This window comes from Dipteris shenzhenensis, chromosome 2 (genome assembly GCF_047967505.1).
Source record: "Dipteris shenzhenensis isolate YYH24624 ecotype China chromosome 2, Dip_SZ_1.0, whole genome shotgun sequence".
NCBI classification, from domain to species: Eukaryota; Viridiplantae; Streptophyta; class Polypodiopsida; order Gleicheniales; family Dipteridaceae; genus Dipteris; species Dipteris shenzhenensis.
Genome location: NC_141597.1, coordinates 7,478,592 through 7,622,770, shown reverse-complemented (window position 1 = coordinate 7,622,770; position 144,179 = coordinate 7,478,592). Strand labels below are relative to the sequence as shown.

At 43.0% G+C, this 144,179-nt stretch overlaps 1 protein-coding gene and 1 pseudogene across 1 annotated transcript; one reads left to right on the top strand and one right to left on the bottom strand.

Annotated features, from left to right (window-relative positions):
- Nucleotides 1-44,299: 44,299 nt before the first annotated feature.
- LOC147904293 (putative UPF0481 protein At3g02645) lies at nt 44,300-45,634 on the top strand (annotated as a pseudogene).
- Nucleotides 45,635-74,710: 29,076 nt separating this feature from the next.
- LOC147904292 (uncharacterized) lies at nt 74,711-143,917 on the bottom strand. Its single transcript, XM_087393943.1, has 8 exons — nt 143,512-143,917; nt 143,352-143,373; nt 114,174-114,230; nt 113,998-114,079; nt 85,773-85,868; nt 85,557-85,681; nt 75,408-75,426; nt 74,711-75,283 (listed from the first exon to the last, which is right to left on the bottom strand). Exons 1-8 carry the CDS (start codon nt 143,609-143,611, stop codon nt 75,044-75,046), a joined length of 741 nt encoding a protein of 246 aa, XP_087250069.1. The 5' UTR covers nt 143,612-143,917; the 3' UTR covers nt 74,711-75,043.
- Between the last annotated feature and the right edge of the window lie 262 nt (nt 143,918-144,179).

Genomic DNA, 144,179 nt, shown 5'->3' with positions numbered 1-144,179 from the left:
TATCAAGCATTTTTATATTTCTATTAAAGTTGTCTATGCCACACACTCCCCTTTGCTTATCTCTTGTAGCTACCAAGAGTCGATCATGCCCAAATTAAGCTTTTACAAGCTGTGTGGTAACACTCTTGCACTGACGACTATCTGTCCCAATCAACTCCCCATCTTCCAAACCTAGTATGCATTCTTGGATTATGCTTTAGGAGCACTAGTCCACTTCACCTATAGGGAGCTATAGAGTGCCACTCATAGAGCTTAGGGAAGGTACTTGTGAAAAAGGTTGGAAGGCGCCCCAACCAGTAATTTTTGCGTGGAGTTGTGATCATCCTCCTTGGTCATTTTTTTGTTGCCAATATATCAGAGTAGTATTACGAAACATTTGTTCAAGTTCAGCTTGCATCTTTACATCAACGTCGTCTATTGCTGGCTTGCTTTTTTCAGCGATTCTTTGTTATACATACCCAAGTATTTGATTAACAAAAAATACGGATATGTAAATCACTAACTAATTATGGATATAATTTTGCGAGCCGAGTCCTATGCTAAGCTCAATGTTAGAGCTTTTGCTGCCATCCGCAATGACCAAAATGTCATGCTACACCAGGTACTTTAAGATGCTGAAACACTATAGGATTACAAGTCCTCAAAAGATGATAAATGACTCCAGCTCTAATGAGATTCCAAAGATGTATTTAAGAGTCATTTAAATGTCCTTTATCCCAAGAAGGCCATTGGCTATTTTGTCATCCCTACAGAATAGTGGTGACTTAGAAGAGGCTAGACCTTGAGAAGAAGCATAAGCTTGAGGATGACAATATCCAAAGAGATGGATGAGGCTACAACAAAGTCTATAGGATGAGCATAGAGTGTTTCTTGGAGTGTACTTTGCATACTATTTGGGTAGAGAGGAAGGGTGAAAGGAAGGATTTTCCACACCCATGAGAGGAAGCAATATCATGTTGCTATTGACTATTTGTACTCAGGCCTAGAACCCTTTGTCTATGATACAACTTGGCACTTCTTTTATATAATCGCACTCTTATATTTGAAGTGTTCATTCCTGTTAAGCATCTCCATATGTGTTTATGATTGTATTTACTCGATTTCCACGTGTATCCTCACAAACTTAGCAACACTTAAAGCTTAGAGTAGGCAACTTGCTATGCAACTGAGTAACGAATAGGTGATGGATAAAGACCATTAGTAAGATCTATTGCTTGCTTGAAGGTCTCATTATCCATCTCTTGGACCTTTACATCTTTTTCAAAGCACAGAGATATTGCTTCCTTTGGGTCAAACACAACAACACAAAGCAACTATAGACGCGCAAAAAAGCGAGTGCATCTATAGGCGTTGCTTGAGTAGAGGAATTACGGGCGCGTCTAATAGCGCGTCTAACAGCTCGTCTATTTGCGCGTGTATTAACACGTCTATTTGCGCATTTAAACTGAGAAAATACGGGCCCGTCTAACATTGCATTTATCAGCATGTTTATTTGCGCATGTATTAACACATCTATTTGTGCGTCTAAATTGAGAAAATACGAGCCCATCTAACATTGCGTTTATCAGCGCGTCTATTTGTGCGTGTATTAGCGCATTTATTTGTGCGTTTACATTGGAAATTAGACGCATATTTAGACACGTATTTAGACACAAACTAGAGAATACAGAAAGTGAGATTTTGGTGTACATCATTGCTTTCCAAACATTGCCCATGATTACCAAAGCACATAATTTTAACAAAAACATTAATGCTTTTTTGCAAGCCCACATATACAAGAATTAAGTGAGGTGAGGAGAATGAGACAATATGTAAAATAGTTTTGCCAATATCAATGATGGGCTACGGTTCAATCTCATCCTCAATGAGATCACCCTTGCCAAACTATCTACTTCAAAATCCAAACAAGTGTTTAGATCTACAAATACATTCAACTCACTACTACTTGTGCTACTCATGTGCTCATTGAAATTAGCATCACCAATGGTAGGCTCGTCCTCACGGGTAATGGCCTCAATATTTGTATCTCCTATCTCATGATCATCCTCCTCTCTCGTATCACGGTCATCATCACGTCCATGGCCATGATCATCCTCCATACGCTCCATATTAGTAAATGTACTATACATTACTTTGGAACGTGGCATAATAGGTATGACATGCCACCATCTATTATTATCCACCATTGGTTGATAGACAACCTAATTCAAACACAAATACAATCATGTTATTTTTCTTGCATAAAATATTTAAAAGCGAGTATTTTTATATGTGTGCATAGTACCTATTCACATTGTTGTGGTAGTACTAGTGTGTCCTTCCTACTTTGCCAAAACTTTGTGGAGTCAATAGTTACAAAGCCACTTGCATGGCGTTTGATTGTTGCATTAGGGCCTCTTTCCACGACGTCCTTAAACCACTTTACATCCAAAACATACACAAAGAAGCGTCGAAAGTCAAGCTCAATAATATCTTGGATTATGCCATAATAATCATCCATGGCTCCATCTCGGCTCCATTTGCTCCCTCAAAGCTAGCAATGACGCCGCAATCTTGTGTGTTTCTCTTATCATCAATCCGTTGTGTTCGAAAATGCTTGCCCTCACACCATATAGCATTGAACATAGTGCACTACACCAAGAAAAAATCAATTAAATAAGCAATCTAAATTATTGAAAGCTCCTAACTTATGCATAACATTCTATATACTGACCTTGCTCATGCATCCCCTAGCATACTCCCATTCTTCCATTGTGATATGCATCCCCTCATCTTTCTCTGCTTTCTCCATTTCATCAAGTAGCCAATCCACATGAATATACTTTGGAAGTACTCTTAGATACTGAGGGTATGGCACACGAGATCCGTGGTGTGTACGAAAGAGGGCCCTTTCTTCTTGTCTTCTTGCCTTTGCATCCTCGTATCTTGTCACCCATCTTTTCATCACATCACTATTAAGCACGCAATAGAGGTTGATACTATTATGCAACTCCGTGTCTATTACTTTGTTGCGTCCTTTCCCTTGAGGCACAATAGAGGTCATCCTTAGGTCTTCATCATCTCTCCATAGTCATGGGAGAGAGCTATCCACATCAACAAGAAACTCAGAAATATATACAAGTGACTCTTGTACCAACCAACCCTTGGCCATGCTACCTTCGGGTCTTGCATTTTGTCTCACGAAGCCCTTCAAGGTCTTCATGAAGCGCTCGAGGAAGAACAACCATCGTGCATGTATAATACCGCATATAGCAATCTCATCCACCAAATGCACTATAAGATGTAGTTGGCTTGTGAGAATAGAACGTGGAAATGTCTCCTCCACTAAACAAATCACCTCCACTAACATAACTCGAGCATTCTCAAGCATGGTGGGATCTATTTCCTTTGAGCTCACATACCTAGAAATGAAAAAGTACAGCATATTAGCAATATGCATTCAAACTTGCATGGAGCATTGATACGCATCATATTTTATATCATGTAAAGTATCTCACAAGCTCGCCCATCTTGTAAATACAATCTTTCACGTCCTTCGATGCACTACGTGAAATGCTAGTAGGTAGTATGAACTGAACCCACGAGGAGGTGGTTGATTAGTTGCTTATAATTATTCACTCACAAATTTGAAAGGAAAAAGATACTACGCACATAAAATACTTACTTGGAGCATCTTGTGCCAATCATGAGATTTCAAGCCATATAATTGCTCTACACCTCTTTTCTTGCTCTTTGTAAAGGCTCCCTTCAAACACCTCATGCATCCAGTGGGAGTACGAATTGTAGTAATAGCGCGCTTCACCGTCGCCATCTCTAGCTTTGATAACATCCACGGTGCACGAGGTAAAAAAACCCGCCCATTTGGTCTCTCTTGTGGCCAAGCTTCACGCATCCTCCCTATGGTACGTAGATCCTCCCTTATGCCTGCGGAATCTCGTGTCCCATTCAAATGCTCCCAAATGGTAGATGCCACATTCTTGAAGATATGCATGGGATCAAGCAGGTGATTGATACCAATATGATAAACGATAAAAGATGAAGTATCTAAACAAAAGTTGGTGTTAGCGGGCAATCTTTATTTCCAGCCAATATAGCACACAATAGTTACAAACCCTTACCGGCTCATGCCAAGTGGTGGAGAAGTCGTGAAACCGTCCCAAATTCTCATCCAATCTCCCGCGGTGAGTGATTGTGGGAGGACTTCATTCCAAGGGGCAACATATCTAGGATGATCAGGTGGGAGAAATCGATGGTGATTCTCATAGATGACCTTATTCAATGCGTCTGCCTGTGAGGCAACTAGCGAAGGACCACAAACAGGACATGCATGGTAACCCGATGTAGTGAGACCTGAACAATAGACGCAATTAAGAGTTGAAGGTGGGTTTAGGGTGCCACATCCTTTGCCTATTCATAATTAGAAGTGCAATGCTTACCTGAACACTCGCCATAGCTTGGGAAGTCATGCATCGTCCACATCAAGACTGCTTTGCAGTTGAAGTCTCGTGACGAGGGACGCCTGTTCACATCATGCACCTCGATACCTCTCCAAAGTATCTCTAGCTCGTCAATCAAAGGCTCCAAATAAACATCAGGATTTTTGACTTTATGTTTCCCTGAAATTAGAAGGGACAGCATAACATGTCCTTTCTTAATAGCCATAGAGGGTGAAAGATCATAATTCACCAATATCTTTGGCCATACACTGTAAGAGGTGCTTTTGAGACCAAGTGGGTTCACACCGTTCATACCCAATCCAAGTCTCAAGCTCCTAGGTTCTTTCTTGAAGCTTGGCCATGTGTCTTCAATATGCTTCCACGCAAGAGAGTCCGCGGGAGTTCTCCACTTGCCATTGGTTGATCAATGGGAGGAATGCCATGACATGAGCTCTGGAGGAGCTCTGCAATAGATTTGCACTTGAACATATGTTGGATGCGAGGGATTATGGAAAAATGTCGCAGAACCTTACGAGGCACGTCCAAAGTTTTGAGATCTGCTTTATATCTTGCCTCTCCACAAGTAGGACACTCTTTTGCATCCTTATGTAGTCCACGAAACAAAACGCAATCATTGACACATGCATGGATGCGCTTGTAATCTAATCCTCCAAGAGAGGTCACATGTTGCCTTGCCATATCTCTTGAGGTCGGTAATTTATTCTCCCTTGGAAGCATTTTACACAATAGCCTGCACGTGAAGACCATAAATGAGGAAAAGCATTCGAGTAATTGACCCACTAGCATAATTCACCATATTTGCAAAATAGACTTTAAATCTTACTTGAGTAATGCATTCAAACTTGCATTGCTCCATCCATAGATGGTTTGCAAGTTTAGTAACTCAAGGGAGGCACGTAGAACAGAGAATGTGCACCCCTCAAACAGTGGAGTCGATGCTGCAGTAAAAAGATCATCCTGCTCCATGCTATCATCCCTCCCTTGATGGACATATAAATCCCGCACCATATCATCAAACAACTCCTCCTCCACGGCTTCATGAGGTAATGGCGGAGGGCTACTATCACCATCACTCCATGATCCGTAACGGTCCCTCCTGAAGATCCCACCTCATATCGTCGACGCTTCGTCTCCTCACGGTGAGCATAGGGCAACATATGCGGGTGTGGCACTGCATCCTATATCAAATTAAAACGGGATCATAACTCAAACATATGAACACCCATAGGTATCTCAATCAACCTTAACTTACAAACCCTTACCATGTTTACGGTCGCATCCCATTCTCCATACTTTGAGATGTGATTGAGTGTAATCCTGCATGCATGATACATGTTTCCTCGACATCGATCACACATACATTTGATTTTTTGCTCCAACCACATTTTGCGATGGTGGATACGGAGGGATTCATCCTCACTAGAGCTACTTGTTGAAGATGAAGACATCCTACAAACAAACAACACAAAAAATTTTGCTTTTCTTTAAATATTTAATTTTAAACTATGTGGTGCGTCTAAAACCACGTCTGTCTATTTTGTGGTGCGCGTCTAAAATTGCGTCATTTTGTTCTGTGGTGCACGTCTACAACCGCGTCTAAAACCGCGTCTGATCTGTGTAATTAGATGCATATATAGATGCGTCTATAGACGCGACTTTTAAATCTGCTTTTAGCGTGCTCGCTTGGCTTTTCTTCACGTTACTTATACTTCGCACGGCTTGCTTGCTTCGTTATTAGTAAATCCACAGTTTTGACGCTTAAGAGGAAGGCACCCACACTTACTTCCAAGCTTACACTTAAGAGGAAGGCACCCACACTTACTTCCAAGCTTAAAGGAGAAGAGGGCGAACAAGAAAGAGAAGCAACTTTGAAAAAGGAGAAGAACATTCCATACCTCTATCCAAGGTAAGTCTTTTTGCAGTTGATCTTTTTTGGAAGTTTGCTCTCTTTGGATTTGTACTTTCTCGTATCCAAAAAACGCATGATTTGGGTATCAGTGTTACGTTTTTGTGTCGGGCGCATGTCCTTTTCTACTTTTTGGAAAAGTTCGTCTGTCGGAGCGCGTCTATAGGGATGTCTCAGAGCGCGTCTAAAACCACGTCTACAGGTGTGTTTAGACGTGCATCTAGCCTATTTGCAGACACAGACAGTCGTGTCTATAGATGCGCTGTTATACACGAAAATAGACGCGCTAATCAGACGCGTCTATAGACGTGCTCCGATAGTTATCCTCTCTTCCCTTCCCCTTTCTTCTCAGCTTATCAGTAATCGTCTTTTTTTCTTTTTTCCAGTTCATCATGTGGCCAGGAAGCGCTTCGGGCTCACCTGATCTCTGGGAGTCTATTTTTAGGGACTTATATAACCTTTTAGGGCACCCTCCTAGTCCTACGGAGTTATACGGGTATATGACGGGTACTCTAAACACCCCCCAGGAGTCAGCACTACAGACTCCAAACCACCCCACACCAGCTGAGATCAGCCCAGCCGGGTCAGCACAGCCCAGCCGGCTACACAGCGCGAGCCCATCTCCCATGCCGTTTTATGCCCCTTCCCCCATGCCATCTTATGCCCCTTTTGCCATGCCGTCTTATGCCCCTTCCCCCATGCCGTCAAGAGGTCCTTCTGTCTCGCAGAGCCATCGGCGTACTCCTGTGCAGTCGAGACTCGGTTCTCCAGCTATGAGTGGTCCACATAGTCCCGTGTAGTCTCCAATTACGAGTGGCCAGCGTACTAGCTCGACACGACACAGTAGCAGGCGTAGTAGTAGGGAGAGGGGTGGGGGATGCATGGCACAGTGCTTTGGGAGGAGTGGCGGTGGGGACGATGATGATTCAGATGATTTAGACATGCCTTCGGGTGATGGTACGATATTCTATGATAATCACTCAGACAGGAGGCATCTTGATGGATGCACGGGGGAAGGACATCATGGCCTTCATGTGCTCTGTAATTGCTAACAATTACAGAGATTGCTTTATCCACTTCAAAGACCAGCCAAAGATGTTGGCTGATGAGACCCTCGCTGTTGTTCGCTCTAGGTATCCTAACCCCCCCAATCGCCAGTTCACAGATAAATGGGCCAAGTCAAAGATTATTACGATACTTGGCAATAAAAGATCTTCGCTTAAGAGGCAGGCACTAGCGGAGCTTGCCAAGCTCGAGGGAGGTCAACCACCAAGGAGCCCGCCCCACACCGCTCACAAGCGTGAGTGGAAGAAAGCAATGAAGTCAGCCAAGGAGGACCCCAGTCTGCAGCACGTGGAGGCACGAAGGATCCAGATGGATCAATATGGAAGCGTGCATTTTAGAGCAGGGGGTATTGAATCATGGGAGGCCCAATTTGTAAGTATCGATCTCAAATTATATTGCTTATGTAGTTTATTAGGAGGTTGTTTCTTTGTACTAATCCCTCCACAAATTGTCGTCTTGCAGCTTGAGATCGTGGGCAGATACCCTACTCCTGTCGAGATAGCCTACCACACACCGCCACCATCGCAGAGGAGATACATAGAGGCACTTCTATCATGACGAGTTGATTACTGAGGAGTAGTATATCCGGGCTACTAGAGCGGCCCTCGAGGTATTTGAAAGTAATTAAATAATGTCAATATTATAAGTAAAGATTTGATTTTTCATACATTGATATATGTTGTCCCTTGTTTACAGGCCCGTGCACAAGATGACGAGGAAGAAGACGAGGAAGGAGGCGCAGAAGGGAGCACAGAAGGGAGCGTGGAAGGGAGCGAGGACGTGGAGAACATAGATTAGTCGTAGAAGTAGTGCTAGCTACTCTTTTTTGTACTTAAAGCCATTGGCTTGGCTTCGTGCCTCTTGTATATACACTCCTCTTATTTTTTATACTTGAAGCCACATGACGTGGCTTAGCTTCATGCTATATGTACATACAAGCACTTTTTGAGCTTTCAATTTTATTGCGTTTTGGAGTTGTAATGTTTTATTTGGAATTGTAATTAAAATGCGGTTGGCTGTAAGAATTGAATTACACAATGTGGAAATGGGATTCTTGTAACTATATAGCATACACAACATACACAGCATTCTGTAAATTTAAAAAAAAGTATTATAAAGCGCATCTATAAATGCGTCTATATACGTGTCTGTTCATTCGAGAAGCGTCTATTTGTGCGTTTATAAACGGGTTGATAAGACAGTTTAAAAACGCGTCTATACACGCGTTTAACAATGCATCTATCTATTTTTTAAATTTTTAAGCAGAGCATCTATTTAGGCATCTAGATGCGCGTCTACGCACGTGTGTCTGCTATATAGACGCGTTGTTAGACACGGGTCTCTAGATGTGAAAATAGATGCGCAAATAGACGCACCCGTAAGTTTTTAATTTAGTTCAGTAAACACGTCTATGTGTGCTTTGTCTTGTTGTGAAAATTATCTTCCAGACCATTAAAGCATCATCTTCAATACCAATGTCACGGTTTAGATTGCAAGATTGAGCAATGTCATGATCTAGATTGCAAGATTGAGCAATCAATGCAATCGCATAATCCTCCCTCAGGTCAAAGAGGATCACTATGTTGGATAAAACCTTGAATATTGAAGGTTGGAAGTAGGCAAATAGTAGTCTCAATAGTTCTTCATTAGAGACTGCCCCCCTAAGTGTTTAGGATTTGTTGAGATTGGTGATGATACTGCATATCCTATTGTGCAGATTGGTAAAATTCCTTTGTGTATGCAGGATGGAAAAAAGAAATACCTGTCTGATGTATTTCATGTCCCGAATATCACCAAGAACTTGGTTTCTATTGGTCGAATGGTTGAGCAGGGCTTGCAGGTTAGATTTAATCCTCATGGATGCTTTGTTGAGGATATAAAAAATAAAGGTTGCTTGATAGCAAAAGGGAAGAAGAAGGGCATGATATCTACGTTGGATGCAGACATGCTTGAATTGAGTGCAGCAATGTTTGCACATGGGACCGGTGTAGTTATAGATATTGATATCTGGCATAAATGCATTGGTCATGTTAATGTACAGTGACTTAAATTAATGCAGGCCCAAAATATTATTTTGGGAGTGGATATATGTTCTCTTTTGGCAGTGCTGTAGTCACTTGGAGTAATAAGAAACAACCTACAGTTGCCTTGTCGAGCACAAAGGCTGAGTACAAGGGTGCAACAATGGCTGCATGTGAGGTAGCTTGGTTGCATAAGCTACTTTATGATATGCATCCATCTACAAATGGGCTAGTTGTCATTTATTGTGACAACATGAGTAGTATACACTTGGCAAATAACCCAGTCTATCATGCTAGAACAAAGCACATTGAGGTGCATTATCACTATGTGTGGGAGAAGGTTCTAGTAGGTTTTATTGATCTAGTTTATGTTAGCACAAAGGATCAGGTAGCTGACATATTCACAAAGGCATTGGGTGCAGAGAAGCTGTGCAAGTTCAGAGACCTGCTTGGTCTGCAGGAATTGAGATTGAGCTCGAGGGGGAGTGTTAAGATATCAAGCTCCACTCGTGATATGCCAAGGTGATCATTGTGCATTTATGTCACTGACTTGTTAGCTATAGATGCGGTTGGTACACCGCCCATGAATAATAGCTAGATGACACCTATCTTTATGTACTCTAGTTAGTGGCTCAGTTAGTATGCCACCTTAGTTACCTGAGTTTGGTTTGAGACCCACATATAGGGTTCACCTATTCTTTTGTACTTAGAGTTCTTTTGGCTTTCACAACTAAGAGGAAAATTTTTTTCAGCCTTCACCTTTGTGTATATTCCCCATTGTGTATGTGGGAAAGCTACAAGTGAGACTCCTTCCTTCTCTCCCACTCTCTTCATACCTCGATGGGCGAGGTGCATTGGTTGTGCTCAATGTGTGAGGTGCTTCTGGTTGTTTCTTTAGTGGACAACTACATATATCTAATTGGAAGACTCTCTCGACCCAATATGACTTGGAATAGTGACTGGTGGTGCTCGATGGGTGAGGTGCTACTGGCTATTTCTTTAGTGGCCAACCACGTATATATGATTGGAAGACTCTCTTGACATAAGATATCTCATATTCTCTTTTGGGAGAGGGGGCCACATTCGAGCAGCCAAACATATAATGGTATAGAGAGGTGCTCAACCTTGTTACAAATTGGTTGTCTGGGGAGAGATCTAGTTTGGACTTGACAAAGCTTAGACTATTGGTGGGTGAGGCCAATGGCCTTTCTTCCTTCACTTGGACTGATGGTGGGGAGCTCGTGGGGAGGGAACTAGCCTTCTTGGACTGGGGCTAGAGTGACTCAAAGTCATTGTTTGAGATGATGATGGTGGTCGAAGAGCCATATTCTATAAGGGTCACTAGGGCGAAAGAATCCTTTTGCTTGGCTCAAGAGAGGGCCTATTGCTTGGATGCAGGCAAGGCCTAACTCTGCTTTTTTGTTGTGATCTATCAAGAAGGGCTCGCTAGACCAGTGGCCCTATGAGAGACGTTACCTCTTCTTGGTCATCATGGCCATGGATCTTAAGAATAGAGTAGCTTGGAAGTTGGAGGGGTGCTCATCTAGGACACATGGTGGTTTCAACACCAAGTTCTAAATCTAGGCCACTTTCTATGCTTGGTATTCCTCTTTTATTATGTCATGCTCTTATTGTGTCACACTCTCCAATGAGCTCCATAACATTCGTTAGCTTTAGTTGCTCGGTTGCCTCCACCTTAAGTACATAGATCTAGTCGTTATGCACTTTACATTTGATCCAATAGTACGTGATGACTACTTCCAATTTTTGGTATTGGAACTCTAATCCAACCTGTAATTCTCACCACTTAATAGTTTTGGTTCCTCAACTAAATGCTTGGGACTTGCAAACTAGATGTAGAGCTTTGATCCCCTTCTAGTGTCTACTCCTAAGTTGTTGTACTCTTTTTGGTCTTCATTAAGTCCTTGTACTCCTCTTGGAGGGTATTTAGCTCACCTAAAAGCTCTATTATGTGGTGCTAAAAACTCTTTTGTGAAGTGCTTCCTTCTTCTCATTGTGTTGCAACACTTGTGATGGCAGTCCCTTGTATTTGGCTCCATGTGAGTGGTGAATAAAACAAATCTACAAGCTTGAGGCAAATATCATGGGCACACCCCTCAAATCATTGTAGTACCAATCCTCTACCTAAGCTTACCACTTAGTAATCACTCATGGACACTCAAATCCAACACATTGATTATAATAGCAATTTTGGCACAACATTCCCAACTAATAACACAACCACTAAGACTTTTGTGTAGTGTATAAGGCCCTACTCTTTCAATAGACTTTGGCTCAATACAAACAAAAATGGTTACCACCGATCCTATGTAAATATGAAAATGGAATAATATAGTACACTCAAATCCAAATTGGATAGCCTTAATCCATAGAATCAAATGAGAAAGAGAATTGACTTCCTTTTATAGGAAAAGTTTGGAAGGTTGAGTGCGCCATCCTAACCATTTTCTAGCCATGTCTTTCCCCCTTCCAACTACGATGGGACTCCAAAGGTGCCAATGTTAAAGAAAGGATGACCCTTCCCACCAATTGAGACTAGCCAACATAGTCTGTTTGTCAAAACAACCAAAACTCATGTGCCATGTGCAAGCGGTCTAAAGAACAACTAATAGGCATCCACATCTAAATTGATCAATCATGGAAAGAACTACATCATAATTAATGTAAGATGGATCCATATGGCACCTCAAGTTGAAACCCAAGGTATTCTAAACACACCAAAATCCAAACAACCTGAGGTAATCACAACTAGTCTTAAGGTCCATGGCCATGATGACCAGTGGCCCTATGAGAGACGTTACCTCTTCTTGGTCATCATGGCCATGGATCTTAAGACTAGAGTAGCTTGGAAGTTGGAGGGGTGCTCATCTAGGACACATGGTGGTTTCAACACCAAGTTCTAAATCTAGGCCACTTTTTGTACTTGGTATTCCTCTTTTATTATGTCATGCTCTTATTGTGTCACACTCTCCAATGAGCTCCATAACATTTGCTAGCTTTAGTTGCTTGGTTGCCTTCACCTCAAGTACATAGATCTAGTTGTTATGCACTTTACATTTGATCCAATAGTGCGTGATGACTGCTTCCAATTTTTGGTATTGGAACTCTAATCTCACCTGTAATTCTCACCACTTTATAGTTTTGGTTCCTCAACTAAATGCTTGGGACTTTCAAACTAGATGTAGAGCTATGATCCCCTTCTAGTATCTATGCCTAAGTTGTTGTACTCTTTTTGGTCTTTTATTAAGTCCTTGTACTCCTCTTGGAGGGTATTTAGCTCACCTAAAAGCTCTATTATGTGGTGCTAAAAACTCTTTTTGTGAAGTGCTTCCTTCTTCTCATTGTGTTGCAACACTTGTGATGGCAGTTTGAGTACTACAAAACTCATAGTGTCTTGTTGACTTCTCAGTCTAGATGGATAGATGGTCCCAGGTCCCTTGTATTTGGCTCCATGTGAGTGGTGATGGATGAAATAAAACAAATCTACAAGCTTGATGCAAATATCATGGGCACACCCCTCAAATCATTGTAGTACCAATCCTCTACCTAGGCTTACCACTTAGTAATCACTCATGGACACTCAAATCCAACACATTGATTATAATAGCAATTTTGGCACAACATTCCCAACTAATAACACCACCACTAAGACTCTTGTGTAGTGTATAAGGCCCTACTCTTCCAATAGACTTCAGCTCAATACCAAAAACAATGGTATGGGATGAAACTTAGAAAGAAATATTCCTCCTCACAAGCTCCTAGACTTAGAAAAATATCCTAGACTTGCCCGTCTTCCTAAAAAATCATTTCCATCTTAAAAAGGGCCTTAGAATTTCCCAAGCTCTCCATATGCACATCCAAAGTTTAGACCCTCTTCCCACACATGATTCCTCACCAAAAACTGAGCATCAATAAGCGCACCCCATTCCTTACATTCATCCCAAGCTCGAAGTTCTAATCCTCTAATGGTGCTGCCAATACCTTTCCACCTGTCACTGCTTAACTCCACCATGTTGACGTCACCCGTGAGAATAGTCTTCTTCCTAAAATGACACCTATCCCAAAAAATAGCTCCATGTCCTTGACTACATTGGGGGTGTAAATGGAGAAGACATCACAGTCAAGCTTCTCGTGGGGTAAAAATCTAACCCAAAATTCCACTAGGGCCTAATGTGGGAATGGGTCATTCAACAAAACCTGCCAAGTTGTATACCACTCTTACAGATTCTCCACCTTTCCCCTCCATGTGATTAGATATAAACCACAGTCATTTGCTATCTACCTACCTTAGTTGCCATCTAAGTTTATCTCCTCCTACTTTTACCTCTTGTAAGGCCATAAAGTTTGATCGAGCTTTTAAGTTCATGAGCCACCTGTTTATAAATAATCGGCTTAATATCATTTGTGAAGCCCTGTACATTCAAACTGAGAAAAGAAAATTTATATTTTGGGTTGTCTAGCATTATTGTAGAGTATTTTGATCCCCTTTTTTCTTGAATTTAATTGGGCTTTGTATGGGCAAAATAATAAAATCCCTAGAAAGACTCCTTTTTCCCTTTGGCTCTAAAAGAGTGGGATGTTTTCTCTATTTCTGAGTCGAATCTCTAGACTGTTGGTTTTTCTTCATGGGGTCCAATTTGCCCCCCCTAGATGGTGGCTCTTGCTTCCCATCTAGAGTATTTATATTTATAATTCCAAAAAGCAACGAGCCAATAATAGTACATCCAAAAACGTCCCTATCCATAATTAGAGGGATTGCTCAACATAGCTCCATGGGCTTAAAATATCACAAGGCTTAATATGCCCTCATCCACAATTAATTAAAATAAATTAGCCCACGGCTTAAAATTCATTACTTTACAATATGGCCCATGTCCTTTGACAGCCATTAGATACTTTGATCAATCCAAATCACCTTCACCATCTCTGTTCCTTGTTATCCAACTCATCATCTATACTCAAGCCGCCAATTGTGTTAGTTATTACAATCAATTGATGAATCATCACACCAACTAATCCCAACACAATTGTACGCTTGATATATAGACATTAAAATACACACCTTTCGACCAATTAGAATAACACCAGTAACACTAGCAACATTAGTATTAACATGGAATCACCCACAATACTAACCATCTAGCCTGGCAAAACGCAGGTAGTTAAGTGTCCCCAACTAAACCCCACAAAGCATCCACTAGGACCCCCATCGCGTCTAGTGTGCTCCTATGGAATACTTTGCCATAGTCACACTTGACTAAAATAAAATAATTTCCATAGCAAGAAATATTGGAAATACAATTCCATAACATTCCTCTTGCTTGGATTGCAACTGACCTCAGTTGTGTATTTGACTTTTCGAGTCAATGAGTAGAGATGTGAAGAGTAATTTCTTGGATATTCATCCAGTATCATCATGGTCAAAAAATTTCTTCAAGAGATCTTAAGCTCTCATTAACCAAGAGATAATGAATTTAGCCAATTCAAAACTTATAAGAGATTATTTTTACTCTTATCCTATACCAAGAGAAAGTACTATACCACATCCACTCATTGCTTATGTTATTTTGGTATAGGTTCTAGCATTATATTTATCATATTCCTTAATATCTACACCGTCCCATACCAGTGTGATATTGAGAAATAATAGCAAATACAAAGCGTAATTCTTTTTTCTTTTGATGTGAGTAGCAAAAAGTGACATATACTATTCTGTGATCAGTAGTAGGGTATATGTACATCATAGTTTAATCACACGTCAAAGTTTTTGATTTAGGTAGGTTGGTAGCTAGTAATGATCTAATATGTATTTTCTTCAGTTGCTAGAAAATACATAGAAGATATTATCTGACATACCAACTGTTTTTTTCATTATCTACAAAAGCAATTCCATAAAGAGACTTCTAGAGCAAAAAGCTTGCCACCATCGAATAATCATGCCTTCCCTCTTGCTTAGCAAAAATGTCATATGCTTTTTCTTCTCTTTAATTTTCTTCAATTTAGTTCACATTAGTAGAACACTTTATCGAAGCATACCATATGTATTGCACAATAATAGTTTTGTTATCTACAATTAAGCTAGAATTAGCATCTACTCAAGCAAGCTATGAGGATACAAGACCTCTAAGTAATTGTATTTCTTATTTCATACATACCACAGGATATACGTCTTCTCATCCTTATTAATGCACATAATCATTATTATTTAATCATAGCAAACTCTTAGCTCACATAATCATGCGTATTTAATCATAACAAACTCTTAGCTCACCTAGATTATCCTGGATCCCATATAGGCTATCATATTTTATTCTCTTTTTCATGCTATTTTAATTTGATGTATCACTCTTCTTCATATTCAAGTATTCCCTTCTGTCACCATACCATTATTTCTTGTCTCTATATGAGTACTTCTATAAGAGTCTGAAAAATAAAAATATCGGGAAAAAATATATATGGGAATAGATACGTATCTCCTTTGTCCTTCCATATGTTTGTTTGCTTGGTTGAGCCCCAATCAACTTTCTTTTGCTTCTCGTTCAATCGGTCTGATAACTTTGTGGTTCAAAAGAGATTCCTTGCAAAGCCTCTCTTTCATAGTAACCTCATCATATGCAGCTTAAAAATAAATAAATTAAGTAAAGTAAAGAAGAAGGATAAAAGATGTATCCAGAGATGCATTGAAGCAATAACATGAATATCATGCAGCTATTTATCCTTTTTTCATCTGCAACACTCAATTCGTAATTTACTCCTATTACTTACTTCCAAATAGCCATGTTCTTTTGCTTAGGAGAGCGACATCCGGGTTGCAATTTCCATACGACTTCCATTCTTGAAATTACATGATGCAACTATTACTTTAAATATCAATAATTATATAAGAATATGAATCTTTATTGTCCTCATGCCCTAAGGTTAAGTCATCTCTGGTCATCGCTGTTCATCTTTTTATCCAAAGACTGCTTCTACCACTTCATTGACAGTAGGCAGTGAAAAGAAACAACCATAAACTTCTTACCTGAAGTTAGAATATATTGATCCAAACCACTCAAAAGAACCGGTGCATACCCTTTCAACAAGCCAACGTGCATCGTTTTTATCAATCGCAATTGTAGCATCGATTTTTGAAGCATCTTTGATAACTTTTTCATACAAACTCAAAACCTAGCGATCAAGTAGTCGAAACAATAAGAAAGATCATTTTGAGAATGACTTTGTTGTCAGATTGCACAAATTCATGTTTCTTGCCTCCCATAGTTAGAGCATAGCCAGGCTCTGATACCAGTGTTACGAAAACTGAACTCAAACATGCTCACAAATTCAAGATTTACCAAAAACCATAGAAACCAAGAACTAGGAAACAAGTGGGGGAGAGAAGAGAAAGAGAGAGAGACACTACATGGGGTCCAATTTGCCCCCCCTAGATGGTGGCTCTTGCCTCCCATCTAGAGTATTTATAATTATAATTCCAAAAAGCAACGAGCCTATGATAGTACATCCAAAAACATCCCTGTCCATAATTAGAGGGATTGCTCAACATAGCTCCATGAGCTTAAAATATCAGAAGGATTAATATGCCGTCGTGCACAATTAATTAAAATAAATTAGCCCACGGCTTAAAATTCATTACTTTACAATATGGGCCATGGCCTTTGATAGCCATTAGATACTTTCATCAATCCAAATCACCTTCACCATCTCTGTTCCTTGTTATCCAACTCATCATCTATACTCAAGCCACCAATTGTGTTAGTTATTACAATCAATTGATGAATCATCACACCAACTAATCCCAACACAATTGTACGCTTAATATATAAACATTAAAATACACACCTTGCGACCAATTGCAATAACACCAGTAACACTAGCGACATTAGTATTAACATGGAATCACCCACAATACTAACCATCTAGCCTAGCAAAACATAGGTAGTTAACCGTCCCCAACTAAACCCCATAAAGCATCCACTAGGACCCCCACCGCGTCTGGTGTGCTCCTATGGAATACATTGCCATAGTCACACTTGACTAAAATAAAATAATTTCCATAGCAAGAAATATTGGAAATACAATTCCATAACACCCCTCTTGCTTGGATTGCAACTGACCTCAGTTGTGTATTTGACTTTTCGAGTCAACGAGTAGAGATGTGAAGAGTAATTTCTTGGATATTCATCCAGTATCATCGTGGTCAAAAAATTTCTTCAAGAGATCTTAAGCTCTCATTAACCAAGAGATAATGAATTTAGCCAATTCAAAACTTATGAAAGATTATTTTTATACTTATCCTATACCAAGAGAAAGTACTATACTACATCCATTCATTGCTTATGTTATTTCAGTATAGGTTCCAGCATTATATTTATCATATTCCTCAATATCTATACCGTCCCATACTAGTATTATATTGAGAAATAATAGCAAATACAAAGCGTAATTCTTTTTTCTTTTGATGTGAGTAGCAAAAAGTGACATATACTATTCTGTGATTAGTAGTAGGGTATATGTACATCATTGTTTAATCACATGTCAAAGTTTCTGATTTAGGTTGGTAGCTAGTAATGATCTAATATGTATTTTCTTCAGCTGCTAGAAAATACATAGAAGATATTATCTAACATACCAACTGTTTTTTTCATTATCTACAAAAGCAATTCCATAAAGAAACTACTAGAGCAAAAAGCTTGCCACCATCGAATAATCATGCCTTCCCTCTTGCTTAGCAAAAATGTCATATGCTTTTTCTTCTCTTTAATTTTCTTCAATTTAGTTCACATTAGTAGAACACTTTATCGAAGCATACCATATATATCGCACAATAATAGTTTTGTTATCTACAATTAAGCTAGGATTAGCATCTACTCAAGCAAGCTATGAGGATACAAGACCTCTAAGTAATTGTATTTCTTATTTCATACATACCACAGCATATACATCTTCTCATCCTTATTAATGCACATAATCATGGTTATTTAATCATAGCAAACTCTTAGCTCACATAATCATGCGTATTTAATCATAACAAACTCTTAGCTAACCTAGATTATTTTGGATCCCATATAGGCTATCATATTTTATTCTCTTTTTCATGCTATTTTAATTTGATGTATCACTCTTCTTCATATTCAAGTATTCCCTTCTATCACCGTATCATTCTTTCTTGTCTCTATATGAGTATTTCTATAAGAGTAAGAAAAATAAAAATATTGGGAAAAAATATATATGGGAATAGATACGTATTCCCTTTGTCCTTCCATATGTTTGTTTGCTTGGTTGAGCCCCAATCAACTTTCTTTTGCTTCCTGCTCAATCGGTCTGATAACTTTGTGGTTCAAAAGAGATTCCTTGCAAAGCTTCTCTTTCATAGTGACCTCATCATATGCAAGTTAAAAATAAATAAATTAAGTAAAGCAAAGAAGAAGGATAAAAGATGTATCTAGAGATGCATTGAAGAAATAACATGCATATCGTGTAGCTACTTATCCTTTTTTCATCTGCAGCACTCAATTCGTAATTTACTCCTATTGCTTTCTTCCAAATAGCCATGTTCTTTTGCTTAAGAGAGCGACATCCGGGTTGCAATTTCCATACGACTTCCATTCTTGAAATCAATTACTTTAAATATCATTAATTATATAAGAATATGAATCTTTACTGTCCTCATGCCCTAAGGTTAAGTCATATTTGGTCATCGCTGTTTATCTTTCTATCCAAAGACTGCTTCTACCAATTCATTGACAATAGGCAGTGAAAAGAAACAACCATAAACTTCTTACCTGAAGTCGAAATATATTAATCCAAACCACTCAAAAGAAACAATGCATACCCTTTGAACAAGCCAACGTGGGTTGTTTTTATCAATCGCAATTGTAGCATCGATTTTCGAAGCATCTTTGATAACTTTTGCATACAAACTCAAAACCTAGCGATCAAGTAGTCGAAACAATTAGAAAGAACATTCTGAGAACGACGATGTTGTCAGATTGCATAAATTTGTGTTTCTTGCCTCTCGTAGTTAGGCTAGAGTTGTAGCCAGGCTCTGATACCACTGTTATGAAAACTGAACTCAAACATGCTCACAAATTCAAGATTTACCAAAAACCATAGAAACCAAGAACTAGGAAACAAGTGGGGGAGACAAGAGAAAGAGAGAGAGACACTGCATGGGGTCCAATTTGCCCCCCCTAGGATGGTGGCTCTTGCTTCCCATCTAGAGTATTTATAATTATAATTCCAAAAAGCAACGAGCCAATGATAGTACATCCAAAAACATCCTTGTCCATAATTAGAGGGATTGCTCAACATAGCTCCATGAGCTTAAAATATCACAAGGCTTAATATGCCCTCATCCAAATTAATTAAAATAAATTAGCCCATGGCTTAAAATTCATTACTTTACAATATGGCCCATTGATAGCCATTAGATACTTTGATCAATCCAAATCACCTTCACCATCTTTGTTTCTCGTTATCCAACTCATCATCTATACTCAAGCCGCCAATTGTGTTAGTTATTATAATCAATTGATGGATCATCACACCAACTAATCCCAACACAATTGTACGCATGATATATAAACATCAAAATACACACCTTGCGACCAATTGCAATAACACTAGTAACACTAGCGACATTAGTATTAACACGAAATCACCCACAATACTAACCATCTAGCCTGGCAAAACATAGGTAGTTGAGCGTTCCCAACTAAACCCCACAAAGCATCCACTAGGACCCCCGTCGTGTCCGATGCGCTCCTATGGAATACTTTGCCCTAGTCACACTTGAATAAAATAAAATAATTTCCATAGCAAGAAATATTGGAGATACAATTCTGTAACAGGTCTACCTAGAGGAGCTGTTCCTGAAAGGTTTGGGTGTTTGAAACAACCTCTTCCTCCTCCTCCGAGCTTGAGGCAATCTGAATCCCCTCTATTAGAGGCTCATAAGAATTCTTAGTTTCTGTAAGTTTGCCTTTACTTTTCTCCTTTTCTTTAGACATTTGAAGAGGAGTGGACTTATTTTGAAAGTTTTCACAGAGCTCTCCTTTTCTTGAAACTCCTTCGATTCCTCTTATTTCCATTAGTTTGCCCGAGAAGGGCAATCTTTGATAAAATGTCCTCCCAATCCACACAAGAAGCAAGAGTTTGGGATGTTCTTGTAATAGACTTTTTGAACTAACTCACAATTGTCTCCATCTACCACCCTAATGGCCACTAGAGGATCTACAACCAAATCCATTAGAACACAAGCTTGAGGATTGAATTTTAGGCTAAAAGACGTTTTAGCTCCCACCCCTGGGAATTGGTCCAAGGAGTGCACAGAGTATCTTTTTTTTTTTTCAAAGAAAGAAACCTTCTATTAATGCTTGAAAGATTTCATACAAGATAGCAGCCTTGAAGATGCTGAGTATGAAAAAATTGAAAAAGGATGAAAGAAAAACCAGCCTGTTGTAGGATCCCGTAGGATAGAATAGATGCATCTTGCAAGAGGTGTAAGAGCACAATGAAAGAAAGATGGTAGATCTCTATTATGATTGTGAGAGAGAGGACTCTCTCTTATAGAAAGGGGGAGAAGGTAATACCTTCCCTACATAGTGGCAATCAGCCCCTACATCAGTGGGAATCAATGCCTACATCAGTGGGATTACCTTTGTCTTACATCATCACTTAGGTCACACACTAGACACATCATAGCACTTGATGTCCTTTACAACACACACAAACACACATGTGACTCCCCTAGATGCACACATGCACCATAGAGCAAGCCCTTGATCATACTTACCCCAACAAACCCCCCCTCAAGGGCTTGCCTCTTGCAGTGTCAAGGATACATCTAGTCTCATAGTTTCTCATGCCATCTCATGGTGGTCAAGGATTAATCTATGGCTAGGATCTCATGCTAGTAAGGGTTCCCAAGGGTGTGAGGTTCACAGAAATGGGAAAGTCAAAACACATATCACATGGCCTACATCATATGGTGACTAGAGGTGATTTACATAACATATTCTTTTTGGAGTACTACTCTAGGTAGAGAACCTCAAAATTTGACCAAGTGATGATAAACAAAAAAGACAAAGTGCCCAAAAAGCATAGTCTTCATCATGTGGAGACTCATCAAATGAAAGTAGATTGGCAGTTTCTGACTTTGTAGTTTCTTCCTTTTTGGCTTTACAATACTTTTCATGGTGATTGTTTTTGCCACAATGTTTGCATGGATTGATCTTGAAGCAATCTTTTGAGAGGTGATTGGTCTTCCCACAATGTTTGCAAGGTAAAAACTTGCCCTTTTGAATTTTTATGGCATAGGCTATGTCATTGCCTCTCCAGAGTTCCATGTGCCTTTCTCCTTCTTGAAGAGCAGTAATAAGACCTTTAAGAGTAGGATTAGGAAGATTTTTTAGAGTGGTAACAATGATCATAATCTTCAGGCATACTTTTGAGCAATACTACCATTGCATCATCTGTAGTGATTGGAGAGTTGATAGAAGCAAGTTGAGTCATGAGACTCCGCATGTAATTGACATGGGCAGCCAAGGGAGTGCCATTAGCCATCTTCAATTCAAAGAAAGCAATTTTAAGTGACAATTTTGAGATGTGAGATCTAGCACAAAAAATAATGTTAAGCTTCTGCCAAGCTTTAGAAGGAGATTCTAAATTAGAGATATGATGGATATAGTCATCTCCTAAGCCAAGAGCAATGATGCCATAGGCTTTCTCCTCTCTAGTAGGATCTCTTGCTAAGGCGTGTCGGAGCTGAGGATTCTCCAGCATTAGAGGCTATCGAAGAAGAAGTTGAAGCAGGTTTGACAAGCCCCCAGAGGATTTCCCTCATCAATGCAAACTTAATCTTCATTTGCCATGTGTGAAAGCCTTTACCATTGAACTTATCCATATTCAAGATGGTAGCCATGAGAGGGTCTAACCCAAAATGGGCAGGGTCTACTCTCTTACAAGGCTAGAAAGAGTTGAAGAGCTTCAAAATACAAGCATTTAGAGTAGCAAAGACTTGTAACCAAATTCCATACTACAAAACATAATGGAAATGATGCTTCCACTTGCATGTATATCGGGCTGCCGGTTTGAATGGTCCCAAAAAATCCAGGCCCCACTTTTGCAAAGGATCTAATGGAAGAATTGGGTCCAAAGGCATCCTGTCTGCACTTATTAGGTGATTGTCCCTCTAGCAATACCAACACTGCTTTGTGCATTCATGTGCGTCTTTGATAATTGTTGGCCACCACAATCCTTCTTAGAAGACCTTCTTTGCCATAATATCTCCTACAAAAGGACCACTAGATACCCCTGGATGTGAAGTTAGCACTGCATTATGTTCACGTTCCGGAACACATAAAGGCAATACCTCATCTTCTCCTCAGCGATATAGCATTCTAGCAATTACTACAAAGGGTCAGCTTTTTAATGCCATCCTTGTCCTTTAATCTGGGGACATTTATTTTGGGAAAACCCCATCTGTAAAAAAACGTATCATGTTATCATACCAGGTTATCATACCAGTACATGCCTCAAATGGGTTCTATTGCAAAAATAAATCTGCATCTAGTAAATCATCCAGGATGTCTTCCAGAGGTACTTCACCTAATTCCAACCTACTCAGGTAATCCACCACCAAGTGTTGGATTCTTAGTGTATGCACTATCATGTAGTCACTTGATTCCAATCTTACTCAAGTAATATGCCATGAAGTGCTGGATTTCTGGTGTATGTACTATCATGCAGTCAAATTCTTGCAAAATAAGGATCCATCATGCCAATCTCTTGATTGGTTGTACCTTGTTTACCAAGTATAGTACTACCTAATGATCTACATGAAATACAATCTTCATTGCCAATAAATAATGATAGAACTTGCCCAATGAATAAATCATTCCAAGGCCTTCTCTCTCCATGATTGAATAGTTCCTTTCCACACTGGTGAATGTCCGACTTGCGTAGTACACTAGCTAATACCAACCTTTTCATCAATAGTAAAGTGAAGGCAATGTTTGACACATCCACAAATACATGGAAGTCTAGACTCCAATCTGGTAACTATAGTATCGAGGCAACTACTAGGATATTTTTCAACAACTGAAATGCTTTCTCCTATTTTGGACCCCAAATAAATGGAGCATCCTTCTTGGTCAACTTGGTGAGAGGCCGGCAAACACTCAGGCAAACATATGACAAATACCAAAAAATTCAATTGTGCCACTTCACATGACCCACAAATCTATGTAACTCAACATTCTGAAGGACGTTGGCCTTTTGGATGGCTTCCATTTTCTGGAGTTCAATTGCCATTCCTTATTTCAAAATGATGTTACCTAGTAACAGTCCTCTCCTCACTACAAGGACACACTTTTCTGGGTTTCAGCTCAACCTCGCACTTCTGCACTTCTCAAAGCACAACCACAATTGATTTAGGTGCTTATCTTTCCTTTTGAACACGCTGAATTCATCTATAAACACCCGTGCAAATGTGGTCAACTATGGATCAAAGACCTTTTGGATCCATGACTGAAACATTGGTGGTGTGTTCTTCAATCCAAATGTCATGACATTGTTGGTGTACACTCTCCATTCTATGACAAATGTTGTTTTATCTTTATCTTCCTCAGCCATCTATATTTGATTGTACCCTCTGAAGTTGTTTAGACAAGTGTACATTTCGTGCCCTACCACTACATCTAGCAATGTATCACAAAAAGGAAAAGGAAATGGATTTGTGATCATTGCTGCATTTAGTTTCCTATAGTCCATGTAGATCTGGAGCTTACCATTTTTATTTGGCACAATTACAATTGGAGATAGCCATGTTATATCTATCAGATAAATGAATCCCACCCTTAACAACTTATCTATCACCTTCTTCACCTACTTTACATAATTTGGGTTCATTTGATACTGTTGCTGAATTATGGGCTTGGCATCTTTCTTTAGGTTAATACGGTGAACACAAAGAGCTGGATCTACTCGGGCCTCATATCCATATACTCCCACGAAAAGACATCCTTATATTCTTACAACTACTTTGCCAATTCTTGTCTAAATGTACCAATAGTAAATAGCTCACGCTGACTAGCTTTGATTTCCCAAATTGAACTCTTCCAAGTCATCTCCTTTCACCCTGGATGTCCTTCGCATATGATCTTCGTATGTTGATTCAGCTTTCAAGATTAGCTCCTCTCCATATTTTTGGTATATGGAAATATCGCCCTCATCTCTGGTTTAGCATCCGGTATGATGGGTTGGTCCTCCTCCCATTCACTCAGGTTCCAAATCTTCTGTTTTCACTATGTGCACTACCGTTATGGGTTGTTTGACCCTGTTGCTTTGCTGGAAGACCGCTTCCACTTCTATCTCCAACAGTGGGATCACTAATGGATTCACATCCAAAAACTTCTACTCCTCCTCGTCTTCCAATTTTGTTCCCATATTCTCCCGGGGATGAGCATTTTTCGAGCGAAATCTTTCAAGCATTCGAGCAAAGGAAAAAAAAAAGTTTCCAACTATGCAAAAATATGCCAAAAATGGATCAAAAGAAAACATAGTTTTAATTAGAAATATGAAAAGTATTATAGGAATGTCTATTTTATACACGAATATTTATGTGAATCTTTGGGAATGGTGAGAACATAATGGGATGGCTTTTGAAGAAACCCACATGTAGAGTAGACTTCTCTATGAAAATTCCCTTATGATCCTTCTTACAACTTTTTACTTAATAGGGGGTGACATTGAAAAACCTCTCTCAACCTATCTTCATGAAAGAGTTTCTCCAAAGAAAACTCATTGAAGCAAGCCATCAAGATAGTTTCGCCAGCGAAACCCCTTTGAACAAGGTCTTTCAAGGTAGTTTCGCTGGCTGGACAACACTTTTGAAAGTGACATAACTTTCATATCCAATGTCCAAATATAGTCATTCAGCCACTCAAATTGATCGGAAAACCCCGTTTGAGCACATCTATGGGGTTATATTTTTGAAACCTTGCATATATAGTATTAAATATTACATGTATTTTATATAAGTGATATATGAGCCCAAGTTAATACTTATTTACAGTAATTTAAACTTCTGTAGAAACATGTCCATAAATATCTTGTTATTAATACTATTAAAACACTTGAAAGATATTGCCATATGATATAAATATGTTTAATAAGTAATTATTTATGTATAATAGTATTATATTGAGAATGATTATGAGGGATATTTCTTAAATGAATTATTTTTCAATACTTTTTTAAGGTAATAACAAGGGTACAAAGGGATGTCTATGAATAAGAAGATTTATGTTATGTAAAAATGAATGAGTAACTAGTCTGTATATTTTTATGATAAAGGGATCTAGTTCTAATGAAAATAAAAGTGTAAAAACCATGTTTCCTAAAGAAATACTATTTTTAAAATCTCTTAAAAAACATGCTCATATAAACCTGCTCATAGGTTTTTGCTCGTAAAATTGATGCATCCTATTCACCCTTGAGCCATTACTAGTCGTCACCATTTCTTTCTATAAGGTGGTGCTTGGAATCATCTACATTTTCAGCTTCTTTTTCCATTTCATATTATATAGGTACTTGCAAAAGTTTGCAAAGCATGTTGCTTTGGTAAACAAAAGAGAACCAATTTTGGGAGAAGCACCTCTCAAGCAAGAGGTATTCTTGATTTGATTTATATAGATGTATGGGGTTATACATAGACCCACAGCATGAATGGTTCATTGTACTACCTAGCTTTCAATGACGACTACAACAAATATTGTTGGATCTACTTTCCAAAAGAGAAATCTAAAGTTTTTTCCAAATTCCAAGAATGCAAAGCCATGGTTGAGAACCAAACAAGCAGAAAGATCAAAGTCATGAGATTAGATAGAGGAGGTGAATACATATCTTTAGCAACGATAAACTTTTGCAAAAGTAATTTCATTGAATGATAGTTCACATGTGCAAATATTCCTTAGCAGAATGCAATAGCTAAAAAGAAGAGTGATACTTTAGCAGACAATTCTAGAGCAATGCTCAGTGAGAAGCATCTTCTTCCGAATCAGTATTGGACAAAAGTAATTGCCACTATAAACTACTTGCATAATCGGAACCGATTTAGGGTATGACACCTTATGAAGCATTCGCTAGATACAAGCCATGCATTGGGTGTCTTTGCATATTTAGTTTCATAGCATATGCCCACATACATGATGATCATCATAAAAAGTTGGACGTGAAGTCATGTAAATGCATCATGGTTGGCTATAGTGAAGAAAGAAAAGCATACTCCAGAGATGTAATATTTGATGAAGAATCAAAATGGAAGACACCAAATACACACAAGACGATCACACCGATTACTTAGTCACCTACAAAAAAGGTTGATGAAGAAGAGCAAGAATTGTGTGAGACACCCTGAGAAGAGTAGCAACTCAGATGATCTACCAGGGAAAGTAGACCACTAGCCAGATTGATATATGCTCAAAAAGGCAAAGCAATTCAGATTGAAACGGCCAATTATGCTCTTATGACTACTGCCATGTCTATAAAAGAGCCAATGTACTTTGAAGATGTAGTGATAAGCCAGAATGGCAAAGTGCTATGAATGAACAAATGGAAGCTTTGTATAAAAACAACACTTAGAAATTATCCCACTAAGAAAGAAGGCCATAGAAAACAAATGGGTTTAAAAGTGAAGTACAATCTAGGGGAAGCATTGAAAGATACAAAGCCAGACTAGTTGTAGAAGGATTTGCATATCAATATGGTCAAGACTATAATGAGACATGCTCCAGTAGTAAAGATGGATTCAATATAATTTTTTATATCACTAGCGACACTCCAGATGGAATGTGTACTAGCTAGATGTCAAAAATGCTTTTCTCAATGGTTACCTAGACGAAGAAGTTTATATGCAGCAACCAACAAGGTATGTTAAACAAGGGAAAAAGAATCAGGTTCTCCATCTCAAGAAAAGTCTCTACGGCTTAAGGAAAGCATCCAAAAGTTGGTACATCAGAATCGATAATTATTTTGTTAGTCTAGGATACATGAAGTCCAATGCAGATCATAATCTCTACCCCAAAGTTCAAGGGGAAGACCTTACTATTGCACTTTTGTATGTAGATGATGTGATTGTGACAAGAAGTAATGAAAACTTCATTTTTAGCAAGCTAAAACAAGACTTATCTCTGTAAAGTTTGACATGAAAGATCTTGGAATTATGCCCTATTGCCTTGGAATTGAGTTCTAGAGAGACTCAAACAGCACCTTCATGAGGCAACAGAAATATACAGATAGTCTCTTGAAGAAGTTTCATATGGCATATTACAAGATTGCAACCGCTCCCATGGAACAAAGTTTGAAACTTACAAAATATCCAAAAAACCCTATAGTCAATGACAAGTACTATCGGTAGCTCATTGGATCTCTTATATATCTGACTATCAGAGGCCAGATATTTGTTATGCAATAACCTCACGAGCATAGTTTATGAAAAATCCAAAACACTCTCATTGGAATGTAGCCAAGAGAGTCTTGAGATACATTACAGGCACAAGACAATTTGTAATAAAATACGAACGAAGTCATCCACCAAGGTTGCATGGATATTGTGAGAGTGACTATGTAGAAGATCATGACACTAGAAGGTCCACACAAGGATATGAAATCTCCTTGGTACAGGTGCTATATCATGGTTGTCAAAAAAATAGCCAAAGTGTTTCTTTGTCTTCAACAAAATCCAAATATAGGGCACTCATGACAGGTGCATGCGAGGCTATATGTCTAAGAAGATGAAACAGATTACTTTGATGAATCAAAGCCAACAACAATATACTATGATGATAATCAATCGGATCAAGAATTAGCCAAGAATCTAGTATATCACTCTTGGGCAAAGCACATTGATGTCAGAGAGCACTTCATCAAAGAAAGATTGTTACTTGGTGACATCACATTGTAACATCAGCAAAGAGAATATTGCAAACATCTTTACCAAACCATGTCTTTACCAAACCTCGACTTAGGAAAGAGCTTTTCAAGAAGCACCAACAAGCTCTTGGTTTGATGTAGAGGAAGGAAATTCCCATTAAAGTGGTGTGATGGAATCTAATGCTTAGTCCTTCTTTGATTCCCTAGAATCATCATCTTGAGGGAAGGCCTACTTCATGATGTTAATCTTGAGGGAAGTTTTGAGGATTCATCTCAACATCATGCTATCATATGTGCATAGCATTGACTCAAAAGGATGCTAAAAAGGAAAGGGTTGGAAACCCTAACCCTAGCCCTAAAGGAGTTTGTGTATATTCTTTATTTTTCAATTAATACTAGCATATAGTTAGTCATTTGTGGTGTGCTCTCTAGCTGTGCCCTCTCTCCTCATCTCCACTCTTCTCCTCTCCTCTCTCCATATTTGTTCAGACTAGAGTTCCATCCTTCTAACTCTACATAGCAATCAACTTCCACCTGGGACTCTCCACTCATGTTGGACAATTGATGAATTTGCTAGTCTCCTTTGGGCATTGAACTTCATGTTTTGAGACCCCACTAGTTCTCATGGTAGGATGTAGCCAATTCCTTTGGCTCAGGAACACCTCACACCTAGCTATATATCTTTGTCTTCTTTTCAAACACGTGTCATCCATTGACTAAGGTATAAAGTATCCAATCATCTTTGTAAATACTTTGTGTATCCCACACACTGCTCTTCAAGCACACTATTGGACTATGCCACTCATTTGCGGTTACTTGGATAAATTTCTTGTAATAGCCTAAACTTCCCAGCAACTATTTTTCTTTGTCACTGGTCAACATGAACCTTTCAATGACCTCTCAATTCTAGGCTTGCTACCTTGGTTCTCTAGATTTATCGTCAACTTGCAACTCAGTTGACCCTTAAGGACCCAATAGGATCACCAAAATGTTGATGCTTTGGTTACCCACCAATGACCAACTAACTTTAAGGAGCTCGGTGCTTGGTGCTAACCCAACCCTATTAAGTGCTCGATGAAGATGCTCACTCTTGAAATCCTTAGTGTAGCATGCTCAGGGTGATAGAACAGATGCCAACATTAAACACTTTGAGTTCAAGGATAATTGTTGAAGGAAAAACCGTATGGTGATGGGCGAGCTGAGGTAACACATGAATTAAAAGCAATGAGTGGAAAACACCATTGAAATAGGCAAAGGAATCAACTTATATTGATGTAAACTTTGTACAACCAAGGTTTCTCTGCTTGCAATGATCAGCTTCCTAACCTAGCAAGCTCAGGTGAGAGGGATAATACTCGAGACAACAATGCTCTACCCTTCTCCCTGTTACAAATCCTTTTTACTATACTAAGTAAACCTCCTTCTAAAAGATAGTACACTCGGTGCACCACAATGTTGATTGCAGTTGGACTGGCCGTAATCACTTGTACCTCATATTGTAAGCGTTTCTGAATTCAAAAAGTACCACCATTCCTAGCGATGTAGCACTTGGTACTCCCTAGCACCATGCTTCTATTTTCGCCTTAAGCCAAGGTCCAACACCAATGTTATCATGGCCTTAAGGCAAGGTCCAACACCAATGTTATCTTGGCCTTAAGGCGAGGTCCAACACTAATTCTATCAGGCTTGCCATAGCTACCAATGCTATCATGCCTACCATGATCTGGAAGTGAAGACACACTTGGAAGCCGTTGGGCTCATGCCCCTTGTCAATCAGCTTCCCTACTATCTCGTTTCTAAACTTAGTCACTCAGTTTGTGGGACAACTACAATCACACAACCAAGCTTACATTTTTGATGGACGAGTGCATCACCCACCACGTTTAGCAGATCACCCACCAAGTCTTCGGCTCGCCACAACAGCCAATACCAAGTCTAGTTCTCTCAACCATTGAGGAGTAAGAACACCATTGAAGGCAATAAGAAGAATCTAGGGCTGCATCCATATGGGCTGAGCATGCGCTCTAAACATCCAAGCAAAGGGATATCATAACAGTACATAAGGGCTTAATGGTGTTGCTCACTATAACACAAGTGGTCAACCCCTCTCTTAGGAGACTCAATTACTAGAGAAGTAACTAGAGTACACCCAAGAGAGGCAACAATAGTAGCAATGCAAACCAGAGTAATCGGGTTGATCAAAGACTAGCCCTACAATGACATCTTTGTAAACTTCGATGACCAAGCTAGCCCATGTGTTTAGTAGCACCAGCTCTCAGACATTTTAAAGGAATCACCCTTGCTGCTTCCCTCTTTCAAAGGCAAGTCCTTAGTGACAAAATTGGTAGAACCCTCCTCCACCAACTAGATTGAAGTGCAGGAAGCATTGGGGCATTATGCAAACCCTAGGGACATATGGCTTGCCCACAAAAAATACAAGCAACTAAGGGAGCAAACACCAGCTCAACAAACCACTTTAATAGAGGAGCAAGTTATGGATCCTTATTAATGCCACTCACTTGGGCCACAACATTTTCACCTTGCATCAGGAGACTCTCATAGAGGAAGTCCCGGCTCGCGTTCAAGCACAATAAAGAACCCATTAGCTCACCCAAGAGCTTAAATTGGAGAACAATCGAGTATTAAGCTTTCAAGCTATTGGTGAAACAACACTAGAAGAGATTGCTAGAAATGACCCAGCAATGACTACATCCCTCCTAGAGCAGAACGAATCCCTTGTAAAGGAGCTATTATAAGAAACAACAAGAGGAGATATGCTTCTTATCCAAAGTGTCGTAGTCGATCAGGCCCTAAAATAATACATGATGGATGCTAAGAAGACCTAGGAGGCTCTACATAAGAAGATTGAGTCCCTCTATAGCACCCTCCATGAACAACTGGAAAAGTACAACCTACCTGCACGTAGTAGTCTAAACAAATTGAACTCTCGAGAGTCAAAAGGAAGTAGAGTACTAGTAGGTCCTAGAGGCCTTCGTTGAACTCTGCACAATCAACTTAGAGCCCCACACTTCCACTTCCACTTCCACTTTCACTACCACTTCAATATCCTTAGAGTAGCCTCCATTTAATATCACCTCAACCTCACCAATCCACTACCTCCAACCTATATTTTTGATGTCATGCACCGCCATTCCCTCCACGCACACCCAATTTTGGCCATGGATTTCTTTAGTAGCAACCTCAAATTTGGTGAAGACCAGGATATCCAACACCTATCCCTTCACTCTTTTATCCTAAATTCTCACAGTTGGTGTAGGTGCACTATGGAATCCTCACTTTTTCTTGCATAAGCCGAGGTTTTGGAACTCTCTAAGCCTAGCGACTTCCCGTTGTGGGCTTGTAATCCACATTCCATGTAGTTAGACCTTAGATTGTTGCAAGAACATGGTGGGGAGGACATGCACTTATCTTCTAGCCAACAATTACCCAATACCACCCGATTGGCATTTTTCCCTTATAGAATAAAATTCTAGAAGCTATGCAGCACATGCTCAAGGAATTTTTCCGCCATTTTGAAACCAAGCATGTTGCTTTGGTAAACAAAATCATCTCAACATCATGTGATCATATGTGCATAGCACTAACCCAATAGAGTGGTGTAAAGGAAAGGGTTAGATGCCCTAACCCTAACCCTAAAAGGGTTTGTATATATTCTACATTTTCAACTAAATCTAGTGTACAATTAGTCATTTGTGGTGTGCTCTCTAGCTATGAATCTCTCTCCTCATCTCCACTCTTATCCTCTCCCCTCTTCATATTTTGTCATGGTATCAGATCCCCCCCTTGCCTTCTGCCGAGGCATTGCAATCCATGTGAGTGTTAGAGATTGTAAGTTTATTCATTCATTCTGTTCACTTTCATTGAGTGAAGGATTTCTGTTCTTCTGAGAGAGATTTCCATCTATGAGAGATTGAGAGATTTCCATTGAAAGAGAGAGCTCTTTGAGTGCTAGTTCATTGAGAGAGATTCCTTGTGCTCAAAGCTTGAACTCTCCATTTTGCTTCATACATTTCCATTATTGTGTGAGAGAGAGAGATGAAAATTCTTAGGTAGGAAGAGTCTTCTGATATGAAAAAACTAGATCAACTAGAGTTTCCGCACTGAGTAGTGAAACCGGTCATGCTTACGTACCCAAGATCAAGGATTACAACAATCAACTTGCAGTAGTAGCAAGAGAGACCATGAATCTAGCAAAAATGATTCAAGTCATCCCTAATGGACTAGGAGAGGGATACGAGAATCTAGTCCAGAGTATTGCCGTCCAATGGCAAATTTCAACATTAGAAGAGCTCCAGTCAGTTTTACTTTTGGTGAAGAACTCAGGACACAAGCCATTCATGCACGCAAAGGTCATTCCAATGATCAAGAATTCACAACTTTAGATAGAAGCAGAGGCAGAGGCAGACGTAGATCATTCCAACAAAGTGGTCATCATCCGCAACATAGTCAGCATCAAAGTCAGAATCAACATCAGCAACATCAGCATTAGCAAAGAGAAAATCATTCCAATTAAGGAAGTGACAAAACATGCATGCCTCAGGATTGATGGAGTGCTATACAGTGGATGGAACCTATGTGGAAAAATAATGAAGAGAGTGCTCATGACATGTACCTCAAGTCAATTAGGTTCCAAGAGAGATTAGATTGGACTCATAAACATAATCTTGAGAGAGTGTGCATTTCTCTCTTACAAAAGCCTTCATGGCACCATATCTCAACACCTCCCCTTGGTGCCATGATCCTTTGGCTACCCGCAAGGTGGTCAGATGTGAGTTTACATTCCATCACCTCCCTTAGTGCATGCATTGCTACTTAAGGTGGTCAAGTGTGGTTTTTACATGTCAATACCTCCCCTAGGTGCTTTCATAGAGCTACTCTCAGGTGGTCAGGTTTGATTTACAAACGTGTGGGCTGAAGGTGGCAAGGATGTTGCTTCTCAATGCATGTTGTCGATGTCGTTGTCTTTGTCTCTTGATGCATGATGCTTTGTTGTTCCATTGTGCCTTAATGCTTTATGTGTGGATGCCATGTTCTGTGCTATGATCATCTCATGCACTTGTGCTTTTAGCATGCTTTTTGCATTCATGCATCGCTTTTCCATTTGTTGCAAAGGTCTTACCATGAGCTTCATTTTGCTTCAATGGCATTGTCTAATTGCTAACAATGAATTTGACTTGATAGGCATGGCAGAAGCATTTTGTGTGGCACGCTGATTGTTGGCAGTGGAGCAGCCCGTTGGCACTCACGTTGGAGGCTTCTGGTTTGTCGATCGTTGCAGTGTGTTGGTGAAGCTATGAGGCTGGCTAGCCCGAGTTGTTGATGCCGTCGTTGGAAGCTTGGGCATCCTTGCAGTTGAAGCTTGGAGCTGAGAAGCTGAGTAAGCAGCTCACATGTAGGATCATAGGCTGTGTTGGAAGAGCCGTGCTTGGAGCTGTCATTGGTTCCTTATCTGGAGGAATGCCGATCGGGAGTGCTAAGTCTCTGGTCGTTGATGAAGCTTAAGTCATTTAGTTGGCTGTTGGTAGCCTATTTGCAGGAGCAGCTCGTTGATATGATCCATGGCACACTGCTTGTTGGAGGTCACTGTGAGGCAGAAGGTTTGTTTGTTGCAGCTCCAGGTATTAAGTCGTTCAGGCATCTTGACTAGCTACTGATAGGGCCAAGGTATGAAGGTTGGAGGCTATCACCATTTGTTAGAAGCTATTGATAGGCTGTAGCTTGTGTCGTTTGAGCCAAAGCAATATTCCAATTCTTGGTCCTACTTTGTTCTCCAGATTGTGCACTTACAATATGCTCGTGGGAGGTTGCAGTTGAGGTCACAAGAATGTGTGCAGTATTAAAGGTGGCTACAGAGGAGTTCCTAAGCCAGGGTGACGATGAATTTTATAGCAGTAGCTCATGCATAATTTTCTTGAAAGCCTTTTTCTCTGTTTGAGCTTCTAAGCTTTTGGTGGAATCGATTAAAGAGTAGGTCTCTATATCTATCTACCTTCTCTCTCACCACTGACTTTCATGTAGGATAGCATTGCTGAAGTCTCTAAAAAGAACAAAGTTCTTCCAATGAACATAGAATCTCTCAATCTAAAACTAAAACTAACTTAGGAGAAAACATGTGCTCCTAAGGCAAGCCTACAACTAATCTAGGAGACTAGACCTAAGCTCTGATACCATGACAAAAGATGCATGCCTCAGGATCGATGGAGCACTCTACGGTGGATGGAACCTATGTGGAAACATAATGAAGAGAGTGCTCATGACATGTACCTCAAGTTAATTAGGTTCCAAGATAGATTAGTTGGACTCATAAACAGAATCTTGAGTGAGTGTGCATTTCTCTCTTCTCAACAATACATGATAGACCTCTTGTATAGAGAGTGCCTTTTAAATAGCCAACACTTGTGGGATCCTCTGATCCACATCTCTCCTTGTGGATATCCTTGATCCACATCACATCTTGTCGTCCACATCCTAGAGTGGCTACTTTAATACATTCCTTATCACATACCTTAGCCTTTTAATCTATGTGCTCATGGCACCATATCTCAACAAGAAGATTCCAAGGATGAGGGGATTCATCCACCAATGTGTCAAACATTCAATGCAACTATTGTCAAAAGTTTGGATATTATGAAAGAGATTACTGCAAGAAGCAGTATGACCAAGGAGGTCAATCGAGCAGCAAGGGAATTTCCACGGAAAAATCATCACGGTGAACATTCTAGTCACAGTCACAGTCATTATGCCAATCATCGTGGTGGACATTCCAGTCACAGTCGTGGTGGATATTCCAGTCACAATCATTATGCCAATCAAAACCTGAGAACATGTTTCTTGCAAGCGAGGATATGCAGAACACTGAAATAGTATATCTTTACATTGATTGCAATTCAAAAGAGAAATTCAGTTATCAAGTCGATCAATCATATTAGGATCCTTGGTACATCGACAACAGTGCATCATCTGATATGACAAAGCATCAAGAATGGTTCATAGAGATGAAACCATTAGAAGGACAAAAGAACATTATCTACACTGCAGATAACACATTGAATCTAGTTCAAGGGAAAGGCATTGTCCCTATGAACAATTTCATTGGTACAAAAGGATTGGTGAAAGATGTACTCTATGTTCCGAAACTCAGCAAGAACCTTTTGGTAGTAGGTCAAATGACAGAACACAACTATCGAGTCATCTTTGATGGAGATGAATGCATAATCAGAGATAAATCTAGAGGAAATCAACTAGTAGGAAAAGCAATCAAGGAAGGATGCTTATTCAGAATGCTAGCTAAAGTACCAGATTTGCATGCCATGTCAGCTCAACCACAACAGATGCCACTTTCCAAAAAATGGCACAAGAGATACAGACATGTCAATTTTAAAAGCTTGACAGAGCTCAGAAATTAGAATATGGCAATTGGAATTCCTAAGCTTCAGTTTCTTAAAAAAGTTTGTGAAGCGTGCTGCTTTCATAAACAAAAGCAAATCGATTTGATACACATCGATGTATGGGGTTATGCCCAAACTTGCAGCATGAATGGTTCACTTTACTACTTGACTTTCATCTACGACTACAATAGATATTGTTGGGTCTACTTTCTGAAAGAGAAATCTGAAGTCTTTTCCAAATTTCAAGAATTCAAAGCCTTGATTGAAAACCAGACAGGAAAAAAGATCAAAGTCATGAGATCAAATAGAGGAGGTGAATACATGTCTTTAGCATTCATGAACTTTTGCAAAAGTCACGGCATTCAAACACAATTCACTTGTGCAGATACTCCTCTCACAGTAGAATGCAAGAGCTAAAAGGAAGAATGGTACTTTAGCAGACAGTGCTATAGTGAGACTGCAAACCACCTGCTTAATCATCTTCCTACCAAATCGATACAGGGTATGACACCTTATGAAGCATTCACTGGACATAAGCTGTTTGGTTGCATAGCATATGTTCATATACATGACAACCATCGTAGAAAATTGGATGTAAGGTCACATAAATGCATCATGGTTGGCTACAGTGAAGAGAGCAAAGCATACAAGTTGTATGATCCCATCAAACAAAAGTTCATTATCTCAAGAGATGTAATCTTTGATGAGGAATCAGAATGGAAAATCTCAAACCCATAGGAGATAGATGCACCAATTACACAGTCATCTATAGAAAAGGTTGATGAAGAAAAGCAAGAATTGCCAGCAACACAAGAGCCACAGCAACTCAAATGGTCTACTAGGGAAAGCAGACCACTAGCTCGATTGACATATGTTCAGAAAGGCAAAGCAATTTAGGTCGAAACCACCAACTACACTCTAATGACTACCATCATGGCTACAAAAGAGCAATGTACTCTGAAGATGCAATTGATAAGCCAGAATGGCAAACTGGAAATTAAGCGACCTTCCACCAGGAAAGAGGCCATAGCAAACAAATGGGTATACAAAGTGAAGTATAGTCCAGATGGAAGCATTGAAAGATACAAAGCTAGACTAGTTCCAAAATATTTGCACAGCGATATGGTCAAGATTATGATGAGACTTATGCTCCAGTAGCAAATATGGATTCGATATGGTTCTTCATATCACTAGTGACACTCAGCAGATAGAATGTGTACTAGCTCGATGTCAAGAATTCTTTTCTCAATGGTTACCTAGACGAGGAAGTCTACACGAGCACAACCACTATGTTATGTTGAACCAGGAAAAGCAAATCAGGTTTTCCATCTCAAGAAAAGTCTCTATGGGTTAAAGCAAGCACCCAAAAGTCTCTATGAGTCTTGAGATACATTAGAGGTACAAGAAAGTTTGGAATCGAATACAAAGTAAGTCATCCAAGGTTGCATGGATACTGTGACAGTGACTATGCAAGAGATCATGAGACCAGGAGATCAACACAGAGACCATCTCAACATCATGTGATCATATGTGCATAGCACTACCCAATAGAGCGCTATGCACATATGATCACATGATGTTGAGATGGTCTCTCAATAAGGTTTCGGCCATTTTGAAACCAAGCATGTCACTTATCCTAGACTCCTAACTAATGAAGAAGCTTGACATGGGAATTTTCATTCTTAATTCTTCTAGGGCCCATCCCGATACTTCCTAGCTACCCCACCCATCCACTAATATTAACTGCCCGCCGGTTCCCCTGTCAATACTTACCTAAGTTTTACCAACCCTAGCACCTCCTCCCCCTCTACACAACCATTCATTTTTAGGACCAACTCAAGGCCTGGCCCAATGAATTTGCTCGAGTAGGTTCATACCATTTTGCATCTAGCCTTCATGCCTACAAAGAATCTTTCACAAGATTAGCCTTCCATAGAGTCGGACCACTTCTACCTGACGATCCTAAGTGGTACCTGTGTTAGAAAAATGTAGGCCATTCAAGAACTTGAGAAACTTAAGCATGTGGAAGGGCAAATTGTAGAGTTTTGAACTCAAGGCAATCGATATCATGAAGGTCCATGCCCTGACCAATTTCATTGAAAGAACATTCAAGAAGTGGCATGCATCAAATAAATTGGAGCTCCACGGTGGATATATAGCCCACTTGGTGGATAGAATTTTGGAAAAAGATAGAGTACTGGAATTTATTGCAGTGTATGCCCGAAATGCTGGATCCATCCAACTTAGATGCCCTTATGCCACAGACAGAAATTGAGTGTCTTCCGACAAATTCAGGAGAGCGAACTGATTGTTATTACCATTTTTAATGCTTAAACTTTCCACAAGTCATCGCTATGACATATAGCCTTACTTACTAGATGCATCATTTATTGAAACATATGCCAAAGTCCATAATCGAGCAGTCATGGCCTCCATTCATTTTTTTTTGCTGTTGATTATTTTGCTAACAGAAATTCCTGAATAGTGGCTGACACTAGAAGAGCGAAACCAAAATATTTTCCATGAGATATTTTTTAATTTGGATGAGGGCCCATCCTACAAACAGCTCATCTGCATGTACCTCCATGTGTGCAATCTCCACACCCATCATATATGCACATTTGAGGACATGCATGACACACAGCCCTAGTTTCCTTTTTGTTGGATCTCTCATTGATTTTTGATTGACACTCTTTAGTCCAAAAAATGCAAACAATAGGTTTGTTCTGCACCATTTGATGCATATATGGATCAACTATAGGAAGGGGGGCATCTTAACCCCATGGGATAGCTCAGTTTCCAAGATATTTTGCAAGATAGAGTGGAGAAGAAGGAAAGGATGAGAGGAAGATAATGGAATTCCACATTGGAGACATATGAACCCATGTGCTTTGTAAAATGAGAAATAGGGAGCGTGGTAAGGAGGAATAGGGTTAGCCCTCCATTAAAAAGGTGCTATGTATAAAAGGCTAAAAGTTCAACTTTAATCTTCAATTGTAAACTTGCCAAATTGAGGAATAGAAGCTCATCCTTTTTAAAAAGAGTGTTATTTATGGAGTATTTATGTTTCTCTTGATCATAGTGATCAACTGCAAAGAGCTCTTCATCTACATACTCATGCTCATAGTAATCAACTGCAAAGAGCTCTTCATCTAGAAGCTCCTTGAGTATCTTCTACGGCAATTGGCCTAGAGAAACAGTTAGCTCCTATAATTAGTGGAAATATAGATGTCTTGATTATCAGTTTTGATGATTATTTCCTTTGAACCCCAATCATGTAGTACCTTTGTACTCTTAAGCCAAGGTCATCCCAACAAAATAGGGTAGGCATTTTGCTCCATGGTAATCACAATAAAACTAGCTATATAATAGATGTTGCCGATAGAAATGACAATATCTTGTAGCGTCTAGGTGTTCACCTTGCAAAATTTTAGTATACCATGTGCATTCAAAAAAAGGGGCATTTTAATTCAACTTTTGGAAAATTTTTAACATGATTACAATAACAAGAGGGTTTTTTAAGTTCAAGTTTTAAAACAATATGTTAGTTCATAAGTCAAGAGGGGTGGCTTTATTAGAGGGAAATTTTAGTCGAGGGGTTTTTTAAATACATCTTGGATGCATGTGATACCTAGGGTTTCTTTGGATGCGTCAATTTTACGAGCAAAAACCTATGAGCAGGTTTATCCGAGCGTGTTTTTCAAGAGATTTTTAAAAATGTTTTTCTTTAGGAAACATGGTTTTTACACTTTTATTTTCACTAGAACTAGATCCCTTTATCATAAAAATATACAGACTAGTCACTCATTCATTTTTACACAACATAATTTTCTTATTTAGAGACATCCCTTTGTACCCCTATTATTACCTTAAAAAAGTGTTGATTCCTTTAAGAAACATTCCTCATAATCACTCTCAATGTAATAATACTATGCATATATAATTACTTATTAACACATTTATATCATATGGCAATATCTTTTTAGTGTTTTTATAGCATATTTATGGACATGTTTCTAAAGAAGTTTAAATTACTATAAATAAGTATTAACTTGGGCTTATATATTACTCTCATAAAATACATGTAATATTTAATACTATATATGAAAGATTTTCCAAAATATAACTCCTTAGATGTGCTCAAATGGGGTGTTCCGATCAATTTGAGTGGTTGAATGACTATATTTGGACATTGGATATGAAAGTTATGTCACTTTTAAAAGTGCTGTCCCAAGGTAGTTTCGCTACCTTGGGAGACTTGCTTCAAAGGGGTTTCGCTGGGGAAACTACTTGGATGGCTTGCTTCAATGAGTTTTCTTTGAAGAAACTCTTTCATGAAGATAGGTTGAGAGAGGGTTTTCAATGTCACCCCCTATTAAGTAAAAGTTGTAAGAAGGATCAAGGGAATTTTCATAGAGAAGTCTACTCTACATGTGGGTTTCTTCAAAAGCCATCCCATTATGCTCTCACCATTCCTATAGATTCACCTAAAGATTTTTGTATAAAATAGGCATTGCTATAATACTTTGCATATTTCTAAGTGAAACTATGTTTTCTTCTGATCGATTTTTGCCATATTTATGCATAGTTGGAAGCTTTTTTTTTTCCTTCGCTCGGACGCTCGGAAGATTTCACTCAGAAAATGCTCGTCCCCGGTTTCTTTTAGTAGTGCACCCCTTGAGCCTGTAGCATACCTTTCGGGTATACTGGTCATTGATCTACCCTCTACACTTGGAAAGGAGATGGTTTGAATTTCTTAAACTTTAGCCGCTTAGCAATATCTTCATAAATAAGTTTACTCCTGAACCACCATTTCTTATCACACTTACTATGGTATGCTTTTTCACTTTGATGGTGATAACTAGTACTTCATCATCGACTATTGGTGTGTGAATGAAGTGTATAGTAACTAAGGAGTCAAACTCCTTCGGTTGCTCTTGAGATTCCTTAATTCATTTGGCGAAGAATTCATGGCAATATGAAGCTATCTGCATTAATTCAGCAAATGTCAAACTAATTTTCATACTCTTGAATATTTCCCATGCTCGGGTTGGTTCTACACTAAAATTTAATGAGGTGCTCGGTTCCTATGTACTTTCCTTAGTCTTTGAAGACACACCTCGTTCAGTGATGGGTAGTTGAGACTGCTACTCGAATGGCACTTCCATTGCCGGTAATTTGCCCTTGAAATCTCTGGCAATTTTAGTAGCAAATTCTTTTTGTGCTTCCCAATTGACATCCTTGTCTAATGGAATAGTATGTACAGAGGTCGCAACTGGATCTTTTGACCTAATAACCACTTAGGCTTCCACCATGTTTGGTAGCTCGGCCACAACTACTTGGCATTCTGAATCCACTTCTTTTTGTTCCATATTAGTTTGAGGAACTTCAAATGTTCAGCCCGAATTGGATAGTTAGGATGGACTTGATTTTTTCGAACACAACAGAAACATTTGATCTTTGAAGAATCTTTCTTTTTCTCCTTGCCATTATTGCCCTTATCTTTCTGCATGGGCCTTAGCGGTTTGCTAGTGGCAGGCTGGGTGTCTGTTGTCACCTAGTCAGTAGACACTTGGCAACTCTTGCCATCAAACCAATAGCTAGATTCATCATGCCCAAACTTGGTGCAATTATTGCATTATATTTGGTTTTGCATTCGTCGTCAGTGTGACCACTCCTAGAACTCCTATTACACCATTTTTCATCGCTACCTGGTTTCCCTCGAATGCCCAATTTCGTTAGTGCCTTTTTCAACTCGGTCTTGAGCTCATCTTTCTTTTCTATTATTTCTTCAGTATCATTGTCTCCATCTTTCTTTTATGTCTTACCTTTTAGGCCTTCACTCTTTTCAAGAGCTGCACTGCTCAGTCAAGTAGTTCTTCATATGTCTTAGTTGGATTAACTATCTATGGCTTATGCAAATCCACTTGTGCGCATCTTGTAATCAGCCAAGCTCTCATAGACTTGGCATTTCATATGCTAGTTAACGGATTAATGAGAACTTGCATCCTAAGTACAAAGTCTTGGACAGACTCCACCTTGTTTCGTTTTGGTTCGCTCAGCTTTGTGTGAACATCTTACTCACTGATTTCCTATGTGAACATCTTACTCATTGATTTCCTATGTGAACCATTGTAGGAATGCTTCTGACATAGCATACCAAACAAGAACATACCCAATCGAAAATTGGTTGAACCATCTCGATGCATTTTTAATTAAAGTACATGGAAAATAATCCATATATTCTTCATCTATTGTGGCACCTTTTATATGACAAATCCACAAGAAACTTTGAATATGAGTATACATGTCTTCATCGTCAGTACACTTGAACATTTTGAAATTTTACTTGATGTTTGAGATGGGCTTGGATTTCTCTATCTCTTCCACACGTACTTCCACACAATCTTATCCATACCCTGGGTAAATAGATCGTCCACTCATACCCACCTTCATCTGTATGAGGTCGCCATCAACCAACGGAAGATTTTCAAGCCTTAAAGATGCAGGTCAATTTATACTAGTAGGTCGAATGGGGATTATGTCCATGGTTATAGGCACTTGGGCAAATTGCCTTAACTGCTCCATGTTTGCTTCAGGTACTCGATGGCATATTTCTCCATCGAAAGCACACCATTCTTCTTGTCTGCTGATTCTTTGGCCATCTACAGTGGTGGCTGATCTTCTTCGTTCATGCCCTTCTTGATGGGATTCTTGTGGAATTACAGTCAAGTGTCGAAGAAGTCTTTCTCTTTGGTCATTGGCATAATCCTCACACTCATTTTGATGATCTAGAGAGGAAATGGCCAACCATTCAAAGTCTAAACTTTGTGTAGAAGAATGCTTGGACTCTATTTGCCATGACAGACCTTCATCTGCCAGCCTTCTGGAATGCCTCAACCCATTACCAGCAGTTCATCCTTCTGGCTCTATAGAGTAATCAACTTCCACCCCTGGGGTCGCATGACCGAGTCTCTCCTTGTGCCCTGTGCTCCTATTGGAAACCCGGTACTTCTGCCAGCCTCCTTCAGGCATTGAACTTTGGTTCTAAGACCGCACCAATTCTCATGGTCGGATGTAACCAATCTCTTTGGTTGAGGAACTTCGTACCTAGCCACATATCTTCGCCTTCTTTTTGAGCGTGTATCAGCCCATTAGCTAAGTCAAAGAGTAGCTGATTAGCTGTCTGAATACTTTATGTATTTTACACTCCAGTCTTCAAACACAATACTAGAGTGCATCGCTGGTCTGTAGTTAATCAAAGAAATTTCTTGTAATAGTTCACAATACCCAGCAACTGTTTCAACTCCTCATTGGTCTACATGAACCTGTCAATGACCACTCAATTCTAGGCTTGCTAAACTCCCGCTAAACTCAATCCACTTGATTCCCCTAATTAACAGCATGCCAACTCGCAAATTCAATTGACTCTTCCTTGGCAAGATCGCCAAAAGTTGACGCTCTTGTTTGCTCACTCTCGTTATGTTAACTTACAGGTGCTCAATGCTTGTGAACAAATCCCAACCACGTGCAATGCTCGTGGAGATGCTTGCTCTTGCAATCTTAAGTGAAGTTCGTGTGTGCTCAACGGCATGCAATAGATGTCAACAAGATAACTCTGAGGTTGGGGTTGTTGTTGAAGGTAAAACCGTGTGATGAGGGGGGACCAAGTTCTTAAACAGTTAGAAAGTATATCACCGTAAGCATACGCAACATAGACAATTGGAAGGAAAACCACACTTGTATAGTAAAGGAATCTCTTACAACCAAGCCACCTCGGCTTGTAGTGCACACTTAGTAGCCAACTAGGTGAGAGGGAGAGCGTGATGTATACAATGTCACTCTCTCTCCCTACTCCTTGTGACCACTTTTTCTAAGGCCCTTTACACACCAAAGGGCACCCAACGTTCTGTCCAGAGTTCAAACCTGAGAAAGGATAAATTCATGAATCAATAGAAAGCCACCATTTAAGGTTTGGGCGGGCACGTCTTTACACATACAGTGCCCAAGCTTAGACCTTTTAATCTGCCGTGGAGTCCACGTCATGCCCTGAGAAAGGCCATCCTTGGGTAGCCAAGCTTGGCTGCCCACCTATGGGTAGGGCTAGATTCAGCCAATCACCATCACGATTTGGGTCCCCCAGCTCCACACCCATCCGGGCCCTCATTTTACAAAAGGGGTTTGTACTTGGGCGGTGTGTAAAAGGGGTGCCCATCCGTGGGCACCCTTTTTTAATGATCTCACAATGGGCAGTCGATGTGTAACGGGGGGTGCCCATTCCAACCCGGTGCGTAAACAGCCTAAGTCTACTGCAGAACCCGCCTTCTAGTCGGCTCGGGGGACCACTACTCGCCATTGGCCGATCGAGACGCGATGCTATTCTAGATTTTATTGAGTGGGATTTTATTCCGTGATTCTCTCGAATGTAATAAGATATGACCTTTTTAGTGGACAAGAATGCACGTCTTACCAATAAGTTCTCTTCGTCCAGAACTAGCTTTAGGCTCCCTGGATAGCCCTGACGATGAACGGAAATGGGTCGTCTTCATCAAAGACGAAATCCATCGTTCCCTGTCCGACTCCCTCCCTAGCCCACCATCTTCATGGCTTCCAGTCCCTTGCGTGGCCTCAAGCTCGACGCTTTCATCCCCCAGGTTGTTGCCATCGCCCCTTACCACAGTGACCTCGGACCTCACCATAGCTCCTTCCCCGATAGCCAGGAGACGCAGCGTTACAAGGCCATTGCCGCCAAGGAGATGGAGAAGCACAAGATCATGGCGTCTACTCTGCGATGTCGGGACTTTTGCACAATTGCGTAGGAGATCCTGAAAATCATCGACACTGTGCGAGACCAGTATGATACCGACTTGTCATGCAGCCTAGATGAGAAGTTGGCGTACATGCTAGCGTTGGATGCGTCGTTCGTTGTGGAGGTGTTGCGTACTACGGCAGATCCGGATTATAAATCGAGCTTCAATGCTTACTACTGTAGCAGGATCCCTCGACCTCTTCGAAAGTCAATCTTGCAGGATTTCGTTCTTTTGGAGAATCAAATCCCGCTCTTTCTCCTTCTCAAGGTAATCAGGATGAATCAGGGCTGCGAATCGGACTTGGAGGCGGAACGGGCTCTTGGGTCCCTCGTACAAAGAGTAGCTATTGAAATCCTGCCTCTTAATGCGTTATCTGCAGAAAGCGTTTCTTCCGTGACCCATAACATAGGAGCTCGGAAGCATTTGCTGGACTGTCTGTATGGCATAATCACCTATCGAGGATTTCCTGCAGTAGACGAGCCGTGGATCTTTACAAATGCGGTGTGAACTTCAGGGCTGTTGAGCCTGGAAACTTGACGTTCGTTAAATACCAAGAAAGCTATCCTTTATGTGCCTAAGGTCAGAGTCGGTGATGATACTGAAAGGCTTTTTAGGAATCTCATAGCCTACGAGAGCCATCTCATTGAGAATGTCGACGTCCTGTCTTACCTGCGGTTTACGAATAGCTTGGTGGATACGCCGGAAGATGTGGCTCTGCTGGTGAACAAGGGCATTCTTGTACAAGATCTAGGCAGCAACAAAGAGGTTACTAACATGTGGAATAATCTGTGCGTTAATACAATGCGCGTATGCACTGAAGAGTACGACCAAATAGCGGTCGACGTAACGAAGCATTGCCAATTTATGACGAACGCGTGGAAGGCCGAGTTCAAGCACATACCTGTTCAGGCCATGGTTATTGATATTGGTGCTCTCGGCGGGTGCTTTACTAGTGATGACTTTACTCATCATGTACTATACCATTAAGTTGTATGAGAAGCCCGGAGGCTGACCACTCTTCTTGCCTCCTAAGGGAGTGTGGGCAAGATCGTTGGTTTTTTGGCCTTCTATGTTTTTGGTTTGTAAAGTGACTGTTTTTAGTTTGTTCTTTTGAGTTTGTAAGGAAGTAAGAGGAGAAGTTCCTCTTTTGCTCTTCTGGGGATTTTTTGGCCTGCCCCTCGAAGGGTAAGGGCTTAGTAATCGTTTGGCTGTGAAAGAGAAAAATATGGAATATAGTTATTTTTCTGTGTACTCTTTTTGTCTTCCTCCCATTCGCATAGGTGTGTTTGGCGTTCTTTGTAATCTTTCCGTATATTTTGGGTTCTCTTTTGACAACCCCTGCACCATCTTAGTCTTGAGCCAGCCATACAGGCAGTTTGTTCTGTATTGTCAGTAGTGTGGATCTTCATAGATGGAGTGCAATTACCATGCGAAATAGGTGCAAAGCCTCCTATCTTTGTAGGTCTCGCCAAGGCTTATTGCTCAGCGTCTTCTCAGAGATCATGTCCCTGTAGGGTTCCACAGAAGCGTACGGATACAAACAAGTTAGACTCGGCTGCAATTGCCACGGTATCCAAAACACCATAGACCACAAGCCCCTGCGAGACGCCATCCCAGTAGAACTTGCGCACTCACACAGAATCATCTACAAAGATCGACTCTACTACAATACATGGCTCCGTAGATGTTATGGTGTGATGCAAAAAGATCAATCGACGAACTGATGTGTCGATGCAGATCGGCCAGGGATTAAGGACTAGGTTTGAAAGGGTCGAAGCAAAGAGAGTGACGAAAATTGCATCCAAAGCAAAGGAAGAGATAAGCGGGGTATGACAGTCCTGTCCAAGCGTCAGCTACGACCATCACAACCAGTCAAAGAAAGAGACTTCATTCTACCTGCATCGGACACGTTCATAATCGGGAGGATTATAGCAATATTGAATGTGGATGGTGGTGTAAGTTATCAACGACCGGCTTGCTCCAGGAAACAGATCATGTATGTATATGATTGTTGACGTAATTATAACGTGTCTAAAATTGCAGCCCCAAAGTTGGGAATTTAGAGCCATAAGTTTGCACTATTTATTCGTCATGTAGCCAGAAATAGATAAGGCGGTGGACATGGATTAGTAGAAATCGAAGGAGAGGACCAATCTGATGAGTGAGAAACTGAAGAAGACTCAAAGCAATTAGAGGAGGTGGACGCGAAACATCAGGAAAAATCAAGGGAAATGAGCAATCAGAGCCTGCAGATGCAAAATAGATTGTTCGTTGTCAAAGGAGAACAGAGGATGATCAACAGCTCAATTTTGGTGAAATCAGCTTTCTGTTGATTACGATCAACAACTCGGTTTTGGTGAGTTCTGGTTCGTGGGCTCGTTTATTGTGACTGGTTACCTATATGAGAGAACGAGTCGATGCAACTATGGAAGGACGATATAGATCAGTGCCTATGGGAGAACGACTCAATTCAGCAATGGAAGATGATACGACCGTTTGATGATCGTGGATTAGCAGAAAATTCAACGTTGCTTCTGAATTTCAGAAGGAATGTGAGCCGCTCCTTCCTGTAGTTGCACTTGCGAAATCCTTCCTATAGTTGCATTTGGGAAATCCTAGTGTTGTAGTTGCATTTGGGAAATTATAGTGCTAAAGCCTGTGAGATTCAATAATATATGCACTCCTTTATGTAGTTTATGTGTCTCCCCAAGCAATATGAGAAGGAGACGAAAGCATATACTGTTATCTTAGATTCAGTTTGTGACTGACTGCCCTTCCACTCTTTTATGTACCCTGTAAATGGCCTTGAAAGAATTTCAATGGAGGAGGATCTCCTTGTATAAAAGAAACACACACATTTGTGTCTATTACAAAGAGACAGCTTAATCTATTGCTTGACGGGAGCAACTACTGAATTGCCTACCTTCACGTCCTCCAAGCGTCCTCCAATATTCTTGTTAGTTGCAACTGTAGTGTAATTGCACCTGTGCTAAATTCATTGTTGCTGCTTAATTAGATTTCCATACGCAACTACGACAATTGCCCTCTTGAGAAAGACACGCAAATGCCATCCGACCCACCAATCCTCTGCGTTAGAGGCTGTATAAGAATGTTAAATTCTCCAAGGACCTTTCACGCTTCGAAGTATCCAACCATCCTAGAGGTCCTCCCAATGTCCCTCAATCAGTTCAGCTATTGCTAGAAAAGTTGCATCCCCACTACAGCTCGGCTTCTTCTTATTTGTGCCTTACCTGGTTTCCTTGGGTGCAAGAGGCTTAAACCCATGTTTAGAGGCTTTTGGGTTAGATCAGTTTGATGAAGAAGGAAAAAATTCAAGTGGTGGTACCAACAATGTTTCTAACCTGAAGTTTTTTTCACAGGGACGGTTCTTGATTGTGTTGAGGAAGACATGAGATTTTTACCCAACATTTCACTCAAGCATCGCCTCCAATGATCTTAGATTTTAAACAATGTTATCAAACATTTCATTCTTTACAACCACCGTATTTCTTTTGGGCAGGCCTAATGAATTCATTCATCTTGTTTTCGCTTATGTGTTCAATGTTGGAAAATTAGTTTAAAAAGTCATGTTGACTTTCTTAATGTTGCTTAGAGTTAGTTTGAGTGGGTACTTTAGTTGATACTATAATGAGGTTTAAGATTAAGTTTTTGGCCTTATATGAAGATACTGAATTAGTTTTGTCTTTTAGCATGATGCCACCCTTTTAAAAAGCATGTGATTATTTAAATGGGGTCTCCACTCATGTCCTCACTCATTTAATGACCCATCCCTTCTCTCCTCTTCTCGCCTTTCACTCATCTATAGCTCCCCATATTTTCTCACCTAAACTTGCTTTTCTCTCTTTCCCTTTCCTTTTGATTTACACCTTTCCTTTCCCTTTTACAAGTTATTAAAAGATTTTATTGTATAATTTATCTAAGCTACTTTATGTATCTCTAAATGGGACTTGGTGATTGTTAAAGTAGGGCCATAGTGGTTCGACACTTTGTTCCTCCAAAGGGCCTCCCATATTTTTGGTTTCTATTTAGTTAAGCTTACTTTGTTGAGGATGTCACGAATGTTTTAAATGACTTTAAAATGTGAAATTAACTTAGTCTTCCTTTAGTTAAAACAAGGGCGATAGTGCTTGTGGTGTTCGTAGGTTCGTTCACTCGAGGACGAATGTGAGAGCAACTTGGAAGTCTCTCTTCTTGCACCCTTTCTATTTCGCTAAATTTATTTTATGTCTACTACTGTGAATGATATTTGTTGCATTTGTACTTGTTAGCAGCAACTAGAAAGCTCTAGTACAAATTTTAAGGTGTAACATGATGCCAATTACAAATATATTTATAGAAAAAACAAATTCCCCAATTTAAATACCATAAAAATGTAGAATTTATGTCATTTTAACCCTCATGCTTCACAAATTCTTTTCTTTCACAAAACCTTTTGACAAAACCATTCACTTTAAGAGCTCACTAGTTTTGTGGAACAAAAGGTAGGGGACCACATGACACCTTGGGATTGAATTTCCCATTTCCCACAAGACCAACGCAATGGCATAAGTCCTTGAGCAACTAAAAGTTTTTGATTCAGGTATATTCCAAGCACAATTATTTTTGAGGCACCTTTCTCTTATTCTATCACATATAAAAATTAAGACTATAGATGGGATCTCCTTCAAATTAAAAGGCTTAGGACATCCTGTTTTTGCTCTTTGATGACAATGGAATAGGTGACTTGCCAACTTAGCTTGGATTTTATAGGTTGTATATCTTACAACTAATAGTCCCCCAAGTTCCAACTAAAAAGACTTCTATAGTGAGTTCGTATATCGTAGTTTGGGAGTCACATGCAATCGCCCTTTTCACTTGCCTGTTTATAATATATTCTATATGTAAAGGTCTACTCTTAGGGCCTTCGATATGAATGGGACTATAGCATGGGATTCGAATAGGAATCTATTTGTCATGATTATTCCCATCCTAGACGTAGTGGTCCAGGATGGATTTAGAATGGGAATGGCCTTTTTAGATGTTGGAAAACGACATGTATCCTTGCCCCTACCTCCTATACACATGAAATTATGCCATGTGTCTTGTCTCACCTAACCTGTCCATATTTTTTATGAGTGTTAGCACATGGTGGGATTGGAATAGGATAGAAAAACATTGGAATATCGATGGGACCATCATTTGGTTATCATTTTGACAAGTGGTGTTGTCTAGTGGAGTCGTGTACTAAGATTGCCTTCACCCTCAACCTCCTAGCCTCTCTTAAGAGCCTTATCCTAGAAAGTGAATCTGGGGTAGAGGTTTCTATCACCAAGGCTTTATATGCCTTGACATTGGGCTACCTTTCATATGTGATTAGGCCCTTGTACATCCACCCTTGTTATTACAATGTGAGGTTCCACAGCCCTCTCCCTCCTTGTAACTTCATGTACTCATGATCAAGTGCATATTCTAATAGTGCCCCTCAATCATGAGTCGGGTTCCAATTGTTGTTGAATATCAACCTCACGTACTCTCTTTGTGATTCGTAGTCTCTAATTTGTCATTGGCATAACATCGTGGCTCATTCTTGCAAGTGGTCTATCATTTTCGAGGCATGCAGCTTTATCATTCTCTAGCTTTAGTTTTGTGCAAATCTCCTTGGTTGCAAGCATTCGAACGGGTTTGTGCTTTATATGTTTACATTGGCATTGTGTATTCACACTTTATTTTATGAGTGAATTTACCTTGGGAAAGCACCTTCAACGGCCATGTTTTCCTTCCCTTGATTTGTCCACCCTTGTTGCGTTGCTTGGTCACTACCAGTTTGCTCCTATTGTGTGCAATCCACGTCAACTTTGCAAGCCTTTTAAAGCAAGCAATTTTTGATAGCCCATGTTTTGAATATCTAGAACTTTTTTGATTTCCTGCTTCTCGCATTAGTCTTCTTTGACATCTGATCGGGCTTTTATGCATGCAAAGTTTTCTCTCATTGACCCATCCATCAATCCTAGAGAGGAACTCAAAGCATGGGAGGATAGAGATGCCCATGCCCTGGCATTGATCATAGGGATGACGACGAACGTTGTGATTCCTCATATTCAGATGACTGACATGTCAATAGAGGCATGGGCCATTCCGAAGGATCTGTATGAAACATATAATACATCCCAGACCTTGACACTTTAGCATCAACTCTAGAATATGGATATGGATGAGGGAGATTTGGTACATGACCAATTGACAAAGGTTAAGGTGGTGAGGGATGAACTAGCATCAGCTCGTCAGAAGGTAGACTCAAGCCAGTTGGCCTTGATGGTAGTTGGGATACTACCACAAAGTTTCAAAAGCTTCATTAACGATTGTGATAGCAGGACAGAGGACTGAACCTTTGACTTTTCAAAATTTAGATCTATAAATACTACAGGAAGAAGCTAGAGAGAAGCTCTACAACAAAGATGACAATGATAAGATGTTGCTAGCCAAGGATAACGTTAGTATTGCTGGAAGGTGAATATGGACTTGCTTGAGAGCTTAGTGAGAATTCGTGATGTAGGTTAGCTGGAGATATTCTTGGTATTTCATTTCTCGAGATGGCTCTTTCGTTATGGACCTTACTAGAGGAAGGACGGGTTGTGTTCAGAGTGTCCTCAGATAAGTGAAAAACATAAACACATCTCCACTCTTGACAACAAGGTGCCAATAGTCGGGGTATAGTCGGGGTATAGTCGGAAAGTAATCGGGCTACAAAAGACTATCACGAGATGTAAAAAGGACAGAGAGGAAATATTGCAAAAGGTAGTATACTTCTTGTATATTATGTTTTAGTAGAGAATACATCAACTCAACAACTCAAACTCTCAACAGGAGCTGATACAAGGTTTTATAGCCATCTGAGATCAGCCCGACTATTCAAAATGTAACAGTCATTGTCAAAAACATTATGTGGTGGATCACGCCACTAAGGAGTGTGCTGTTAGGGACAGTTACAACTATCCCTATAGTTACAAAATGATCCCACTGCCTTGTTCTAATAAGTCCCTCTTACTAGAGGTGTATGCCTTCAACACCTGGCACTTCTGGTGGAGAGGCTTTTTCAAAAAAGTCGGGGACACGAACCCTTCTTTATTGAAAATACTCCTTCAAGTGCACCTTGAAGGTATGTGAAGCATTGAGGTCAATCAGTGTTCCCCGAGTGACAATTGGATCTATAGTCTCAGTTTCTTCTTTCTTTGCCTGAGTCTTCGGTGGTACTTCTACTGCTATTGGCTGTTCATTGGTTCTGCTGGGGCTGGCACACCTGGAGTGGCTGGGGGTAGTTATGACTTCTGTGCTGGCATCTTCCTCAGGCTGTTCTACTGTAAGCTTAGTAATCTGTGTCATGAATTCTGCAGCAGGTTCATTGAAATTTGCAGAAGTTCCTACTTTCCCTGTGTTAAAGATTGTGAGAGGGTCCTCCAATGGCGTTTGCTTTTGTGGGCATCCTTTGATGTTGCCCTTAGAGTCTCTAGCTCATAGGCCATGGCCTCGTAGGCATATGCAACCGATGCAAATGCATCGTATGGTCGCTTTTCTATAGTAAAGAGTCTGTCCTTCAAGGTATTCCACATCTCTTGGGATGTCCGGACCAGCTGATTCTTCAATTGAGAAAATTCATATAATTTGCCAAAGAATATGCCATCTACCTTGTCGGACATTTCCTTGAGTTGCTATTCTACATGTTGTAGTGCATGAAGCTATTGCTTTAACAAAAGATTTCCAATTTGAAGGTCATTTTGATTTGCTCCCATACGGTCGAGCTGGACAAAGAATTCATCTTTCATCTCTTGGAGCCATGCTGTCATCACAGTCGGCATGCAATCCTGTTGTACCTTGACCTATGCTGTCATCTTTACAATATGTTTGCTCTGCTGCTCTGTAGACCTTGCATATTCTTCTTGAAGTTCTCCAAGTTTTGCCTATGCACTGGCAAGCTGTTGCTGCATGTCAGAATGTTTGATCATGAATTCATGTGCTACCTCATTTTCTTTATGGAACTGTTGGACTTCTTGCTACAGCTTAGCTTGTTCGTTCTGTTGGTGTTCAAAATAATGTTGGAGTATGAGTAGGAGCTTGCATGCTTGACACCTCTGTGTTTGCTCTGTGAATGCCTGTTTGTCCTTCATAGGAGTTTCCTACAAGTCGAGCTTGCGGATTGGAGACAAATTTTCAAATTGGGACTTGGGGGTGAGTTGAGGAGCCACGTCGTCCTCGGGCTTGAGCCATGTTTCCTTCGGCATTTGTGCTTTAGCTTGTTGATTGAGCTTCATTTTTTTGGCTGATTTCTGTTCTTTTGCTGAGGGGGCATCTCTTCCTTTGCCAGTGGCATGTCCCAGAGTGTATCTGCCAAAGGACTTACCATATACCACTTGTAATGCCCCATCCTAAGAAATTGAGCTGCTTGCAAATCTTGCACTATTGCAACCTTTAATTTGTTGGATTCTTTGCTGTCTTGCTTTGTTCTATCATGCATGTTATTTTTTTGATCCTCTCTATATTGTATAATAACGTTTGGCACTTCTTCCTTATTTTGTGTTGCGAATTCGAACAATGCTGTAATGAACGGTGCAATCTTCGAATGTGCATTAGATGTAGTCAAATATTTCTTTGCTATGTCCCCCATGAGATGTGTGTGTAATAGGTGAGACCAACTTATGCGTGTGCCCTTCTCTACTATGCAGAATACTGCATATGAATCTTGGCTCATTGTGTTGGGCTTCACCAAAAGTTGCATTCTTTCGAGATACCACACCAAATAATTTTTCTGCATTTCAGGCGGTCCGAATTCCTTGTGCATCTCACTATCGATATCCTTCTTGTATGCAACTTCCTCCCTAATCAAAGACAATTGAAAAACCTGGGACATAATCTCTGGTGTCACCATGAGATTATTGCTCAACATACCTCCCGATATATTGCTTGTTATGATGTTGTTCAGAGCTGTCATGAAACTCTTCTAAATTTGTCTTTGAAGGCTTCTTTGCAAAGCTGCATGATACTCCATTAGTGAGCAGATAGGTTGAAACATAGACTATATAACTGTGTACCCTAGAAGGGTTCTGCAGTGAGATTGGGTTGATCTTCACCGATGTGGGATTAGGGCCAATGTAAGGCTTAAGTCTAAAACCATTGACTGGCTTCTCAAAGGAGTTGCCATATAGGTCTGCCAATAGAAATGTCCCTTGCTCATATGTATCAATCATCTTGAATGGACCATCATACCTTAATTTGAATTTACCTAGCATTTTGCCCAGTTTAGTGTTGAACATCAACACAAAGTCTCCTTTTTTGAAAAGCTTGAATTTAATATTTCTATTGATCCAGGCTGCCCTTCTTTTGTGGATAATGTCAGTTGTATGGGAGCTGGCCAATCTATCTTCATCCAATTGTAAAAGTTGCTCCAACCTAGTATTGATGGAGTCTTTGGCGAAAGTTTGTTGTCAATTGCTACTCTAAGATTGCCTACAACAAACTCCATGGGTACCACTGCTTTACAACCATACACTAGCCTGAAAGGTGTCAATCCTATGGCCACCTTGTGTGCTGTCCTAAGTGCCCAAAGCACTGAGTTTAAATGTTGATCCCAATCCTCTGGGTGATCCGCAATTGTTCTTCTATAAACCTTTTTCATGAGCTTGTTGGAGCTTTCAGCCAACCCATTGGCTTGTGGGTAATATGTTGTGGATTTTTTGTGCAGCATCATGTGCATTTTGGTCATTTTTCTGATGGTTTTGTTAATGAAATGGGTTCCTCTGTCAGATATAATCTCAATGGGAACACCAAATCTGGTTACAATATTGTGATACAAAAAATGTGCAACTGTCCTAGCTTTGCATGTCTTCAATGCTATAGCCTCAACCCATTTAGTGCAATAATCAGTAGCACCAAGAATATATTAATTACCTAAGAATTTGGCTACACGTTTGATTGGTCCAATAAAGTCCAATCCCCACTTTTGAAAAGGTCCTAATGGAAGAATGGGTTGATGTGGCATTCTATCACTATCCATTGGTTTGTCATCCCCTTTGACATGACAAGCATGATTTGGCATAATTGTGTGCATATTTTAACACTATGGGCCACCATAATCTAGCCTGCAAGATTTTCTTACTCGTGATATCACCTGAGAAGTGGCCTCCTGCTAGCCCTCCATGTGCCTCTGCTAACACAGCTTTTTGCTCATGGTCTTGGACACACCTTCTGATGACCTGGTCAATACCTCTTCTGTACAACACTCCAGCAATGATAAGGAAAGGTATGCTTTGCAATACTAACTTTTTTCTTTGATCCCTATTCAATGTTTCTAGAATTAGTCCATCAGTAAGGAAAAATAACATCTTGTCATACCTGTTTGGTGGTTCTTCTAGTCTTACCATAAATAAACCCGCATTAGGGAGTTCATCTGGGATGCCAGTCAGAGCTTCTCGTGACTGGAGTCTGCTCAAATAATCGGCTATGGCATGCTGTTTTCCTGGTCTATGCACCAAAGTGTAATTAAACTCTTGTGACAAAATCATCCATCTTTCAAGCCTTCCTGTTAGTTGCTGTTTATTTACCAAATAAATCAAAGCCTGGTGGTCAACATGAAAATTTACCTTATTAGCTAGTAAATAATGTCTAAACTTATGCAATGCATAAACCATACCAAGTGCCTCTCTTTCCATAACTGCATAGTTTCTTTCATGTTTGGTTAAGATCATGCTTGCATAGTACACATGTTTGAACCATTTTGGTGTTGTCTATTGCATTAGTATTGCACCAACTACTGAATCTGAAGCATCCACAAATACTTCAAAAGGAAGAGACCAATCAGGGGGTTGTAGGATAGGTGCCACTATGAGCATCTTTTTCAAAATGCTGAATGCATATTCTTGAGGGTTTCCCTAGATGAATGGTTCTGTATCTCTAGTCAGCTTTGTGAGAGTATAACAAATGTCTGCAAGGTATCTTAGAAATCTACAATGCCATTTGATTTGGTTTAGAAATCTTTGAAGTTGTTTGATGTTTTTTGGGGTCTTTGCATTTTGAATTGCTGAAACATTGTTAGGATCAATCTCCATTCCTTGTTGGGAGATAATATGCCCTAGTAGAATTTCTCTACTAATCGCAAAAGCACACTTTACTAGATTTACTGAGACTAGCAAATCTGCATCTAGCAAAGCATAATGCTAAGTGATTCAAGTGTTCCACTATTTTTCCAAAAACTAAGAAATCATCCAAAAATACCCTCATGAAGGGATGTGAGGTACTCTGCAAATACCTCTTGTATATATTTTTGAAAAGTAGGTGGGGCATTCTTCAATCCAAAAGTCATCACATTTGATGCAAACACACCCCATTTTGTGACAAAAGTAGTTTTATCTCTGCCTTCTGGAGCCATTTTGATTTGGTTGTACCCACCACTGAAACCATCCAAAAAATTGTAAATTTCATGTCCAGCTACAGCATCACGTAATAAATCACAAAATGGTAGTGGGAATGGATCAATGATAGTGGCTGCATTTAACTTTCTATAGTCTACACAGATTCTCAGTTTCCCATTTTTCTTTGGAACAATGACAATATGAGATAACCATGTGACATGTGTCAGGGGATATATGAAACCAACTCTTAATAACTTGTCAATCTCCTCTTTGACCAACTTGGCATAATTTGGATTCATTCTATATCTGCTTTGTATGATTGGTACTGCATCAGTCTTCAGATTGATTCTATGTTGGCAAAGTCTAGGATCTACCCCTTTCATATTAGTGTAGTGCCATGCAAAAATATCTTTGTACTGCATCAATAATTATTTGAGTGCCATTTTAAAAGGTGGAGAGAGATTTGTACTTACCATAACTAGTTGTGGGTTGTCATTGTTTCCCAAGTTCATTTCCTCCAAGTCATCTTCCCTGACCCTGGCACTTTTTTGCATATGTTCTTCAAATTGTATTTTTGCCTCCATGATTGCTTCCTCTGCTGACTCAGAAGTGATAGCCTCTAGTGTATCATGTTTGTTTGCATCAGTGGCCTTTGTTGTATTTTTTTCTGTGAAAACCTGATCCGATTGGTTTTTGACTTTGTTCTATTCTACAACAGTCAAGTCTGTGTCAGAATGTGGTATTGCTGATTAGGACCTGTATATTGATCTCAATAATCTTCGTAACATCAATCTTAAAAATAGGATATACAATGGGGTTTCTTCTGAGGAAAACTTCATCTTCATCTTCATCAAAATCTGAAATCATATTGATTCCTTCTGCTTGTAGTCGCCGTGTTTTTCTTGGAAAACACCTTCTTGAGGATAGGTTGATCTTGACTTTCTTTTTCCCTTTCTTGATAGTGATTCTCTCTGAGCCCCAGTCTTGCTTAACCTTAGCAGCTCTTAACCATGGCCTACCCAATAGCATTGAGTAAGCAGAATCCTTTTCCTCCATTTGGAGCACTACAAATGTGACTATGAATGTTAGTCCCATGATTGTAATCTCTTGCCCTCTCAATATTCCAAGAGGTTGAATTCTCCTTTGGTCAGCCATCCTCACCTAGAATGGTGTTGGAACCAATTCATTGCAGCAAATTTTTTTGAATAAATCTTCTAAGAGGATATTGACACCTGAGCCTCCATCAAGCAATACTTCTGGGATTCTCTGCCTTTTGTAGTCTACATCAATGAGTGGTACTTGGTAGCCCACATCTTCAATTGTTGATGTGTAAATATCGGGAATGTTCTTTTCATCATTACTTGGTTGTTGAGCTTTTGCTAGATGTGACTCTTTTGGATGCAATCTTTTACAAATTTGATGTTTGAAAGCTGGAACCAAGTTCAGTAGTTGATCAAGAGTAATTTGTACCTTGGAGTCCATTAACTCTTGGAAAAAGAGCATGTTGTCCTCATTTTGCATGCTAGTGTCTTGCTACATCTCTTGGGCTCTTGTCATAGTAGCCTCACTTCTTGGAGTTGTTTTGGCCTGGATCATAGTCTGGATCATAGTCTGTGGTTCTATCTATTCAATTGTATTCTGTAATTTTGGAAACTCCGACGTTGTTCTGACCTGAAAGCTTGTTTTTTGTTTTGGAGTTGCATTTTGACTTGAGTAAGTATTTTGTGGATGTTGGCTCTTCCCGAGAAACTGCCCTGATGGAGTGCTACCGCATTGTAAATTTATAGCATGATTTTTGTGTTGTTGTGCAGGCGAACTATCATCGGACTGCAGTAGGATCTATTGGTACTGCAGTATCCCTTTGTCTTTGTTATTCCAGTGTTCTTTTTGGACATCTTGTGAGGCATTGTTCTATAGTACTTGTTGCAATGCTTTGTTCCTTGTCTTAGTTTGATTTGGTCAGTTCATTGGCCTTGTTGTTTCTCTTGGGGCATCTCCTCGCCTTGGTAATGGCTTTGTATTCTTTAATCTCGTAACTACTAAAGCTTGAACATTTCTTTGATTGCGTTGATTGTTGTAGTTGTACTCCTGATGGATGGCCTCTAGATAGACCATATGTACTCCTAGAGGAGGCTGTTGCTGATGATTTTGATTGTTCCTTCCGTCGTATTGATGAATAATGGGTATACCTCTTTCTTCCCTGTGCTTGCACCAAAGCTCACATGGTGGACCTTGCCTATGGCCATCCATACCACAACAGGTGCAAGCTTGGTCTTGCATTTGCCTTTGCTATACTAGTTCCCCCATGGTTGTTGATTCGGCCTTCTTGGAGCTGCATTTTGATATCTTTGTTGTGGTGGTCTTGCCACTGCTATTTGATTAGCAGGTATTGCTGGTGCTTGATTCTATTGTTACTGAATGTAAGGTGGTACTCTGCCTTTGTAATTGGTGTTGTACCAGCATCTTTCTTTGTCATGATTGTCCTTTTTGTAGAATTCACATGGAACAATTTGTTGTTGTGGGGTTGCTTTAAGCTTTGCACAGCTAGTCTTTAATCATCTTCTCCAACTTGGAGATTTTGTCAGTTGTCTTTTTTGCTGTGGATTTTTCTTTCAGCTTTTGCTTTTTGTCTTTCTTCTTTTTCTTTGAGTATTCCTCATCATCCTCATCCTTTTCTGATGAGTCATCTTCCTCATCTTCAGTATCTTCCTCTGCTTCACTATCTGTATCTATTTTTGAATCTGAATCACGTTTCTTTTTTGTCTTCTTGGATTTTGAAGCTGTACCAAGTCTTCTCTCTACTCTATGGGAAGCTTCCACCATATTGTTAAAATCATTTGCTCCTCCAAGCTGGTCCCTGCCATCTACTACAGTTCTCAGCTCCTTGTTTAATCCATTGCAAAAATAGTCTCCCAGCTGCTCCTAGGTAGGTCTTTGATTTGTTGTTAGCCTTCTATTGAGGTTTCTAAACATCTATGAATAGTCCTCAACCATGAGATCTTTCTGTTTCATTGTTCTCAACTTTTTTAAAATGTCCTCCCCTTGTGTTTTCTCTTTCCTAAAATGACTTAAGAAAGCAATCTTCAATTCATCATAAGTGTGAAAATGTGCAATACCATACTGCATAAACCAATTCATTGCTTTACCATTGAAGGTTTCAACAAATTGCTCCTTCTTGGTATCATCTGGCAGTTGTCCAAATCCACTAGCTGTCCATCTTGTCTCAAATTGCCTAACATGGGTGTTAGGGTCTTGACCTTTCATGCCAGTAAACTTTGCAGCTTTGGCCAATGGCTTCTGCATTTTGTGCTGAGCATGAACATGAACTTGAACTTGACAGGCTTCTTTTTATTCTTCTTTGGAGGTGGTGGGAGGGGGTTGAAATTCAATTGCTTCCTTGCAATCACAAAGACATTGGCTGCAATATTAGTGGCAAGTGTTCTTTGGAGGAGTAATTCCTGTGTTGGAGTGGATAGCATTAATATTTCTAGCTCAGTTTTTGCCTCGTGCACCTCCTGGCTATGTAGGGAATTATCAGAGGAACTTGTCCCCCTAGGAATGTAATCAGGGTCGTGAAAGATATCCTCTCGATCATCTATTTGGGAAGTAGCCTCTACCCGAGCTCTGTTTCGTGTAAAATATGCTATACCAATATGGCAAGGCGACGTTTCCTCTCCAAAGCTATCCAACATGGGCTAGTCGTTCCATGAAAGGAAAAGGAGAAAGGTGGGATTATAGTAGCTTACCGGGTGGTAGAAATGCACCGCTGTTAGCTAAGCTTTGTGTGTTGCCTTCACAGTGACATTATAATGTTGATGTTGTGATCTTCTTTGCCGATCTTGATGTACTGTGCTTGTTTCAGTGTCTTGTTGATGTTGTTGTCGTACGGTGATTTTCCAATAGGAGTTCAACTGTCAACTGTTTTTTGATTGTTGTTGCATTTGTTGGGGTCTTTCTTTGTGAGTTGTGGCTTGAAGTATTGAGCCTTTTTGGATTCAAACGATTGCTCCTACAGTTGCTACTTAATGACAAGTATATGGATCCTAGTCCAAGTCTCTTTGGCGGAGTATTTCTTTTCAATACGGATATGCACATATGCTAAAGTAGCGCTGTGAGATCCTCCTCTACTAGTGTATTCACTAGGATGGAATTTCCTATGTTTTTCGACAATTGCTACCGTATGTGGTTAATGATGTCATTTGTAATCGTTGGCGTATTCGTCGGCTTTGTGCACGCAAGTGCGATCCTACGGTGCAGTTGGGAGCTTTGTTGTTTTTGAAGTTGCGGTTTGTATGTTTCTCTATTTGTTGTTTCACGTCGTAATCGACAGTGTCGCTTGTTGTGCTTTGAGCGAAAACTGGCAATTCTGGGTAGGGACGTTGATAGGATCGCTAATAGTGTTCAGAGTGTCTTCAAATAAGTGAAAAACACAAACATATCTCCACTTCTGACAAACAAGGTGCCAGCAGTCGGAGTACAGTTGGAAAGTAATTGGACTACAAAAGATGATCACGCGATGTAAAAAGGATAGAGAGGAAATCTTGCAAAAGGTAGTATACTTCTTGTATATTATGTTTTGGCAGAGAATACATCAACTCAACAACTCAAACTCTCGACATGAGCTGATACAAGGTTTTATAGCCATCCGAGATCAGTCCAACTGTTGTAAGGCAACAATAAGTTTCAAAATGTAATAGTCATAGTCAAAAATATTATGTGGTGGATCAGGCCACTAAGGAGTGTTGTTAGGGACAGTTACAACTGTCCCTATAGTTACAAAATGATCCTACTACCTTGTTCTAATAACTCCCTCTTACCAGAGGTGTACTTAACCTATCCCATGGTCAGTGTCCACATGGGTGGAGCCTATGCCTTCAACAGGCTAAAACACACCTTGAGAGGCTAAAATTCAAGGAGCTGAAGCACTGAAAAAAATAGTAAAGAGATTAAAACAAATTTAAGCGGAAAAAGTACTCCAAACACATGCAAAGTGACAAAATCGTAACTATATCCAAACCATATAATGTGTACTAGTACTATGGATAAGGAACATGTTTTGTAGATGTATGTTCATCAAAATTGTATTTGATATTTGATCCACATTAATTGTTTCGTGGAATAATCAAACAAAAATCGTTCACAATGGATGTCATGAGAAAACTATACATTGTTGAGGTAGTAAGCATAAAACTTTGCAAAAACTTATAAGGTGGAGTCTGCTCCTATGTCGCAAATGTCAACAATATCCAAAACCTTTCTTTCACCCATGTGAGCTAGACAACAATGGTGAATTCTTTGTTCTCTACACCTCCTTGTGAATTCTAGCAATGTTAGCTTGCTAAGTCTTACCACATTGAGTTGATACTAAGTCCTATCTTCCTTCTCTCCCCCCCCCCCCCCCCCCCCCCGCTTTTTTTTCTATCTTCCTTCATTTGGTATTAGAGCTAGGTGCTTTCTTGCTCCTCATCTACCACTTGGACCTTTGCACTATCTTTTTGAAGTCCTATCATCGAGACCATGTTCGTGAGTTACCTTTTTCTCAAAGGTTTGCATTGAGCACAAAGAAATCTATGGCATATTATTCATAGATAGAGATAGTCATATGATGATAGGTTGAGTGGGCAAACAAAGTTTAAGTTGAGTCTCTCATGGAGCCTATTCAAAGCTATCTAAGAAATGCTCGACACTGATATTTGAGGATTGCTCAACATGTTCTCTAGCTTTATCAATTTTTCCTTTGAGATTTATGATATATGTTGTCATTATCTTACTCTTACCTAGCTACAAGGCAATTCTCTTTCATACAAACATGCGTGACATTTGCTTACCACACTTATGCCTATGTCTGTCACCAGAATATGCCCCGAGGTCCTAAGCCACACTTATACTACAAACGATGACACCGATTTATCTGTAGGTGACAAAAAGCCTCAAAACCCTACATACCTAGAACACCCTGCTCTTCCTACGGAAGCTGTGGGAAAGAGCCAACATTTGGTGCCATTGCCGGGGAGACCAATGTCTCAAGTAGCATGAGTAGACATATGCAAGTATGTGTAACGAACCGATTCCCAGGTTTGGATCTTGGATTCTGGTGCTTCATTCCATGTTACTCCCCATAGGGAATGGTTCAAGCATCAACCTTGGGTTATTACCTTAAGAAAATTTTCATTTCTTAAAAATCAGCCACTTAGAGAAAAAATCAGGCCATCTAATGGACACCAATGTGTAGAGCTCAAAATTTTAAACATTTCTCCTCTTTATAGAAGAGTGATCCAAGCTAACCATGAAAAGTTATGGCACAGGAAGGTTCTAGGGTTTAACCCTAAACCTAAGCCCCTTCCCATAAAAACCCACTCCAGCCCCTCATTCTTCTTCTTCCACATCTAGCCTCGATCCTCTTCCCCATTCCGATCCCTATGCAAGACTCTCCTCCCATCGTCCACCACCCTACTCCCATCCTCATCATCGAGTTGCTTCGAGCCCTTCTTTGCAACGATAACCTAGCCATCCACCCACAGTCCATTGACCCTCAACAATCCTGTTACATTGAGAAAGAATTGTGAGAGCATTCTAGGTGATCATCCCCTCCGCCCTTTATATTTCCGTCAAGTTTCCCTTCCCCCCCCTCCCCCGCATTGTCAGCACCCCCCCCCCCTTTTCTCCCCATCATCCACCCTCCACCCCACCCCTACCCCCTCTCTACACCACCACCACCCCCCCCCCCCGCCCCTTCTCCACCCACCCTCCCCCCTCTCCACCCTCCCTCCCCCCTCTCCAACCCCCACCCCCACCCCCCCTTTTCCCCCCTTTCCCCTCCTCCACCCCCCCCTCCTTCTCCCCCGCCATCCACCCACCCGACCCCCTCTCCACCCCCCCCCTCCACCCACCCTCCCCCCTCTCCACCCACCCTAGCATTGGCTGCCTATTGGTAGCGCAACCAGTCGCGGCACTCGGTCGCCTAACTAGGAAGCGATGATAGTGGCAGCCGCCTAATAGGCGGTGCCCGCTCAATGTTCCCCGCCTAGCCTCCTTCCCGGCCTCTGCCTAACCACTAGTGACCACCCCTGCGTCCACCCCCGCGCCTCGCTTCCCACTCCTCTACTCCGCTCCTGTTGGTCGCCGCTTGCCCCCCCATCTCTATAAATAATAAAATAATAATAATAACAATAACTTTTCACCCAAAAAGAAAAAAAACAACTAACCCTAACCCACCCCTAACCTTAGTTAGCTTAACTAGGCTAGGTTAACCTTAGCTTAGGTTAACTATAGTTAGGTGAGGTTAGTTAAATGATAGTTAGTTAGTTGGGTTAACTACCCTTAGGTTTAATTAACTAATGTTCGATTAGATTAACTAGATCTAGGTTAGGTTAGTTGCAGTTAGGTCAGCTTAACCCAACAGTTATGTTAGGATAACTAACAAGTTAGTTAGACTAATTGGACACTTAGGGTAGTTACATTAACAAACAGTTAGACCAATTAGTTAGATCACTAAACCTAGTTTAGTTTCTTTAAGTCTAGCACTCATTCCTCCACACCTACACTTCAAGGTCTAAGAACCCCCCAAACGGCGTAATTTTGACTCAAATTTGAAGGTCCATAACTCGCCCATTTGGGACCCAAATTGGACCCGGATTGAACCACGGCTTCACACATAGAAACAGAACACTACGGTGAGTTTCTCCAGCCCATTCTACACCATTTTAGAACCCTACAACTCGTTAATTTGTGACCCTGTGTGGGTCCCTTTTCACACTAATTCGCTCATAACTTTCACCAGTGACCTCGATTGACAATCCGTCTACACCGGCACATTCTCGCACTCAAGGGGGACAATCCTAGGCACATTTATAACACGATGTTCTCTAACACATTGACACATCTCTAACCCCCCTAACACACATACATCAACACCCGTACTTGCAGAGGAGGTAACCGATCCACCTCGTGATAGTTCTGCATAAATGCAACTACGCTTTGACCAATGTCTCCAACCACCCTCTATCCCAAATTCCCTTTTTTAAATCCATCCAATCCATTTGACTCCTCCAAGTCACAACATGGCATATCGTTATTGTTACGATGATGGTGGTGACATTGAACTAGAAGCAGATGGGGACAATTTCTTTAACCCTTGCAACAATTTTACGTATACCTTCATCCACCCTTCCATGGACTAAGAACAAACAAAAAACTCACCGAAACAAGATCTTGAGGAGCAAACAAAAAACTCATTGAAGCAAGCCAAGAGTTTATGAAATCAAATCGGCAACCTCCTCCTGCCCAAAGCCCAAAGACCAAATCCCACCATCAAGTGCAGTAAACAACAGGCTACTACAAACATCCACAACCTCCCTGAAACAATAAAGAACCTCTGGAAAGGAGCAACGGCTGCTGCGAATCACGACTAGCGACCCCTCCTTACTCATGGCACAATAGGTTGCTAGATCAAAATCAACTGCCCCGAATCCACTGGAGCAAACAACCCCCAAACAACAAACCTCTCAAACTAATAGCACACCCACAATCAAGTCAAGAGTCAAAAATAGTTGCATTGTCAACATTCATAAATATCTGCCCTGACCTCAACAATACCAACCGGCACCAATCCCAATGTACAGGCAACCAGCAATTGCACAAGCACCACCAGCTCTAAGGCTGAATCTTGTTCCCGTCTAGACCTAGGTCTCGCAATTACTCAGAAATCCAAATCCATGACAATATCAAAGAGTATCAAATCCAACTCCTATGGCAGTTCTTATGCAACAACTTCAAACTCAGGAAGTGGATTCACAATTCGATTATGAAGCTGAGTACCAAGTGTAGTATGTGGAAGGAGCAGAAGGTTTGATCCCTATCTATGCAAATCAAGTTCAGCCCAATACATATCGAGCACAAATCAAGTGTTGCAGTTGTGGAGAGAATAATCGGATCACAAAATGCCCTCATCGTGGTAGCCCTGCTACTTTCCAACCACTCTACAAATATTGTGGCATTGGCCATGCTTGTATGGATTCTCCCTTGAAAATGAAGGCCCCATAATAAAACGAGACTAAGCCTGACGTCCCAATCAGCATTATTGCGGTAGATCATCAAATTCTTGGGCCCGCAAGCATGTTATCACAACATGTGCATGTAATTACACGCCAACAAAAAGAGGCAACCAAGGGGCCTACTATTCCCATTGAATCAAGAAGACCAATCCAAAAGAAAGCATAAGTGCCCATACCTTTGCCAAGCAATGAGTAGCCAAGCACATCAACATCAACTCTAGATCCTAAAATAAAAGAAGTTCCATACCCTAATGCAGAAGTGGAGAAGGCTCAGTTTCAAGCACTCCCACAATGGGTGTAAAAAGAAAAAGCTCAGTTTGAGGCTGAGAAGCAAGCTCAAGATTCAATCTTTGGCTTGCCCCCACCAGGTATTGACACTATAATTGAGCCTCTATTCCAACAATAATCTCCACAATATAATGTACCACCACGCCAACTTGAAGGTGCCGCACTCTCTAGCATTCTAAGTTGCCATGTGTCCATTCCCATTGGAATCCTCTTACAGAATCGCCCCAATCTCTAGGAGAGTTTCAAAGGATGGATTGAATTAGCAAATCCCCCTCAAGCTATGGAAGACATAGAAAATATCCTTGTGTGGATGGGTGAAAGAGATGGAATACACAACATCACCATGCCTTTAATCCATAAAGCATATGATGAAGTCCAAGCCATTGTGGATGGTGAAGCACGTGTGAATGTACTGTCCAAGAATCTCTATGATGAATGGGTCTCCCACCAATGCAAAAGGATCATTTTAGCATATGCCTTATAGATAATTCACATGCAAAGCTAGATAATTCACATGCAAAGCCCTTGGGTATAGTGAATGGAGTATCCACAAAAGTAGCAGGAGTCCGCTTTACTCTTTAGTTCACAATCTTGGATCTCCCCAAGAAATCTTATCAAATCATCTTGCTTGGATGTCCTTGGTTTCATGAAGCATCAGTCCTCCATGAGATTGGGGAATTGATAGATTAACAATACAAAATCGTGACACTACAATAAGAGTCAATGTGGGGATAGGAGCAATAAAACCCATTGTGCCTAGAGCATTGGATGTAACCTCTTCAACGATGATCTCAAGCAAATCAGCCCTCACGCAACAACATGCCTTAGTAGGAGATACACAAAGCAATGCCAAAAGCTAGATCCAATCATTGGTGACCATTGACAATTGCCATACACTAAATTTAACCTTCTCACAAATTGATGCTAAGGTCATGTAGGAAAAACCTCCACCCACACATGAACGAATAGATCTAGAAGTGCCATTCTTTATGGTTGACCTTGAATGGAATAGTTATCTTGAAGAAGCTACCAATGATAATAAGGACTCATGTTTTCCTTGGGACCTTGAACAGAGGCTAAAAATGCTCAGTTAGAAGACCACGTCTTTGACAATCATTTCGCCATTCTCCATGCTTAATGGCTGTTGAAATTCCCAAAGTCGAAACTCCAAAGTTGAATACTGACTAAATAATAGCAAAAGATCCCAAAAAAATTTGAAGGAGGACATCACTTCAAAGCCAAGGCCAACCACTTCAATGAGTTTGAACGAGTCCACCTTCCCTTGAATGGTCCCCCCATGGACTTGAAGAAGTATGCACAACAAAAGAACCATTATGTGTGGTCTCCATGGTTGACTCACATGTTGTGGGGATCTTGAATGAATGTCGATGGAGCCTCCACTCCAAGCTACTCTTGTGAGAGTTATGCAAAGCATGAGCCATTCGCAAGTGTTATAAGTAGCTCCCAGATTGTTGCAATGTGTTTCCACGAGAGAAAGGGGGAAAGGGGAGATGGGATAAGAGAGGGGGAAGGGGAGAGGATGAGGAGAATGAATGGGGATGGAGTGGCAAACACAAGGGCACTACAAAGGAAGCAAGAGAACACCCAAAAAGACTCTTGGAAGAGAAGAGGGAGCTTGTATTCCAAACTTGTGCATACAACAATTAAGACCAAAGTCAACCATTTGGCCTTTTATACAAGTCACCTTTTGAAGGGAGGGCCAACCCTTTTCCTTATACCACTCTCTCATCTCTCTTTTGCTCTACAACCACTTGGGCCCATATGGTGCTAAGGCATATGCTAATTCTCTCAACCTCCTCTTTGTCTTCAAATGGCTCTTGTGTTATCCATATACGAGATCCAAATGGTTCTTGTGTTATCCTTGCCAATTTGGAGATCTCGGCAACTACCTCGGTCCTAAGCCTAAGCAAGTTGAGGCTCAAAACAATAGGACTAGATCGATCTTGAGCCATTTGCGGCTCAAAACCCATAGATCCAAATCTGTCAATGTGCTCCATGGCTGTGGTCGTTAAAATGCCCCCCTTCTTGTTATTGAGCCACCCTTGGATCAACCATGCTAGAGTAGGTGAGTGGAGAGGACTGTCTGGAGGACTTCATAGCAGTCCAATTGCCATGGGGTGATCCATGTGAAATAAGCCCAGTACTTCTAGAAGTGGGTGGCATGCATGTCTTCAAACATTCAACTATGATTGCCATGGAGGTTGCAGACCCGTAGGTAGAGGCATAAGTCCTAGAATTGGGAGGGAACAATGTCGAGGTTTAAGATGATCTAGTTGTTAAGGTTATGTAGTTTATCGCATCAATGGGCCGACTGTGGGCGGGGAGATCACGGAGCAAAAAAAGGATAAGGTGGTTGAAGTGTACCACTACAACCATCGTGGGGTCAAGAACAAAGCCATAGGTATCGTTGAATGATTGGAGGCAAAAGCAAAATCCCTCTTGAGTCATTTCTTTGGGGAAGTTGTACTTCAGGAAGTTGTAGATAATATTGGGATCCTTTTGTTGGAGCTCTCGGAATTGAGCCCAAGTCCATCCTCTTTCCATGGGCATGTAGAGGGAATGGATCCATCGCATGAGGTGTGCACTGCGATAATAGCACCAAAATTGCTCCTTTTTCAAAAAGGGGATGCATCAATCACATCTTGTGGATATGCTGGTGGACTCAGTGATTACTCCACACCATGCCTAGAAGTTTAGGAGGATGGGGTGGGCAGCTAAGGTTTGAAGATCTAAGGGATGGAGGAGGGATAGACTAGTGGGATAAAGGTTGAGGGAGAAGTAGGACATGGCGAGGACGGGGCGATAGTGGTCGATGAGATTGTGGCGGAGGATGGTTTGGAGTGTGTTTGGAGGGAGAGGGGCGGTGAGATCTAGGTGAAAGATGAGGTTTTGTGTGTGGAGTGCATTTGAAGTGTTTGGGGGATGATCTCTGGGGCAAGGGTATAGGTGGCGAGTTGTGCGAAGACCTCCCTATACACGAGAGCTCCTGTTGCTCTCTATCTTCCAATGTAGATTCCTTTGGGTGGGAAGAGGTGTGAAGGTTCTCGTTCTCAGCTTGCATGGTGATGGTGAGGGCTTACTCCTATGCAAGGATATCCTGAAGGGTTTGGTCGGATCCCTCCCTAAGCTTGGAGTACGAGTCCTCGGCTTGTGCCCTTCATTATTTCATGGTAGAAGGTTGGATTCTTCCTTGTCTAACTGGTCCGTCATCGTTTGAACCAAGGATTCACTCGTAGAGAGCTCATCCTTGAGCTTTGTGAGAGTGACTTCCAGCTCTTTGACCTTTTCTCGATACTCTTCTGCTCTATCAAGGGTGGTTTTCTCGGTAGCTTGTGTGGCAACCATGACAGTGTGGCTATCATGCCTGTTGAGTTGTGCTTGTAGCAGAGAGGAGGACGGTTGGGATGCATGTTCTTGACTGCAAAATTGTGCATGCCACCTGAGGGAGCTGGGCCATTGCATCCAACAATTGGAGCTCCATGTGGTCCGCCCGTGAGAGCTGCTTTTGACAGACATGGCATTGTAGCCTCTAGGTGTTTGGTATTGTGGTGCGCCACAAAATTATAGGGCTTCTGTGAGCCCGACCCATGGAGAAGAGGAAGATCCTGTGACGAAGGAAGCAGGATCTTAGGGTTGCACTAGGGATTTGAGAGGGGGTTTTGAGGATGGTGTAAATTCCACCATACCTTAAGGGCATTAGAGGCAAAACCTAACCCTAACCATAAGGGGTTCTCATGTATAATATATATATATTCATGTTTACGTTCAATACTGCATAGTGTATAGGTATCTATATCGTGTGCACTCCTCTCTCTCTCTCTCTCTCTCTCTCTCTCACACACACACACACACACACACACAGAGCTTAGATACTATACATAAATGTGAACTTTCCCCTCTTAAGTATACCTCATCCTTCACCATTAGAGACAAAGCCCAAAAATTAGGTTGAAGGAATGAGGCAAGAATGCCAAAAATTAAATGTCCACATGAATCAAAGATTAGTCAATCAAAATATGACACTTGTATGAAAGTCTGGTAAACATGTCAAAGATAAGCATGTTGTAAGTCTCTACACAACGTGAAGCTGCTCTATCAAAGATGTCGTGTATGTGAAATTGGTTTGGTACAGTTGTGAAGATGCGATCCAAAAGGTTGTGGAATAGAAGGGTGTCCCCAATCTAAGAATTGAGACCACTAATTCAGCTATGTTGTAGTAGAATATAATCTCTATCATATGATGCAAAATCTTAGAAGAATACATAGTTCATGTAGATAATTGATCTAGGGGTTGCATAAATACTATGGTCAAAGGTGCAAGTTGTTAAGGATGGTCTAAATTGAACTTAGAGTTGATCTCTTAAGGAGGAGCCGAACATATATCTTTGCAATTGATGTGTGTCTGCATTTGGGGAAGTGATGCAATTCCTCTAAACATGATATGTGTTCCTCTAAAGGTGAATCAACTAGATGTGGGACCCTCAAGTAATTTCCTCATCCCGAACAATATAATATTATTATGATATAAAGCAAGTTGACATGGTTTGATGCTAACATACAAAATGATATGCACCTTTGTTTAACATCCTTTTAAACTTTGAAAGAATTTTAAGGAAAAAGTCCATGATGTGGGGCTCTAAGAACAAGTACAGTTTGCCACTACAAGTAATTTCCTCATCCCAAACTATATAATAGTCTTTGTTCTAATCTAAAGCAAGCTGACATGGTTTGATGCTAACATACAAAATGATATGCACCTTTGTTTAACATCCTTTTGAACTTTGAAAGAAATTTAAGGAAAAAGTCTATGATTCTACACCAACTCACAGAATTTGAAAGAATCTTTAGGAAAAAGCACATGATGTTGCATTAACTCATGCAAATGATCTTGATTAAACAAAAATGGAATCACATCTCTTAACATTTAAAATAATTGCTTGTTTAGCCATGGAATAGGGATTGGAATATGTGTTTCTATAGTTCCTTCATAATTCCACCAAAGTCATTTATTGTCCCAAATTGTAATAGTCTTTCTCGTCATCTAAAGCAACTTGGAATGGTTTGATGTTACTATGATGATACCAAATGACTTATTTTTCTTGTGTTTTCAAGTAGCTCTTAAATAATTACGACTATTGGAACTGAAATGTGAGGTTAGTGGGAAATCCAAGGTCATGGTCTATGCTAGTGAAATGATAAGGACTATAGTGTGGCAAGGTCCCTTATGGGTTAATCCCACATACCATGGTGCACCATGGATGTGGTAGGATATACGCACCAAATCTCCTACTCGTACCATCCCTTGGGTGGACCTTTTGAGAGAGGGAAGAGAGTGGCTAGGTGGCTCTGCCATGTTGCCCTACACATGGCACCACCCAATTGGTGGCCACATAGGTCCTTAACAATGACAAAGATAAGATCAAGAGAGCAAGAACATATTGTTATATTAGAGGCTTAATATTTGAAATGTGACAATATGTTATAGACACTAATGTTGAAATTCAATGACCACAGTTTCGTGGTGGAAAGGTGGAGAGATACTTTTTTTTAAGAATACTTGAGTATTTTGTCATGTTCATGGATGGGTTTGAAAATAAGTATAATTTAAGAAGTTCATAGTGGTATATGATTTGCCTAATGTGGATTTAATCCAATCAAAGGAAATGTTATGTTATGTGATGAATGCATTTAAAGACAACAAGCCACACCATAATGCGTAGCTTAGTGGTCCTCTAGCCTGGATAAAGGAAAGAAAGTCAAATTCAACATTTGAAATGCTCGACAAATGTTGTATTCACATCACTCTAGCAACACTTGATGCATGAAGCACCATAATAATTTGAGCAAAAGGGGAATATGCAAACTTCAAGAAATCTTTGAATGTCCTCAACAAGCTTTTAGAGCATGGTACAATACACTATGAAGATTGACATTTACTTCAATCATCAAACGTTCATTTGACTGAAGTAGTATATGTGTTGAGGAGAGGTGATGCCTTATATAACATCACAACACTCTAACTTCATAACCTTGCAAAACAAGAAGTGGATTCAAAACAAGGTACATTGACTTTATCTTAAGCGAGTATAATATGATGTAAACCTAGCAGTTATGCCTACAAAAAAGACCCAACATAATGTGCACAAATTAGAGAGTAATCCATTTGAGAATCTCAATCCATACTAGCAACCAAACTCGATAAGCTATCTCAATCCATACCAACAACCAAATTGGTAAGGTACCAACATTTGTTATGCAATCAAATGTGGGCATATTTATGGCAAAGCTGTACGTTAACTAGGCATATGCAATAAAGATGAATTTTCAATATCTCAATCACACAATAATTCATAAGCTACCATATCTGAACATGGAGTCCAAAACCCCATTTTCATTATGCTTTACGAATTGCAATGAGGAAGGAGCAAGTCTTCAGCAAATATGAGGAAACATGTATCATGGTCGAACAAAAACATGCTATAGTTGCATTGTCTACAACAAAAAAGCAAAGTATGTATCAAATACTCGTACTTGTGAAACAAATTTGCGAAGTCCAACACCTAGGTTATCTTTGTGCAATCCAAAAAGAGCATCCAAACTTTTGCAATTAATAGTACTAGAGGGCCACTCACAAATTAAGGATCACACTATTTCTCCAAAGATTAGACATCAAATTTATTTGTTGAAGCACTATCTAGGGAAAATTTTGCAAAATGTTTGGGCAATGTTTACAAAATTTCAAATACCAAGTTTCATACAATCTATCTAAGAAGGCAATTTAAGTTTTCTTAATGGATCATACCAACGGCTCAAGTGTTGATGTCATCACATGATAACCAAAGATATTCATGTGATCTAGGCCTGTAATTAAGGCCACGATCACAACTATTTGGTAACAATAATTGAGAGACTACCCCATTGCTAAACTTTATAACCTTAAAAATTAATAAATTTAAACTCAAATTTCCATGGAAGTGCCACACTCATCAACAAATACTCTAAATTATACTGCCAAAACTATGAATTTCTTTCCATTTTTTGTGCATTGGAGTGAAAAGGAAATTTATCAATTTTAAGATTAAGAGTACCATATTTTTCTACCTATGTTGCCAAGGTTAAGAGTTTCTTCATTTCCCTATGCCTTTGAACATGAGCAACTCCAAAGTGGAGCTTCAAAAACTCGTGAGGAACATAGTACAAACACTATTATATGTAATCACACTATTTCCAAGTTGGCATTTCTTTTAATTTGTGCATCAACACATGGGTGACTCCAAGATGAAGAGCGTAAAGTTTGGATCTTGCGCAGCACAATTGGTTGAGTTGACAAATATTTTTCCTCTTTCCAATCCAATGGGACTTGAATATTTCAAACTCTTTCCTCTTTCTAATCCAATGGGACTTGAATGTGTCGTGAGAACTCTTTGTTTTCTCACCTTGTGTTTGCTTCAAGAAATTTTCATCTTGCTTTGCCTTAGTACCTATGTTTCATTGATGTGCAAACCACCCAATGATAAGGAAGCATCAATGCATGTAACTTATATGGACCCTAATCACACAAATTATCCCATATAAGCAATAGCTTCAAGACTTTGTTGTACCTCCATCATGCCTCAATCATACTTTTGTGAATTATCAATAGTCTTGGTAGGTAGCCTTGCACATGGGGCTATAATTGCTAGATAATGCAAATGGTGTAGATAGCACTCATAAGGGACAAGTGCTCAATCCTCCAATAGGGTTTCATATATTCTTTATTCAACGAACAATAGATACCTACACATTTACAAGACATTTCCAACATTTAACACTAGGTATATCCTTTGTAGGAATGCCAATGAAATTCTCTCTTGTTCTGGGGCTGCTCATGGTATAAGTCTTCCTTTTTTGTTACTCAATGATATGCACGGTTTGTAAAGGATCATACATTTGCTTAGGGGTTTCCCACCAATTCATCAATAAATTATCCCATATAAACAATATATATGGACCCTAATCACATAAATTATCCCATAAAAGCAATAGCTTCAAGACTTTGTTGCACCTCCATCATGCCTCAATCATACTTTTGTGAATTATCGATAGTCTTGGTAGGTAGCCTTTCACATGGGGCTATAATTGCTAGATAATGCAAATGGTGTAGATAGCACTCATTAGGGACAAGTGCTCAATCCTCCAATAGGGTTTCATATATTCCTTATTCAACGAACAATAGATACCTACACATTTCCAATATTTAACACTAGGTATGTCCTTTGTAGGAATGCCAATGAAATTCTCTCTTGTTCTGGGGCTGCCCATGGTATAAGTCTTCCTTTTTTGTTACTCAATGATCTACACGGTTTGTAAAGGATCATACATCTACTTAGGGGTTTGCCCACCAATTCATCAATAGTTGACAAGTTGCAAGATGATTTATCTTAATGCACTCATGGGTGGTCATGTATTGTTGCACTTTTGAAGGTATAATCCTGGTAGCACCTTCCTAGGGATCGCTTTTAAGATTGTTAAAGCCTTTGGTATACATGAGATTGTTTTAGTGCTTGCTTTATGCTGTAGCCCACAATAAAGAATGCCTACAGCCTTCCACTTTTGGTTTTGAAGCAATTTTCACCTTGTTTGGTTATATACTTATGCGATATTACCTTGTCCAAGAAAACCCCAAATAAGAATAGAGTTAGCTTCTCTTATGGCTTAGAGCCAATCCACTGTGGCAACAATTAACATGGTATGAATAAATTTATGGTCAACAATAATATTAAAAGTCCACAACATAACCCACATTATTACCAAAGAAACTTTCTACACCACAAACCATGCTGCTATGCCACCCTATCATGCTCAGTGATGGTTGCTTAGAGATGGAAATGAAGCCCTAGGGACACATGAAAATTTATCTCATTAACATCTGTCATAAAAACACTGTAGTCTTTGTGCAGAAAATTTATCACACATGTTTTTGACATGGTTTAAAAAATAAGTTTCCTTTCTCAAAAAGATACAACAATAAATCCAAGAGCCCCGACTGACCATGGAATATACCCTGCCTGTATAATCGAAAACAGGGATCTAGGGAAAGCAGACAGCATGTAACTCGCGGAAAAAAAAAAAGGATCCTCTAATGAATCAGAAACTGAGAAAGATCCAACAAAAACACTAGTTGGTCATGATCAGTACTATTGCTAATATAAAAATAGATGAATCGAAAAAGAACGTTGGTTATCTCCGGTCGTTGATAAACAGATGTATTTTCAAAACCCGTTAAGGATTGCAACTTTTCATTAGTGAAAAGCAGCAGATTTAAGATTCACAGGCAAAAAAAAAAACACAACATAACAGGGCCTGTACATCATGATCATGCTTTCAAGCAGCATCACAAATTCGTTATTCAATTAGTGCACAACAGGCCTGTTTGTTTCTAAACAATACTAGAAGCTTTTTTTAGCCTCAGTAATACTGTCTTGATCAATATCAACAAAAAGAAAACCTCCTTTCTTGCCAAAATCACAACTTGTATGCAAATATTCCTCTGCAAGACAGCATCTACACAATACAATTGATGGAGCAAATATTCCTCTGGAAGACAGCATGTACAATTGATGGAGCTATACGAACGATAAGCCCTTGTGACTTTCCAGGTTGTGCATTGTGCATTATGATCTACCTTGGATATCCAGCAGGGTAGCCTCCAGAAGGGGGGTAGGCCTGTGCTTGATGTGTAGGGGGAGGATAAGGTTGGCCATATAGAGGCTGATCAAAGGTAGGGGGCCCTACATAAGCAGGTGCATATCCCACCGTTGGAGGCACTCCTTGGTCTATGCGTGACATTTGTTGCGGAAAAGGAGCTTGCATGGGCCCGAATTTTCCATCCCGCTTATCAAGTTCCACTTTATGTTGTGTCTGCATAAAAACGAAAATTACTCTCTCTCTCTCTCTCTCTCTCTCTCTCTCTGTGCTTTAAATAAACTTTCTTTCTTTCTTTCTTTCTGCTTTAAATACACACAAATGCAAGGAGAAAATGTACCTGCATGCACGCACAAACGCTGCATATATACACAAAATGAAATTTCAGTCAGTGCCAGTGCAAACTGTGTAGAGGCAACCAATCTCTCTCTCTCTCTCTCTCCCCCGCCCCCCCCCCCCCCAACAGACATCTTTTGAAGGACTAAATTGATACCTATCACAGAGCTTGTTATAAGTGCACGTTGAATTCCTTATACCCATTAGATACAGGGACTTACGGCAGACGGGCCAGCAGGAATCCTGCGGGATGATGGATCACATACTCACACTCAGGAGTGTCATAGAGAAGGCCAGATCACGGAAGTAGAGGGTGTATTGTTGCTTTGTGGATTTTCGCAAAGCTTTTCACACGGTCCCACGATCCCGCCTCATTAGGTGACTGCAGGAGCTAGGGTATGACCAAGAGATCATATGGGCAGTTATGGCGCATTATGAGAGTCTCAGGCCGAGTTCGGACAAGTGTCGCGTGGACAGAGGAGATTATGAGTACCATTGGGGTCAAACAAGGTTGTCCGTTATCAACAACCTTGTTTGGCCTCTACATAGATGAGCTCGAGACCTTCATGGGAGCACTTGGGGGGACTGGGTGCTCCCTCGCCAGTAACCTCATTCACATCCTCTTGTATGCTGATGACGTGGTACTAATTTCCTCCTCCCCCAGGACTTTTGTGAGTCACATGATTTGAAGGTCAACCTTGGCAAGACCAAGGTTATGATGTTCAACACATCTCGAGCACGAGAAAGGCTGGTATGCACAGACACGCACGTGGTTCAAGAGATTAGAATTCATATGGATAGATTACCCCCCTTCCAGTACAGATGATCCAAGGGAAACCATCGGTGCCACATCATATCATTCAGGCCGAGTTTGGCACTTCTCAGCTGCAGCTAGATGCAACATTCCTGCACCATGTCAACAGACAATATGGAGACTGCACATCAGGGAGACGTAGGCTACCATGGCTGGCTCTAGCTTCGTCCATGAGTCTTGTGAAAGGAGGGACGGGAAAGACTGGTATGCACAGACACGCACGTGGTTCAAGAGATTAGGATTCATACGGATAGATTACCCCCCTTCCAGTACAGCCTAGATGCCCCATCTATCCCACTTGGATACCACGAGGTCAACCATGTCATTCGAGAGGATCTCTTACAACTACACACATTCAGGACCTGGTTGGAGCCAAGAGAGCTTCCAGTGAAGCTCAGCTTCTACAGAGATCACTACCTTTGCATCTATGAGGAGGGCTTCATTGTCCGCCATAGTACAATCAGATTCACTTACTGCACTCATTGAGGATCTCCATCGGGAGCGAACGAGCTGAGGGGATACCCAAGGAGTGCCGCCTATGTACACTATGCAACCGGCAGGAGGTTGAGTTAGGGGGGCACTTCGCATTTTGGTGCCCCGTGTACTACGAGATCCATGGTCGCTATTATTGTCTCTTTAGAGACGGCTTTGGGCCTGTCTCTAGACTCCTTTCGTATCAAGACCAGGGGTGCCTCGCTACTTTCATTCATGAGGTGGTTCGACATAGAGAGCACTTACTTAGGATACGGAGGCAAGCCTCAGACACACTACCCGACTGTTCTCAGAGCAGGATCACCGAGTTCTTCCAATCGATATACAGGCAACATAGTCACCGACTGCAGACGCAGTAAAAACCCGGAGCCCGAGGCATGCCATACTCAACAACAGATGGACACGCAGATTACATTGGGTGCCCTCCCATCCTTGTTCAAACCCGCGACTGTTACGCTCTAGCCGAGGTAGCATGACCTCGGAAGAATCAGTCGACATTTCCCCTAAAGGATCTATGTTTGTAATTATTTGTTTGCGCTTCATGTAAATGATCGGGAGGGAATTAATGTCAAGGTCCTAGGTGAGGGTTGATAGCACCAGACTAGGTGGATCTAAGGCTAAGGGCCTAATGCAAGGAATGTGCCTAGGGGCAAAGGATTTTAATGCATCCCAAGAGAGGGGTGAAATGTTGCATTAGGAAGGCCCTGTGATGATGACATGTGGCATCTAGATCCATCTAGGGAGATGGGGCTTGTTGAAGCTAGAGAGAGAAGAGAAGTTGTGATTTTTCACATATGTTTTGATTCGTAATTCTCTGTCAGCTCGTCAGCTTCAGCAAGGTTGGTTGGGAGGAAAGAATAGGTGCTGCTCCCGTGATCTACAATAGGAATAGTGTTGTTGTGTGTAACATTTGGTATCAGAGCCCAAGGCAAGGATTAGAGAGACCATCTGGGTGACGGAAGAAAGGCGTGGAGCTGTGTCGTCGAAGGACCAGAGCGCCAGATCAACGGAGAGCCTATGGTAAAGGCTGGACGAACGCGATGAGTAGTGCGGCGTGATAATCGGCTGCTCGTGACGTGCGACGGATTGGAAGGGTTGTTGCCCGTGACGAAGACCTTCGTGGTGGCTGAGCTCGAGTTGCAGGCCTGTACCTCCCTGGTGGGCTAACGACGTACGGCTAATTCCCTGAAGGGCTTGACGCTGATCTGCGACAGGCGACGACGAATTGGAGGGGGCTGCCCGTGACGACGGATAGCAGACGTGGAGCGTAGAGGTTGGCGCTGCCCGTGGTCTACGGTGGACGTAACAGGAGCTCGTGAACGGGGAGACCTTTCGACACGAATAGCCCGACGGACGAAGGAATGAAGGCTTGGTGAGGGAGGCCTTCGATGATTCGGCGATGGTGACGCAGAAGAGCGTGGAGCGCTAGTCGACGAGCAGCTGGCCCCGTATTCAGGATTTGGACAGCGAGCACGTAAGCTGTGACTGCAGACGGGTCGCAGGAGCGCAAAGGCTTGAACAGTGCAGGAGACTGTTGGCTGGATTTGCATGGAACCAAGAAGGCTGTGACGAAATTGTTGATGACCAGGGAGCTCTCTTTGACCTCCATCAGTTTCGTGTTTTTTTTTCTTCTCGATTTAGTCGGTTGATGCTCTTCTTTCATAAACAAGATCTCGTAAAGAATTAGGCTGCATGAAGCTTTGATGCTGTAGCAGGGACAGATTATGTTTGAGATTATGCCTATGTGCTGCAGTCAGAGTTAGTTTGCAGGAGCTTCCCTAGGACAGGGAAAAGCGCTATTTGGGATATATGCCTGTGTCAAATGCCTAGTCAGTGTGCATGTGGGATTGTAGGAATTCCCTAGTGTAGGGAATTGTGTCAGAGTGTCAGTACACTGAATTGCGTCAGTTTGTAAATACAGTTTTCTAGCGGTGTTTTAAAAAAAAACAAACACACAAACAAACAAAACAAAACAAAACACCCATTGGACTGAATGGAAGCAGAAGAAGGGGCTTCCAGGAGGGACCCTGGTGAGTCAAGAGTCCGGCCGACCCAGCAGGTGTCGCACCCAGTAGCTCACACTTTATCTGGCAGGATTGCATTGCTTGAGGATGCCTTGCAACAATTGTTAGCGCAGCAGTTATAGGCCAATGCAGGGCAGTCTGAACTTAGGAGAGCGATACACAGTATGTCTGCCAGACCTTCTCGAGAGGAGAAGGGAAAGGCTCCAATGGAACCGGAGTCTAGTGTCCATACGGTCGAGCCTAGGATGGTATAGCATCCACTACCTGGGAGGGGTTTAAAAGAGAGTTCAGGAAACACTTCTTACCTCCTGACGAAGCATCCCGAGCTTGGGATTAATATAGGAACCTTCGTCAGAGAAATTTATCGGTGGCAGAATATACTGATAAGTTTCGAGAGAGTGTAATGAAGGTTGATGAAGCCCTGCCTCAATCAATCCAAGTGAAAGATTTCATATTTGGATTGAATGATCGAATAAAAATGGAAGTTCGGGCTAAGTATGCGAACACGTTAGATGATGCAATAGCCATAGCCCTGAACTATGAAGATGCCAAGGGCAGCAGGCCAAGTGGGTTTGCACAGGTCGGAACCCAGTATGGGTATCCGAAGAAATCTGGGTTTAAGAAGAAATGGATTAGTAGAGGGAGTGGTTCTCAGCCGAGTGGTCAAGCCAAGCCGGTTGAAACTCCTAAACCAAGTACCACCATTGGAGTGAAGAGGAAAGTAACCCCAATGGCAGCCCAGGCTTGGTCTAAGTCTTCCTTAAACCCAGAACAAAGGGAAAAAGCGAGGAGAGAAGGCTTATGTTTTGGTTGCCTTCAGCCTCATCAGTGGAAGGATTGTCCACGTAACAAAGATCGTTGGATGGCTGAGATGGTGATCTCAGAATGCGACGTGGAGATGGAAGCAAGTCCCAGAGCGGAAGAGATGCAGATTCAGCTAGCGGGATCTTCTCAGAGATTAGTACCTTGTTTGTTATGTGTGGTTGTTGCTAAGCTAGTGACGAGTGCACCTGATAACATCCTATCTAAGCCCGCAGCAACGGGGTATACAGCCTTTAATGATACGGAGTTAATTAAAATGAAAGGGCAAGTGGCCAATCATGATGTCATTGTGTTGTTTGACTCGGCGTCAACTCACAATGTGATTAACTCCAAGCTCGTGAAGAGGCTGAAATTAAAGACAAGTCCATCTGACTATGCGTATACAGTCAGGATGGCAGATGGAAGTTCAACTGAAGTATGAGACCAAAGGGTTACCCAGTTGGAGCTTCATATTCAGGACTATGCTGAGAAGCTTGATTTTGAAATGACCAAGCTTGCTCATGCAAATATAGCCCTGGGTATGGCGTGGCATTCTAGGAAGAATCCAGCCATTGATTGGAAAAAGCACGTATATCAATTCAAGATGAATGATGTGCTTTATGTCTTGCAAGGTGAGAAAGATATACCTCAGAGACCATTGGTTTCCGTGATGGAAATCCGAAAAGCTCAAGAAGAGTTTTTATTCCTTTGCACAGCATCGGTAGAGCCGGTTGATGATTCTTCGGCTAGCACTGATGTTACGCAAAGTGGTGAGATGGCCAAGCTGGCTAATCTTATAACAGAGGAGTTCTCTGAATGTTTTAGGGATGAACTACCTTATGGGTTACCTCCAGTGCGGAATGTTCAGCATAAGATTGAACTGATTCCGGGGGCAGAACCTGTAAATAGACCTCCCTATAAAATGAGTTTTACTGAAGAGGCGGAGGTGCATAGACAACTGGAAGAATACCTCGAGTTGGGACAGATTCAACCAAGTTTCTCACCTTTTGCTTCGCCAGTGATATTAAAGAAGAAAAAGGATGATACGTTTCGCCTCTGCATAGATTACAGAGCATTGAATAATATCACTGCTAAGCACAGGTATCCGATGGCTCGGATTGATGATTTGCTAGATGCATTACATGGAGCCGTGATTTTCTGCAAGATAGATCTTAAGAGTGGCTACCATCAAATCCGGATTAGAGCCCAGGATGTGCATAAAACCGCTTTCAGAAGCAGGTTTGGTCACTATGAGTTTTTGGTAATGCCCTTTGGACTTACCAATGCTCCAGCGACATTCGTCATGCTTATGAACGATTTACTACGTCCATATATCGGAAAGTTCGTAGTACATTTTATTGACGATATCCTGATATTCAGTAAAAGTATAACTGAGCATTATGAACACTTAAGAATAGTGTTCAATACTTTGAGGAAAGCCAGTCTTTATGTAAATAAAAAGAAAACTATACTGTGTATGGTTAGGCTTGAATATTTAGGATTCATAATTACTCCACAGGGGGTAGAAATAGATCCGAAGAAAGTGGCTGCGATACTGACTTGGCCAATCCCTCAGAGTCTGACCGCGTTGCGATCATTCTTGGGATTTGTCCAATTTTATAGAAGGCATATCAAAGGATATTCCGAAATAGTATCGCCATTGATTGATTTGACCTCAGATAAAGTACCTTTTATATGGGGACAGAATCAACAAGAAAGTTTTAACACCATAAAACAAGCTGTGGTCACAGGACCGGTGTTAAAAATAGTTGATTCGCAGAAACCGTTGTTCCTGGAAACCGATGCAAGTGGCATTGCGGTAGGAGCAGTTCTCCTTCAAGAGGGAAGGCCAGTAGCCTTTGAAAGCAAGAAGCTTTCTCCCTCTCAAAGGAATTGGCCAACTCATGAATTAGAGTTGTATGCTGTTATCCATGCTTTGAAAACATGGAGGCATTACTTGTATGGTTCAAAGTTTTATGTGGATGTGGATCATGATACTCTGAAACATTTTTGTAAACAGCCCGACTTGAGGGGCCGCCAAGCTAGGTGAGCAGAGCTCATGCAGGAGTTTAATTTAATGATTTGGTACCGAAGAGGAAAAGATAACAAGGTTGCTAATGCGTTGTCTCGCATTATGCACAACCTGAGTTTCACGGTATTAGAGAGTGCTCTAATGACCGAGATCAGAGAAACTCAGAAGGTGGACGAGTTTGTCCAGAGCTTATGGCCTAAGGCTCATATGTTAAAACCCGGGGAAAATGAAAAGGATGACCGGGCATCCAGAAAAGGCCAAACATATGCATGGTTCTTACAATGGGGTAGTTGACACATATATACGGGATTTAAGTAATTATGGCCAAAACCCCTTATCATAAGAACCATGAATTTCTGATATACATGAATAAAAGTTATTAAATTGTACATGTCAACCTAAAAAGGATTTAATTAAGGCTCCTTAATGGATTATTCAACATTTAAAGCATTACCTAGTACTCCCTAAGCATTGTTAATTGTATAAGTCAGCATAAAAAGAATTCAATTAAGGCTTCTTAATGGATTATTCAACAATTAAAGCATTACCTAATACTCCCAACCATTGTTTATAAGTTATTGATCATGAATAAGAGTTAATTATTGTTGCTCCAAAAATTGAAACTGTCATGACATAGGAGAAATATATGAATTGAAAAAAGAGAAACGAAGTCAACCTCCAACAACGAGTACCAACACGACACTGGATTGGTACTAAAGGGAGACGTCCCTCGAACTGTCATATGGATTTGTAGTAGCCAAAGATTTGCATGTAGATCTCACGTAGATAGAGAAGGGGCGACCAATATTAAAGGTTGATGGAGCCAGTACACCAACCAACAAGGTACATCTTCCATACAACCCACTAACCATAAGGGATGGTATGCTAGAAAGAAATGGCAAGGTTGTAGTACCTAGTCAGAATGATCTCAGGCAGAGAGTCATTCGACAGTGCCATGATAGCCCGTGTGCGGGACATCCAGGAGTCGAGAAGACATATGATCTCGTGAAACGAGATTTCTTTTGGCCAAAGATGAAAAAGCATATTCATGAATATGTGACACGGTGTTTCTCGTGTCAGGTAAGTAAGGCCGAGCGGGTGAAGCCACCCGGACTTTTACAGCCCTTGGAAATACCACTAAGTAAGTGAGAGAGCATTTCCATGGACTTTATTGTAGGGCTGCCTACGACACAAGGAGGGTATGATTCTATCCTTGTGGTGGTTGATCGTCTAACCAAGATGGCTCACTTCATTCTAACTAGAGAGTCTGTTAGTGCCCCGCAAGTGGCGGATTTATTTATTAGACATATATTTCGTCTGCATGGATTGCCTAGATCCATAGTGTCAGACAGAGATGTCAGATTTACCGGTCATTTTTGGACAGTCGTATTTGAGACACTAAGGACTGAGTTGGGAATGAGTAGTGGGGATCATCCTGAGACGGATGGTCAGACGGAGAGAGTCAACCAAACTTTAGAGGATATGCTGAGAGCATATGTGTCATTGAGGCAACATACATGGGACAAGTGGTTGCCATTGTTGGAGTTTGCCTACAATGATAGAAAACATTCCTCTACCGGGTTCAGTCCGTTTGAGCTGAACTATGGTTATAGACCAGCAAATCCAACTATAGTTGGAATACCTCAGAAAGTGCCTAGTGCCGCGAACTTTGTGGTTCAGATGCGGGAGTTGCTAGCACTTGCGAGAGCTAATATCCGCCAGGCTATGGATAGAGCCAAGGTGTATGCGGATGAAAACCGATCTATAAGAGTATTTAAGGAAGGAGAAAAAGTTTTTCTCAGAGTTCCTTCGCACTTGAAGTCGTTGACTTCAGGAGAGTGTGCTAAGTTATCACCTCGATACTGTGGGCCGTGGTTAATTCTAAAGAGAATAGGCAAGGTAGCCTATAAATTAGAATTGCCACAGGGGTGTAAGATGCACCCGGTTTTTCATGTTTCGCGCTTAAAGAAATTTTTACATACAAGTGACTCACTAATCGAAGGTGTGGTTTTGTTTCAGGAGATAGAGGATAATGCGAGGCGCAAACCAACAAGAATCCTGGACCGAGGAACAATGCAAATACGAAATCGGAAGATACCCACGGTGTTGGTTGCATGGCATGGTCAGCCTCTATCCGAAGCTACCTGGGAATCCGTATACCAGTTACGGAGAGTGTTCCCAGATTTTATCATCGAGGACGCTAATGTCTGAAGAGGGAAGGAATGTTACGCTCTAGCCTAGGTAGCATCCAGATCCAGTTTATACAAGACAAGCGTGGCATTGTTGTCTCAATCTAAGTATGTGCAAAAGTGGATAGGTTCAACATGCATGATTGTAAGCCTATTGCCACTCCCATGGAGCCGGGGCTGAAGCTTACTATGTATGATGCAGGTGAATTAGTGGATGTCACACTTTACAGTCAGGCTGTTGGATGCCTCATATACTTGTGCAATACACGGCCCGATATTCAGTATGCAGTATCTCAGGTGAGCAAATATATGCACAGCCCAAAGACAGCACATTGGAGGGCTGTAAAATGCATCTTCCGTTATTTGCAAGGCACAAAGTCTTATGGCTTGATGTTTGGTAATTGTTTCTTTTTGGGCAAAGCTTGCATTTCTTGGCTGAGCAAGAAGCAATCTACAGTGGCTACTTCCTCATGTGAAGCTGAGTACAGGGCAGCTTTCACTGAGATAGTTGAGTGTGTTTGGCTGCGACGTTTGTTCGCTGATCTTCGTCTCTTATTGGAGGGTCCTCCAATTCTCACTGATAGTCAGGGTGCTATAGCAGTGGCAAAGAATCCTGTGTTTCATGCCTGCACGAAGCACATTGAGGTTCATTATCATTATGTCAGAGAGGGTACATGTAGGGGAGATCAGTATGATCTATGTGTCAACACATGACAATGTTGCAGACATCTTCACCAAAGCACTTCCACGTGAGAAGTTTGAGGCATTTCACAGTGCCCTAAACTTATCTCCTTTTGGTGATTAATCACTACCTTGTACACCACATTGGCACTGCAGGGGGGTGTTAGAATTATTATTATATTATAGGCAGTGGCCAATGTAATGTAATAAGTGGATTAGGGGCACTTTTCCGTCTTAGAGGTTTTTCCCTCTAACCACAGTCTAATTCCTAACTATGGTTAGTGATTAGACAGGGTTTTGTCACTTAGACAAAACCCCTTATCTCTTGTTTGTACTTCACTTCATTCAGTCCTCCTTTTGAGTGACCTACGTTTAGCTTACTCTTGCTCTCTGTTTTTCTCACAAAGACCTCCTGCCCATGTGTGAAGTGCTCAGTGCGTAGTCCCTCATGATCTGGTGATCTCCAGTTATGAAGCCAGAGAAGGACAGCCCATACATTCTGTGCAGTAAACAAGTGACACGTAGTGGGCCTGGGCATGGAGGACATATCAGGTGGCGTCAGACCTGGGACATCATAGGGGCAGCATGCATATGTGTGCCAAACAATTGAGAGAGTTTCGAAAGATGAAAGGGTTTATGAGACTGAAAAAGGCTAGATCCAATGAGCTGAATGGGTGGAGCCTTTAAGCCGGCATTTGCACCCTCACGCTTAAGACTCACATACTGCGAAAAAGGCATCTCATCACGCACATCCTCAGGCAAAGGCCTGTACGAGCGTAAGACATCTGAAAGCATATCATCCGTGGTCAATTGCTGCCCATTTCCAGCATTCTGCTGCATAGTAACCCCAACCGCATGATGCATAGGCTGCCTTTGGCCAAAAGTGTCCAATGTGATTACAGAAATTCATAGTACTTTCAAAAACACAGCAGAGTTTGTGTGGATTTAACTGCAGAAGAGTCAAGATCCAAAACCTGAGAATCCTTATGCTAAATCTGTCATCCTAGTAAAAACCTAGTTGCATGGTCTAGTCCATGAATCTGTGCATTGTAACATTTATAATAACGGAATCATGAAACATTTGACCACAGCAATAAAATTAGCAAAGTGGTGACCATACGTGCAGTATACAGCATTGGAGAAGCAATTAAGCAGCTCCGATGCATCTTGTAGGTCTGGACTTCCCACAATTGCGGCTACCAGGGAGAATATGCATGCCACTTGTTGTAAACAGAACATAAAACCCTGCACGATTTAAGTACAAATAGTAAACATAGAGTGAGTAGCCTGCATGCTAGGTATCATGAAGATGGGACTGAACCTTGAATACACTTACAATGATACAATTGTCACACTTTGTCGTTTGTATGTTGAACTCGTCTTGCATCAAGAACCTAGTTGATTGCACAGAATTGGGAAAGCAGCACCACACCTGTGAGGAAGTCCAAAAACAAATTGCTTTGGTCAATACTACAATTACAGAACAAGAAATGAGCCAAAAATACTTCTCTTCTATGCAATTCATGATTCAAATCAATTTTGATAAAATATGGCATGTACTATGTTTTTAACTATCAGATCTTTTTCTGGGATGTACTATGTAACTTTGGTGTTGCACACACTTTACAACAAGCTACATCTCCGTTAATTCCATGCAGTCAATAAATTGTGTCTCAAGATCCTAAGATCATAGTTTAGCCTTGATCATGGATGCCTTTTGAGAATGTGCTTCAGCATACATCAATACAGGAATTATCTCGTTCTTATAAAGATCAGTGTTTCCTTCAACCTTTGCCTGTCCAGAACTTTTTATTGCAAAAAGCTCCCTCACTGCCTCCGTGTCGACCATAAATTCCATACTTACAAGTTTCCTCTAGAACTCTATGGTAGAACTCTATGGTACTTCGTATTGACATAAGGATTCTCCTCTAAAGATGAGTTCTATAAATTGAAGGGCAGACTCAACCATGACAAAAGCTCAAAGGAGAAGGCTAATAAAAAATTAGTCCACATTCGCTTCATCCAAGTGACAAGTGCATGTAAAGACGAAAGTATGTTCATATTAATATCTCCCAAAACGAGCATTTCTAAGCAAAAAGTCCTAAGAAAACATAGCTGATAGGACAACATACCACCATAAATAAGAAGAATTTAGGAATATCAACAAGACACAACTTGGAAGTAAACTTCACAACGTAAGATTTGGATGTCCGCTAATACGGCAAAAGACACATATCTCAATGTTTAACGGATCTACTCATTCTCTAAGCACAAACAAATGGAGCAATTCCGACCTCATTACTCTCACCAACAAGGTTAAAAATCATAGACTCCATCGTGCATAAGAGGGGATAGATACTATGACATCCCCCACCAACGCGATCAGATAAGCATATGCTCTCATACTGTTCAAGAATATATTGCACAAAATCCACTTCCTTTTGAAATCTTTCTCAATCTAGGTCAAACCTAGCAAGAACTATTTTTGAAAAACAAATCCTCCCTTAATATATGGTCCATAAACACATACATACATGCATGCACGTGCGAGCATTTATGTGCAAACACACACATGCATGTGCATATCCATGCATACACACTTTTTTTTTGTGGAATCTTTGAGTCATTATATTACAAAAAAAGCTATCCCAGAAAGGGAGAGCTATAATACATCAAGAGAAAATCTCACTGTAGGACAAATATACATCATGATCAAAGACACGAGATTGCAAGCAATCAAAAAGCGATTGCTGTAGAGTGTTTGAAGAAAGAGAAATTAGAAAAAACAGGATCACCAAAGACCCTATGATTGCAATCCTTCCAGAGAGTCCATAGTGCCCAGTACATACATATATACATACATGCATACATACACACATACATACATACATACATATATGCATGCATATATACACATATCTGTTAGAGTGCTGAGCATTTGTGTATGCATGCAAATATGTGTGTGTATGGTCATGCATCTCTCTCTCTCAGTGGATACTTCCAAGAAGATTCTGGCGAGCACTTCTCCACCTCTCATTTTGGCCTTCCCAGCTCCCATTTCTACTTCTCAACCCTCCATTTATGCCTCACAGGCCCCATGTTTGCCCCCCAGCCCCTGTTTTGCCTCCCATTCTACCAGCTGCCCCTAGCCTTTCTGTACCCACCCCAGCCTGTTCCTTCCTCCCTTGTCAGGCCTCACCCTCAAACCTCTACCTTTTTCCCTCCCTCCACTCCATTAAGTACTCCTTCTGACCTGCACACAAGGAAGGGAAGGGGGGAGCTCCACCGACCCTGAAACGAACACTTTCTAATCTCTCAGCTTTTCGTTGATTCACTATCTAATCCTTAATCACAAGCGCTGGCATCCCAAAAATCCACCCAGCCTATCTCATGGATCACATGTACAAAAGATACGTAACTTTATTTCCTTCATGCTTATCCAGAAGCCCTCAGTTCCCTAGATGGTTCCCTCCTGCCACATGTCATCATTTTAGACCTTTAGCTTGGTACACCATTTACCCCTCTCTTGGGGCACAATTAAAACATTTGCCCCTTGGCATTTTTACACATTTAGGTGCACCTAGGCCTTAGCACTCAGAACCACCTAGTCGATGCCAATACACCCTCACCTAGGACCTTGGCAGTTACTTCCCTTGACCATTTTATTTACGCACATAAAATATTACAAAAGTCGGTCATCTAAGAGAAATTGCCCATCGATCTTTTCGAGGTCATGCTATCTCGGCTAGAGCATAACATTCCTTCCCTCTTCAAGCATCAGCGTCCTCGATGATGAAATCTGGGAATACTCTCCGTAACTGGTATACGGATTCCCAAGTAGCTTCTGATAGAGATAAACCATGCCATGCAACCAACACCGTGGGTATCTTCCGATTTCGCACTTGCATTGTTCCTCGGTACAAGATTCTTGTTGGTTTGCGTCTTGCATTATCCTCTATCTCCTGAAACAAAACAACACCTTCGATTAGTGAGTCACCTGTATGCAAAAATTTCTTTAAACGAGAAACATGAAACACTGGGTGCACCTTATACCCCGGTGGTAATTCTAATTTATAGGCTACCTGGCCCACAATATCGAGGTGATAACTTAGCACACTCTCCTGCAGTCAAAGACTTAGAGTGCGAAGGAACTCTGAGAAAAACTTTTTCTCCTTCCTTAAATTATCTATTGGATCGGTTTTCATCCGCATACGCCTTAGCTCTATCCATAGCTTGGCGGATGTTAGCTCTCGCAAGTGCTAGCATCTCCCGCATCTGAACCACAAAGTTCGCGGCACTAGGCACTTTCTTAGGTATTCCAACTATAGTTGGATTCGCTGGCCTATAACCATAATTCAGTTCAAACGGACTTAACCCTGTAGAGGAATGTTTTCTATCATTGTAGGCAAACTCTAATAATGGCAACCACTTATTCCATGTATGTTGCCTCAATGACACATATGCTCTAAGCATATCCTCTAAAATTTGGTTGATTCTTTCTGTCTGACCATCCGTTTCTGGATGATCCCCACTACTCATTCCCAACTCAGTCTCCATGCTGGCATCCAGACTTGTCGGATACAGAGTGGGTCAGGGTGGAGTGGCTACAGGTTCTCATGTTATCACGGAAGATTCGTGGTAAGCCATCCGTTCATTCGCTAGACTAGAGAGGCAATGCTTCCGCTCTCACTTTCAGGATCCACGGACCAAAGGGTTGCTTTTTGACTCCTTGGTCCACCCAGCAGGGATGTATCGCAGTCCATGCTGGGGTCCAGACTTGTCGGATACAGAGTGGGTCAGGGTGGAGCGGCTACAGGTTCTCATGTTATCACGGAAGATTCGTGGTAAGCCATCCGTTCCTCACCAGATCATTCAAGCGGAGTTTGGGTCACCCCCATTACAGCTAGATGCTGCATTTCAGGTCATCACGTATCTGTATCAAGTGAGGGAGCATGGGGATTACACCTCTGGGCATCGCAGGATACCATGGCTAGCACTGTCCTCTTCTATGGCACTTGCAACAGGGGGAGACCAGAGGTGCTGGTATGCACGCACAGAGAGATGGTTTGAGGGACTAGGGCTCCACATGGATAGACTACCTCAATTCCAGTGGAGAGCTTCTCTCTCTGCATGTAGGAATTGTAACACATTGTCTCTCTACATGTAGAACTTGCATGTAGAACTCTCATGTAGGAGTTGCATGTAGGAGTTGTATGTAGAACTCGCATGTAGAAGTTTCATGTAGAACTTGTATGTAGAACTCTTATGTAGGAGTTGCATGTAGAACTCGCATGTAGGAGTTGCATGTAGAAATTGCATGTAGGACTCGCATGTAGGAGTTGCATGCTCCATTCTCTCCCCTCCTATCACACGAGCTCAACCAGGTTATCCGTGAGGATCTACTACAGCTACACACATTCCGAACTTGGTTGGGCCCAAGTAATCTTCCAATGAAGCTGGGCTTCTATAGAGATCACGTCTTACATATCACAGTGGAGGGTTTCATTGATCCACCAGGATACACGCAAATTCACCTGCCCCACTCGCTGAGGAGCTCTCTTGGGCAGTTCCGAGTCTCTTCACACAGACTTCGTATTGAGAGCGGCAGAGCAGAGCGGTTACCTAGGGAGAGGCGCATATGCACACTCTGTGACATGCAGGAGGTTGAGACAGAGGAGCATTTCATCTTCATGTGTCCTGTTTACTATGAGATCCGAGGGCATTTCTACTGCCTCTTCAGAGATAGTTATGGGGTTTTGACCCGTTTCCTGAGTCCTCTCCTACCCTGACCAGTGGTGTTTGGCTGGTTTCATTCATGAGGTGCTTAGACACCGCGAGAGAATACTCCGAGCATGGAGACAGAAGCAGACTTCTTCCTCGATTGATAACCTCTATCGCAAAGTTCTTTCAGCTAGATCACATAGACCCCCACGAGACGAGACGAGACCTCGACATGACCGTGACCCGAAGCCAGTGACCCGCTCAGACAAAGGGTTGACATACATATCATATTTGGAGACATCCCCTCCTTGTTTCGAGTCGGAGGCCGATCGACGGGGGTCACAATGGCCCTGGTTAGACGCAGAGCTACAACCAGGAGATGTACCAGGACTGCACCCTTGAGGGGCCGACAGTGCTCTATTGTTGACCTCATGTCTCCACTGCCTCATCCGTCCTGATGTCCTGCTACTGATGATGATGATTATGATGATGTTGATGATGTTGATGATGATGCTGAGATTGATATATAGTCGACTATCGACATGACTATGTTGTGCTATGTTGTACTTAGGACTTAGTACTGCCATTTTGCATTTTTTGCATTCTGCATTGGTGTGGATGCTCGTTTAGTAGCTCCACTACCACAGCTCATTGTATCAGGGTTTTTTTTTTTTTTTTCCATGAAAAAGACTTCTATTAAGTAAGAACAAAAACCCGCGAGAGCAAGCTCAAGGCGGAATACATCATGAAATCATGAGGATAAATAACAAATCCCTCAGAGTGAGGTGGAAAGAAGCCAAGGCTGAGGCTGAAAGTGCCATCTCAACCCTGTAGTAGATTCAGAGAAGAAAGGAGAATCCTTCCATTCCCTGAAGAAAGAAGCCCTCCTAGCTGAGGCTGCACGGGAGTCCCCCTGCATACCCGTCCAAACGGCCATCAGAGTGTGTACGATGTCTGTCCAGATACTAGCCAATGTGTGCGAGGGATGAACCTGAGTACCCTCCATAGCCTCTGTGCATCTGGCTCTCCAGATATGCCAGGCTGCTATGCTCGCTAGAATCTCCCAAGAAGTATCCACAGAGGCATGTACAGCTGTAAAAGGACGGTGTGATACCACATCCAACGAACAGAACTCAACCCGATGACGTCGAACCGAAATGGCCCAAGAGGAGTCAACTCCCTCATAGAAAACCTGAGGTCCTGTAAGAGAAAGCCAAGCCACCGAGCCCCAAGTCATAAAAAGTGGGGAATGGGCAAAGTGACTGAAGATCTTGGCTATCCCCATCCAAATCAATCTCGCCTGTCTGCAATCCCATAAGCAATGCTGAATAGACTCCGAAGCAGAAAGGCAACGAGGGCAAGTAGGGTCGGCTCCGAATCTAGACCTCCAAAGGTTCACTGTGTATCAGGGTTTTTCAAAGTCTCATAGACCCATCTTCCAAAGACCCCTATATCTCGAGGACAGAAGAGTCTCACATGCGCTGAGGATCGCCATTGGGCAGATGCGGGTTTCATCTCATCAGCTGAGGATTGAGACAGGGAGAGCAACACGTATACCTAGAGAGCAACGGACCTACACGCTATGCACACTAGGAGTGGTTGAGACAGAGGAACACTTTCTTTGCACCTACCTAGCCTACTACGAGATCCGGGAAAGATACCACTGCCTCTATCAGGACGGGAGTGGCTTCAGCCCACTATCATGCTTGATCCATTTCCATGACCAGGTCTGCATTGGGCTCTACCTACTTGAGATGCGCCGACACAGGGAGACCTTTCTACGACAGATCAGAGAGCAGCAAGAGGCGATCACACCACAGGATGCAGAGCCTAACCACAAACAGCGGCATGTCACAGATTTTTATGCATTCGAGTCAGCTCCAAGACACAGTGGGGTGGAGGAGGAGGAGCTAGCTGCTATGCGAGCAGCCTGGATTACCGAGAGAGGACTACAGAGGCCACCCACGACACGGAGACCGCCCAGAGCACACTCGATTGAGGTTCGCCCTATCACAGCTTTCTTCAGAGGGGACCACCCGAGACAAGGGGTCACTCTAAACATAGCTCAATGGGTTTAGAGATCGAGGAGACCACGCCCCCCTCCGATGCCACAGTATGAGACAGCCAGACATACTCAGATTCGAGACATTTTCACCGCACATAGACGAGCCACCACAGTGCCCGGTTTCGGTTTCTGAGTTTCCAGTCCAATTCTAGTTCTCAGCCTGCTCCCGATAGCAGATAGCACATGATATGATATGATATATTTATTTATTTTTGTACTTGTTTTTGTTTGAGCGAGTGAGCTCTTTTTATTTCAGCACAGTACTCAGCAAAGGATCTTAGCGCACCCTTTGCCTCAGCCCCTTGTGGCTTGTATGAGTTTTTCTCTTTGGTGTCACTTTGTCCCATAGGCCCGCGAGGCCTTCTATGGACGTTAATATATCGTTCTCTCTCTCTCTCTCTCTCTCTCTCTCTCTCTCTCTCTCTCTCTCTCTCTGCTCCTGCTCACCCTACATCCCTGCTCTCGCTCACCGTAGACCCTGATCGCCCACCCTCATCGTACAACCCATCTGTTATACACCCTCATCGCCCCCTGTCGTACCCTACCATACACCCTGTTCACCCTTGCCCATACCTGCCGTACACCCTGCTCGCCCCTTCCGAACTCCCTGCCGTACAACTTGATGTACCTGCTCGCACCTTCCGTACTCCCTGCTCGTGACACATCCCAGCACTCCTGAAACCCCTGATCTGCAAAATAACCACACACAACATCAGAACTGAGCAGGCTGCTCACCACCCAACCGTGACATCTACGGGATGTGATCCCGAATCAGAAGATGTCCCCCCGAGCCACGAGCTGAGCTACCGGCACGAACTCCCAATCAGATCCAAACCAGCCTGGTGTCCCATACCACCAGGTGGCGCTGTGAAGCCCTGGATCTGCCACTGGGCCTTGGGCTACGCTAAGATGCAGGCGCGCGTCCGCGACACAATCCAGGATCAGACCTAGCACCTGGGAACGAGACTTGCTCCCAACTGCACACTGAGAACTGAACCCCCTGGGCCTCTTTTATAGACTCGGGCCCCGGCGCCAAAAATAGCGAAGACCTATAAATAGTTCGTACCCTTGCCACTCAACCCGAGAATCAAGCCTGCCTAGCTCTAAGCCTCCCCAGGCTAACCTGAGCTAGTTCTGTGTACCTAGTACACGTCAGATACCGATCCGTGCACATGACAGCTCGCCCCTGCCGTACACCCTGCTTGCCCCTGCCATACACCCTGCCCGCCCTCCCTCCATACCTTCTCCCTTGCTCACCGTACCCTGTTGTCGTACCTGTCGTACCCTACTGCTGGCCGTATCTGCCGGTTGCCGTACAGTGCTGCTCATTGTACCTTGTTGTTGGTCGTACCCTGCAGCTTGCTATACTATTGTTGGTCCCCTTCCCTAGCCTATGCCCTCGCCTACAGCCCCCCCTACCCTAACCTCCGCCCCCTTACCTAGCCTATCCCCTATCGCCTACAATCCCCCCTACCCTAACCTCCTGCCTCAGATGTCAGCCCTCCTTCTAACAATGGGGGGGCTCGTCATGCCCCCACACTAGGACCTGTAAAAAAAGAAAAAGCTACAAGATAACAGGAGTCAGTTTTTGAAATGGGAAAAGGGAAGAAAGACAAAAACAAAATCAAGAAAGAAGACAAAAACCAGCAGATACAACTAAAGGTTGAGGATGTGAATAAGCGCTTCAACCGGAGTGGACTCGGAGTGGATAGCAAAGCAATGCATAAGACGGGATCTAGCTCAGCTTCAACTTCAGCTCCAGCCTCAGCCATAGCCACATCTACAGTCACACCAACTCTAGCTACTTCTTCAGCTACAGAGATACACATGACATGACGGTCTGACATCGACTTCCTCCCCCTCTCTCTCTCGCTCGCTGCTCCACCCGTCTGCTCCGCCGCCGCCTCTTGCGCTCGCTGCTCCGCCCGTCTGCAGCTCTACCCGACGCTGCTCCCCCGCCTGCCATCCTTCCTCTCCGCCCTTGCAGCTCCCCCGCCTGCCATCCTTCCTCCCGCTGCAGCACCCTGCACTGCTGCAGCTCCTCCGCCCACTGCAGCACCCTCCGCCGCTGCACCTCTTGCCTCTACCGCCCTTGCTGCTGCTGGCCGCCGCCTCTCGCTTGGCTGTCTCATGTTGCTGCTCCCCGCCACCGGCCTGCCTCTTCGCCCCCGCCTAGGCCTCTTTGCCCCTGCCTAGGCCTCTCATTCACTCACACCTGCCTCCTGCACCGCCTCACTGCCCCTCCCTCCCGCCACGCCTCAGCCCCCCTCATGGTCAGCTCCCTCTCTCGCCTCTCCACCTCCGGCTACCCTCCACATTGCGGCTCCTCCTCTACAACTCCTCCCTCCCGCTGCTCTCTCCCACCCACCTCCGACTACCCTACCTTCCTCGCCCTGGGTGTGCTTCCCGCCAGGGGGGGGAGCCTGTGCTCCCGCTCCTGATTGCGCACTAAAACCTGCATTAAGGGGACACGAATCAGTCCAAGACAATGGAAAAAGCCGAGAAAGAGACGGATAAAGCCAAGAAAGACGACCAAAAAAAAAAAAAAACAACCGACACAACTGAAACTTGAGGATGTGTACACACGCGTCAACCAAAGTGGACTCAGGGTTGACAGCAAAGCAAAGGTGGGGCCCACCTCAACCTTAGCTTCAGCCTCTATCTCTACTTCTACTTCAGCCCCCGCTTCAGTTTCAATTCCAGCCTCAGCTCTCTCTATCTCTACTTCGACTTCAGCCCCCGCCTCAGTCTCAGTTCCAATTCCAGTCTCAGGTCCCTCTACATCCTCACTTTCGACTTCAACTTCCACTTTAGCACTAGTTTCAGCTATAGCCTCCACATCCCCAGCTACAGCTACTGTAGGCCATCTTCTCCCGGTTCTAGTGATGCCCTATGGGTCCTGATATGTGCCTTGTAGGCATAGTTATAGGCACTTAGTGTTTTAGTGCCTTTTGTGCCACATAGGACATTTAGTCCTATGTGACACCTAGGACACTTAGTCCTAGGGTCTACCTTCAAGTACTATGTACTTTTCATTTTATCTAATCTAGTTGACGTAACAGTCCATCTCCTTCGACTCTTGAACTTGCTCCTTTGCTCATCGCCCCTATAGTGGTATCAAAGCGGTATTGGACTTGTTCCCCTGCCTTCGGATCTGCATCGCTCACAGCTTTCAACAGCCTCAATTGCGCTCCATCCATACAATCCATACAACTGTACGGACTTCCGTACGGATCACGTATAGATGCCGAGTCCTGCCCCGCCCAGCTACGTCCCTAGTTGTTCTGCCCGTCGCATCTTCTTTCATACTTGCACTCGTACAAAGTACCTGCGTCGTACCTACGTTGTACAACAGGGCTTGCACAGCAACTGTTCCATACAAGTGTACCTGCACACAATACCTGTTCCGTATAGGTATACCTGCACAAGTACACAATTCCGTACAATAGTGCGTACAGACGTGTAGGTCTCCCGTACAAATTCCGTACAGGTGTACTTGCACCGTACCTACTCCGTATAGGTTCACCTGCTCCGTACTTGTTCTGTACGTTCTTCCGTACGGTTTCACCTGCAGATCAGCCATCATCAACTTGTACCTGCATTCCGTACACATGTACTTGCAAAACAGCTGACCGTACAGCTTGTAGCTGCTCCGGGTGTTCTGTACAATTTCGCACGTGCGAATCTACCACCAGTGGTATCTACAGACATTTGCAATTTGGGGCTTTTGCACGACATTGGCAAATTTGGGGCTTTCAGTTCTTTTCACCTCCTTTGGTCGCAATTTCTTGCAAGAATATTGGAGTTTTGGGATTTGGTCTGCAATTTCTTGTTTATATTGCAGTACATTGGGTTAGATTGCAGTACATTGGGTCAGATTGCAGTACATTGGGTCAGATTGCAGGACATTGGGTCAGATTGCAGGACATTAAGTCACATTTGTAGGACATTGGGTCAGATTGCAATACATTGGGTCACATTTGCAAAAATCTCAACAAAATTTGGGGTTTTTCTCTATTTGCCCTCTTTTTGGCATATTTGCCCTCATTAAATTTGGGGCTTTTGCCAGATTTGCTGTTTTTCCAGTGAACATTGCCTGACGCAGTCACATTTGGATCAAATTTGCATTTGCCCTTTGATCTAGGCTGGAAATTTGCAGAACATTTACTTGCACACATTTGCTGTCATTTTTGGACAGCCAGCTCTTTGCAATGATAGCCTTGAGGCTTTTGTGTTAACAAGTCTCTTCTTTTTAGGGTATCCCATTTACAATTGGGCAACAATCATGACCTATTTGGCATTCTTTGTCAAGATGATAAGTTGGATGGCACCAACTATCCGATGTGGTCTTATCTCATGAAACATATTCTTGTTGCAAGGCATTTTTGGAATATTGTTTCTGGGATTGATCTGAGGCTAGCCAATGCTACAGTGGCTACCCCTACTGCTGGTCCCTCTACAGAGGGTACTCCTCCATATGCCTTATCCTCTAGCACCCCTGCTACTGCTCCTCCACCTCAGGAACAATCACGATGGGATGCAAGAGATGCAAATGCACATTCCTGTATTGCTTTATCATGCAGCTTTATCATGCAAGAGAATCATTATTCCACACATCCGGTCTTGCAGGACAGCAAAGGATGCTTGGGACAAATTGGCTTCTCTTTATCAGATTCGCAATGAGGCACGCACGTGTTGCATATTTAAGAAGGCAATTGCAAGAAGTCAGTATGAATGAAGGTGACTCTATGGATGCATACCTGACAAAGGTCAAGGACCTCATGGAACAACTTGCCAATATTGATGAGGTGGTGCCAAATTCTCAGCTTGTCAGTACCACATTGAATGGACTGCCAGATACATATTAAGGGTTTGCTACAACCCTGACCACTACTCTTTTGATCAGCTAGTCACTTTGCTTTTGAAGGAAGAGCAAAGTCGTGCTAATAGACAAGCTATTATTCCTGATCATGCATTTGCTTCACAGCAGACAAGAAGAGGCAAGGCTTCCAAGCCTATGGACAAGCCTAAATATGGGCCTAACAGTGGCAATTCCTCCAATGCACCTAAAAATACAGCAGATAAGTCAAAGAAGAAAAGATGCAACTATTATCACAAGCCTGGGCATGAGATTTCAGAATGCAGGAAGCGCATTGCTTCGGAGAAAAAGAAAGTAGCATTGACAGTTAATGCCTCACATGCAATTGAATCCCACGAGCCAGCAGATGCCTCACATGCACATGCTCTCCAGGATGATTGGGCATGGGCTGTCCATTGCTCCTTTGATCCCTCCCAAGTTGATGCATTCTTTACTACTAACGATGCTCAGTCTTGGTATTTTGATAGTGGTGCTTCCAAGCACGTCACATCTTGCAGACAGTTGTTTCATTCCTTAGCTAATGCACCTCGTGGGGGAACTATCACATGTGCTAATAATGCCTCCTATGCTGTAAAAGGAATTGGAGATGTGCAACTCACATCCATTTCAAGCCATCCTGCCACTCTGACTAATGTTCTTTTCGTGCCTGGAATTCAAGTCAACTTGATTTCAATTTCAGCAATTGCCACTTCAAGTTTCAGAGTGATTTTTTATGGATACAGATGCCTAGTATATGATCTTCGTGATGACAATGCCTTAGTTCTCACTAGCACTTTGAAAAAGGGGCTTTATCACCTTGATGATCACTCAGCTGCACTCTCTATTGAAGCATTTGCTATTTCAGATTCACAGCTTGCTGAAACTCATCTTTGGCATGAGATAATGGGTCATCTCAATTATAGAGCTCTTGCCAAGTTACATTCACAGGACATGGCAAATGATGTACCTTTAATTCACACAGTTTCCAAACATGTGTGTGAGCGTTGTCTTTTAGGTAAGATGCATCGATTTCCTTTTCAAAAGAATTGTGCAAAACTCTCACAAAGGAAATTGCAGCTAGTGCACAGTGATGTGTGTGGCCCAATGAGGATAAATGCCATTGGGGGGTACAAATATTTCATGACTCTCATTGATGACTTCACAAGATATTGCTGGGTATATGCTTAAAAAGCCAAATCTCAGGTGTTCTCATGCTTTCAGAGGTGGCTTTATATGGTTGAGAATGAATCAAGATGCAAGCTTGTCACCCTCAACACAGATAGGGGGGAAGAGTATATGTCAAAGGAGTTTGATGCATTTTGTCTTCACGGGGCATTGTTAACTCATGCACTCCTCAGCATAATCCTGTTCCTGAAAGGAAGAACAGGTCCACTATGGAGATGGCCAAATGCATGCTTAAGGACAAGTCCTTGCCCAATAAATTTTGGCTTGATGCAGTGATGTGTGCCAACTATGTGCTGAATAGATCACCTACAAGGGCATTGAAGACTGTTACACCTTATGAAGCATGGAAAGGCAAGAAGCCTTCACTTTCACACATGAGAGTTTTTGGGTCTCTTGCATATGTTCATGTACCATCTCAGCTGAGACATAAGCTTGATGACAAGGCAATCAAATGCATATTTATTGGTTACAGCTAGGAGAGCAAAGGGTATAGGTTATACCAACCAAATACTAGGAAGATTATTGTCTATAGAGATGTAATCTTTGCTGAACATTCGACTTCTCCTCGTGGACTGCAAAGCTAAGCCAGAAGTTTTGATGCCTTTGACTCTTGGTTACCTCTGCCTTCCTCAGAGGGGGACTTTGACCAGCAACATGAGCCTCCTGCAAGGATGGATGCAATGAGAGCTGAGTTACAATCCATTGCCAAAAATGACACGTGGGAATTAGTAGATCTCCCTCCCGGCAAGCATGCCATTGGTACCCGGTGGGTCTACAAATTAAAAAGGAAATCTGATGGCAGCATAGATCGACACAAAGCCCGTCTTGTTGCAAAAGGGTATGCCCAACAACAAGGCATTGACTTTGAGGAGACCTTTGCTCTCACATCCAGGATTACTACTATTAGATGTGTCATTGCCATTGCAGCCCATCACCATTGGCAAGTGCACCAGCTTGACATCAAGACTGCTTTTCTTCATGGGGATTTGCAGGAAGAAGTTTATGTGACACAACCTCTTGGCTTTGAGGTTGTTAATTCTGAAAACAAGGTATGCCGGCTTAGAAAAGCCCTTTATAGTTTGAAGCAGGCACCCAGGGCATGGTATGCCAAAATTCATGCACACTTACTATCCCTTGGTTTTCAGAATAGCCCCACAGAGCCCACTCTTTATGTCCGTGGGAGTGGATCTGATTTTTTAGTGCTGATTTTAAATGTGGATGATATGCTAATCACGGGCCCAGATACTCAGCATATTGCAGCTTTCAAGGCTGATTTGCAGCAGGCTTTTGAAATGTCAGACATGGGACAGCTACACTATTATTTGGGCATTCAGTTTGCTCATGTTGAGGGGGGTATCATGATGTCACAATCCAAGTATATTGGACAGCTCCTTGATCGTTTTCAGTTTGAGGATTGCAAGCCAATCTCTACACCAATGGACCCTGGCTTCAAATTTTCAGGTCATGATGGGAGCCCACCATGTGATATCACTCTTTACCAGCAGGCTCTTGGATGTCTCATTTACTTATGTCACACCAGACCTGACTTACAGTATGCAGTATCTCAGCTCAGCAGGTTCATGCACATGCCCAGTTCACAGCATTGGCAGGCAGTGAAGAGAGTCTTCAGATATCTCAGAGGCACTCAGGATTTAGCCTCTTCTATGGTGATCAGGGTTCACTTACCATGCATGCTTACACGGATAGTGACTACGCAGGTTGTTCCTACACCAGAGTGTCACATACCGGCAATTGTTTCTTGCTTGGCAGTTCATGTATCTCTTGGCTCAGCAAGAAGCAACCAACACTTGCCACATCTAGCTGTGAGGCTGAGTACAGGGCAGCCTTCACTGCTACAGTAGAGTGTGTCTGGCTTCGACAGTTACTTACAGATCTTGGTATTCGCCAGACATCCTCCACTATAGTCTACACTGACAACCAGAGTGCTTTGGCCATTGCGCGTAATCTAGTGTTTCATGCGCATACCAAGCACATTGAAGTTCACTATCATTATGTTCGAGAGCGGTTGTCAGCAGGAGACATAGAGTTGTCCTACCTTCACTAAGGACAACATAGCAGATATGTTTACAAAGGCACTTCCTCGTCCAAAGTTCAAAGTCTTCCGACAGGCTTTACACTTGGTTCCCTTTGTTACATGATCTGACATACCTTGTACATTCATAGGTGGCTATATCCTTTTGGATGAACATGTGCCACCATGACCAGAAAATACCAGGTATTCTGAGACGTTTCCAGAATACTTCAGCCCATACCATGGAGGGGGGCTTGTAGGCCATCTTCTGCCGGTTCTAGTGATGCCCTATGGGCCCTGGTATGTGCCTTGTAGGCATAGTTATAGGCACTTAGTGTTTTAGTGCCTTTTATGCCACATAGGACATTTAGTCCTATGTGACACCTAGGACACTTAGTCCTAGGGTCTACCTTCAAGTACTATGTACTTTTCATTTTATCTAATCTAGTTGACATAACAGTCCATCTCCTTCGACTCTTGTACTTGCTCTTTTGCTCATCGCCCCTACAACTACAACCACTATTAGTGACATACTCATGCCCGTGGCGCCGGTTGTTTCCTTCCCTCCCTCTCCCGTTATAGCTCTCGCACCACTTATGACACCTACTTCGGAGGTGTCATACACTGCTCCGCATTACGCTTCAATCTTTCTCTCCCCTCTCCCTCTTAGTTAGCCCACACTCCCACATCCCATTGGGACTGCCTCATCCATTCCACTGTCATCTCCGTACCTCACCCAGTTCAACCAGACTCTGCCCAGATTCCGGACTCATCCCCACACTTTCATGTCACAGCCATCACAGTTTCACCTAGGACACGGGTGGGTTGATATACCAGAGGCCTGGGAGACCATGCTCATGGAGGTACATAGTTTCCGTGAGTGCAAGATGGAGCTGACACGCTTCGCACACGAGCAGGTCCGCTTCAACCAGGAGCAGAGCCACATCATACAAGAGCAGGCTCGGGCCATTCGGGAGCAAGCTGGTCTCATTCAGGGACTCAGACAGGATATCTTGCAGCTCTGGCAGGAGGTCATAGCCATACACACAGTCCCAGGGAGTACCCCGGTTGTCGAGGCACAGATTGCGAGCATGAAATTTGCTATTGAGGAGACATCTAGATGGGTTGACGTGGCCAAACGAGAACCCGCAAGGGTAACCGTTTTGGCTACCCTCATGAAGCAACTGCAAAGAGCCAATAAGGCTCTCAACGTCAAAGTACGCGGGATCCCACGCACTGAGGCTACACCGATGGCAGATGCGACTACTTTCGAGGCCGCTACTCTAGGTGTCGTTGAGCACAGGATAGAGAGGGCATGGCGGATGGGGAGAGACCCCAACCGAGTGCAACCCCTGATCCTACGGTTCCATGATACTCAAGCACGACTTTCAGCTCTACGACGCAAGTTAGTCCTTTGAGATCAACCAACGATCTCGATGGATAAGAACCTCACCCCTATACAGGTTCAGTAGAGACGCTCTTTGCTGCAGCAACGGGGATTAGGCCCGAAAGGAGGGGAAGTGGGCAGTGGTATGAGAGGGACGACTTCTTGCAGGCCCCCGTAGGGCACCAACCCCCTCTCCTACATAGGAAAGTGGGGTCTATAAGACTCGGATATCCGAGACCCTATCCTACACCATTTGGAACTGTAATGGTACCTTATGGTCAGAACCACGTAACTTCTCAAAATCCTATACAGGTCATGACATAGTCTTTTATATAGAGACACATCAGAGTCCAGAGCGCCCACTTCCAGTAGTCAACGGATATACATGGGAGTCTGCCTACAGAGATGAGACGAGGGATACAGGTGGTATTCGAGGGTCAGGTGGAGTTGCAGTCCTTTTTAAATCCACACTTTTGGAGACCATTTCACTAGAGCAAAGAGATGCACATTCCAGGTTTCTTTGGATCCGGATAGGACAGACGCCCGTCAGGAACCACTCCTCGACTTCAAGGATGATTCCACTCTACTGCCATATATTGACCTTGAGGAGGCACGTTTGCTATGGGTTTCAGCTGACAGACGAGGTCCATTCACATCTTATGGACAGGCCCTATAAGGCCTTGGCAGGATGCATGATCTCGTTATCTATAATGGTCTTGACAGATGGCCCGCCTTAGGTGGTTTCACATGCTTTCCACACAGAGGAGGCTCCAGCGTTGATTACATCATAGGATCCTCTGCCTTCACTTCTCGCATCACTGACTTCACTGTAGCACCTCTCCCTCCATGGGCTAATCATACCTATCTTTACTTTAGCATCTCCACTCCCCGTCGCATAGCACCTTCCACCCCACTAGGTTCTTACTCCACCTACCATGATATACGCTTTGACCATGATCACTCACCTACTTACTCTAGCCGTCTGTACATACTTCTTGCTTATATTGACTTCATACCCCTTTACTACCCTGATCACCCGCTCACTACACGAGGCTGCCCTTCACGCTTTCCCCCACACCACCGGCTTCACCTGCCCACCACCCCCTGGGACCGTACCCTGTAATAGCGGGTACCATGATGAGTGTAAGGCTTTACGCCGTCAGCTCAGATTCGAAACCAAAAACAGTCTTTCGAGCGAACCAGAGACGCTACGCAAGTACCGTAGACTCGTACGCATAAAGAAACTAGACTTCGTTCGTCGGAATGAGAAAGAGCTATTGAACATTTTGTTTAGTAACAACTCTAATGAATTTTTAGTGGAGATTCCTAGAAGGACGGTCCCCTTCACCACTCACTGACACTTGCATATGGGATTAACCTCCTAGCCCCGATCTTAGCAAAGCTATTTAATGAAGCTGTTTGTTTGGGGTTTCCACGCACCTGGACCATTAACACTATCTCACCCATCTACAAGGCAGGGGATCCCATGAGCCCAAAGAACTACGAGACCATTATGATTGGACATGTCATGTCCAAGGTTTAAGCATCAGTACTTGATTTCGAGGTCAACAGATTTGCGGAGTATCGAGTACTTAGACCAGCAGACAGGCCAGATTTCGGCGTGATCATAGAACCATGGACCACATTCTCACGCTCATATGTATCATCGAGGAGGCGAGGGCACAAAAGCAGAGGGTTTATTGTTGCTTTGTGGATTTTCGCAAGGCATTTGACACGGTTCTGAAAGCCCGCCTCATACGATGCCTACAGGACTTGGATTATGACCAAGAGATCATTTGGGCTGTCATGGCACTTACGAGAGAGTTTCAGGCAGAGTCGGGGGAGGATTTGGGTGGACAGACGAGATCATGAGCACAATCGAGATCAAACAAGGGTGTCCACTATCACCTACCTTGGTTAGCCTCTACATTGACGAGCTTGAGACAGTGATGCAGAGACAAGGGGGGGTAGGTTGCTCTCTTGCGGGCACACTGATCCGAATATTGTTTTATGCAGGTGACACGGCTCTCTTATCTTCCGCAGTAGAGGGGCTCCAGACACACCTTGATGCACTACAGTCCTTTTGTGAGTCTCATGATTTGAAGGTCAACCTGGGTAAAACCAAGGTCATGATCTTCAATACATCTCAAGCCGTCATGCGCCAAGAGCACTTCACATTTGATGGGTCACCTATTGAGATAGTTTCCATACACTTATCTTGGGGTTGTCTTTTCCGGACCCATCTTCACTATGAGACCTGCGATGCAGCCACGCTTGAACAGTCCAGGAATTTTGGAGCAAATATCCGGATATATAAACTTGAGGTGGATGGACCCTAGACAACTTTCCTACCAACCTTCATTAGCGTCAAATTAGTGAAGGTTGGATAAGCAAGTTGGATCCACAACCTGATTCGCGCCGTCCCAAGCTCTTTGATATAATCTTCTTGAAAGAGTACCTACGTGCACCTCCATGTCTCAGAACCCATCCCAAGTTCTATGCAGTTCCATGACGTAGAAAATGGGAAGCCAACATACACACTTTGGATGAAGGTCGCACCATTAATTGGCCAATGATTGAACCATACTATTGTGTCGAATAGAATATCCAAGGCAAAATGATCCGAGCAGTTCAGCTGCATGAGCAAATAATGCGCGGCAACATTTATCACTTCCTTTGCCTAAGTGCTATCTTCTCCACTTCATTGGCTAGACTAGAGAGGCAATGCTTCCGCTCGCACTTTCACGATACGTGCACCAAGGGGTTGCTTTTTGACTCCTTAGTCCACCCAACGTGGATGTACGGCAACCCATGTTGGGGGCCAAACTTGACGGATACAGAGTGGGCCCGTGTGGAGCAGCTACAGGTTCTCATGTTATCACCATAGTCACAAGAAACGTTTCGTCCGTTTTGTTGTTTCGAGGTTTCGACAGGTTTTGTTTCGTTTCGTTTCGAATCTTCGGATGAAACGGATAGGTTTCGAAATGATACTTGATAAATACAAGGATAGGGGCAAATAAGACATGTTATATTCAAGTTTAGAGTGAACAAAGAGAAATACAAGTGTCAAGTGACAAGTCCTTAGTCAAGACACCCAGTGTCTAGCCTCTAGGTTATCCAAAACACAAACACATTCAGAATTCAAGTCTCCTTTCTCAAGTTTCAAATTTAGACCAATTAATATTTATGGAGTCAAAACTTAAAAGCATATTGACATTGGACATTGGATTCTAGCATCTAGAGATATGAACATCATTGATTCATTGAAATTTGAATCTAGATATATGAGTCATTACTTTCCAAAATGTCAATATAAGTTTCCAAAATAGACATATGAGATAATAAGTTCCCAAAGTGACGAGTTGTAAGCTCAAACTTCAAAGTTCCAAAAATGAGTAGCATGAGTGATAACAAATCATAATTTGAAACTACTCAAAGCTCACTACTCTCTCTACCAAGTTCACTATCACTATCTGCATCTTCATCTGTGGATTCTGTGCCATCGGAACTCTCTTCCTCCTCTACCACTATTATGACATTCCCACTGATGTCATCAATGCCTAACAGTGGACGTAGAGAACGTGTGACACGTATTCTGCCCTAGGTAGTCCCCATAAATAGATATGTATTAAGAATTTTTTGTTTTCATTGAGTCTAAAGGTCCTTTGCCAGGGTTATTGCACAAGCATCTACTAGTGCACCACCCTTGATTGCAAGCATTGGCATAGTAGGGACTAACTATTATGACATTCCCACTGATGTCATCAATGCCTAACAGTGGACGTAGAGAACGTGTGACGCATCGAAAGTGTGCCTCATCCTCTCGAAGGAAATCATATGCTATATCCTCATCGCTGCGCCTTTGGATAAATGATATATCAATATTCTCCCCTCGAGCCAAGCCTCGCTCAAGCTTTCTTAGAACTTCAGGATCAACCTCTTTCACCTTCCAATGTAACGCTTCAGCCCCTTCAGCCCCACTGGTACTTTCTTTGTCTTTAAACCGCTCCAAGAGACGAAGGTTGGCATTTACATAGACCAACCTATCAAGCTGTGATGTGCTCAATCTGTAACATGATACATCACATAAAACGTAAATATTTTGAACTAAAACAAGATTGAAAATGCATCTAGATTCTAATTAGTCATGATTCGTAAAATTGGAGAAGACTCAAGACTCAAGAAATGCATCCAACCATTCATAACTTATAAGTTGGATTACCTATTTCTTTTCTTAGTATGGATGTCCGCACATATGCTCCATATGCGCTCAGCTGATCCACTAGTACAATCCTGTGATAAAATTCGAAGAGCTAATCTTTGCAAAGTGGGAGTAAGTCACCCATTTATCTCCCACCATGATACAGCAAATTTCCTTTGCTCTAGACTCATAGCCACATCTCGCCTGAATTGGCTACGGTCATGAACATAGAGGACAGACTCTCTTTCAATCCTATAAGATGAGTCATGGACATTGCTTTAGTGTTAGATAGGAATTAGGATAATGATTCATGAAGTAGACTTTAAAGGCATGCATGCCAGAGTCAAAAGAGGTTGCAAGTAAAAGCTAATTGATCGTACAATATACTAGAGTCTAGAATCAAGAATCAAGATACTTAGAAGTTAGTACTCACATTCCTTGCTCTTCAGAGGGGATAACTGTATCCACATAGGATGTCCATCCATTCATAAGAACAATATCGGACCAATGACTTTCCTGCTTGTAAAATGGATGCACCATGTAGGAAACAATATGGATTGGTTTATGAAACCAGTTCCATCTTTTTGTCCATATGGCACGAAGATCATCCACCCTGTAAATTGCAATATATTAAATTTCAATACTATGTATAAATAAACATTCTCTAAATTCTATGTAGCAGCTCATGAGTCATGATAGAATCACTTAAGAGTTTGCATACCTATGACTTGAGAGAGATCTACAATTGAGCATACTCTCTTTAAGCTTTTGCATGTAGTGATAAAGATGACTCATTGTACTTCCCTCATGGTCAAATAATCTTAAAATGAAGTACAAAGGTGCAATGGCAGCCTTTATGGCTGCAGCTTCTTCCCAAAACATACTGTCCAAGATGTATGAAGTGATTGTACATGCCTCCGCTTTGCGGCTTCCTCTCTAAGCTTCCCACTCTTCACTACAAACGAGACGCCTAAGCGCATCTTTCGTTTGTGTCATCCTACAAGTTTAGGACAAGTTAGGAATCAAAAGTTTAGATTGCACCCAATCCAACGTTTCGTATTGTGCGAAGTTGAATTGGGTGGAATCTACTCTTAATAAAGCAAGCCAAATCATCAAGTTCATAACAAGAAAGAGCATTGCATTAGCTCTTTTCAGAGCAGTATGCAAGTATGATCTTGTGAAGCCATCTAAGACAAGATTTGGCTATCTCTTTCTTGTTCTTCAAAGGTAAGTCAACATCCTTTTTCAGCTAGCCAATTGAGAGTTCATTTCAATTCTTAATACTTATGTATTCAAATTTTGATTCTTAACTTGTCCTAAACTTGTAGGATGACACAAACGAAAGATGCGCTTAGGCGTCTCGTTTGTAGTGAAGAGTGGGAAGCTTGGAGAGAAAGCCGCAAAGCGGAGGCATGTACAATCACTTCATACATCTTGGATAGTATGTTTTGGGAAGAAGCTGCAGCCATAAAGGCTGCCATTGCACCTTTGTATTTCATTTTAAGATTATTTGACCATGAGGGAAGTACAATGAGTCATCTTTATCACTACATGCAAAAGCTTAAAGAGAGTATGCTCAATTGTAGATCTCTCTCAAGTCATAGGTATGCAAACTCTTAAGTGATTCTATCATGACTCATGAGCTGCTACATAGAATTTAGAGAATGTTTATTTATACATAGTATTGAAATTTAATATATTGCAATTTACAGGGTGGATGATCTTCGTGCCATATGGACAAAAAGATGGAACTGGTTTCATAAACCAATCCATATTGTTTCCTACATGGTGCATCCATTGTACAAGCAGGAAAGTCATTGGTCCGATATTGTTCTTATGAATGGATGGACATCCTATGTGGATACAATTATCCCCTCTGAAGAGCAAGGAATGTAAGTACTAACTTCTAAGTATCTTGATTCTTGATTCTAGACTCTAGTATATTGTACGATCAATTAGCTTTTACTTGCAACCTCTTTTGACTCTGGCATGCATGCCTTTAAAGTATACTTCATGAATCATTATCCTAATTCCTATCTAACACTAAAGCAATGTCCATGACTCATCTTATAGGATTGAAAGAGAGTCTGTCCTCTATGTTCATGACTGTAGCCAATTCAGGCGAGATGTGGCTATGAGTCTAGAGCAAAGGAAATTTGTTGTATCATGGTGGGAGATAAATGGGCGACTTACTCCCACTTTGCAAAGATTAGCTCTTCGAGTTTTATCACGGGATTGTACTTGTGGATCAGCGAGCGCATATGGAGCATATGTGCGGACATCCATACTAAGAAAAGAAATAGGTAATCCAACTTATAAGTTATGAATGGTTGGATGCATTTCTTGAGTCTTGAGTCTTCTCCAATTTTACAAATCATGACTAATTAGAATCTATATGCATTTTCAATCTTGTTTTAGTTCAAAATATTTACGTTTTATGTGATGTATCATGTTACAGATTGAGCACATCACAGCTTGATAGGTTGGTCTATGTAAATGCCAACCTTCGTCTCTTGGAGCGGTTCAAAGACAAAGAAAGTACCAGTGGGGCTGAAGGTGCTGAAGTGTTACATTGGAAGGTGAAAGAGGTTGATCCTGAAGTTCTAAGAAAGCTTGAGCGAGGCTTGGCTCGAGGGGAGAATATTGATATATCATTTATCCAAAGGCGCAGCGATGAGGATATAGCATATGATTTCCTTCGAGAGGATGAGGCACGCTTTCGACGCGTCACACGTTCGCAATCAAGGGTTATTGCACAAGCATCTACTAGTGTACCACCCTTGATTGCAAGTGACGTTCGCAATCAAGGGTTATTGCACAAGCATCTACTAGTGTACCACCCTTGATTGCAAGCATTGGCACTTCATCTTCACCACGCTGTTATAGACGCCGACGAGATCGTGGTCGTACCCTTGCTACTAGTGGTCATAGTAGTGATTCCTTTGAGGAGATGGTAGCAAGGGTAGAGGAGGAAGAGAGTTCCGATGGCACAGAATCCACAGATGAAGATGCAGATAGTGATAGTGAACTTGGTAGAGAGAGTAGTGAGCACTGAGTAGTTTCAAATTATGATTTGTTATCACTCATGCTACTCATTTTTGGAACTTTGAAGTTTGAGCTTACAACTCGTCACTTTGGGAACTTATTATTTCATATGTCTATTTTGGAAACTTATATTGACATTTTGGAAAGTAATGACTTATATATCTAGATTCAAATTCCAATAAATCAATGATGTTCATATCTCTAGATGCTAGAATCCAATGTCCAATGTCAATATGCTTTTAAGTTTTGACTCCATAAATATTCATTGGTCTAAATTTGAAACTTGAGAAAGGAGACTTGAATTCTGAATGTGTTTGTGTTTTGGATTACCTAGAGGCTAGACACTGGGTGTCTTGACTAAGGACTTGTCACTTGACACTTGTATTTCTCTTTGTTCACTCTAAACTTGAATATAACATGTCTTATTTGCCCCTATCCTTGTATTTATCAAGTATCATTTCGAAACCTATCCGTTTCGTCCGAAGATACGAAACGAAACGAAACAAAACCTGTCGAAACCTCGAAACAACGAAACGGACGAAACGTTTCTTGTGACTATGCTCTCAACCAATTCTCCCATCTTGGCACAATTGGAGCCATTGTCAGTAATAATTTGGACCACATTTTGTGGCCCAACCTCCTCAATGGCATTTTTAATGTGTCCATAAATCCATTCCCCAGTGATACTCAAGCCAGGGGTGGAGGCATCAACTACACGAAGTAATGTAGTGCCAGCACAAAATGAGACCAAGATATTTATCATGTGGCGCCACCGCTGGCCACATATGGCAAGTCACAAGAATCAAGATCCATAAGTAAATCATACATTTGTTGTTAATACTAAAGGATCGCAATCGATTCGCGAAGGGCAGAAACGAAAAAACGGGCAAAAACGCCTTTTTGAGATTTGCGCGAAACATGCGTTTCGTATTGTTTCGAAACGTTTCGGCACAAAACGTTTCGTCCTGTTTCGACAGGACGAAACGCGTTTTCATTTGACACTGGTTATCACGGATGATTCGTGGTAAGCCATTCGTTCCTCACCAGATCATTCAAGCTAAGTTTGAATCACTCCCTTTTCAGCTAGATGCTGCATTTCAGGTCATCACGTATCTGTACCGACTCCAGAGTCAATCAGTATGGGGATTACACCTTTGGGCGTAGCAGGCTGTCATGGCTAGCTTTGTCCTCTTCTATGGCACTTGCAACAGGAGGGGACAAGAGGTGCTGGTATGCACCATGCACAGAGAGATGGTTTGAGCGACTGGGGCTCCACATGGATAGGCTACCTCCCTTCCAGTACAACATGGATGCTCCGTTTTCTCCCCTCCTATCACACGAGGTCAACCAAGTTATCCGTGAGGATCTATTATAGCTACACACATTTCGGGGATTGAGTGAACTCCTAGTGAAGCTTAGCTTCTAAAGAGATCACTTCTTAGGTCATTTGGGCTGTCATGGCACTTTATGAGAGGGTCTCAGGCAGAGTTTGGATAGGGTCTGGATGGACAAATGAGATCACGAGTACTATTGGGATCAAACAAGGGTATCCTTTATCACCAACCATGTTTGGCCTATACATTGATGAGCTTGAGACAGTTATGTAGACAATGGGGGGGATGGATGCTCTATCGCTAGCACTCTAATTCAGATTTTGTTGTACATAGATTACGTGGCACCCTTATCTTCCTCAGTAGAGGGTCTCCAGAGACATCTAGATGCACTACAGTCCTTTTGTGATTCCCATGATTTGAAGGTCAACCTTGGTAAAACCAAGGCCATGATCTTCAACACATCCCGAGCCACTATGCACTGGGAGTAGTTCACTTTTGAGGGGTCACCAGTTAAGGTTGTTTCGTCATATACATATCTAGGGGTTCTCTTCTCTAGACCTATCTTTACTATGAGACCGGCGATGGAGGCCCGACTGAGCAGAGGATACGCTTCATTGGCCAAATTAGAGAGGCAGTGCTTCCGCTCACATTTTCAAGACCCGCGGACCAAGGGCTTGATTTTTGACTCCTTGGTTCGCCCAGTGGGGATGTATGGCAGACCTAGTTGGGGGCGGATCTGTCATATATAGAGTGGGCTCGAGTGGAGTGCCTACAGGTTCTCATGCTATCACGGATGATTTGCAATATGCCATTAGTTCCTCACCAAGTCATTCTGGTTGAGTTTGGGTCATCTCCACTATAGCTTGATACAGCATTTCAGATTATCACCTACCTATATTGGGTTAGGGGGTATAGAGATTGCACTTCTGGACACAACAAATTACCGTAGCTAGCATTGTCCTCCTCTATGGCACTATAAGCAGCAACAAGTGATCAGAGATGTTGGTTTGCACGCACAAAGAGATGGTTTGAGTGACTGGGACTCCACATGGATAGACTGCTCCCCTTCTAGTATAGCACTGACGCACCTTTTTTCCCTCTACTATCTCATGAGGTCAACCAGGTCATTTATGAGGATCTTGAGGATCTTTGGCAACTACCCTCATTCAAGACCTCGCTAGGACCGAGCGAGCTGAAGAAGCTCAGATTCTACGGGGATCATTGTTTACATATCATAGCGGAGGGTTTTATCGACCCACCACGATATACGCAGATCCACCTACCCCACTCACTGAGGATCTCTATTGGGCAGTTTCGGATCTCTTTACATAGACTTCGCATTGAGAGTGGTAGGGCTAAGGGTTTGCCCAGGGAGAGGCGCATATGCACATTATGTGATATCCAGGAGATTGAGTCAAAGAAGCATTTCATTTTCAGGTGCCCGGTATACTATGAGATCTAAGGACGCTTCTATTGCCTCTTCAAAGACAATTCTCGGATATTGTCCTACTTTCTCTCCTTTCCAGACCAAAGATGCTTAGCCGCCTTCATTCATGAGGCAGTCAAACACTGCGAGCGTCTACTTCGATCACGGAGACAGGAGCAGACCTCCTTGAGAGACTCTTGTCAGAGCTCGATCATCACTGAGTTCTTCCAGCCAGACCATGCGAGCTCCCACACCACGAGGCCCCGCCATGATCGTGACACAGAGCCAGCGACACGATAGCTCAGACCGAGGGTTGATGCACAGATTACACTTGAGATATTTCTTCTTTGTTCAGAGTTGGGGATCCACTAACAAGGGTCACTATAGCCCTTATCAGACCCAGAGCTATGACCTGCTCTTGGATCCGTCACAGTCCCCCGTCCAGGGCCCCTCGAGCCTTCAGCCTCAGCTTCTCTCACACCATAATGCCATAGGCAGCCAAGAAGCTGGCAAGAATCTGCCCTAGGGTGTCACGACCACTCTAGTGGCTGTCCAAGGTCACGGGAACCTGCAAATTCCTGCAAGAAAGTCACCACCACAATACTCTGTACATCTCGACCTCTCCCGAGGGGTCATTCATAAAACTTTCTGTGAAAGAAAGCAGATAGCAAATCTAGATGCTCGCGGAGGTTCATTTGGAAAAAGATACATGTCAATGGATGTGGCCCATTGTTTTCTAGCTGGCTCTTATATTGCACACTATGACTCACCATACTACACGAGGTTTGAAGTGGTGAACTGCGATGACACCTCAGATTTGGGAGCAGATATAGCGATTTGCTGCATGCAAGACATGGATATCATGATTTTAGGAAATTGCAATGCCAAGACCGCAAATGAGCAAACAGGAGGAGGAAGTATAGGACAGTGAAAGGTCCTAGATTGCAACTCAACTACCACAAGGCTGCATCCTTTGCTCAATTGATCAACACCTCAATAAATGTCAAGAGAAAAGGCAGCTTTTCACAAAGAGACCAAGAGCATGCATTGAACACTGTTTTTTTTTTTTTTTTTCCATGAAAAAGACTTCTATTAAGTAGGAACAAAAACCCGCGAGAGCAAGCTCAAAGCGGAATACATCATGAAATCATGAGGATAATAAAAAACCCCTCAGAGTGAGGTGGAAAGAAACCAAGGCTGAGGCTAAAAGTGCCATCTCAACCCTGTAGTAGATTCAAAGAAGAAAGGAGAATCCTTCCATTCCCTGAAGAAAGAAGCCCTCCTAGCTGAGGCTGCACGGGAGTCCCCCTGCATACCCGTCCATACGGCCATCAGAGTGTGTACGATGTCTGTCCAGATCATTGAACACTGTTTTGTTTTCAGGTAAGGCAGAAAGCCACGATGGGGAGCATTTCCATGCAACAATTGGTTTGATGGAGAATGTCAAGAAACAAGACCACAAATCAAGTTGAATAGGAAGTAATTAGACATGCAATTATAACCCTCGTTTGAAGGAAGAAACAAGTAAAAGGAGGCTCAACTATACTGAAAATAAGCTTTATTTCAGCAAAACGACTACAAGATGAGGATAGCACGTAAAGACGGAGAGAAGGATCAAGTACAAGTTCTTGATTTGACTTGTGGCCTAGACTACCTATTTATACTCGAGCTTGGGTCTCTAGGGCTCCAAGTCTAGAACTGTCTTACTAGAATCTTCTACCTAGATGTTCCTAGACTGATTATAAATGGGGGACAAGTGTGCTATAAAAATCTGTTTAAGAATCTAGTTTTTCTTACAGAAGATTTTGCAAGGATTGATGATGTGTCATCTCTTGATGACACATCATCAAGCTCTTGCAAAATGTCGTCCAGCGGTGCAGGTCAATAGTAAAATATCTCAGATCGCCTTTGTTCATCTTGATTCTCTTCATGTGTGAGCTAGTCTTGATTTTATTGCTACCGATTTCGTGCATGTGTGCAAGGAGGTCTCACACTCTTTTCAAGGTTGTTTCAAGGTTCACTGGATTCTTTCATGGTCTTGCATATCAAAGGATCCCACGAGCAAACTTGTATATATGCTTTGTAAAATATATGCCAACAAACATGGTATTGTAATGACATGTGAAAAGAGAGAATTTCTATATATGCTTTGTAAACTATGAGCCAAATATGGTATTGGAATGACGTGTGAAATTCCAATCCTTCCACCTCTGTATGTCTACCATATACGACAGTTCTTGTCATGCAACCAGAAACAACAATATATTTAATTCCCCATGAAGAAAAGCACCAGTTGTCAATTGTTACCTCAGTACATAAACAAAATTCTGGGCAGCGACTCTCTCCACAGCTGCCACTGCAAGGCATATAGCCTGCACAGCATACATATCTGCAATCACAAAATAATACAGCAAGAGGCTTTAAATCTCTATTTCAAGATAGCAATCAAATCTCACTTTGAAAGCATCAAAAGAGGAACGTACCTTGACATGTCATCATAGAGAGCTCGTTTTCGTAGGAGATAGGACGCACAAGGTGCACTGCACATAGCATGAGTGGTAATCTTCGCATATGGCTTTCACACACAAACTTTGTACTTATAACTCAATGAAGACAGCAATGCTTTAATGAACAGTTGGAACTTGGTATTGTGATTTTCACATGCTTTTTTTGTAAAACCTCTTTAGCTAGAACTAGTATTTATGGAATGGCTTCTTAAAGCTTCTCTCTCTCTCTCTCTCTCTCTCTCTCTCTCTCTCTCTCACATATATTTTGTACTTGTCTCATAGACCCACGAGGTCTCCTAAAGACGTTAATACACCTTCTTTCTTTCTCGGCAGTCAAACTAAAACCAAGGTTATGAGTAGTACTTCATCGACATGGCTTCACTTACCGAGGGGAACTGGTTGAGATTGTGCAGTCATACACCTATCTAGGGGCCAGTTTTCACGATGACTCATGCAAGCAAGGCACGATTCACATGTGGGCAAGGACATGTAGCTCAACTAGAGAGACATTGCTTCACGCACACTTCAAGGACCCTCTGACGAAGGGATAGCTATTTGATACACTTGTAAGGCCTACAGCCATGTATGCAGCACCCTTCTGAGACCTGTCGGCAACCGATTGGTGGAGATTCGAGAGGCTACAAGTGATTATGGGGTCCAAGATGATTCAAGAGTAAGCCCTCAATCCCCCACCAAATCATACCGGTAGAGTTTGCTATGACACCACTCCAGATCGATGCCATCTTCCAAATGGTGACATGTCTTCACAGGGTTTGGACATTGCCTTACAGAGGTTGGCACTAGAATCATCCAAACAACTAGCCGAGAGTGGGGTGCTCTATGCATCACGGATGGGGGAGGGATTAGGAGTTTCTTACCAAGATCCCTCTATCATGACCACTTCCCGAGAGTATCGAAGGATGGAATGATTATCATACTCCAATATCTAGAGGATGGACGCGTTTCGCATGCATTGAGGATTGCCATCGGACACATGCGGGTCTCATCCCATTAACTGAGGATCGAGGCAGGGAGAGTTGCATGCACACTTAGAGAGGAGCAGATATGTAGGTTGCACACTGGCACAGGTAGAAATAGAGAAGCACTTCCTATGCACCTGCTCAGTCTACTATGAGATCCGAGGATGGTAGCATTGTCTCTTTCGAAGGGGCACGGGTTTGGGTCACTCCCAACTCACTCGGTTCCATGACCAGGTCTATGTTGGTCTCTGTTTGATGGAGATGAGTTGATAGAGAGAGACCTTACTATAGTAGATCAGAGAGCATGAGGTGACAATAACACCGGAGACAGATCGTGCAACGACAGTCACCGATTCTATGCATTTGAGTCGGCCCCCATTCATAGTGTAGTAGAGGAGGAGATAGCCGACACATGGAGCCAAAGACACAAAGACCACATACGACATAGAGATTGACCAAAGCGAGCATGATAGAGATCCAACCCACCCCTGCCTTACTCAAAGGAGACCGTTTGAGCCAGCGTGTCACTCGATACGGCCCACCAATTACACAGATCACGGAGACCATGCCCCCCGCCAAAGCGAGAGACGACTCGACTAACACAGATATGAGACATATTCACATCTCATCGAAAAGCCACAATGGCGCCTGGATACTTATTTTGAGCACTAGCAATCCCTTTGCTACAGCCCACAGTGGCTTGTATGAGTTACTTTCTTGATTGTACTTTGTACGTTAAGACCTCTCTCTCTCTCTCTCTCTCTCTCTCTCTCTCTCTCTCGGACAGCTATGGATAGGAAGACCCTCAGGAGCATGAGGGCGACCTTGAAATGTACCCGGATTTATTTGGATGACAACCTCACTCTCCTACAGCAAAAGCATCGGAGGGAAGGAATGGTGCACGTAATGGCAGCAAGGGAAGTAGGGAAATGGGCTGCCTACAGAAATGGTAAAGTGATCATATCGAACAGAATAGACAAGGAAAAGAAGGAAGAAGGGGAATTATGACGGTGTCAAGCCGATGGGATGAATGCACAAAGTGGACTGAAAATGGCAGTGTGGAATTGCAATGGTACCCTTTGGTCGAATCCTGGAGGTTTCCTAGAAACCTACTGATAGAGACATGATATTTTACACCGAGACGCATGAGAGCCCAAAAAGAGGGCTGCCTACAGTGACAAAGTACACCTAGGAGTCAGCTCATAAGACAAAGATGAGGAGACACAGTAGAGTACGGGGTTTTGGTGGTGTAGTTGTTCTCTTCATATTGCACCTGAGGCCTTTGATATCCATAGTATGGAGAGAGGAGCATGCATGGCATATGTGGATATGAGTCCGATTACTGGAGGCACGCCCGATCTTCATTGTAGTGTGCTACTTCCCCCCAGATACATCATTCTATGCACATGAGGATGCCATAGAGGGACATAGCCCATATGAGACGATATTTGATGACATCGCAGAGTTCTCCAAGCAGGGAGATATCCTGCTTCTCGAGGACTTCAATGCACGCACAAGAGATAGGCAAGTGGGCTTGCTGAGCTTCGAGGATGACTCTCTCATAGTACCGGAGCTAGACCCAACAGAGCTCGGGATAGTGAGACACTGGACAGATGCATCACACATGACAGGATATGGGTGTCATCTACTCGAGCTACGAGTCCACGACCTGATTATATATAACGGTTTCCAAAGATGGCAGTCACCTGACGGGCTCACTTGTTTCCCACATGGTGGCACAACCAGTACAATGGATTATCTGATGGGTCCTTTGGCCTTGGTACCACGGATACAGGATTTCGTTGTGCCTCTTGTTAGAAACATGGTGAGAGTGAGAAAGAAAGATAAGTTAGGGAGTGAAGAAATGAAACTCAAAAGTAGATACCATGGAAGGCTGTCTTTCATTCATCATCATCAAATGAGACAAGTGAAGTACAAGCCTTTATAGGCTACACATACACATACTAGCACCAAGTGCATATGGAAAAGAAGGGCATCTCGTCCATGTACTCGGCAAGGCTGCCCTTGGAGAGCCAGAACCACTCTCCCGGATCCCCCTGGACCTCCCTCAAGGGTCTATCCTCCCACAGGCAGAGGCGCCATCTAGGGGCATCCTGCTCTGAGATAAGGGTCAACATGCCACTCCTTCCCCAAACATCCCACCACTCTGATCATCTGCCAATGAATCCCATCAAGACTCCCATCCATCTCAGGGTCTCTCTCAGTGAGCGGATGAAGTAGGCTTAGGTCCTACATAGTAGAAGCCAGTGCCTCGCTGCATCATCATCCTCAAACGGACACCAGTCTGAGAAAAGTGCCCCAACCAAATGCTGTCCCTCCAAACATGAAGTCCCTCCCATCAGGACTCAGGGATGGCTAGGTAGATCTCTCTCATCTGCTGCCCTACCCCTCGCAGATGCGCTACGACGCCAAGCCTCGCCTCTGCCTCCATGGGTAATCTGCTCCATCTACCAAAAGACCCGGCCGGACCACCGTCCCACTGTCTCCAACCAATGTGCGTCCATTGTCCGAGCATACGCCCCTCCTAATCTCAGATCTCTGGATGCCACATAAGGGGCTGATGCTCGAACTCTTCTCTGCATCTGAGCAGAGCACAAATGAGACCCCCTGCTAGTCTTTGCTAGACCCTGTGAAGGCTCCTCGTCGAGGGGGAACCCTTGCCTGTAAGAGGGGCCTCTTAGAAGATCCACCTGTGTAAAGGCTGCCACTGTCCTCTGGTGCATGGGGTGTTCCTAAGAAGCCCTCGCTGTAAGAGGAGCTTCCAAGGCTCTGCACCTCAGGTGAGGCCGCGAACAACCAACTTGCCCAAAAGGGCTCTACTCTGCATCTCCGGAATTTCAAGTCCTATGCAAAGAATCATGGCCATTCGATGTCATTTTCATTGGATATTTCCTAGTTTCGTACCATGCATCATGCATGGTCATTGAAAAACATGCATCTGTCAACTTCTAGCCATGCAAATGACATTTGATAAGCATCATACTTTGTGCAAGCAGTAAAATGGGAGAGTTCAAGGCTTGTGCAAAGTATCATGGCCATTTGGTGTCATTTTCATGGCATGGAATGGATAGTTCCTAGTTTTTCACCATGCATCATGCATCAGTATTCAAAAACATGCATCGGTGTGCTTGTAGCCCTGAAAATGGTATTTGATGGCGAGATTACCGTTGGAACATGATCCCAAACTACCTCTCGGGCCACAATACCATCAGGAGTCATCCTCTCCATCTGAAAGAGCTGGCTGTAAAAACCTGTGGTGAGGTCTAATATCTCTTGTGGGTCAGTGTGCATGATGCCCATGCAAATCCCGGAGATGCTGCAGCCGTGTGCATGTTGATCGGGGCCCAGTGGTCTAGAAGAACTGCTTTGTCATCCTGTCCTCGTGCTATACCCACCGGGCCCGGGAAGAGTGATAGGAGAACTCAACCCGCCGAATCTCCGTGTCTTGAAGCTCAAGGCGAGCGCTCTCGAACCTGTTGCTAAGCCACTCAGAACCTGGGTCCTGCTCCATGAGCTACTCTATGAAGGCGAGTTCTCTCCTCAAAGCCCGCTCACGCTCCTAAAGCATCCTCTGCCTAAGGGCGTGAGTTAGTAACTCCTCACTACTCCTTTGGATCACATCGGCCACCCATGAAGCCCAGCCCTCACCCGGTGTCATCTCTGACTACTCCCAAATCCCTGTCATGACCTTCTGGATCTCCTCGTCCTGCAGGAGGTCCTCTAAAATGCGGACCCCCTTCTAGGGGAGACCTCGGCGGGGCTGATCTAAGTGAAGTACTACGAGAGAGTGGTTTGACATTGTGATACATGCCAAAATCCCGATAGAGCCGCCTCTGTACAGTGCCCAATCCCCAATATAGAAACGGTCTAGTCTCTCAAGCAGTCCATCATGTCTCCTCTGTCTGAAAGAGAAGAGGAAGCTGCTAGGTATCCTGCTAAAATCTGGCTCTTGCCACGGGTCCCTGCCACTGACCATGAAAATGAACTGCTCCCACGTGCTACACTATGTTGCTGGCATCTCAGAGAAGGCGGCGCTGCCCTGCTTGTCTTCCCCAAACTCCAGGTTGTTGAAGTCCCCTCCAACAATCCAGGAGTCTACATCCGGAAGACACTCTGACAACCTCCTCCAAAAGGCCGGGCGGTGCTGTCTGCACGCTGGGACATACACATTCAAGATCCCAATCTTGGACTCTCCCGTCCTAGCTCCCATCCAAACTGCTCGTCTTGGGATAAGCTCGCCCTGATCATAGACCTATGGAGCCAAAGTCTGTGAGACCAAGATGCAGAGCCCTCCACTCCGTCCTATTACAAGAGACCACTCCTCCTCCAGACCTCTCCCTGGGAGGAGGTGGTGACGCCGTCTGATGTTTGCTGCTGAGAACATATGCTCTAGATCAAAGGATGTCCAATGTCCGTCCTACCACTGCCCTCTGCAACTCCTGCCAGAGTATCAGGTACTGCTGACTACAAGCACGATCATGGAGCCCGTGCACGTTCCAACTCACTATGGTCCAGCTCATGAGGACGAGGATGCAGAGATCAAGGCTCTCCTGTGAGTGGGTGCCTGCTCCAGAAAGACTGCCTTATGTGACTTTGACGAGGATTTGGAGGGCGAATAGTCCATGTCTGTGCAACAATGTACTAGGGTGGATACCGGCTTAATGCCGATCTTCCGTGCCCACTTCATCATGAAGGAGACTTCCACCCTGAACCACTGCTCCGTACACTTCTGGAGGAACCAATAGTATGCATGATCCACCATTGCCTCAAGCAGCAATCGTCTTAGGCGCCGCAGGCAGAGGGCCAGACACACTGCACAGAGAGAGACAAGGTTGTCCGCGAGGCACCTGAGAAGGAACAGCAGCAGCAGGAGCCCTTACGTGGGAATCAACCTCCCTTAGCGGAAGGACCACCGCCCAACCAGATGATCCTCACGTGATGGAGGTTCAGCATCCGCATCCATCCTTGCATCAGCAGCGAGCCCCAGGAGTTCCTGATGAGGCAATGGCAGACGGTAGCCAGACAGCGGTTAAGGAGGAGCGGATCCAGAGCTCCGGCGAACCTGATCAGCAAGGGGAGCCTGTGATCACCCCTATTTCCTCCCCTCCTCCTCCCCCTCTAGATCCCTACCCCCCCTTCTCCTCCACTACCCCCCCGGGTTCCCTCCCACCCTCTCCTTCCCCCCCTCCCCTCCTGCTATGATCACTCTCACCACCTACCCCCTTCCCTCTGTCCCCCACCTCCTCTCGCTCTTGCCGCCCCCCTCTCCACCTCCGTAGCAGGTTCCTTAGCCTCCCTCCCCTCCCCTGCTTCGATACCGCTGCCAGTAGGCAAGGGTAAGACGACGACCCCTTCTGCTCCCTCATTGCAGCATCAAGCCCATTCGGGGAGGGAGTCAGAGGGACGAGACTCATCCTCCAAGTTAACAGCTTCCCACCTATAGCTTTGCTTGGTTTCTCTCTTTTTTTAACCTAGGTCTAGTCGCCTTTTGATGGGATCACCTAAGGGGTCTGAGACTCTTGCTGCTCCTATCGGAGCGAATGCGGGACTCTGGTCTGCTGGCTCTGCCTACTCTGCGGGGGTGGGAGGGGAGGCACTCGGCCATGGCCACGGGAACAATCTCTGGCTAGGTGCCCCATCTGTCTACACCGAAGACACTACCCTGGTAACCCATAAATCTCCACTCGCTCGCAAAGTGTGCCCCCTTCGAGGGTCTCTAGGAGGATCAACTCTTGGAGGGACTCTGGACTCTCAACCACCAATCTGATCCCACCATCTGCTACAACTGAGGCGACCGACTCTGGCAAGGACTCGAGCATGGTGCCAAATGCCCGACCAATGGAGGGGAGGATGGATCGATACTCCTTGGGGAGCCCTGGAAAGCGGAGCGTAACCGAAAAACAAGGAACATGGTGTGTCGTGCCGCCTTCGAGGGTGTCCAGGAGGATCAACTCTGGGAGAGACTCTGGACTCTCAACCACCAGTCTGATCCTGGGGACCCCGTCATCTGCTACAACTGAGGTGGCCAACTTTGACGAGGACTCGAGCACGGTGCCAAATGCTCGACCAATGGAGGGGAGGATGGATCGATATTCCTTGGGAAGCCCTGGGAAGCGGAGCATAACCGAAAAACGAGGAACATGGTGTGTCGTGTCCATGTCCTCCACTGTAAAGCCATGATACCAAGGAACGAGGTAAACTAGATGCGGGCCAAAGAGGATGGGACTCTACTCCACGAGTGTCGAGGCAATGTCGGGGAAGCTCAACTGAATGAGGAATACGCTTGAATGAGGAATACGCCTCTTCCATAGATGGTAACCTCCTAGATGTGGTCACCCTCTAATGCCAAGCTCGCCTGGATCCACTCTCGCACCTGTCTCCTTGTAGGCGTGAGGCCCATAATTCTGCCCACGAGCGCCTTGTCCTGGAGGGACTGAACTGCCTAATGTACTTGCTGCTTGTCAGTTGGGGAAAGAAGAACCTTAACGACTGTGGCATTCGAGGGTGCTGCCATAGAGCCCCTCTGGCCAGCAGACCAAGGGTCACCACCAAGGTTTCCTTTCGCCTTAACAAATGCTTCTGCTGCAAGGAGGAAGGAGAAAAAAGGAAGGGTGAGGAAGAGCATCAGAGGGGGAGGCGGAGACGAGGCAGGGTGAAGGAGGGAGAGGGCAAGGACGGAAGTGGAAGAAGGAGGAGGGCAAGGAGGGCGGAAGGCGTAAGAGGAGGGGGGACAAGAAGGCGAGGGAGAGGAGGAGGAAGGATAGGAGAGGAGGGAAGGAGAGGGCAAGAGGGCAGAGAGGAGGCGGGGGAGGGAAGCTTGCGGGGGAGAGGAGGAGGAAGCAGGAGGCGGAGGTGGCGGAGGTGAGGGGAGGCACGGGTGATGAGAGCAGAGCGAGCGAGGCTGGCGGGGGCGCAACGAGCGGAGGGGGAGGCAGTAGAGGCAGAGTGCGGCGGGGCGAGGGGCTAGAGAGGGGGAGCGGAAGGGGCGGAAGGAGCGGAAGGGGCGGAAGGCAACGGGGCAGCCAGGGGGGGCGCGGCAACTCAACAAGAGCTCACGGGGAGCAGCACGCAGCTTGTTCTAGCTGTTGATTTCTTGATTTTGGCATGTTTCTAGAGTTTTACCCTTGAGCATCTTGATTTTTGTCATCCCACTCTTCAATCACTTTTATCCATGCATCTTAGATATCTTCAGCTTGAATCGAATTTTCAGTTTCATCAATTAGTTGGATGAGACGCTTGCTTTTCCATTTTAACAATTTCTATTTGTCACTCTTCGTCTTCAATGCACAATAGTCGGTCCCTTACAAACGTATATAAAGTTCTTGTACCATAAAGACCTTGAAAGAACCAATGAGTTGTTCTGACACTTAGTTAAGATTTACCGAAAAGCTTTCTCAAAATCCTCCAAAGACAATGGAGTGTGAGGTAGAACAAGCCAAAAACTTGTTACAAGTTGAGTAAATTCAAAATAGCATGCTTATCATGAAAGGCACTTGGACCTTTTAAAATAATCGAGACAAAAAGAGCGAGTCTTAAAAACCTGATTGTATATTACTTATGAACCGCGTACAATAACTCTATTTTATAACAAAGAGATATATAAAGCACACTTTGCTTTTATTGTCTAATGTTAAGTCTCTGCTAACACCTCCTCTATAGACTTAGCTAGATGTTGGTTACCATTTACTTTTGTGCAGCTCCAAAGGGAAAATCCAAATATTGATTAACACTCGTAAACTCCACTACTTTTCCAAAATTCTCTTCAATTTGTAGATGAGATAGTTAGACTTCCTACAATACTAAGGACTGTATTATGATCGCCATGTTTGCTTTCTCCCAAGACTTTAGAGAAAAATCTGCTATTGTATGTTGTGTACACAATACTCAAGCTTTATCGTTTTCTTCTTTACTTCAACTTTGACATAATGATAATGCATATCAATATGCTTAGATTTTGAATGTAAAACCTCATCTTTTGTCAAAGAAATAGTAGCGATCCACTTGAGCCTACTTTAAACTTTTCAATTATCATCTCAACCGTATAAGTTCTCGACTTACTAAAGAGACTACGACATATTCTACCTCTGTTGTTGAGACTACAACAAGATGTTGATTTTTCTCATCCACGAAACCAAAATTTATCCTTTTCATTAAGTTGACACTTTTTTGGTATATAAAAGACCTTGTTCCAATGTTCTCTTTAGATATTATGATACTCTCTTTGCAGCATGCTTATCTTGGATCAAACATAAATTATCCGGATGTATTTGCAACATACCTGATATTAGGTCTAGTAGCATGAGCGTTTATGGATAAAAGCGACTGAAGAGTGGAACAACAAAGATCAAGCTACTCGAGGATTGATTCCATATGCTTTGAAGGATTCAATCTTGATAGACATAAAATTTTTACAACACTTACATGAGTTTTAAAATTGTTTAGAAAAAACACTTCTTAAAACAACTACCTAAGAAGTGCTTCATCTTTGAAATTCTCTTTTCAATTTGGATTATAAGATTACTAACTCTCTTGATGAACATATTGAGAAGATCTGTTTTGGAATAAATGTTTGCACTTACATAAGTTTTGAAATTATTTAGAAAAAACGTTTCTTAAAACAACTACCTAAGAAGTGCTTCATCTTTAAAATTCTCTTTTCAATTTGGATTATAAGATTACTAATTCTCTTGATGAACATATTGAGAAGATCTATGTTGGAGCAAATGTTTGTTGTGGGTGTGCTCGCTTCAAAGAACTAACATGTTGCTATGCTTTTAGAGGAATGAAAGTACTTAAATTAGACACAATTGTCACATCGTATTGGCAAATAAGAACAATGTGAATTTTCAAGGAGCTTGCGTTTTGTTTAAGGATCTTGCTCAAAAAGTTAAACCAATAGAATATCTTGAAGAGAAAGATCCTTGGGAGCTGCCATGTGCCCTCCCTAAAGCAGATGTACTAGAGGGTTTCTTGTTGTTCCATAGACCTTTTGGTCTCCAATGGATGTTAATAGACTTTCTTTCTTTCTTTCTAGTACGAGGTAAAAGAAGTTCATTTGATTCCTTCTCAAATAATGAACAAGCTCTATATATAGCACCCAAGCGTTTTCATGGTTTTCATATTTGTGGACGAGGATACTTTTTAAGTTAATCGTGGATACCAAGCTTATCAAGCTGGTTGTGGACACCAAGCTTATCAAGCTGGTCATAAAAGCCAAGCTTTTCGTAATTATCAAGTTAGTCATGGAAATCAAGTTAGATTTACTTATTCAAATGAACCGTGAAAAACATGGTCATGATGAGAAGTCATGCTATTTTAAAGATTTACAAATCAAAGACAGCTAGCTCATGATGCTTAAATGATGCTTCTTTGGTTCATGAGAATGGTGATGACAATGGTCTCAAAATAGAAGAACTTACATAATGTGAGTACACTTTATGATCATACGACAAAGAACAAAATTTAATTAACAGCAGATTTCGAAGCTACTCAACATATGACACATCATCGTCAATGGTCGGCTAATTTTAATTCTCTTTATGTAAGAAAGTTTGTTTATTTGAGTGATGATTCTATCCATCCTATTAAAGGTATTAGAGACCTTCAAATACATGTTGGCTATGGCAGACAATGGAAGCTCAAAAATGAGTGAGAGAAAGCCAAAAACGAGCTGCTACATACATAAGTTTTGAAATTATTCAGAAAAAAGGTTTCTTAAATCAACTACCTAAGAAGTGCTTCGTCTTTAAAATTCTCTTTTCAATTTGGATTATAAGATTACTAATTCTCTTGATGAACATATTGAGAAGATCTATGTTGGAGAAAATGTTTGTTGTGGGTGTGCCCGCTTCAAAGAACTAACATGTTGCTATGCTTTTAGAGAAATGAAAGTACTTAAATTAGACACAATTGTCACATCGTATTGGCAAATAAGAACAATGTGAATTTTCAAGGAGCTTGCGATTTGTTTAAGGATCTTGCTCAAAAAGTTAAACCAATAGAATATCTTGAAGAGAAAGATCCTTGGGAGCTGCCATGTGCCCTCCCTAAAGCAAATGTACTAGAGGGTTTCTTGCTGTTCCATAGACCTTTTGGTCTCCAGTGGACGTTAATAGACTTTCTTTCTTTTTAGTACGAGGCAAAAGAAGTTCATTTGATTCCTTCTCAAATAATGAACAAGCTCTATATAGCGCACCCAAGCGCTTTCATGGTTTTCATATTTGTGGACGAGGATACTTTTAAGTTAATCGTGGATACCAAGCTTATCAAGCTGGTCATGGACACCAAGCTTATCAAGCTGGTCATAAAAGTCCCCCGCCTTTTGGAGCTTTCGCAGTTTGTCGATGCGGTATGACGGCCGTAAGCTCGGAACCGGTGGCCCAGACGGACCCCCCCCCTCCATCAGCCTACCGCATAACACTAACAGAGCATCAGGTCTCCTTGGTGAAGCAGGCCGCCACTGACTTCTCCCAGACATCCGTTTATGGGGGAGTCATTGGCTACGCCCAGACATCAGGGACTGGTTGCAGTCCACCCTCTACCTTGAGGACAGCCACATTGAGGAGGTCGCACTCATGGGACGTGGTATCTTCTGGCTCAAGCTCTCCTCAGCACAGGCTGCGAGCGATATGGTCAGACGGTCCCCTACTTCTGTGGGTGGGAAGATCATCCTTATGGTCCCATGGTATAGGGGTTTCAGTGTAGCGGACTACGATGCCCGCTTTCGCATTCCTCGCCATCCAGTTACCCTCATTTTCCCAGGCCTCGCAACAGAGCTTCGCCCGATCATCAAGGACCTGGGGGCGCACTTTGGCTGGCTCATGCAGGACACCTTCCTTGATGCGGCGGCAGCCCAAGGGGTGCCACGTGTCAAAGTGGCAGTCCTACATCCGCAGAGTATCCCCTCGGAGTTCGAGATTGAGACAGACACAGGTGTGGTGACGCAGCGCATTATGGTCACTGGTCGCCCAGATCAATGTCTGAGATGCCACGGCTTCGGGCACCAGGCGCGCTCCTGCCCTCGCTTCACGAGGACAGAACCTCAGATGGCCCCCATCCAGGCAACTCAGGATTCCCCCCGCCAGGCATCGACACCCCCTCCCGAAGGGGAAGGCTAGACTGAGGTCAAAAGAAAACGGAAAGGAAACAAAACAGGACCAAAAAAGCCTTCCCATCTACAGCAACAGACCCCTGTGGTCACCAATCAGCAGCAGCCGGTAAGGGGAAGGAGAAAGGGAAGGAGAAGATCAGCCAGCCTCCCCCTCATCCTTCACCCCACCTCCCCCTCATCCTTCACCCCGCCCCCCCCCTCCCCCCTCCTCCTCGGTCCCCCTTCCTCCCTCCCCTCCGGGATCCCCCCCAGCACCTTTGGTTTCAGCCCCCCCTCTCCCTCAAGCATGATCCCGAGGGAACCCCCCCATCCGCCTGCGGCCCCGAAGCCAGCATAGACCTCCTCCGCGCCTATCCCTCCTAGCCCGGTGGAGGGGAGAGGCCCTTCCTCGCAAATGGCCAGCACCACTCCAGCTCGTTCGACAGCCAGCACCCCTCTTTCTGGTTCTGACTCCTCATCCTCGTCCCCACACGCAAGGGCAGCTCCTAGAGCTCTACCTTTGGAGTTTTACCGAGCAGGACCTTGGGATTATTTGGATGCAGGTGGTATTGGCTCCTTCCCTACATGCCTAGACATCAGCATCTTATTCCTCCGAAAGGGGGCGGAGGGTAAGGTGTCCGTCCTTGCCCCCCATGATGGTCCTAGCTATTCCTTCACTATCGCCAGTGATGGGAATGAGCAATGGACGAATCAAAATGTTTGAGAGACGATTCGAGATCAGCAGTCCCAGGAGCAGGTGCAGGACTGGATCAGTAGCAGAGCAGCGGAGCTTCTTCAACAGCAGTGGAAGGAGGGTGACGTTTATCTGAGATGGTGCCACAGTGCCAAACGATTCCGCCTTTTGGTCATCATTCGACCGCCTCTGGAGTGGATCTACGTGGAAGGGCTCCGCCCTTGGAGGACATCAGAGGTAGCGAGCTTCTACAGTATTTCCCTGGCGGAGGCTTCGAGTTGGTTAGAGAGAGCTTACCACCATGGGGCGAAGGGCCTCTCCCCTCTGTTGAAGGTTTTAGAGGATGGGTCCGATGATCCGGCCTCTCCTTCGAAACCCTCACAGAAGCGCCTTCGTCTGTACACTGGACATCCTCCAACCACCTCGACATCGACCGCAAGCAGACAGCTGTTTGTGGCCCATCTCCCCTCTTCATGAGTGCACGCATTATCTCTTGGAACGTCAACGGGTTCCACTCATCAGGAACCCGTGGCCCCAGGAAGATGGTGATGGGATATCTCAAGGTGTATGCCTCAGGCACACCTTGGTTTCTATGTGTGAGTGCTAGAGGCACAGTTAGCTACCCATAAGCACAGTTAGGTGGTGGAAAGCCACATAGGATAATTGAGAGAATCTAGGAGCAGATTGAGGAGATGATTGTGGAGCTCTGAAGTCATCAGTGATGTCAGTGAGCATGTATGAGGTGCCTACTTAAGGACCTCACTCTTCTTCATTCCATAATGCAAGTATTCTGAGTTTGTGTCCACTCTTTGCTTTCCTTTCAGGAGAAATCGTCAAAACTCAGGTTCACCCTGCAGCAACTCCCCCGGGCAATAGCGTGTGCCATTTCGTCCAACCTCTGTGCTGGATCCTCTCTGGTATATGAGCTTTCTTTTGCTTCAGAAAGCCCTCTTTTCCTTGCTTTGAAGAGTGAGCTACAAGCCCTCCAATTTCAGTCTTTTGATTTTGACAGTTTTGACAAGTTTTTGAAGATGATGCTACATAAGATGCTATTCTAGCATTTCTGGTTTTTTGAAACTTTCAATAACATCAGTACAAGTGTGGCTTCAGTTTTGCTTTGAATTGCTAGACCTGGTTTTGATTGGAAAGTATTCATTTTAGCCACCTCTATGAAGCATGTAAGAAAAAGCATCATTGATTGAATATTGGTCACTAGTCTTTGCTACATCAAGTGCTTATATTTTGGAAGCCTTTCAGTTATTTTCTGCCTTGTAAGAGAGAAAGACACTGCCCAATATCTGGGTTAGACCCTCTCATGGCTACCCTATTGAATCTAGAGAAGTTCAATGGAAAGGGCTTCCACACATGGCAGATGAAGGTGAAATTTGCATTGATGAGGGAGAACCTCTGGGGACTTGTCAAACGGACTCCAACCGCTTCTTCTACAGCCTCCAATGCTGGAGAATCCTCAACTCCAACACGCCCGGCAAGGGATCCCGCTAGAGAGGAGAAAGCATATGGTATCATTGCTCTTGCTTTAGGAGATGATTATATTCACCACATCTCTGACTTAGAGTCTCGTTCAGAAGCTTGGCAGAAGCTTGACATGATTTTTGGTGCTAGCTCTCACATCTCTAAATTATCACTTAAAATCTCTTTCTTTGAATTGAAGATGGTTAGTGACACTACTTTGGCAGCTCATGTCAACTATATGCGGAGTCTTATGACTCAACTAGCTTCTATCAACTCTCCTATTACTCCAGATGATGCTATGGCAGTGTTACTTAAGAGTATGCCTGAAGATTATGATCACATAATTACCACTTTGAAAAATCTTCCTAATCCTAATCTTGAAGGTATTATCTCTGCTCTCCAAGAAGAAGAAAGGCATATGGAGCTCAGGAAAGGCAATGACACTGTTTATACTGTAAAAATCCAGAAGGGCAAGTTTACCCCTTGCAATCACTGTGGAAAGACAAATCACCTTTCAAAGGACTGCTTCAAAATTAATCCATGCAAACACTGTGGCAAGAACAACCATAATGAGAAGTTTTGCAGAGCCAAAGCAAAGACAGAAAATGCAAATCTACTTTCAGTTGAAGAGCCTCCACAAGATGAGGCATCCTTTGAAGATTATGCATTTTAAATCATCTCTATGTATGCTCCAGATCTCTCTTTTTATGTCAAGGTACTCAGCCTGGATAGTCCTCCAAAATCAATGAAATAAATTATTGTGTTTTGTGTAAACACCTCTGGTCACCTTATGATGTAGGCCATGTGTATGTTTTGCTCCATGGTACCTCTTGCAGACATTGTGTGCATGTACATGCAGGGGAGATAACCATTGGAAGGTCTTTTTGTATCCCTTTTGTTTACCTTACACCCAAGGGAACCCTTGCTAGCATGAGAACCTAGCCATAGATTTATCCTTGACCACCATGAGATGGCATGAGAAACTATGAGACTAGATGTATCCTTGACATAGCCTGAGGCATTCCCTTGAGGGGGGATTTGATGGGATATCTCAAGGTGTATGCCTCAGGCACACCTTGGTTTCTATGTGTGAGTGCTAGAGGCACAGTTAGCTGCCCATAAGCACAGTGGAAAAAATCTTTTGGCGAGCTTTTTAATGTGAGCTTTTTTACCATTTCCTTTGTTTTTGCGAGCTTTTTTTAGAAATCCATACATGTTTTTGTTATAAGAAAGATGGGGAGGTTAGAAAGAGGGGGAGAGGATATAGGATATATTCATTTTCATAGCATGTGGAAGGGGTGGAAGAGTGTATACTATGCACAAGGGGGGGGCGGATATGAGTGGCAGTAGGAGGCAAAAAAATATGGAAGATATGTCCATATTCAAAGTAGAAGGGAGGAACTATGGGAGATATGTTCATTTTAAAAGTGTATAATTTGAAACTTTTGACCTCATATTTGGATTCCTCGTCGAATTCCGGTCATTTTGAGTACGAACATGACCATATTGCGATAAAATTTGAAAAAATGGTGTTTTTGTCATTTTGGCCTGTTTCGGGCCTATTTTGAGTCTGCGCTAGACTCAAAATAGGCCCAAAACAGGCCAAAATGAATTCATGACAAAAACACCATTTTTCCAATTTTTATTGGAATATGGTCATGTTGGTACTCAAAATGACTGGAATTCGACGAGGAATCCAAATATGAGGTCAAATCTATCAAATTATACAATTTGAAAATGAACAAATTTCTCATATGCTCTCCCTTCCCCTTTACATTTAGTAGATGAACATAACTTTCACATTCCTCATCCTCTCTCTCCTCCTTGCACTCCTCTTTGCATACCTTATAAGTTCCCCCTCTAACTATGATAACGAATATATGTTCCAACTCCCCTCCCCTCCCTTCTCCATGCCACTTTACCCATGCGCCCATCCCTCCCCTTTTCCTTTATCTCCCCTCCCCCCCCTCTCTCCTCTTAACTGCAACCACAACCCAAACTTTCCACCCACCCCACTCCATGACCCCCCCCCCCCTCTCTCTCTCTCAGGTGAATGAAAAGCTCACAATATTCATGAAAATTGAAAAAAAGCTCATGACAAAAAGCTCACCAAAAAATCACACCCAAGCACAGTTAGGTGGTGGAAAGCCACATAGGATGATTGAGAGAATCTAGGAGTAGATTGAGGAGATGAGTGGAGCTCTGAAGTCATCAGTGATGTCAGTGAGCATGTATGAGGTGCCTACTTAAGGACCTCACTCTTCTTCATTCCATAATGCAAGTATTCTGAGTTTGTGTCCACTCTTTGCTTTCCTTTCAGTTTACCAACAGATGGTGCTCAGACAGGAGCTCCAGCCAGCCTTGGTGGGAAGGGTAGATGTGCTCCTATTGCAGGAACACAAGCTTTCGGCTTCTCAGACCAGTAAGTGTGGGAAGGTCCTCACAGGACGCTCCCACACCTACTGGGAACCTTCAATTGGCGAACAGGGGAGGAGTGGGGGTGTCTGTACCTCCATCGGAGCTTCTCTAGTTCAGCATGTGTGTGGTTTTGGCACCTTGACCCCAGGACGAGCGCTTTGGGTGGGCTTGAATATTGAGGGATCCCGCATCGGCATCCTCAATATCTATGCCCCGACCGACCTCAGACGGAGAGCCGCTTTCTGGAGCTCTTTGACAGACTTATTGCCAGAGATGGATTCTTGGATTATAGGAGGGGACTTCAATAACCTTGAGACTTTAGGGGATCAACAGGGACGGGGCCTAGAGTTCCTCAGTATAGCTCAGGCGGAGCAGGCGGTTTGGGACTCCTTCTTGTTCGCTGTGGGAGGTCGGGACAGTTGGAGGGAGCCTTCCTTTTGCAGATGGACAGGGAGTCTGGACTTCTCTTGGGGTGACAGGAGGGAGGGAGGCAGACTTCCGGAGCGGTTGGACCGTTTCTATGTCAACGATTGGGCACTAGGCAGAGGTGGAGAGTCAGGAGTGGTTCCAGGGACGACCCTCTCTGACCATGCCCCAGTCATCCTAGTCCTGGACTCAGCCTCTCACTCCTTACCTCCACACTCGTGCCGGATCCCAGACTCCATCTACTCCAGAGCAGCGGTTCGCAGCAAGATAGTGGACCTGTGGGAGCGGGATTGGGACCCCATGGGGGATATGGTAACTCAGGTAGCTCAGGTTCTTGCCGAGTCTAGTCTCATCTGTCAGCAGGAGGCGATTCAGGTCAGGCAGCAATGGTGGGCGAAGGAGAGGAGTCTCAGACGAGATCTTGCCTCGATACAGCGGATGCAGCAGTCTTCTCCAGGCTCTGAGGAGCTCAGACAACAGGAGGTTAGAGCCCGAGCCATGCTAGAGGAGATCACCCAGCGACGCTCAGAGTTCTCGTTTCATGCTTCCAAGTCCTTATGGGCTAGGAACGGCGACAGGATGTGCAGAGAGTTCTTCAGGACTCATGGCCAGAGGTCAGCAAGGTAACAGCTCCGATCTCTTAGAGTGCAGGATGATAGTGTCAGGACAGCTCCAGACGAGGTCCGAGACTTGGCGACAGATTTCTACAGATCCCTGTTCTAGCAAGAGCCCCCAGAATCTTGTGCCCGCCGATGCAAGGAGGAGGTGTGGAGGTATACACCGTCGCTCGTGCAGCCTAGCATGAGTGAAACCCTTCTCGCCCCTTTCACTGTGGCAGAGATGCAAGATGCTGTGAGCGCTATTGATGGGCAGAAAAACCCAGGTGAGGATGGGCTCTCTAGAGCTTTCTTCACCACCTTCTGGGAGCAGGTCCACCAGCCTCCCTTGCTCGCAGCCTTCCAGCATATCTTCTCCAGCGGACAGATGCCAGAGAGCCTTGCGACAGGCTTGATTTACCTCATCCCCAAAGGGGGGGACCGTCAGGAGATCAGACAGTGGCGCCCTATCACCCTCCTCCCGATTGCCTATAAAATCCTCGCCAAAATGATAAGTAGCCGCATCCGCCTCCTGCTACATGACTTGATCCATGACACCCATACTAGTTTTGTCCAAGATCGCAGCATTTTAGACAACATTTTCACATTCTCAGAGGCGACGGAGTGGGCCCAGCACAGTGGCCAGCACCTTGCCATACTCCTCCTTGACTTTGAGAAGGCGTACAATAGGGTAGACTAGTCCTTCTTGGAGGGTACACTCTCTCGGTTCGGTTTCCCAAACGAGTGGATTAGAGGTATTGCTAGTCTCTACAGATCGGCCTCCAGCCGGGTTATCATCAGCGGCAGGATGGGGGAGAGATTCACCCTCGAGCGCTCGGTGCATTAGGGCTGCCCGCTTGCGTCCTACCTCTTCCTATTTTTTGCGGAGGCCATGACTCACTTCCTACGAGCCCGTACCACTGGTCTTCGAGGGATGCGCCTCCCTATTCGGGACGATGCAGACCTTCTAGACTCCGAGTATGCAGACGACACGGCCCTGTATGTGCAGGATGATATCGAGTTACTGGAGCGAGTGAGACTATCTTTAGAGGTTTTTTGCTAGCCGCTGGGGCGAAAATCAACTGGCATAAATAAGTTGGTTTTCTTACGGATCCGAGAGCCAGCTCACAGTGGGGTATTTTCCTGGGGTTTCGCTGGATCCCTAGAGGACAGACGGCACGTTACCTGGGATTCCAGGTAGGTCTGGATATCACGCCGGCTCAACAGTTCTTACCGGTCCTAGTCTCCATACGACGGAAGCTAGCCTTCTGGAGCACAGCTCGGCTATCTTTGGCAGGCAGGGCCCTTGTGGTCAATCAGGTCCTTCTTGCCACCGCTTGGTACGTGGCATCTTGCTGGTGTTTCTCGAGATCGTGTGTAGCCCAGTTAAGGAGACTGGTGCGGAACTTTCTTTGGTCTGGCTCAGATGGTTCCGACACCACCAGAGCCCGGGTCGCCTGGCACACGGTCATTCTCCCCCAGACAGAGGGCTGTCTTGGCATCATAGATCCAGAACTGCAGAGTCAGGCATTACTTGGCAAGTTAGTCTCATCCGCGGTCTGACCCCAAGAGAGCAGACGTGGAAGCTCTTGCTTCAGCATGGTCTCAACGCGTGTATCCCCAGAGAGGGGGTGATTGGCAGCCGTCTATCCGGTGGATTTTCACTTCAGCCCCACTGACTTAGCCCCGTTCCCCCTTCCTCCGTGGCCTCGTCTCGGTCTGGAGGAAGTTGCGGCACAGCCTCTCTAAGGTTCCCCCCAGCTACTGAGAGGAGATAGACAGACAGCCCCTGATCTGGAGCAGCTAGGTGACAGATGATACAGGTCGCCAGCTTGGAGAGAGATCCCATATCCCATGGGCGCTCTGGGCGTCTGAGCCTACGCGCTCGCTCCGGGTTTGGAGGGACGTCTATAGCCAGTTGAGCCCAGGCAAGCTGGCAGCAGCAGTAAGTACGACACGTGGGATCCATGATCAGTGAGCGGAGATCGATGTTGTCATTCCTGCAGGTTGGAGGATTCCCATGATCACCAGACAGCTCCTCCCGGGAAATGAGAGGTGTCTAGGGCAGTTCACACCCCGTGGCATTCCTTTGGTGGTTGCAGGCCTTTTCTCGGACTCCTCGATTCACTTCTTCTCCGTCGCCGATGGTAGTCGTCTCCAGAGCAGAGGCCGTGATCGACCCCCCAGCTTCCCTGGCAGCACCTTCGCATCATAGGGCTGCAAGAAAAAACGTGGCATATAGACCCCCTGATTATGCAGGACCAGGACTGGAGACTCTGGATTTGGGAGGGCCGCTCCTTGACAGGGGTGGAGTGGGACCCAGGGGAGTGGCGCTGGCCACCACTGGAGACCTCAGAGAACCCTATCCCCTTCTTCTCATACAGTGCGCGTACTGGTAGGCGTGCTCTTGGGGCTCTCCAGTGCAGGCTACCCACACAGGCACATAGTTGGTATGCCCAAGGGATATCTCTGGTTTTTCTTCGCACATTCTGGAAGACTCTTTGGGCAAGCTAGCGGCCGATGGAGATCTCTTACTTTCTTTGGATGGTGGCCCACGCACCAAGAGACATGTGTCATGCCTTCCAATAGCTGACTGCATCACTCTTTCTCAAGCATGGTCTCCCGAGTATAGCTGGGTAACTTCTACCTGTATCTTTAATGTCCACTACATAGAAATTGACGGTGGTGGTCAACCTGTTGACAGTGATGGGCAAATCCTCAATGACTTCCAAGGTGGCGAGTTGTCGACCATCTGCTACTTTGATTCGAGTGAAGGAGCGCCTTGTGCATTTCAAATTCAACCTCTTCATAATACGGAGTGTCATGATATTACATGCAGCTCCCCCATCAACACACACACTTTTGACACGGCAATTATCTATGATGACATCTACTGTATGCGGGTACTGATCAACTTCTTCAGAGATAAAAGAAATCTCTCGTACCTTTCTCTTTTTCTTGCTCCTCCGTGTTGAGAGCCCTTGTTGCAGCTCACGTCTCACCTTAGGGCTTAATGCTATTAGTTCAAAAAGCGTGATGCTCAAAGACCAATGAGCAAGGTCCTGAACGACCGAATAGTCTTCTTGCCCTAAGCCAATAGAAAAATCCGAGGACGATCACTTACTCCTACGAGATCTTTTAGTCTTCTTTATTAGTGGGTCTGCCATCTCAGCATCTGAGGGATCTGAGAACACCTTCTTCCAAGGGCGGCCCAGTCCACGGTTTAGAGAGGAGTCCGAGGTGGTACGACTAATCTTCCCAAGATCAAGGACCTCTACGTCAGAATCCTCGATGCCTAATCCACTTAGAAGATTCACCCTTGGAATATTAGGACATTCGGTGCGATAATGACCCTTCTAGTGGCACTCGTAGCACACAACATTGGCACGTTCTCTTGGAGAGCGATTGGCTTGATTTCTGATACCTACCACCTCAAGCCGAAGATCGTTCAAGACCTTGGCTAGGTCATTGACTCCGGGTTCTTTAGCAGGAGGGGCCAGGGGAGTAGAAAGCAGAGGGGCTCGTGCACAAGGCTGGGAAAATCTTCCATGTTGAGGATAAGCATCTAAGGGGGGACCATACATTTCAGGTGGAGGCGGTGGATACATCCCTGATGGGAGGTGGGGCAGACTGAACTTTATCAAACTTTTGAGCAATCTCATGTGCTAGCACTATGGTCTCTGGATTCTCTCATTTAAGCTTGAGACGGAATTCATCACTTGCTCCTACTACAAGGTAGCCTAGCACATGCTAAGTCATTTCAGCTCGAAATCCGACATTGTCCTCATGCATGGCAATTAAACCGTCCAAGAGCACGACCGCTTGATCCACATATCGCCATGCCGTCGCACCTTCTGACTGCTTCAGCTTTGCCACCTAGGTACACATTCTCCGGTCCTCTTCTTTGCCGAAATACTCGATCATAGCTGCTGTCAATCTCGGCCAACTTTGACGAACGTCTTCGACCTGCTTCTCGTACCACACTTGAGCCAAACCCTCTAGAAATATGGAAAGAACCAACAACCATCTATCTTCAGTAAGAAAGTTAAGAGAAACACAACGGCACTTGAAGGCCACAAGATACTCATTTGGATTTTCTTCAACCCGACCACAGAACACGGGAATGTCAACCATGCTTGAAAAATGGAAAAGAGAGAGACGAAATGAAGCTTATCTATTGGCAAACAATGGAAAGAGGTAGCTTGAACTGAAAATCTGATGAAGATACATCCACAAAGCACACATAGGCAGGATAGGGTGTGACTGGTGTATTGTGAAACACTATACGGGAAAAATCTTCAGCATAGAATAGCTCATAGACAATCTTAAAAGGACCAACCCTTATTGGCCGAGGCATGATATTGCATCCATCTTTACAGACGAGAGTTAAAGACATGACGTTGCATGAGGTTGTTCATCAAGGCAAACAAGAATGCCATGACAAATGTCAACAGTTGAAGAGCTTGCACATCACCTTCAGCTTCTTTCAGTTCTTGTAGTCGCCATGCTATTTCTTCAAGAGACATGACGTTGCATGAGGTTGTTCATCAAGGCAAACAAGTATGCCATGACAAATGTCAACAGTTGGAGAGCTTGCACATCACCTTCAGCTTCTTCCAGTTCTTGTAGTCGCCATGCTATTTCTTCAAGAGGTGTGCGATTTGGCATCCTTCTTTTGAGCAATGTCCTTAAGGACCTTTTTTATAATCTTCCGAAGTCAGTAAACTCATATCAAATATGCCCAACACTTAGTTTCATGATGCCCACAACTTTTGCATTCCTTACAAATGATCACCCTCATTCGTGGCTTGCATCTTTGTTGGGCTGGTGCTTCCACTCGTTTCATGCGTGATTGAAGTACAAGCTTCACGTGCCAAGAAATCAGCAACTAAATTTTGAGCTCGGGGAATATGCTGAATTTTTACCTCTTCAAATTGTTTACAAAGTTTCAATACTTGTTGATGTCGTGGAACCAAGCCTTCCCTCCGCACCTTCCACCTTCCACGAACTTGTTCACACATGAGTTGAGAATCTCCTCGCACCTCAAGTTGCTTGATGTGATATTCTTGTGTCTTTTGTAACCCAAAAATCAGTATCGAGTACTCAGCTTGATTGCAAGTACTTGCAGGTGCAGACATGCTATAGCAATACACCTCACCCCTTGGTGAAGTGAGCTTCACACCCACACCAGCAGCCTTGGTCGAAGTTTTGTATGCTCCGTCAAATAAAAGGATCCAAGATGTCATTACACCAAAACTAGAATCCGGGTTTCTCGGTAGTCCAAGATACGTAGCAGGAGAGGGTGGGGAGAATTTAATACTTGAGCAAGACGTTCAGCGCCAAACAGACTTACAATCCTTTGTTGATAGTTTATCTTTCGACCAAAAAGAATTACAACTTGAAGCTCAAAATGTGGCACGAAGGGTTGATTAGGTACAAAAGGATTCCTTGGTCGAAACATTACCAACCATAGCTAAGCTCTAGAAACCTTTGTAGTGAGATCAAGAAGAAATCATTCAAGACGAGCTTATCCACAGGAATTAACAAGCAGATGCGCCAAATCTCACCCCAAGCTTGTGGATCATCCCACTCTTGAAAGAATGTGGCACGAAGGGTTGATTAGGTACAAAAGGATTCCTTGGTCGAAACATTACCAACCATAGCTAAGCTCTAGAAACCTTTGTAGTGAGATCAAGAAGAAATCATTCAAGACGAGCTTATCCACAGGAATTAACAAGCAGATGCGTCAAATCTCACCCCAAGCTTGTGGATCATCCCACTCTTGAAAGAATGTCACCCTTTTAATTACCTCCGATGCAGTAAGTAGCTCGATCACCACACAATGAGTAGAATTGGAATCAAAGCCCTTCCAGTGTATCACTAGTTCTTCACCTTGAACCATCCACAGTATATCATCCAACCCGTCGTCTCCTCGAGCAATGCCTTGTGCAATCAGTTGTTGAAGATCGACATGAAGATCAAGAAAGAGATCTCGCCAATTGGTAGCCGTAATGAGCGGAGGACCAAGCATCAAATCCTTGAACCCGTCGAGAAGTGACATAAATATCCACCCTCTTCGTGTGACGTACGTACTTGAAAAAAATTCAGACTCTGCAATCTAGTACGAGATATGGATGGAGCACATGAAGTGAAGTACTTTTGCTTTTTACAGCAAGAGGAAACTCCCTACGGTTAGAGAGTTATAGTTCATGAGATTTCAAGATATAAGCAATATCATTACAATTTAATCACTTCCAATTTTCTAACCCAATGGTAAGTCTTCCTTTTGTGAATGGGGAGGTCTTGGGTTTAATCCCCACTCCTTAATAAGAGGAGAGGAGAGGAGAAGAGAAGGAGAAGAAGAGTGTAGAGTGTAGAGGAGCGCGAGGTCTGTTACAGGAAAAAAAAATTTGAAGCCCGCAGAGGCCACGACCGCGACCAGAAGACGCTGAAACACACATCACAGGAGACGCGTAGTGCGCGTTCACGCATAGACCGCATGCAGGATCCAGAAGACGCATAGGAGCTGCGAACAAAAGATACGCAGACTGAAGACGCAGAAACGGAGAAGTTTTGCAACCGCAGAGACGGAGAACCGCGAGTAGATGTCACCGATTAAAAGTGCAGAAACAGAGAATCGCGCACAGTGCACACAGTCGTAGGAATGACAGATGTCGACGGACGGATTGTATGCCACTACTTCTATTATCTAGAAAAGAAATCAAGGCATGAGGCTAGACGCTAGGCATGGCGACGCTTGAGAGCGATGTGGGAAGAGGAAACGTGAAGGGAGAAGCGTTAACATGGGTGGGAAAAAAGGATTAATAGGAATGGAAATTAAGAGGGGGACTATGGCACAAGGGGGAAGTGAGAGGGGGAAGAGGAGCATGTACCTTCTAAGAGGGGGAATGTAGAGATCGAGACATCAAGGAAAGAGAGTCATGCTTTATTTAAAAGGAAGGACAAAGTACTAGCTAGGTGACTTTACAAAAATGAGCGTGTCCCATCAAGGAATTGCCCCCTCCTTTTATAGCCACCAAGAGAGGGGATCTCTCCCAATAAATGCATCCTCCCACATGCATGGTGTGTGTGGAGGAATCTCTCATGTGGGCTAGGAGGGTACGCACTCTCAATTGTATGCGACAACCCTTTGTCTCATTTTTTCACATAAATCAAACCCCATATCCCAAGTCTAAAATACTCCCTTAGTCTCTCCCCAATTTTATAATCCGTTCAAACATCTAGGAGGACAAGTGGAGGGTTGGCACAAGGAGTCCAATAGAGGCATGTATATCAAGTAATACACCATTCACAAGGGCATGCATATCCATATCTACATCCAAAATTGATTGGAAATGTGCTTGTCTTAATCGATGATGCCATAATATGCTTGATACCCAATCTTTGCTTGTGATGGCATTTACAAACTCTTCATTTAATATCAACTCGTTTCTTGATGTTTCCCCAACAGTTGGGATGTTGTGTTTGATGAATCTTCCACTATGCCTTCGCTGGACTTTCAAAAACAGCCTGTTGTTGATGCCCTAGATATCTTTGACAGCTTGATGCCTTTGTTTCTGTCCGATCCTTATGATATCTCAGGTTGTACCTCCTTCCTCTGTTGGTGATTTGCAACCACATGTGCAGCCAGATATTTTGCCTGATATGGCTCTGATTGATCAGGACCATTTTGCACAGGGCTCTTGACTAGGAAAGAGCTGAAATCCAGGAGCCCAAAAAGGTCCCCCGTCGGTTCCTTGACCATAGTTACCAAGGAACAGCACTCCTTCCACTCCCTTCTACTCAGCCTCTCTCCTTCTGCTCCCTTGAACCTTCTCCACTCAGCCCCCTCCCCTTCCACTCCCTTCTCCACCCCCTTCCACTCAGCCACTCAGCCCCCTCTTCTTCCACTCAGCCTCCTCTCCTACTCCTCCCTTCTCCTCTCAGCCTCCTCCCCTTCCACTCCCTTTCCACCCCCTTCCACTCAGCCACTCCCCCCCTCTCCTTTCACTGAGCCTGAGGATGAGCATGAGGATGATGGCCCCAAGTCGAGGATGATGATGAGGCTCACAGGATGAGGGAGAGTCCTCTGTTCCTGTAGACCATTAGGCGGCAAGCCTGACTCTCTATTTTTCTATATACCATGTACTGTTATGGATAAATATGTGAAGCCTGTGCTCTTGAAAAGCAACCTCGTCGATTCTTTTCACGTAAAGCCATAATGAGTGGCAACGATTACTATCAATCTAATAGTATTATGTTTAGCTATTGGTGTAAAGGTCTCATCATAGTCAATGCCCTCTTTGTGAGCTTTTCAAGTTTTATTTCGTATGATATTATCATACTTCTCTTTCATGGCTTCCTCTTGCCAATTGGGATTGCCCTTCACATCCCTATAACTCTCAGGCATTGATGTTGGTCATTAATGCATGACTCACATTGAGTGTATCAAGTGCCCTTCAAATTCTTGTAGACTTTTCTCGTTAATCAATAACATGGCCTTTGATGGTTTCATAAAACCATCTCAATGCGATCCTTGACTCACGTCACCAATATCTGATGAAGGTTCTTCCATAACATGCGGTTCAGTTTCTCTTTCTACCACTTGCTCAACGATAGAATAGAACGACTCCTTCATCAAAGGTTGCATCCCTGCTAGTGATGATATTACGTGCTTCAGAATTCCAAATCCCATAGGCCTTGTGATCATTACTATAGCCAACAAATATACCTTTAACTTATTTATTTTTCACTTTTCTATTGTTGGCATCAAGGATAGAGCATAAGCCATATCCTTAGATGATCTATTCTAGGCTTTATACTTGTGAAGGCCTCTTCAAGAGTGTTGTTTAGTACCACTTTTGTAGCACTTTGCTTATGAAGATACATAGCTTTAGACCACAACTAGTTTGGTATATTACAATCTTCAAGCATACTCCTAGTTTTCTCTTCATGCACTCAACAACACCATTTTATTGGGGTGTACCGAGAGATGGAGTAATGTCTTTTAATGCCCTCCTCTTCGTAGAATTCAATAAATTCTGCTCACTTATATTATCTCCATTTATCTGATCTGAGAGCCTTGATATGCTTGTCAATTGCTTTTTGACCATGGCAACGAATTCCTTAGACATATATGAATGTCAGGAAGTAAACCTTACCTCCCATAGATTTGACATTTAAAGAACCATATAGATAAGAATATATCAACTCAAGGATACCTTCTCTTCTTGAATACTTCTTCACAAACTTTTCACGACTGCTCTTTTCCATGATGCATTCTTTGCAAATCATTTTCAATTATCAAAGATGAGACAGGCTATGCATAAAATCGTTTCTATGTATGAGAACTAGTGCTCTCTTACAATCTGTGAGAGAGCATGATGGCAAAATTGACCCACAAGTCTAAAAGACAGTTGAAAACTAACTCTGGATCAAGCTGGATCAAGCATTTCCTCACCAAGCAATGCCAATTGCTTTGTCAAGTATTTAAGCTGATTCAAATGGTCATTAACATTCTGATCCTCTCGTATTTCAAGCCTTTTAATGACTAAATAATGTTTGTGTACTAGCATCCTCTCAGATTTCTGACAACACTTATGTTACCTCAATGCTCAGGTTTATAAGAGTATGACCTGCTGGCTCTTCTCAGCATAACTCCTGTAATTCTCTCTTGGACGTTTTTCAGTCCCATCAATCATATCCCACAGCTTTTGAGCTTTGAGAATATTCTCAAGCTTAAATTTTCAGATGCTCTAGTTGGTTCCATCCACCTAGCACTCTCTAGAAGGAGGCATTCATTGGTCTGACTCATCGGGACTTAGCTGGCTATCACACAAAAAGTGTGAGTGTGTTATGTGCATTAATAGGACAAAGCAATCAAATGAAAGTAAAGACACCTAGGGAAATGACTGAGACTTTCTATGAAGCACAGGCACCAAATAGAAATAAGGCGTAAGCCTTACCTCTATTCAAAGCCAACCAGCATTGATGCTCCCCCTCGAACCCAAAACCACCTCCAAGCAATTGGTGCTCTTTTCTCAGTGTGAGGATCTCCTAGCTATCGTAAGCCCTTCTCTTAATGTGAGAGCATATTAAGGTATGAGATGATTACACGATGATAGCTCTCAATGACAAGGATCAAGTGGGTAAAACAGGGCCCACGTAATATAACTAGCAATATGTATGGCCCTTCGCAATGAAAAAACAAAGGATGAACCAGTCAATGAACCAAGGTATAAGAGGCTGGTTCTTGATAATGAAGTAAATACACACAAACAATGCGTGTTTTCAAAAGCTCTCAATGGGTGGTGCTTGTGGATATGATAGTGCGTAGAAAGGACCTCCAAATGATGAGGCTAGGAAGAAATACCAACGGTTAGGCTTCATGTACCTTGTGACCACTTAAAATGAATGACGACTTTGGTTTAAAAGTAAGTCAGTCAAGCGACTTATAACTAAGCATACCAGTTCAGCAATAACATAGCTGCAAGGCAAAAGCATGCAAGCGTTAGTAAGCAAGACTGACTCGGATGCAGGAATCAAGGCCAACACGTGGTCTGCTGCTGCAGCAATGAATGTGCACGAAGTATCAAAAAGCTCCAATACATCACCAAACAGGTAATCCAAACAGCAAGTGACTGCCAACAAGCAGCACATAAAGAACGTGCACAATGATGATGATGCATGTAGGGTCTTCCATTGTTTGAGAGCTGGAAGACATCACATGCATCCTCCCCTAAATGCAATGCCAGAACCTGGACAATTGAACACTCCAGTTGCCAATGAGAACAGTCCACAGCAGGAATTCAAGTAAGCTGTGGTCTGCTAAACGGAGCTATCTGCATAAATATTGCTAATGCATAAACAGTTTGGATTATAAGTTGGTAGAACAAGAGTTGTGGGCAAGGCAGAATTGCAGCAGACCGAAGTATCCTAGTTGCATCAACAGAAACTTGCAAAATGCAGGCATGAAACCTTATACCTTTGTCATAAAGGTAGTGAAAGCTAGCAGGCCCTTCCACTGAACAAATATCACCGAATGATATTGGTACGCTTTTTAGGGGAAGATTTTTATGTTTGGAAGGGCATGTACGGTCAAGGGAGAACAAATGGAATTAAGAGAATAAGTATCACGTACGCTTAGAACGGGGAGGATTTTGATATTTGAAGGGGCATGTATGATCAGAACGTTATTCACAGGACAAATTGTCCAGATTTATACGTGGTTTGTCTTTAGCAACAACAGAAATCGAGGGAGTATTTTATTCGATTCCAAAGTTGCATATCCTTCCTTCTCCGTACGACGTAAATTTCTTATTCCTTCGATACGGTTCCGCAAAACATGAAGCCGACGAGGCGATCTTGAGCGTATTAATCTATACTTCCGCTAACATCTACAGAACCATAATTGTAAATATGTAAGGCAAGAAGGGGTTGTGTTGCCAAGAGACTTACCACCAAAGCGCAAAGCAAAAATCTGTGGGAAACAAACGGAATTGTTAGAAAAGAAACAGCTCTCTCTCTCTCTCTGACACACGCGTTTTTTGATTAAAGCTCTCTCTCCCTCTCACACACACAAGCACATGGTCGAGATCAGGATTTCAAAGAGCAGTACACGGCGTATCAGCAGTTATTGTCCCGAGTAGATCCGAGTGCCAGAGGTTCCGGTAGTTTTGCCGAGCTTGAATTTTGTCCAATGCCTCCTGTTTCACCATGGCTACAGCAAGGGCAACACACACACAGAGACACACAGACCGAGAGAGAGAGAGAGGATTTGAAAAGGAATGAGTGTATATATAAGGAGCGAGAACTCGGCCTGTCTTGCGAGATAAAACGGTCGAGATGTGCGCACCCAATGGGATTCAAGGTACGTGAGGTAACTCTTTGAACAGAAATTTCTCAATTCAACAAGAGTGCATGTATGCACGGAAGCACTTGCTCTGGCTACGAGGCTCTATCGAAAAGAAGTTTAAGGACAATTCCTGCATCCATGTAGTTGAAAAATGCAGGGTTACTTCAAAGCGGATAGCCTCTACTTAACCTCCTTGAGAGACCGGCTTATTGTCTTATTGTCAGTGATATCTCTCTATATTACAAAGTTCATTTTTTTGTCATGGAGAACATAAGTACAATCTTAAACGAAAACTTGGGATCCCTGTAATGAAAATATCATAAAGAGAGAAAAAAATAAGGAAAAAAGATTGCTAGTTGGCCAAACAGCCCCCCACCTCACCTAACTCCATGTGGCATTACATGAACTCACAAATGTAACAAGCAAAAGTC

Coding starts and splice junctions, on each gene's coding strand:
- LOC147904292 (XM_087393943.1), bottom strand. CDS start 143,611: ATGGTGAAACAGGAGGCATTGGACAAAATTCAAGCTCGGCAAAACTAC. Junction 143,374..143,511: donor AATAACTGCTGATACGCCGT/GTACTGCTCTTT, acceptor TGTTTCCCACAG/ATTTTTGCTTTGCGCTTTGG. Junction 114,231..143,351: donor TTTTGCTTTGCGCTTTGGTG/GTAAGTCTCTTG, acceptor TGCTATGTGCAG/TGCACCTTGTGCGTCCTATC.